The sequence below is a fragment of the Somniosus microcephalus genome, chromosome 8 (assembly GCF_052327205.1).
Source record: "Somniosus microcephalus isolate GS21.2 chromosome 8, FLI_Smic_1.0, whole genome shotgun sequence".
Taxonomy (NCBI): domain Eukaryota; kingdom Metazoa; phylum Chordata; class Chondrichthyes; order Squaliformes; family Somniosidae; genus Somniosus; species Somniosus microcephalus.
Genome location: NC_140994.1, coordinates 3,310,122 through 3,451,575, shown reverse-complemented (window position 1 = coordinate 3,451,575; position 141,454 = coordinate 3,310,122). Strand labels below are relative to the sequence as shown.

The 141,454-nt window shown below is 52.3% G+C and overlaps 3 protein-coding genes across 5 annotated transcripts; 2 read left to right on the top strand and 1 right to left on the bottom strand.

Annotated features, from left to right (window-relative positions):
* The first annotated feature begins 27,931 nt into the window (after nucleotides 1-27,931).
* On the top strand, nucleotides 27,932-55,991 carry taf5 (TAF5 RNA polymerase II, TATA box binding protein (TBP)-associated factor). 2 transcript variants are annotated; one of them, XM_085994143.1, is made up of 10 exons: nucleotides 27,932-28,587; nucleotides 33,820-34,135; nucleotides 39,855-40,018; nucleotides 43,807-43,942; nucleotides 45,141-45,261; nucleotides 46,854-46,983; nucleotides 48,033-48,197; nucleotides 52,568-52,745; nucleotides 52,853-53,030; nucleotides 55,438-55,991. In XM_085994143.1, exons 1-10 carry the CDS (start codon nucleotides 27,947-27,949, stop codon nucleotides 55,653-55,655), a joined length of 2,247 nt encoding a protein of 748 aa, XP_085850269.1. In that variant the 5' UTR covers nucleotides 27,932-27,946; the 3' UTR covers nucleotides 55,656-55,991. The 2 variants fall into 2 exon arrangements, with proteins under 2 accessions (XP_085850269.1, XP_085850270.1); XM_085994144.1 differs by lacking the exons at nucleotides 52,568-52,745; nucleotides 52,853-53,030.
* A 4,684-nt stretch (nucleotides 55,992-60,675) lies between these two features.
* atp5mk (ATP synthase membrane subunit k) lies at nucleotides 60,676-66,968 on the bottom strand. The gene is made up of 4 exons (XM_085994142.1): nucleotides 66,862-66,968; nucleotides 64,224-64,325; nucleotides 61,123-61,227; nucleotides 60,676-60,828 (listed from the first exon to the last, which is right to left on the bottom strand). The coding sequence occupies exons 2-3, from the start codon at nucleotides 64,308-64,310 to the stop codon at nucleotides 61,129-61,131; spliced, it is 186 nt and encodes a 61-aa protein (XP_085850268.1). The 5' UTR covers nucleotides 64,311-64,325; nucleotides 66,862-66,968; the 3' UTR covers nucleotides 60,676-60,828; nucleotides 61,123-61,128.
* Nucleotides 66,969-67,207: 239 nt separating this feature from the next.
* On the top strand, nucleotides 67,208-132,989 carry pdcd11 (programmed cell death 11). 2 transcript variants are annotated; one of them, XM_085994140.1, is made up of 37 exons: nucleotides 67,208-67,276; nucleotides 70,095-70,203; nucleotides 71,360-71,497; nucleotides 72,832-72,996; nucleotides 78,341-78,502; nucleotides 80,312-80,435; nucleotides 80,988-81,169; nucleotides 82,998-83,105; nucleotides 84,118-84,324; nucleotides 85,960-86,084; nucleotides 87,562-87,622; nucleotides 88,692-88,838; nucleotides 93,173-93,424; nucleotides 93,552-93,707; nucleotides 95,730-95,924; nucleotides 96,455-96,529; nucleotides 97,200-97,295; nucleotides 98,288-98,507; nucleotides 99,765-99,914; nucleotides 101,379-101,494; nucleotides 102,235-102,749; nucleotides 103,798-103,860; nucleotides 104,929-105,031; nucleotides 105,739-105,828; nucleotides 107,584-107,686; nucleotides 108,592-108,769; nucleotides 109,897-109,953; nucleotides 112,537-112,659; nucleotides 114,219-114,341; nucleotides 115,888-116,065; nucleotides 119,194-119,301; nucleotides 120,866-121,018; nucleotides 121,834-122,081; nucleotides 124,877-125,045; nucleotides 126,582-126,735; nucleotides 130,457-130,622; nucleotides 131,880-132,989. In XM_085994140.1, exons 2-37 carry the CDS (start codon nucleotides 70,105-70,107, stop codon nucleotides 132,049-132,051), a joined length of 5,481 nt encoding a protein of 1,826 aa, XP_085850266.1. In that variant the 5' UTR covers nucleotides 67,208-67,276; nucleotides 70,095-70,104; the 3' UTR covers nucleotides 132,052-132,989. The 2 variants fall into 2 exon arrangements, with proteins under 2 accessions (XP_085850266.1, XP_085850265.1); XM_085994139.1 differs by having other exon boundaries at nucleotides 67,259-67,338.
* The last annotated feature ends 8,465 nt before the right edge of the window (nucleotides 132,990-141,454 follow it).

The window sequence follows — 141,454 nt, the reverse complement described above, 5'->3', positions numbered from 1 at the left end:
ACGCCGGCATTTCCAGACCTCGAGCACGTGCGACTGCACAGGCAGCGCTTGCGCAGTGAACTTCGTAGATTTCATTCATGAAATCCGTGAGGGTAAGTCCTCAGAAGTTGCACTTGAAAAAAGCAAGTGTAAAGTTGTTCATTGGCTGCGGAGGAAGAAACATTTTATCGTGGAGCTTCTGAAATGCAATATTTTTGTTTGGGAAAGGGAGGGAAGTTATTTTAAGAAATTTTAAGTAAGTTTTAAAGTTAACATTTTTTTTTTTTTAAAGGGTTTTCAGAACGGTAGGTAGAAGGAGCAATTGTGGCTGTGTGAATAGAATGTGAGAATGAGTTATGTATGTATGTCCACATATATTCCTTTACGTATATGTATGTATGTTTTATATTCCTTTACTAATGTGTATGAATGTATGTTTTTAATTATGATTTTCCAATAAGTTACTTTCTCTGAAAGTCATAATTAAATAATACATTCATACACATAAGTAAAGGAATATATACATAACACGCAAAGGAATATATACAGACATACATACTTTCAGAAGCTCCACGATAAGAAATATCTTCCTCCGCAGCCTCTGGAGCAACTGCACCCATGCTTTTTTCATGTGTAAGTTGTAAGGACTTGACCTCACTGAAAGCAGTAATGAAAGCGGCGAATTATACTGCGCACGCGCTGCCTGTGCAGTCGCACGCGTTCTGCCTCTGAACCCCTTCGTTCAGAGGACAGGAAATGCCGGTTTTCCACAAAAGCACTGTGCATGCTGAAAACCGGCATTTCATCCGGCCAGATGCGTAAGTACCCCGACCGTACTCGCGCAGTTGGAAGGGAATTACTGGGCCAACATTTTACATGTCAATAAAATGAAAAAATTAACAATTGCACGACTTGCCCCCTCGCATCTGCGACTGAGGGTCCAAGGAGGTGCATTGCGCAAGAGGTCATCATCGTACGTATCCTCACACTGTTCCCTTTGGGGAACTGTATGAAGTGGTGGAAGGATTTATGGCCGTGATTAACGCTCATTCCGTGACCGTAACCATCTTTGAACCAGCCATTAGGGTGGTTAGTCCTATGGCGGGAGGGTTTTACGGGCTCCCACAACCCATCTGAGGGGGGGGGGCCACCAACACCCACGGACGCAAGTATCCCGCTGGATGTCCACCCAGAATTTAAAGTTGGAGCTCCGACTCCACTTGCCGGGACTGTCTGGAGTGGGGTTCAAAACCCTACTCCTTCTGGCCCAGCGGCGGGGATGCTTACTGCTACGCAAAAGGCCCACTCCGCACAAAAGGTGACACCCATACGTTTCCTGCGCCTTTTCCCTCCCCGTGACTGGAGCCCTATGCTGCCATTTCACGTTGCTAATCGGATTGGGCCTTTGTCATAGCGGTAGGATCCCCGCCGCTGGGCCAGATCAGGGTAGGGTTTCGAACCCCGCTCCAGACAGTCCCGGCAAGTGGAGTCGGAGCTCCGGCTCTAAATTCTGGGTTGACATCCAGTGGGATATTTGCGTCCGTGGGTGTGGGTGGCCCCCCCTCCTTCTATAGCTTGTGGGAGCCCGTAAAACCCTCCCGCCATAGGACTAACCGCCCTAATGGCTGGTTCAAAGATGGTTACGGTCACGGAATGAGCGTTAATCACGGCCATAAATCATTCCACCACTTCATACAGTTCCCCAAAGGGAACAGTGTGAAGACACGTATGACGACGACATTGCTAAATAAATAAATGGAATTTAAAAAATTCTTTTACGGCTTTTAAAAGTCTTTATTCACAATTCACAATTCAAATCGCTTTATTGGCATGATAAGTTACATCTTATGTTGCCAAAGCATCAAAATACATTTATGGTTTACCACATAAACGCAGTTCTATTCATACAGTGTATAAACAGGTATATCCCTGAGTGTATAAATATACATTCGCATTGTTTATATATATTCTTTTCTTAGTTTACTGGTTGGCTCTCTGTTCATGGCAAGCTGTAACATAGCGTGCCGCCAGTGTTATACAGCTTCTCTCCTCTCCCAGTAGGAATGGGAGTTTTTGGTTGTCATTCAGATTTCTGAAATCAGGGCATATTTGTGAGAATTTTTGGTAGAAATTCTCCCTGATGCCCTGATATTTTCCACAAGCTGTGAGGAAGTGCATCTCTGTCTCCACCACTCCCTGACTGCAGTGCGAGCATATCCTGTCCTCTCTTGGCAGCCTGGTCTGCCTGTGTCTGCCTTTTTCGATCGCTAGGCTATGTTCGCTAAGTCTGTACCTTGTCAAGGTTCTTCTCAGTTTGTTATCCTTTACCATGGTCAGGTAATCAGCTATGTTGTATTGTCTGTTTAGGGCCAAGTAGCAATTGAGTTTGCTTTGGGTTTTTGTTGTTTCTGCCCAATATGTCAGATATTTTTCCTTTTGCTTAGCGACGATTGTGTTGGGTCGAATTCTTTGTGTTACCCTGTCACTGTCCTGGGGCTGGTTATTGTTAGTATTGTTGGTAGTTACTTCACTGAGTCCCAGGACTAGTTGACTGAGGGTATTCTTCTTTATGGTCAGCTCTTGGCATTTCAGGGCGTCGTAGTGATAGCATTGGGGATTGCTCATTTGTAGGTGATTCCAAAATTTGGTGGCTCTTTTTTGGATAGTGATTATTAATGGATATTGGCCTAGTTCCGCCCTGCATGCATTTAAATTGCTTTAATTCTCTTTAAAACTACTTCAGATTACTCAAAATAATGTAAACTTTTTAAAAAGTTTATAAAAGTTACCAAAATCTTCAAAAAACTTCCAAAAACCTATTTAAACTGCTGCTTTGCATGTAGAAATGCTTAGCAGCTTGACAGAAACATTGGGGGCGTGTCCAGTGAAACTGAGACCTCAAGGGGCGTGTCTCACTTACACTGCACGCTCCTGGCTTCGCGCTGGCTGCACTCCTGGGCGGCGTAACGTCATACGCTGCCCGGGATTCTTCTTTTTCATTCACCAAGTCCAGGCGTCCCTGGAGCTGATCGTCAGTAGCGCGGGGTAAGTGTAAATACGGGGCTTGCACGCGCTGCAAGCCCCGTTCTGGAATTTCTGGGCCATTACATCTAGTTCCCTCGTCTAAATCATTAATATATAATGGGCCAGTAATTCCGGTCCCAACGTGTGAGTACGGACGGCGTACTCACACGTGGGCCCGTTGGAAGTGCCGGATTTCAGCATGCACAGCGCATGCGCGGGAAACCGGCATTTCCTCTCCATCGAACCAAGGGGTCAAGAGGTCCAAGGCGTGCGCGCAGGACTCTGTGCGCACGCGTTGAACTTCCTTCTTTTTGACAGGTTTGCGCGTGTGCAAGGGCCTGAACTTTTTAGAAATGAAAAAAGGAGGCGTAAGGAGTGGATTCTTGAAGGTAAGTGGTCTATTATTTAAAATTATTAAATTTTTTCCACAGATTCATTGTTTATAAGGGCTTTACAGTAAGGTAATTTTATTTTTAGACCCGATTTCGTAAAAAATATTTTTTTCAAAAATTTTATTAATTGTTTTAAATAGTTTTTTAAAGTTATTTATAGTTTATTTAATTATTGGGATTTTTTTTTAATTTTAATTAAAGTTAAATTAGTCTTTTGGGCGCCCGTACTTTTCATGAGTTTGACAGTCTTTACTATCAAACTCATGAATGAGTTTCCCCTCCCCTGATTGGCTGCAGAGTGCTCACCTGATCCCAGCCGGCACATCGCACTAACTACGCCGCTGGATCAGGCAAGCACATCGCGCCGACAGCTGAACCGGGCCTGTGACAGGAAATGCAAGCAGGCCCGGGCTTCAGATGTCAGCGAGCAGGGTGAGTGCAGATCGGGGGCTTGCACGCGCGGCAAGCACCCGATCCTAATTTCTGGCCCAATGTGAATAGCTGGGGTCCGAGCACCGATCCCTGCGGTATCCCACTAGTCACTGCCTGCCACTCAGAAAAAGACCCGTTCATTCCAACTCTTTGCTTCCTGTCTGCCAACCAGTTCTCTATCCAATCAGTACCTTACCCCCAATCCCATGTGCTTTAACTCTGCATGCTAATCTCTTATGCGGAACCTTGTTGAAAGCCTTCTGAAAGTCCAAATACACCACATCCACTGGTTCTCCCTTACCAATTCTACCAGTTACATCCTCAAAAAATTCCAGTAGATTTGTCAAGCATGATTTACCTTTTGTAAATCCATGTTGACTTTGTCCGATCCTGTCACTGTTTTCCAAGTGCTCTTTTATAATAGACTCTAGCATTTTCCCCACTACCGATGTCAGACTGACCGGTCTATAATTCCCCGTTTTCTCTCTACCACCTTTTTTAAATAGTGGGGTTACATTAGCTACCCTCCAATCCATGGGAACTGTTCCAGAGTTTATGTACATGCACACCAAGGTCCCTCTAATCCTCTGTCCTTCCTAGGGTCCTAATATTCATTGTGTATTCCCTTGCCTTGTTAGTCCTCCCAAAATGCATCACCTCACACTTTTCAGGGTTAAATTCCATTTGCCACTGTTCTGCCCATCTAACCAACCCATCTATATCGTCCTGTAGCCTGAGGCTTCCCTCCTTGCTATTTACCACTCCACCAATTTTCGTGTCATCTGCGAACTTACTGATCATACCTCCTACATTCATATCTAAATCATTAATGTACACTACAAACAGCAAAGGACCCAGCACCGATCCCTGCGGTACACCACTGGACACAGGCTTCCAGTCACAAAAACAACCTTCGACCATCACCCTCTGCCTCCTGCCACTAAGCCAATTTTGGATCTAATGTGCCAAATTGCCCTGGATCCCATGGGCTCTTACCTTCTTGACCAGTCTCCCATGTGGAACTTTGTCAAAAGCCTTACTGAAGTCCATGTAGACTACATCAACTGCATTACCCTCATCCACACACCTAGTCACCCCCTCAAAAAATTCAATCAAATTGGATAGACATGATCTCCCCCTGACAAAGCCATGCTGACTATCCTTGAATAATCCTTGCATCTCCAAGTGGAGACTAATTCTGTCCCTCAGAATTTTTTCCAATAATTTCCCTACCACTGATGTTAGGCTCACTGACCTGTAATTCCCTGGTTTATCCCTACTACCCTTCTTGATTAATGGTGCTACGTTAGCTGTCCTCCAGTCCTCTAGCACCTCCCCTGTGGCCAGAGAGGTTCTGAAAATTTGTGTCAGAGCCCCTGCAATCTCCTCCCTTGCCTCACACAGCAGCCTGGGATACATCTCGTCTGGGCCTGGAGATTTATCCACTTTTAAGCCTGCTAAAACTGCTAGTACCTCCTCCCTCTCAATACTAATTTGTTCAAGTATATCACAATCCCCCTGCCTGATTTCTATGCCTACATCGTCCTTCTCCATAGTGAACACAGATGCAAAATATTCATTTAAAACCTCACCCACATCTTTTGGCTCTACACAGATTGCCACTTTGGTCCCTAATGGGCCCTACTCTTTCCCTGGTTATCCTCTTGCCCTTAATATACTTATAAAACACCTTGGGATTTTCCTTTATTTTGCCTGTCAGTGTTTTCTCATGCCCCCTCTTGGCTCTCCTAATTTCTTTTGTAAGTACTCCCCTGCACTTTCTATACTCCTCTAGGGCTTCCACTGTTTTTAGTCCTTTGTATCTGCCAAAAGCCTCCCTTTTTTCCCTAATCCATTCTTGTATATCCCTTGACATCCAGGGTTCCCTGGGCTTGTTGGTCCCACCCTTGACCTTTACGGGAACATGTTGACGTTGTACTCTCTCTATTTCCTTTCTGAAAGACTCCCACTGCTCTGATGTGGATTTTCCTACAAGTAGCTGATCCCAGTCCACTTTGGCCAGATCCTGCCTTATCATATTGAAATCGGACTTCCCCCAATTTAGAACCTTTATTTCCAGTCCATCTTTGTCCTTTTCCATGACTACCTTAAATCTCACCAAATTATGGTCACTGTCACCAAAATGCTCTCCTACTGTCTGGCTACATTCCCTAGAATTAGGTCCAGTACCACCCCTCTCTTGTAGGACTTTCTACATGCTGGCTCAAAAAGCTCTCCTGGATGCACTTTAAGAATTCTGCACCCTCTAAGCCTTTCACACTCTGACTATCCCAGTTAATATTGGGGAAGTTGAAATCCCCTACTATTATTACCCTATTATTTCTACACTTCTCCGAGGTTTGCCTACATATCTGTTCCTCTATCTCCCCCTGACTGTTTGGGGGCCTATAGTACACTCCCAGCAAAGTGCTTGCCCCCTTTTTGTTTTTAAGTTCTACCCATATGGCCTCATTAGAGGAACCTGCTAAGATATCATCCCTCCTTACAGCAGTAATTGACTCCTTGATTAATATTGCGACACCCCCTTCTCTTTTACACCCCCCTCCGCCGAGCCTGAAGATTCTATACCCCGGAATATTGAGCTGCCAGTCCTGCCCCTCCCTCAACCATGTCTCTGTGATCGCAACAATATCATACTCCCATGTGTTCATCAACACCTTCAATTCATCTGCCTTACTCGTAAGACTCCTTGCATTAAAATAAATGCCATCCAGCCTTGCCATACTCCCTTGCGCCGTTACATATTTGCTCTGCCTTCCAGGCTGACTTGTTTTTTCCTCTATATTTGGCTGTGCATCACCCCCTACTATAGCTCCACTCCGTATCCCATCCCCCTGCCAAGTTAGTTTAAACCCCCCCCCAATAGTACTAGCAAACCTCCCTGCAAGGATGTTGGTCCCGTTCCGGTTCAGGCGCAACCCGTCTGACTTGTACAGGCCCCACCTTCCCCAGAAGCAGACCCAGTGATCCAGGAAACTAAAGCCTTCCCTCCTGCACCAACTCTTTAGCCATGCATTCATCTGCTCTATCCTCCTATTCCTATACTCACTAGTACATGGCACCGGGAGTAATCCAGAGATTACAACCTTTGAGGTCCTGCTTTTTAATCTGCTACCTTGCTCCCTAAATTCTTGTTGCAGGACCTCATCCCTCTTTCTACCCATGTCGTTGGTACCAATGTGAGCCACGACCTCTGACTGTTTGCCCTCCCCCTTCAGAATGCCCTGCAGCCGTTCAGTGACATCCTTGACCCTGGCACCAGGGAGGCAACAAACCATCCTGCAGTCACGTCTATGGCCACAGAAACCTCTATCTGTTCCCCTTACGATAGAATCCCCTATCACTATTGCTCTCCCACTCTTTTTCCTCCCCTCCTGTGCAGCTGAGCCACTCGTAGTGCCACGGACTGGGCTCTTGCTGCATTCCTCTGAGAAACCATCTCCCCCAGCAGTATCCAAAATGGAAAATCTGTTGGAGAGGTAGATGGACCCAGGGGACTCCTGCACTACCTTCCTAGTTCTTTTACTCTGTCTGGCGGTCACCCATTCCCTGTCTGCCTGTGCACTCTTTACCTGAGGTGTGACCACCTCATTAAACGTGCTATCCATGAAGATCTCAGCTTCGCAGATGCTCCACAGTGGCTCCAGCCGCAGCTCCAGCTCCAAAACGCGGGTTTCCGAGTAGCTGCAGCTGGAGACACTTCCTGCACATGTATTCGACAACAGGACCATGTTAATCTGCTTTTATCGTTTGCTACAGCATCAAGTCGAAGTCTGTGATGCTCACTGAACTGCCACACTCTCCCAGATTACTAACCATTCTCTCGTGAACTGTCGCTCCTCTGAACTCACTTCTTTTGCCCCTCAGGAGTTCCAAACACTCAGCTCTACACACACTTCCTCCTCCCCAAATCCTCACCATTTTGAAATCCAGATTCATCCCCTTTCTCCTGCAGTGACTCTTTCCTTCTCAGGTTCTCAAACCCGTGGAACTCCTCCCCTCCCTCACTCTCCCCTCCCTCACTCTCCCCTCCCTCACTCTCCCCTCCTCAGTCTCCCCTCCTTGCTCTCTCCTCCCTCACTCCCCTCCTCAGTCTCCCCTCCTCACTCTCTCCTCCCTCACTCTCTCGTCCCTCACTCCCTCCGTCTCTCCTCCCTCACTCTCCCCTCCCTCAGTCTCTCCTCTCACTCTCCCCCTCCCTCAGTCTCCCCTCCTCCGTCTCTCCTCCCTCACTCTCCCCTCCCTTACTCTCCCTTCCCTCACTCTCCCCTCCCTCACTCTCCCTTCCCTCACTCTCCCTTCCCTCACTCTCCCTTCTCCCTCACTCTCCCTTCCCTCACTCCCCCCTCCCTCACTCTCCCTTCCCTCACTCTCCCTTCCCTCACTCTCCTCTCCTCCCTCACTCTCCCTTCCCTCACTCCCCCCTCCCTCACTCTCCCTTCCCTCACTCTCCCTTCCCTCACTCTCCCTTCCCTCACTCTCCTCTCCTCCCTCACTCTCCCCTCCCTCACTCTCCTTTCCCTCACTCTCCTCTCCTCCCTCACTCTCCCTTCCCTCACTCTCCTCTCCTCCCTCACTCTCCCTTCCCTCACTCTCCCTTCCCTCACTCCCCCCTCCCTCACTCTCCCCTTCCCTCACTCCCCCCTCCCTCACTCTCCCTTCCCTCACTCTCCCCTCTCTCTCTCCCCTTCCTCACTCTCCCTTCCCTCACTCTCCCTTCCCTCACTCTCCCCTTCCCTCACTCTCCCTTCCCTCACTCCCCTCCCTCAGTCTCTCCCCTTCACTCAGTCTCTCCCCTCCCTCCCTCAGTCTCCTTTCCCCTTGGCTCAGAACCATGAAGTTGAAAATTACCAGCAGTGATGTCAGTGTCGGATTCCTTGCTCTGCTAACTTCTGCTGGTGGCAATCCAGAGAGTTTGAACAGAAACAATCTTTCGGCTTTTGAAACCCAGGCTGGTTGTCCACTAATTTCTACTTCTCTATTTGCCTCATCCGCTCTCGTATTCCATCCAAGTCTTAGAATCATAGAATCTTACAGCACAGAAGGAGGCCATTCGGCAAATCATGCCTGTGCCGGCTCTATGGTAGATTTACCCAATTAGTCGCATTCCCTCGCTCTTTCCCCAGAGCCCAGCAAATTTCTCCCCTTCAAGTATTTCTCCAATTCCCTTCTGAAAGCTACTATTGAATCTGCTTCCACCGCCTTTTCAGGCAGCACATTCCAGATCACAACAACTCGCTGTTTTTTACTCATCTCGCCTCTGGTTCTTTTGCCAATCACCTTAAATCTGTGTCCTCTGGTTCCCGACCCTCCTGGCGGTGGTGCTGTTCTAACTGTGGGCTTTGAGCTTACACTGTGCTCCTGAATTAGGAACTTAAACTTAACTGTCTTTGAGCCATGGGTAGAAGTGGCAATTGTTGAATGCTGCAGGTGAGTAATGAAGGGCGTAATGAACAGTGACTCACCTCTCACACGTTCCGTCGCAGGTGTGGTCAGTCCGACTCACTGCTGCTCTTTATATACTTTCCTCGATTGCCCGATCTTTTTAAACATCAGTTTAAAATGTGTGAAGTGCACAGCTGTACTCTGGAGAATGCCAAACACATAACCCAGACGCTTCACTCCATCATTCACACAAGGTCAGAAGATATGGGGGGGGGGGGAAAAATCACAAAATACGAGCCTGGGCCAATTGGAAGCCTTTGGTTAGAGAGAGAGGGAGGGTTGTGGGGCTGGAGGAGGTTACACAAATAGGGAGGGGAGAGGTCATGCAGGGATTTGAACATAAGAATAAGAATTTTGAAATCGAGGTGTTGCCGGATCGGGAGCCAATGTAGATCAGTGAGCACAGGGGGAGATGGGTGAACGGGACTGGGTGTGAGTTAGGACACGGGGCAGTGAGCACAGGGGGTGATGGGTGAACGGGACTGGGTGTGAGTTAGGACACGGGGCAGTGAGCACAGGGGGTGATGGGTGAATGGGACTGGGTGTGAGTTAGGACACGGGGCAGTGAGCACGGGGGTGCTGGGTGAACGGGACTGGGTGTGAGTTAGGACACGGGGCAGTGAGCACAGGGGGTGATGGGTGAACGGGACTGGGTGTGAGTTAGGACACGGGGCAGTGAACACAGGGGGTGATGGGTGAACGGGACTGGGTGTGAGTTAGGACACGGGGCAGTGAGCACAGGGGGTGATGGGTGAGCGGGACTGGGTGTGAGTTAGGACACGGGGCAGTGAGCACAGGGGGTGATGGGTGAACGGGACTGGGTGTGAGTTAGGACGCGGGGCAGTGAGCACAGGGGGTGATGGGTGAACGGGACTGGGTGTGAGTTAGGACACGGGGCAGTGAGCACAGGGGGTGGTGGGTGAACGGGACTGGGTGTGAGTTAGGACACGGGGCAGTGAGCACAGGGGGTGATGGGTGAATGGGACTGGGTGTGAGTTAGGACACGGGCAGTGAGCACAGGGGGTGATGGGTGACGGGACTGGGTGCGAGTTAGGACACGGGGCAGTGAGCACAGGGGGTGATGGGTGAACGGGACTGGGTGCGAGTTAGGACACGGGGCAGCGAGCACAGGGGGTGATGGGAGAACGGGACTGGGTGTGAGTTAGGACACGGGGCAGCGAGCACAGGGGGTGATGGGTGAACGGGACTGGGTGTGAGTTAGGACACGGGGCAGTGAGCACAGGGGGTGATGGGTGAACGGGACTGGGTGTGAGGTAGGACACGGGGCAGTGAGCACAGGGGGTGATGGGTGAACGGGACTGGGTGCGAGTTAGGACACGGGGCAGTGAGCACAGGGGGTGATGGGTGAACGGGACTGGGTGCGAGTTAGGACACGGGGCAGCGAGCACAGGGGGTGATGGGAGAACGGGACTGGGTGTGAGTTAGGACACGGGGCAGCGAGCACATGGGGTGATGGGTGAACGGGACTGGGTGTGAGTTAGGACACGGGGCAGTGAGCACAGGGGGTGATGGGTGAACGGGACTGGGTGCGAGTTAGGACACGGGGCAGTGAGCACAGGGGGTGATGGGTGAACGGGACTGGGTGCGAGTTAGGACACGGGGCAGTGAGCACAGGGGGTGATGGGTGAACGGGACTGGGTGTGAGTTAGGACACGGGGCAGTGAACACAGTGGGTGATGGGCGAACGGGACTGGGTGTGAGTTAGGACACGGGACAGTCAGCACAGGGGGTGATGGGTGAACGGGACTGGGTGCGAGTTAGGACACGGGGCAGTGAGCACAGGGTGATGGGTGAACGGGACTGGGTGTGAGTTAGGACACGGGGCAGTGAGCACAGGGGGCGATGGGAGAACGGGACTGGGTGTGAGTTAGGACACGGGGCAGTGAGCACAGTGGGTGATGGGTGAACGGGACTGGGTGTGAGTTAGGACACGGGGCAGTGAGCACAGGGGGTGATGGGTGAACGGGACTGGGTGTGAGTTAGGACACGGGGCAGTGAGCACAGGGGGTGATGGGTGAACGGGACTGGGTGTGAGTTAGGACACGGGGCAGTGAGCACAGGGGGTGATGGGTGAACGGGACTGGGTGTGAGTTAGGACACGGGGCAGTGAGCACGGGGGGTGATGGGTGAACGGGACTGGGTGTGAGTTAGGACACGGGGCAGTGAGCACAGGGGGTGATGGGTGAGCGGGACTGGGTGTCAGTTAGGACACGGGGCAGTGAGCACAGGGGGTGATGGGTGAACGGGACTGGGTGTGAGTTAGGACGCGGTGCAGTGAGCACAGGGGGTGATGGGTGAACGGGACTGGGTGTGAGTTAGGACACGGGGCAGTGAGCACAGGGGGTGATGGGTGAACGGGACTGGGTGTGAGTTAAGACACGGGGCAGTGAGCACAGGGGGTGATGGGTGAGCGGGACTGGGTGTGAGTTAGGACACGGGGCAGTGAGCACAGGGGGTGATGGGTGAACGGGACTGGGTGCGAGTTAGGACACGGGGCAGTGAGCACAGGGGCTGATGGGTGAACGGGACTGGGTGTGAGTTAGGACACGGGGCAGTGAGCACAGGGGGTGATGGGTGAACGGGACTGGGTGCGAGTTAGGACACGGGGCAGTGAGCACAGGGGGTGATGGGTGAATAGGACTGGGTGCGAGTTAGGACACGGGGCAGTGAGCAAAGGGAGTGATGGGTGAACGGGACTGGGTGCGAGTTAGGACATGGGGCAGTGAGCACAGGGGGTGATGGGTGAACGGGACTGGGTGCGAGTTAGGACAAGGGGCAGTGAGCACAGGGGGTGATCGGTGAACAGGACTGGGTGTGAGTTAGGACACAGGGCAGTGAACACAGGGGGCGATGGGTGAACAGGACTGGGTGTGAGTTAGGACACGGGGCAGTCAGCACAGGGGGTGATGGGTGAACGGGACTGGGTGTGCGTTAGGACACGGGGCAGTGAGCACAGGGTGATGGGTGAACGGGACTGGGTTTGAGTTAGGACACGGGGCAGTGAGCACAGGGGGTGATGGGTGAACGGGACTGGGTGCGAGTTAGGACACGGGGCAGTGAGCACAGGGGGTGATGGGTGAACGGGATTGGGTGTGAGTTAGGACACGGGGCAGTGAGCACAGGGGGTGATGGGTGAACGGGACTGGGTGCGAGTTAGGACACGGGGCAGTGAGCACAGGGGGTGATGGGTGAACGGGACTGGGTGCGAGTTAGGACACGGGGCAGTGAGCACGGGGAGTGATGGGTGAACGGGACTGGGTGCGAGTTAGGACATGGGGCAGTGAGCACAGGGGGTGATGGGTGAACGGGACTGGGTGCGAGTTAGGACAAGGGGCAGTGAGCACAGGGGGTGATCGGTGAACGGGACTGGGTGTGAGTTAGGACACGGGGCAGTGAACACAGGGGGCGATGGGTGAACAGGACTGGGTGTGCGTTAGGACACGGGGCAGTCAGCACAGGGGGAGATGGGTGAACGGGACTGGGTGTGAGTTAGGACACGGGGCAGTGAGCACAGGGGGCGATGGGTGAACGGGACTGGGTGTGAGTTAGGACACGGGGCAGTGAGCACAGGGGGCGATGGCTGAACGGGACTGGGTGTGAGTTAGGACACGGGGCAGTGAGCACAGGGGGTGATGGGTGACGGGACTGGGTGCGAGTTAGGACACGGGGCAGTGAGCACAGGGGGTGATGGGTGAACGGGACTGGGTGCGAGTTAGGACACGGGGCAGTGAGCACAGGGGGTAATGGGTGAACGGGACTGGGTGCGAGTTAGGACACGGGGCAGCGAGCACAGGGGGTGATGGGTGAACGGGACTGGGTGTGAGTTAGGACACGGGGCAGCGAGCACAGGGGGTGATGGGTGAACGGGACTGGGTGTGAGTTAGGACACGGGGCAGCGAGCACAGGGGGTGATGGGTGAACGGGACTGGGTGTGAGTTCGGACACGGGGCAGTGAGCACAGGGGGTGATGGGTGAACGGGACTGGGTGTGAGTTAGGACACGGGGCAGTGAGCACAGGGGGTGATGGGTGAACGGGACTGGGTGTGAGTTAGGACACGGGGCAGTGAGCACAGGGGGTGCTGGGTGAACGGGGCTGGGTGTGAGTTAGGACACGGGGCAGTGAGCACAGGGGGTGATGGGTGAACGGGACTGGGTGTGAGTTAGGACATGGGGCAGTGAACACAGGGGGTGATGGGTGAACGGGACTGGGTGTGAGTTAGGACACGGGGCATTGAGCACAGGGGGTGATGGGTGAGCGGAACTGGGTGTGAGTTAGGTGATGGGTGAACGGGACTGGGTGTGAGTTCGGACACGGGGCAGTGAACACAGGGGGTGATGGGTGAACGGGACTGGGTGTGAGTTAGGACATGGGGCAGTGAGCACAGGGGGTGATGGGTGAGCGGGATTGGGTGTGAGTTAGGACACGGTGCAGTGAGCACAGGGGGTGGTGGGTGAACGGGACTGGGTGTGAGTTAGGACACGGGGCAGTGAGCACAGGGGGCGATGGGAGAACGGGACTGGGTGTGAGTTAGGACACGGGGCAATGAGCACAGGGGGTGATGGGTGAACGGGACTGGGTGTGAGTTAGGACACGGGGCAGTGAGCACAGGGGGGGTTGGGTGAACGGGACTGGGTGTGAGTTAGGACACGGGGCAGTGAGCACAGGGGGTGATGGGTGAACGGGACTGGGTGTGAGTTAGGACACGGGGCAGTGAGCACAGGGGGTGATGGGTGAACGGGACTGGGTGTGAGTTAGGACACGGGGCAGTGAGCACAGGGGGTGATGGGTGAACGGGACTGGGTGTGAGTTAGGACACGGGGCAGTGTGCACAGGGGGTGATGGGTGAACGGGACTGGGTGTGATTTCGGACACGGGGCAGTGAGCACAGGGGGTGATGGGTGAACGGGACTGGGTGTGATTTCGGACACGGGGCAGCCGAGTTTTGGATGAGCTCAAGTTTCTAGAGGGTGGAACATGGGAGGCCGGGCAGGAGAGTGTTGGAATAGTCAAGTCTAGGGGTAATAAAGGCATGAATGAGGGTTTCAGCAGCAGATGGGCTAATCTTCTCTGTATCGTTCCAATTTTAATTATATGTGCTAAGGTAGGGCCAGAGGTGGGCGATGTTATGGAGGTGGAAGAAGGCAGTCTAGTGATGGAGAGGATATGGGGCTGGGTTGAGGTAGGGGAGGAGACGGGCGATGTTACCGAGGTGGAAGTCGGCCGTCTTTATGAGGTTGTAAATTAGTCTGATTCAGCCTGAGACAGTGGCCGGGGAGGGGGATTGAGTTACTGATCAACAGGGAACATTCGTTCCAAATATTATTATGATGAGTTAATTATTAATACCAGTTAGTAACATGCCACCAGTTATCACTAATGAATATATTTTTCTTTCCTAAGTGACATGTTTTCATTTAGTTATCACTGTAAAACAGCACCAGGAACCTTGGGAGATAAGGAAAATGCTAAGGAGGAAAAATTCAGTTGTTTGCGCCACCCGTTAGCACCTAAAGAGGCCGACAAGTGGGGCGCTAACCAACTAGCGCCCGGGCGCAGCGAACCCTGCGCCTCTCCCCATATTGAGTGGACATTTTGTACCGGTGCTAAACCGTAGCGCCCGCTCACCGGCGCACGCAGATCATGACGTCATTTCAGTGTGCAATGCCTTTGGGGCACCCCGGACCGGAAATTCAGTGGCGCCCCCCTCCGTTCCGCCTGGCGCTAATAAGGACAGCTTACCTGGAACGTTTCCCAGTTGCTGTCGGGCTGGGGGGGGGGGGCGTTCTTTAAAGGGGACTGGTGTGGTTTAAAAGCGGCAGCCATTTTTGGACCACAACTTCTTAGAGAGATACAGAGAGTTGCTCAGCTGCACACAGAGAGCCCTTTCTACACTGAGCCAGCGCTGGCAGAAGAACTTCAGCCTTCTGACCATCACCTTGCTGCTGGTGAGCATCTCAAACAGGATAACTTTCTGTGCGCACTTAATATGGGGGCTGCATTGGAACGCCCTGCTGCTGAATCATCTTGACAGGGCACAGAGACGCAGGGATAGAGGGGCCGGCATGGCCAGACGGAGGAGGGCCAACAGACGTCGCCACACGAGACCTTACGCTGCCAGGGTTTTCCGACAGCAATTTTCATATATGAACATGTCGGAGGAGCAGTGTTGCCGAAGGCTGCGCTTTAGTAGGGAGGTGGTGACTGAGCTGTGCCACCTGCTTCAGCCAGATCTGCAGCCTCAGCTAAGATGCAGGACATCTCTGTCGGTGGCTGTGAAGATCACTGTTGCCCTCAACTTCTATGCAAGCGGCTCCTTTCAGGCCGCAACTGGGGACATAGCCAACATCTCGCAGTTCGCGGTGCATTGCTGCATCCGTCAAGTGACTGATGCCCTCTTTAAAAGGAGGTGGCAGTACATCTCCTTCCCAATGATCCCGGACAAGCAGCAGAAGCGCGCAGCGGACTTCCCCATGGTGCAGGGTGCCATTGACTGCACGCATGCGGGCGCCTGTAGAGAATGCGGAGGAGTTCCGCAACCGCAAGGGGTTCCATTCCTTGAATGTACAGCTGGTCTGTGACCACCGACAGCTGATTCTCGATGTGAATGCCCAGTTTCCAGGCAGCAGCCACGACGCCTTCATCCTGCGCCAGACTTCTGTGGCAGACCTTTTCGAGGCCCCGGCTCACCCAGGAGGCTGGCTTCTCGGTGACAAGGGCTATCCTCTGTGCCCGTGGCTGATGACCCCGTTCCGTTCGCCCAGCACCCCTGCTGAAGAACGCTACAATGCGAGCCATCAAGCGACCAGGAACATTATTGAGCACACAATCGGCGTGCTGAAGCACTGGTTCCGCTGTCTGGACCATTCCGGAGGAGCCCTTCAGTACTCACCTGAGCGAGTCTCCCACTTCGTGGTTGTGTGTTGCATGCTGCATAACCTGGCAATCCTCAGGACCCAGCCAATGCCACCAGACATTGAAGCACCAGCAGAGGAGGAGGAGGAAGAGGAGGAGGAGGAGGAGGAGGACCAAGACAGGAGGGAGGCACAAACTGGAAGGGCCGTCCGTCAGAGGCTTATCAGAAGTCGCTTCTAGGCCCCTCTCAGGGAATGCTTGCTGCCATTCCAAGAACAGGAATGGAACCGTTCTGATACCCCAAAGCCTGTGAAGGGCAAAATGTATGTAAAGAGCAGACGTGGCCATTGTAAATAAAGTTGTTTATTTTACAAAATGTGCTTCCTTCCCGCATGACAAAGCAATGGCAACAAAAAGCAAAACAAACAGACTGCCACATAAGCGGCTCGCACACCCGGGAGACTGCCCAAAACATCACTAACATTCAGACCAGCATCCTCGGCCTTGAATTCTACAAATAACAGGTATCAGCAGCACCTTCTACTTTTTCCCCCTTGATGGTGATCTGCTTCGCTTGCGAGATTGGCCCCTTCCCTCCCTGCAGCAAGGCTGGGGGAGGCCTGCTGACTGTCCGAAAGCGCAGATGCCCCTGAGGGACGGCCTGGACGAGCTCTGGGCCTGGAGGGCCCGGCTGCTGACTGCTCCAACTCTGCATGGGTGGAAGCAGTCTGTCCTACAGGTGGTGGCAGCTGCAGTGGAGACGTGCCAGTGGTGGCATCAGGAATGCTGTCATCCTGAGAGCGGACAGCAGTTCCCTGGTCGGCCGACACACTGGCACTCTGACGGGGCAGCACCGCAGCATGCGCAGCAATCGGCTGGTCCACAGATTGCTGGCCTGCTGTGGTGCTGCAAGGGCCCCGGGTAATCCTGCCTGATCCAGCAAGGGTGGCAGCAGTCAGTGCTCGCGTGGCCTCAATCTGCGTCTGCATGAGACCAGCAAGTGACTGCGTGGCAGCACTCAGCACTTGCGTGGCAGGTGCCAGTGCTTCGGCGAAGGCCTGGACAGTCCTTTCCAGTGCTGTCCCAAAGTCCTGCGCACTCCTTGCCAGTGCTGTCCCGAAGTCCTGCACACTCCTTGCCTGTGCTGCGCCGAAGTCTTGGAGACTCCTTGCCAGTGTCTCGATGGATTCAGGCATCCTTGCCACTGCAGCCATGAGCTCAGTGTGCCTCAGCCCAGCCTGAGCGCTCATTTCTGTGAGGGCACGCACCTCTTCTGCGCTCTGTGCAGCAGCACTCGCGGCCTGACTCGCCCTCTGGGGAGACGGCCCCCGAGCTTCCCTACCCCCCTCGCGTTGCTGCAGGCCGCTGGTTCCTGGAACTGGTTCCTCCTCAGAGCATTCCCCCCCCACTCCCCTCCAGGGAAGTAGTCTCCCCAGTCTGCAGAGGGGCTGGCTCACCTGAGGGTGGCAGGGATGGTCCGGCTTCCTCCTGCTCGTCGCCTCCCGAGTCAGTGGCAGTGGCAGCTTGAGGGCCCGGCTCCCGAGCTGGTGATGCAGCATCTGAAAGCAGGGAGGTTGAAGAGTGGCTTTAGCGAAAGGACAGGGTATCAGCAAGGGATGCAAGAGTGCTGCAATGCTCTGACTTGGGTCCAGAGTGAAAAAGCATGCTGGTGGGGGGAACAAGTGGAAGGAGAGAGTTCAACAAGGTGATGACCTTACCATCGCTGTGCACAATGGGGTCGGCAGCTCCAGAGGCGATGGGACCACTCATTCGGCTTGCAACGATCTGGTGGACTCGCTCCTCCAGGTCTGTAAGGATCTGCAGGTGAGGCCGGCCTCCTCCGGTACGAAGCTGCTGCCTGCGGTTCCTCGCCAGCTTGGCCTGCAGGAGAACGGACGGGGTGTGATGAAACATGCTGCCCTGAGCTGAGATCACATGCCTCCCATGGTAGAATAGCCCTTACATTATGCCCTGAGCTGAGTGTGCGCGTGTGTTTCCAGAAAGGGCCATGGGTGCTGGATGACAGCTGGCCATTGGGGCTTTGCACACCCTCTGGCCATAAAGTCAGGTGTAGATGGAGGGATGAAGATAAATCTGAAAAAGGCACTCACCCTAACGACCCGAGTGAGGTCGTTGAACTTCTTCCTGCATTGCACAGGAGTCCTGGGCACCATGCTGCTGGAGGTGACTCTTTGGGAAACCCCCCTCCAAGCTCTGCGGTATTCGGCCTGATTAGGCCTCCTGCCATTCTCCGGGTACAGCACAGATCGCCGGCGCTCCACTGCGCCAACCAGAGCATCCAATGCCCCCTTGCTGAAGCACTGCACTCTCTCCCTGACCCTCTCCATGTCCTTGAAGTTTTGGCCGCCACAGGTAGGTCACCGTTGATTTTGACGCCTACAAGGCGCAGAGTGTGGCTGCAGATGAGAATCGATCCGCCCCTTTAAGAGCTGACCGGCACCAGCGTGTCTAGGTCAAATCGATTATTGACAGCACCTGCGCTGCGCCCGCCTGCGGAGAAATTGCGTTGCGCCGCCGGGTTAGCGCCTTAAGACAACCGTGCAGCACCTGATTTAGCGCCGCAATCACCTTCAGGGGCGCTGCAACCCAATATCGCTCGAGGTGGCGAGAACCTGCGCCTGGCGCTAAACTTTGTGCACCGCCAATACTAACGCCCCAAACGGGGCGATAACGAATTTTTCCACCTAACTTTTTGTAAATTAATTTGCATTTTCTCTTACGCAATGTTCAGTGACATCTTGGCAGATCAATCATTCTCCTACAGTGGGTCAGACCATCAGTGTCACAGGTGGGACAAGCAGTTAGGGATGTGCAGGACTATGAGGTTACAGATTGCGGGGTATTGGGGTTCCCTATCTCTGTGTGATGTACGGAGTTCCCTATCTCTGTGTGATGTATGGGGTTCCCTATCTCTGTATGATGTTTGGGGTTCCCTATCTCTGTGTGATGTATGGGGTTCCCTATCTCTGTCTGGTGTATGGGGTTCCCTATCTCTGTGTGATGTATGGAGTTCCCCATCCCTCTGTGATGTATGGAGTTCCCTATCTCTGTGTGATGTATGGAGTTCCCTATCTCTGTGTGATGTATGGGGTTCCCTATCTCTGTCTGGTGTATGGGGTTCCCTATCTCAGTGTGATGTATGGAGTTCCCCATCCCTCTGTGATGTATGGAGTTCCCTATCTCTGTGTGATGTATGGAGTTCCCTATCTCTGTGTGATGTATGGGGTTCCCTATCTCTGTGTGATGTATGGAGTTCCCCATCCCTCTGTGATGTATGGAGTTCCCTATCTCTGTGTGATGTATGGGGTTCCCTATCTCTGTGTGATGTATGGAGTTCCCTATCTCTGTGTGATGTATGGGGTTCCCTATCTCTGTCTGGTGTATGGGGTTCCCTATCTCTGTGTGATGTATGGAGTTCCCCATCCCTCTGTGATGTATGGAGTTCCCTATCTCTGTGTGATGTATGGAGTTCCCTATCTCTGTGTGATGTATGGGGTTCCCTATCTCTGTCTGGTGTATGGGGTTCCCTATCTCTGTGTGATGTATGGAGTTCCCCATCCCTCTGTGTGATGTATGGGGTTCCCCATCTCGGTATGATGTATCTGGTTATCCCCACACACTGAGACACAACTTGATGCTGCAGGGGGGTAGTATAGGTTTGTTCTGGATGGATGAATTAAGATAGGCTGAATGGCCTTACACACTCCTTCTGACCTTTGACAAATGCTAACCTTGCACAAAAGGCCTGTCCCTTTAAGTGAGGGACGTGTTTATTTGCAACACCAAAAGCTCTGATTGGTCCCCTTGTATGACAAGTTCTGATTGCTGATTGGTCCCCTTGGAGGGCAAGACACACCCAGCAGTTTATCTGGAATGTGTAATGATATCCTCTCTGCCTAAGTTATCAAGTACTTTGCAAAGTATAATTCGAGCCATTCTGACTGTCAGGGCTCACCCTCATGTCCTAACTCACACCAAGTCCCGTTCACCCATCACCTCTGTGCTCGCTGACCTACTTTGGCTCCCGGTTAAGCAACGCCTCGATTTCAAAATTCTCATCCTTATTTTCAAATCCCTCCGTGGCCTCGCCCCTCCCTATCTCTGTAATCATTTCTCTTATTTGGAAGGAGGAGAGCATGCCAGGGGATCTCAGAGACGCTGTAATCTTGACCATCTTCAAGAAAGGTGACAAGTCCGATTGCGGTAATTACAGAGGAGTCTCCCTGCTGCCTGCCACAGGGAAAGTCATCGTAAGAATCCTCCTCAGTTGCCTCCTCCCAGTGGCTGAAGAGCTCCTCCCAGAGTTGCAATGCAGATTCCGCCCACTAAGGGGCACAATGGACATGATCTTCACCGCGCGTCAACTACAAGAGAAATGCAGGGAACAGCACCGACCGCTGTACATGGCCTTCTTTGATCTCACAAAGGCCTTCGACACCATCAACCGTGAGAGATTATGGAGTGTCCTCCTCAAATTCGGCTGTCCTCAAAAGTTTGTCACCATCCTCCGCCTGCTTCACGACGACATGCAAGCCGTGATCCTGACAAACGGATCTACCACAGACCCAATTCACGTATGGACCGGGGTCAAGCAAGGCTGTGTCATCGCACCAACGCTCTTCTCAATCTTCCTGGCTGCAATGTTCCATCTCACCCTCAGTAAGCTCCCCGCTGGAGTGGAGCTAAACTACAGAACAAACGGGAAACTGTTCAACGTCCGTCGCCTCCAGTCCAGATCCAAGGTCGTCCCATCCTCTGTCAAATTACAGTATGCAGATGACGCTTGCGTCTGCGCACACTCTGAGGCTGTACTCCAAACCATTGTCAACACCTTCACCGAAGCGTACGAGAGCATGGGCCTTACACTAAACATCCGTAAGACAAAGGTCCTCTACCAACCTGCCCCCGCCATACAGTGCTGCTCCCCAATTATCAAAATCTATGACGAGGCCTTGGACAACATGGACCACTTTCCATACCTCGGGAGCCTAGTCAACAAGGGCAGACGTCGATGATAAAGTCCAACACCGCCTTCAGTGTGCCAGTGCAGCCTTTGGTCACCTGAGGAAGAGAATGTTTAAAGACCAGGACCTCAAACCCAGCACCAAGCTCATGGTCTACAGAGCAGTAGTGATACCCACCCTCCTGTATGCCTCAGAGACAGGGACCATGTACAGCAGGCACCTCAAAGTACTGGAGAGGTACCACCAACGCTGCCTCCGCAAGATCCTGCAAATCCATTGGCAGGATAGGCGCACTAACGTCAGTGTTCTTGCTCAGGCCAACATCCCCAGCATACAAGCTTTGACCACGTTCGATCAGCTCCGATGGACGGGACACATCGTCCGTGTGATAATAATAATAACTTCCGGGAAGTTATGTGCACATCACTTCCTGTGAACTGTGAACTCTGTGCATACATCACTTCCTGTGCATACGTCACTTCCTGTGTTTGGACTAGTATAAATACTGAACTGCTCAGTATGGTAAAAGGGCTTCACCTAGAGGCATGGTGAAGACCGCTCTTGTATATAGTTTAATTATAAGTTGCTTAAATCTTACTTTAAAGTTCCTTGATGTGTGAGACTCTTTTGTTACATCAATTTAAGCAACTTAGTATTTACACTCACAAATACTAGACCTTCGGACAAACTCGGAGTTAAGGATCCAGGGAACCACCCATCATGGAAAACATCCTTAAACCTACTCGTCTGGACTTGGACCCAAACGCACCAGCAGCTGGCAGGGTATGGAAGCATTGGTACCGTACTTTTGAGAATTTTCTTGATGAATGTAAAGCGAATGCTTCTACTAAACTGAGGATACTTATCAACTATGTGACCCCAACAGTGTTTGAATATGTTGATGAATGGGATAATTACGATGAGGTGATCCGGGCACTTAAAAAGCTATATGCCAAGACCACAAATGAGGTCTATGCTAGACATCTACTGGCCACAGCCCGACAAGGGCCAGGGGAATCGATTAACAAATTCCTTCAAGAACTTCGCAGGCTCAGCATAGATTGTAACTTTCAGGCAGCCTCGGCTGAGCTGTACCGCGAAGAAATGATTCGTGATGCCTTCATCTGCGGGATTGCCTCTCCATTTATATGCCAGCGTCTACTAGAAAGTAAAACACTTGAGCTACAAAAGGCTTTTGACCTGGCTTGTTCTCTGGATTTGGCAAAGAAAAATGCAGACCTCTATCAGCTGCCCAGATCTCGATCTGCTGCTGTAACTGCAACCAGACGATTCAAGTGGCCTCAGGTGAACCCTATCATGGAGGAATCTAATCCTGATGGATAATTCTGATGAAGAAGAGGAGGATGACCCCACTTTAGCAGCCTCTTGGCAATCTAGGAAGGAATGCTTCTTTTGTGGAGATTCTTTTCACCCTAGGAAATTCTGCCCTGCTCGCAATGCGATCTGCAGTCATTGCAATAAAAAGGGACACTTTGCTAAAGTTTGCCAATCAAGAGCCTCTACGAGGGCCTATCCAGCTAAGGCCTACCGAACTGCCCCAATTAGGGCCTATCAAGATGCTCCGGCTAGGACCTATCAAGCTTCCTCTCGAGCTCTCTCCCGAAGAAGCACACCTAGAGTTTCAGCCACTCTCTGTGCAACCACACCAATTACAGCTGCTTGCCCACAGAACCTGTTTCATGCAGCTACAAAAGTTTAAATTAATGGGCATACCTTAGATGCCTTAATTGACTCAGGAAGTACTGATAGTTTCATTAGAGAACAGATTGTTGCGAAATTGAAACTACATATCTTCCCATCGGACCAGGCAATTGCGATGGCTCAGTCATCACTTAATACCAGAATCTCCGGCTTTTGTATTATTGATATGACACTTAATGGTCGCATGTATCCCTCCACCCGACTTTCGGTGCTCAAGGACTTATGTAGTGATCTCATCTTAGGGCTGGATTTTCAAAAACAGCATAAGAAACTCACCATTGAGTTCGGCGGATCCAAACCTGGACTTACTATTTCTAATATACTGTCTAAATTACCGTTTTGTGCATTATCAGCAGCTTCACTTGATGAACCCTCATTATTTGCCAGTATTCCTCCTCGATGCAAACCAATAACGAAATCACGGCGCTTTAGTCAGGAAGACCAATCTTTTATTGAGGCTGAAATCTCTCGACTTTTAGCAGAGGATATCATCGAACCATGTTCGTCGCCCTGGTGGGCTCAAATCGTCATCGTCAAGAACCCTCTAAAACCTCACAAACAACGACTATGCATTGATTATTCGCAAACCATCAATCAATATACTGACTTGGACGCCTACCCATTGCCACGCATTGATGATATGGTTAATAAACTGGCCGAATACAAAGTGTTCTCAACTTACGATTTAAAAAGTGCCTATCATCAGGTACCCTTGAAGGTTTCAGATAAGCAGTACACAGCCTTTGAGGCTAATGGACGGCTGTACCAATTTCGTCGCCTCCCATTCGGGGTTACTAATGGAGTGGCTGTCTTCCAACAGGCAATGGATGGCCTGGTTAAGCAGGAAAACTTAAGGGACACTTTTCCCTATCTTGATAACATTACTATTGCAGGTCATGATCAACAGGAACACGACGCCAACCTCCAAAAATTTCGGGATGCCCTCCATCACCGTAACTTAACTTTGAATGAATCTAAATCTGTTGAGTCGCAACCGACCATCAACATCCTTGGCTACTGCGTAGGCAATGGTATCATTAAGCCAGACCCAGAAAGACTTCTCCCGCTCCAAGAGCTCCCGTCACCTAAGACTCCGGCTTCTTTACGTCAGGCTCTCAGTCTGCTTGCATACTACGCTAAATGGATTCCTCATTTTTCAGACAAAATCCAACCCTTGCTGCATGCTCGATCATTTCCATTGGAAACAGCGGCTGTTGCAGCCTTTAACCTTCTCAAAAAACAGTTGGAGAAAGCGGCTCTTCACTCCATCGATGAGAATCTCCCTTTCATAGTCGAATGTGATGCCTCGGAGGTGGCGATCTCGGCTACTCTAAATCAGGAAGGTCGTCCTGTAGCATTTATGTCCAGGACCTTGCAAGGTGCCGAGCTACATTATCCTCCGGTTGAGAAGGAAGCCACAGCCATCATAGAGGCGGTACGGAAGTGGAACCATTTCCTAGCTCGCCAGCACTTTACATTAATCACGGACCAGTGATCAGTCGCCTTCATGCTCGATAATCGAAAACGAACCAAAATTAAGAATAATAAAATACAGCTTTGGAGGATGGAACTGGCCTCTTTTGGTTACACCATTCACTATCGACCTGGCAAGGAGAATGTGGCCCCGGATACCCTCACACGAGCATTCTGCTCCACTATGTCGTCCTCTAATCTCATAGATGTCCATAATGGATTGTGTCATCCTGGCATTACGCGCATGCTACATTTCGTACGATCACGGAATCTCCCTTTTTCTACTGGAGATGTAAAGAAAATGTGCTCAGAATGCCGGCTTTGTGCAGAATTAAAACCTCAGTTCTTCCGCCCCTCAGATGGTATGCTCATACACGCAACCCAACCGATGCAACGACTTAGCATCGATTTTAAGGGCCCAGTACCCTCTTCAACTCGGAACACATATTTGCTCACGATTGATGAATATTCACGTTTTCCGTTTGCCTTCCCCTGCTCCAATATGCTGGCGTCCACAGTAATCTGCTGCCTTGAGCAGGTATTTTCTCTCTGTGGCATGGCGGCTTACATTCACTCAGATCGGGGTCCATCCTTTATGTCAAGGGAACTCAAGGACTACCTCTCAGAACGGGGAATTGCTACAAGCAAAACGACGCCATATCATCCCATCGGAAATGGGCAGGTAGAGAGGTATAACGGTATCATCTGGAATTCCGTACATCTTGCTTTAAGATCTCGGGGCCTACCAAACCAACAATGGGAAACAGTGCTTCCGGATGCATTGCACTCTATACGGTCCCTTCTTTCTACAGCCACAAATACTACACCTCATGAGCGGTTCTTTGGATTCCAGCGTCGCTCATCTTATGGGACATCCCTCCCGTCATGGCTAACTACTCCTGGACCTGTACTACTCCGGAGATATGTTCGGACGTCTAAAAATGACCCTCTCATAGACGAGGTCGAACTAACCGATGCCAACCCCACCTATGCATACATACGATATCCCGATGGCCGAGAATCTACCGTATCATTACGGGATCTGGCTCCCTGCCCACCAGGACCTAGTGGGACATCGAGTGATGGTATTTTACCAGGAGCCTCTTGGAACCTACCGGGTACCCCTCTCCAGGATCCTGATCTGACACCAACTAGCTTGGTGCCGGTAGAACCCCGTACTCAAAGTTGCGACCCTCCCAGTACCGCGCACCAAAGTGCTGATCCGCCACAGGCCAGCTCTGCACCTCCCTCTGAACAGAGACAGACCGACTCTGCACCTATTGGGACTCGTACACGAAGCCATGATCTCCCCGACCCTTCACAGGGTAATCCAGGCCACACAGACTCTGACCAATGGCCAACAGCACGTAAGCGGACCAGCGACCCTCTACGACGGGAACCCAAACGGGTGCGACTCTTCCTCGTTCGGCGGCTGCGGAATAAAAGGAAGACCACAGCCTTCTAATCTCGCAGGAGGGAAGAATATGATAATAATAATAACTTCCGGGAAGTTATGTGCACATCACTTCCTGTGAACTGTGAACTCTGTGCATGCATCACTTCCTGTGCATACGTCACTTCCTGTGTTTGGACTAGTATAAATACTGAACTGCTCAGTATGGTAAAAGGGCTTCACCTAGAGGCATGGTGAAGACCGCTCTTGTATATAGTTTAATTATAAGTTGCTTAAAGCTTACTTTAAAGTTCCTTGATGTGTGAGACTCTTTTGTTACATCAGTCCGCATGCCCGATATGAGACTCCCAAAACAAGAGCTCTACTCGGAGCTCCGGCACGGCAAGAGAGCCCCAGGTGGGCAGGGGAAACGCTTCAAGGGCATCCTCAAAGCCTCCTTGAAAAAGTGTAACCTCCCCACCGACACCTGGGAATCCCTGGCCCAAGACCGCACAAAGTGGAGAAGCATCCAGGAAGGCGCCGAACACCTCGAGTCTCTTTGCCGGGAGCAAGCGAAAGCCAAGTGCAAACAGCGGAAAGGAGCGCACGTCAACCCAAGCACCCCATCCACCCGCCCCTTCAACCACCGTCTGCCCCACCTGTGACAGAGACTGTAGGTCCCGCATTGGACTCATCAGTCACCTGAGAACTCATTTTTAGTGTGGAAGCAAGTCATCCTCGGTTCCAAGGGACTGCCTAAGAAGAGAAGAATCTCCTTCAGTCCCACAACTGCCCAACCCCCTCCCCAGAGATATATGTGCTTCTCTAATTCTGCCCTCTTGAGCATCCCTAATTATAATCGCGCAACCTTTGGTGGCCGTGCTTTCTGTTGCCTCTAAGCTCTGGAATTCCCTCCCTAAACCTCTCCCCCTCTCTACATCTCTTTCCTCCTTTAAGACGCTCCTTAAACCTACCTCTTTGACCAAGCTTTTGGTCACTTCCCCTAATTTCTCCTTATGAGGCTCGGTGTCAAATTTTTTGTCTTTTAATACTCCTGTGCAGCACCTTGGGACGTTTTACTACGTTAAAGGCAGTATATAAATAAAAGTTGTTGTTTTAAGACCTTCTCCCCCTCCTCCCCTCCCCAAACAAGTTCCTGCCCCACCCATCGACCGCCCATGTTCCTGACCTTTTTCCCCGGCCCAAGTTCCTCCTCCATCCCCTGAATTCCTGACCTTTCACCCCCCCCTGCCCCCCCCCATAGATGGGGCACTGTGTGGGGGGGCTCGCATTGTTGGCAGGTTCACTGGGCATGTAGTGAACAGAGAGTGTCCAGACTTCCGGGTTTGGTCCAGTCCAATCATGTCACGTGTCACCCAGGAGCCAAGAGGGGAGGGGGGTCTGACCCTCTGGATCACATTCTCGCTCTCACTGCCCCATTTAGACCCGCATCACGTTCTTCCCCCTCCCCACTGTGCTCGCCTACTCTTCACCTCCGCCCGGTCAAAGTTTTATAAAGTTATAAAATTCTGACAGGACTGGACAGACTAGATGCAGGAAGGATGTTCCTGATGGTCGGGGAGGCCAGAACCAGGGGTCACAGTCTAAGGATAAGGGGTAGGCCATTTAGGACTGAGATGAGGAGGAATTTCTTCACCCAGAGAGTGGTGAACCTGTGGAATTCTCTGCCACAGAAGGCAGTAGAGGCCAATTCATTAAATATATTCAAGAAGGAGTTGGATATATTTCTTAAAGCTAAAGGCGATCAATGGATATGGGGAGAAGGCAGGGACAGGGTACTGAATTTGGATGATCAGCCATGATCTCATTGAATGGTGGAGCAGGCTGGAGGGGCCGAATGGCCTACTGCTCCTATCTTCTATGTTTCTCTGTTTCTAGGAGTTGCTGACCCTCTCTCTCTCCGCCCCCCCGGAGCTGAAGAAAGCCAGTGTGGGGGACTGCACATGCGCAGAAGGGGATCGGGTGCGCGGCAGGGGCGAGTCCAGCCTCGCACATGCGCAGAAGGACACCGAAGGTTGGCGCCCACAATCACTTCAAGGGACGGCGGTTCAAACCGTAAAGGCGATTTGCCCGAACCATCGTAAAGATATCAGGGAGGCGGTCTGCCAGCACTGCCGTAAAGCGTGACGGCGCTCCCTTTATAAGGCGTGCTGGGTGTCGTAAAGCGCGCCAGACGGCTGTTAAGATGGCGGCGGTGCCGGAGCCGCCGAGCGAGGCCTCGGGCCCTTCACCGTCCCCCGCCCCATCCCCATCCCCGGCCCCCGCCCCCACCCCATCCCCGGGGCCCTCCCCGTCACCCACCCCCTCCCCGACCCTGGTGCCCAAGGCGGAGCCGAGTGAAAGCCCGCCGGAGCTCAGCCGGCCGCCCCCGGCCCCAGCCCCAGCCCCGACCCCAGCTCCGGCTCCGACCCCGGCCCCGACCCCGGCTCCGGCTCCAGCCCCCGGCCCCGGTCTGACGGACCGCCAGACGCTGCTGGCCGTGCTGCAGTTCCTGAAGAAGAATCACTTCAAGGAGGCGGAGGAGATCCTGCGCAAGGAGGCCAACGTGCAGGAGGCGCTGGAGGAGTCGCTGCTGCGGGCGGCTGGCCAGCGCGGCTCGGACTCGGTGCACCAGCCCGACGTCAGCTCGGTGCTGTCGGCCTACAGCAACGAGGGCGACCCGAGCCTGTACGGCGAGTATTACAGCGGCCTCAAGGCCTTCATCGAGACGGCGCTGGACGCCTTCAAGGCCGAGCTGTCCACCCTGCTCTACCCGGTGTTCGTGCACCTCTACCTGGAGCTGGTGTACAACCAGCATGAGCGGGAGGCGCGCCACTTCTTCCACAAGTGAGAACTGACAATACAATTTATAATATAATATAGAACATCAATATATAGATCCTTATATATCTGAGGAAGGATGTTCTTGCCATGGAAGGAGTGCAGCGAAGATTCACCAGACTGATACCTGGGATGGCAGGAATGACGTATGAGGAGAGATTGGGTCGATTGGGCTTATACTCACTGGAGTTTAGAAGAATGAGAGGGGATCTCATTGAAACGTATAAAATTCTAACAGGACTGGACAGACTAGGTGCAGGAAGGATGTTCCCGATGGTCGGGGAGTCCAGAACCAGGGGTCACAGTCTAAGGATAAGGGGTAAGCCTTTTAGGACAGAGATGAGGAGGAATTTTTTCACCCAGAGAGTGGTGAACCTGTGGAATTCTCTACCACAGAAGGCAGTTGAGGCCAATTCATTAAATATATTCAAGAAGGAGTTGGATATATTTCTTAAGGCTAAAGGGATCAAGGGATATGGGGAGAAAGCAGGGACAGGGTACTGAATTTGGATGATCAGCCATGATCTCATTAAATGGCCTGCTCCTATCTTCTATGTTTCTATGTAGACACCTGGCAGAGCTGGAGCACTTCCACAAGTGAGGGGATTAATATATATATAAATAATAAAATAATATATGACATGAATTATATAGACAGCTAATGCACCTGCAGCATGAGAGGGAGGCACTTCAACAAGTGAGGGGCTCAATATATATAAATAATATATAAAATATCAATAATAGAACATCAATATATAGACACCTGGCAGAGCTGGAGCACTGAGCATGAGAGGGAGGCGTGGCACTTCTTCCACAAGTGCGGGTTAATAATATAACTCATATAATTAATATAACATCAATATATAGACAGCTAATGCACCTGGAGCACTGATAGCACGAGTGGGAGGCGCACCACTTCTTCCACACGTGAGGGGCTCAATATATATATATTATAATATAATAATATAACCTGACTATATAGACATCTGGCAGAACTGGTGTACAGAGCATGAGAGGGAGGCGCGCTACTTCTTCAAATCAAATCAAATCAACTTTTATTGTCATTGTTAGTGCACAAGTGCAGTACAACGAAATGTAGGCTTGCGGCTCCCAAGAGTGTACATTTAGATTAAGACATTTAAACATTCAACATACATTTGGCTTGTAATACATTACGTAAACATAACCATAATAAAGTGCATTGGCAGATGTGCAGGCTTTAGAGTTTATTTGTGTAGTTCAGTAGGATGACAGCCCTGGGAAAGAAGCTGTTCCTAAATCTGGTCGTACGGGTGCGAATGCATCTGTAGCGTCTCCCAGATGGCAGGAGGGCGAACAGACTGTGGCTGGGGTGGGTAGGGCCTTTGATGATGGACCGTGGCCTCCGTAAACAGCGTTTCTGGTATATGTGCTCTATGGTCGGTAGCCGGGTGCTGGTAATGCGTTGGGCAGTTTTGACTACCCGCTGCAGGGCTTTCCGGTCATAGTAGCTACAGCTGCCATACCATACTGTGATAGTTTGTCAGGATGCTCTCTATAGTGCAGTGGTAAAAGTTAGAGAGGATCAGGGGTGACGGGTTAATATAGATTATTATAGATATAATATAGATTGTTTTGATTTGATTTAAAGCTCCCTCTACACTGTCCCATCAAACACTCCCAGGGCAGTTACAGCATGGGTTAGATACAGAGTGAAGCTCCCTCTACACTGTCCCATCAAACACTCCCAGAGCAGGTACAGCACGGGTTAGATACAGAGTGAAGCTCTCTTGACACTGCCCCAGCCCAAGCTCAGAAGTGTGGCACCAGTGTGACATCGCTCATTTGCTGCACTTGCCACCTTTGTGTTCTCTGAAACGGGGACAGCCAATTCAGTGCCGGTGAACAAACATTTTTTTGTTTGACCCACAAGTGCGGGTTAATATATAAAATAAAATAATATGTAAACTAATATAGATAATGTAAACATAGAGAGAGAGGAAGTATTAAGAGGTTTAACATCTTTGAAAGTAGATAAATCGCCAGGCCCACATGAAATGTATCCCAGGCTGTTGAGTGAAGCAAGGGAGGAAATAGCAGATCCTTTATTATTTTCCAATCCTCTCTGGCTACAGGTGTGGTGCCAGAGGACTGCTAATGTGGTACCGCTGTTTAAAAAGGGAGAAAGGGATAGACTGAGTAATTACAGGCCAGTCAGCCTAACCTCGGTGGTGGGAAAATTGTTGGAAAAAATTCTGAGGGACAGTATAAACTATCATTTAGAAAGTCATGGACTAAATCAAGGACAAGTCAGCATGGATTTGTTAAGGGAAGGTTGTGTCTGACTAACTTGATTGAATTTTTTGAGGAGGGTCGATGAGGGTAGGAAGTTTGATGTAATCTACATGGATTTTAGCAAGGCTTTTGACAAGGTCCCACACGGCAGACTGGTCACGAAAGTAAAAGCCCGTGGGATCCAAGGGAAAGTGGCAAGTTGGATCCAAAATTGGCTCAGTGGCAGGAAGCAAAGGGTAATGGTCGACAGGTGTTTGTGACTGAAAAGCTGTTTCCAGTGGGGTTCCACAGGACTTAGTACTACGTCCCCTGATTTTTGTGCTATACATCAATGAGTTAGACTTCAATGTAGGGGGCATGATTAAGAAGTTTGCAGATGATACAAAAATTGGCCGTGTAGTTGATAGTGGGGAAGAAAGCTGCAGACTGCAGGAAGATATCAATGGACTGGTCAGATGGGCAGAACAGTGGCAAATAGAATTCAATCTGGAGAAGTGTGAGGTAATGCATTTGGAGAGGGCTAACAAGGCAAGGGAATACACAATAAATGGTAGAACACTGAGAAGTGCAGAGGATCAGAGGGACCTTGGAGTGCATGTCCACAGATCCCTGAAGGTAGCAGGACAGGTGGATAAGGTGGTTAAGAAGGCATACAGGATATTTGCCTTTATTAGCCGAGGCATAGAATATATAAGAACTATAAAAAGACTAGTTAGCCCACAGCTAGAGTACTGTGTACAGTTCTGGTCAGAAATATAAGAATGATGTGATTGCACTAGAGAGGGTACAGAGGAGATTTACGAGGATGTTGCCAGGACTGGAGAATTTTAACTATGAGGAAAGATGGGCTAGGGTGGGGTTGTTTTCTTTGGAACAGAGGAGGCTGAGGGGAGACTTGATTGAGGTGTATAAAATTATGAGGGTTCTAGGTAGAGTGGATAAGAAGGACCTATTTCCATTAGCAGACGGGTCAATAACCAGGGACCATCGATTTAAAATAATTGGTAGAAGGATTAGAGGGGAGTTGAGTGTGGTGGGGGTCTGGAACTCACTGCCTGAAAGGGTGGGAGAGGCAGAGACCCTCATCACATTTAAAAAGTACTTGGATATGCACTTGAAGTGCCGTAACCTACAGGGCTACGGACCGAGAGCTGGAAAGTGGGATGAGCCTGGATCGCTCTTTGTTGGCCGGCACAGACACGATGGGCCGAATGGCCTCCTTCTGTGCCGTAAACTTCTATGAAATCACCTCTCGTTCTTCTAAACTCCAGCGAGTTTATTGTATATAATGAATCTAACCTCAATATCTAAAGCCCTGACTGGAGCTGGTGCACTGAGCACGAGAGGGAGGCTAGGCACTCCTGTATATAATGAATCTAACCTCAATATCTAAAGCCCTGACTGGAGCTGGTGCACTGAGCACGAGAGGGAGGCTAGGCACTCCTGTATATAATGAATCTAACCTCATTATCTAAAGCCCTACTGGAGCTGGTGCACTGAGCACGAGAGGGAGGCTAGGCACGCCTTCCACAGGTGAGAGGATTAATAAATAAAATAAACGTCTCTCAGAGAGACCTGTTGCTCGAGCTGGTGTACAGTGAGTAGGAGGCGTGACGCTTGAACAAGTGACTGAGGAGATTCAAATTAATTTATACACCAGTTTTATACATCCTATAATATAAACACGCGTGAAAACTGAGGGGGAGGCACGATACTTTGTGAAGTGAGACTGTGACCAAATCTACTAAATCAGCGCCTCACTCACACCAACTCACCGTGATTAATATCTGCTTCCTCGATGAATACAGCTCTGATACTGCGTTTAAACCTCACACTTCAGCTAATGAGCATCATTTTTGTTCTTGTGATGTGGGTAACTCTGGAAAGGCCACCTTTATTGCCCAGCCCTAGTCACTTTAGAGGGCATTAAGCATCTACCTTGTTGGGGTGGCATGCTCTTCAATGAACCAGTTGGGGTTTTACAACAATCCTGCAGCTTTCATGTTTTATTGAATTCCGTTTCCCAACTTGCTCTGGTGGGATTTGAGCTTAGGACCTCTGGGTTGCTGGTCCAGTGCTATAACCGTTTCTGTACCCAGTGTACTCGTACAAGGCCCTGGTCTGCACTGGACCCACTCCCACCTCTAAAAGCATCTTTGTTCCCACTCCCAGCAGAGCCCGAGAGGCTGCCTCTCTCAGCGGAGTTTCCCTCCCCCTCCTTCCAGCTCAATAGGGTCTTTCCTCTTTCACTTCCATCCCAAAAAACAGGTCCGTTCTGTCCGCTTCCCATTACAGCCTCTCGTCACTTCAGTGGGATTTCCCCCTTCCCCTGAATACAGTCTCTCTCTGTGTCCCTCTCTCTGAGCGGCTCTTTGCCCCTTGGTCAGCATCTTGAAGGTCTCTCCTCCCTGCACCCCCAGCATCTCTCTCTCTTCCTGTTCTTGGCCACAGCGCTCTTGGAGCAAGTAGTGTTGGGAGTTTTGTCAGGGAACAGCCCCCTTGTGCGCGTATATTTTGGAGCCACAGTTGGTGATGGAGAGGTATGTTACTTTATGCAGGTGATGGCTCCTGGGAATTTTAGTCATTTATATAGAAGGTGGACTCTTGCGTGTCCATACTTTATTTGTTTCCATCTAGGGGAGTCTACTGGGGTGAGGGTGGGGGGTATGAGGGTAGACTCCAGTCCCCGATCATGGGCTTAGTGCGGGGCGGGAGGGGGCACTCCTGCTGTTAGTGAAGGGGAAGAATCCAGGTTTAGGAGTCCAATTTCTTTGTGTTTATTAGGGGTGTATAGTGGGACTGGTGAGGAAGTAGTGAGTGGGCTGTATGTTGGAGTTACTGTGGGAATGTGGCCGTGACTTTCCCTGTAAAGTATTGGCAGCTGCACGTTGAATAAGCACGGCACAGAACTGTCTGGGAGAGGTTACGTTGCACTTTGTCACTGTCTTAACCTCTTTGTGAAAGGTATTATGGGGATCAGGAAGGTTATTACCATGACGACCTGCGAGTGCTGGCTGGGCTGTCGAAGAAGGAGCACATGCAGGGCAACGAGACGGTGCTGGATTTCCGCACCAGCAAGTTTGTGCTGCGCATCTCCCGGGACTCGTACCAGTGCCTGAAGCGTCACCTGCAGGAGAGGCACAACAACCAGATCTGGAACATCGTGCAGGAGCACCTGTTCATCGACGTCTTCGATGGGATGCCCAGGAGCAAGCAGCAGATCGAGGTGACGTCCGGAGGAATGGCGGGAGAAGCCAAGAGAGAGGCAAATAAAACAAAGGTATGGATTAGGGAACGCTCAGTGCGGGAATGAGCGGTTAGCCCCGGACCCCGTCCCCCATTCCCTACTGAGTCAGCGGGATCCCCGGACCCCGTCCCCCATTCCCTACTGAGTCAGCGGGATCCCCGGACCCCGTCCCCATTCCCTACTGAGTCAGCGGGATCCCCGGACCCCGTCCCCATTCCCTACTGAGTCAGCGGGATCCCCGGACCCCGTTCCCCATTCCCTACTGAGTCAGCGGGATCCCCGGACCCCGTCCCCCATTCCCTACTGAGTCAGCGGGATCCCCGTACCCCGTCCCCATTCCCTACTGAGTCAGCGGGATCCCTGGACCCCGTTCCCCATTCCCTACGGAGTCAGCGGGATCCCCGGACCCCGTCCCCATTCCCTACTGAGTCAGCGGGATCCCCGGACCCCGTCCCCATTCCCTACTGAGTCAGCGGGATCCCCGGACCCCGTCCCCATTCCCTACTGAGTCAGCGGGATCCCCGGACCCCATCCCCCATTCCCTACGGAGTCAGTGGGATCCCCGGACCCCATCCCCCATTCCCTACTGAGTCAGCGGGATCCCCGGACCCCATCCCCCATTCCCTACGGAGTCAGCGGGATCCCCGTCCCCCGTCCCCCATTCCCTACTGAGTCAGCGGGATCCCCGGACCCCGTTCCCCATTCCCTACTGAGTCAGCGGGATCCCCGTCCCCCATTCCCTACTGAGTCAGCGGGATCCCTGGACCCCGTCCCCCATTCCCTACTGAGTCAGCGGGATCCCCGGACCCCGTTCCCCATTCCCTACTGAGTCAGTGGGATCCCCGGACCCCGTCCCCCATTCCCTACGGAGTCAGCGGGATCCCCGTCCCCCATTCCCTACTGAGTCAGCGGGATCCCCGGACCCCGTCCCCCATTCTCTACTGAGTCAGTGGGATCCCCGGACCCCGTTCCCCATTCCCTACTGAGTCAGCGGGATCCCCGGACCCCGTCCCCCATTCCCTACTGAGTCAGCGGGATCCCCGGACCCCGTCCCCCATTCCCTACTGAGTCAGCGGGATCCCCGGACCCCGTCCCCCATTCCCTACTGAGTCAGCGGGATCCCCGGACCCCGTCCCCATTCCCTACTGAGTCAGCGGGATCCCCGGACCCCGTCCCCCATTCTCTACTGAGTCAGTGGGATCCCCGGACCCCGTTCCCCATTCCCTACGGAGTCAGCGGGATCCCCGGACCCCGTTCCCCATTCCCTACTGAGTCAGCGGGATCCCCGGACCCCGTTCCCCATTCCCTACTGAGTCAGCGGGATCCCCGGACCCCGTTCCCCATTCCCTACTGAGTCAGCGGGATCCCCGGACCCCGTCCCCCATTCCTTACTGAGTCAGCGGGATCCTCGGACCCCGTTCCCCATTCCCTACGGAGTCAGCGGGATCCCCGGACCCCGTTCCCCATTCCTTACGGAGTCAGCGGGATCCCCGGACCCCGTTCCCCATTCCCTACGGAGTCAGCGGGATCCCCGGACCCCGTTCCCCATTCCCTACGGAGTCAGCGGGATCCCCGGACCCCGTTCCCCATTCCCTACTGAGTCAGCGGGATCCCCGTTCCCCATTCCCCACTGAGTCAGCGGGATCCCCGGACCCCGTCCCCCATTCCCTACTGAGTCAGCGGGATCCCCGGACCCCGTTCCCCATTCCCTACTGAATCACTAGGGGATGGCGGTCTACCTAATTGGGTGCTTTTTATTCTCCCCTCTCCTAAGGTAAGTTTCCAGAGGCTCCCTCCTCTAATTCTTTGCTTGAACCCAAACTGTGAGTGCTTCAGCAGGCTATTCAACTATGGAGGGCGTCCCAGCTGGGGCCAGTCATGTCACAAGTACACATTCCAACGGGAATTGCTGGGAAATGATCAACGGCGACTACCCTAGCTGAGATTTTACTCTCCCCTCGCCATGGGGGAGACCAGCAGCGATCGGTTATCAAAAGATGCAGCTTTCCACTGCTCCCATTGAGCCAGGGGGAGCTGGTGGAAATGGTGCTGCCCTGTGGTGCTCTCGGGAGGTGTACAGGAGTTGCCTGGGTGATTTAATTACATCCTTATTGGAAGATCTTGGTATGGAGTCAGGAAGTGTTGAGGGCGCGGGAGGTGAGGCGTGTGTCAGCTCGCTGGACTATTACTCTGCAAGTTTGTGCCATTTTACTGTGTTACAGAGACTTAGTGATGTCCAGCTGATCAGACCTCTGTTGCTTCCAGCCCTCGCCCTCCATCCTACAGGGGCTGAAACACTAGCTGTTATTTTGCAGTACATATGGCCCTCTGTGCCATAGGCATTGTTTTATTTTGTGTAGCAAGGCAGTGAGGTGGGGTTTTCAGTGTCGTTACTAGACTCTCTCAAAGTGTAAAGCAGGGCAGGTGAAACATTTGATCTACGTTTACTGAGAAAAACCCAGCTGTACAACTGCAGGATTAGCCCTTCTAAACCAGTGCTGTGTTTGTAGAGAGCGTTCTGAGTGGTATAACACTGGGGTACAGTACTGGTGGGTACAGGTCTGTCACTGTATAACACTGGGGTACAGTACTGATGGGTACAGGTCTGTCACTGTATAACACTGGGGTACAGTACTGGTGGGTACAGGCCTGTCACTGTATAACACTGGGGTACAGTACTGGTGGGTACAGGTCTGTCACTTTATAACATGGGTACAGTACTGGTGGGTATAGGTCTGTCACTATAACGGGTACAGTACTGGTGGGTACCGGTCTGTCACTGTATAACACGGGTACAGTACTGGTGGGTACTGGTCTGTCACTGTATAACACTGGGGTACAGTACTGGTGGGTACAGGTCTGTCACAGTATAACACGGGTACAGTACTGGTGGGTACAGGTCTGTCACTAACACGGGTACAGTACTGGTGGGTACAGGTCTGTCATTAACACTGGGGTACAGTACTGGTGGGTACAGGTCTGTCACTGGAGATGACAGAGGAGGGATCAGTTTGAGGAGATGGATTAAGAGCATCGCGCAAACACTGTTAGCTTAAGTGTGATTTTTTTTTTTCCCCCCGCCCCCCCTTTAAAGCATATTGGCACCTTGTGATAACGGCAACTAAGCATAAGCCCACTGCACAGGCCCTCTGTCTGAGTTCTTGATGCTGTTCTTGAGGAAGGGCAGAATTGACATGAGCGCCACTCTGGATGCAGAGCAATATTGAGTTGGGAGAAGTTCAGCCAGGCTTAGAGATGGAGAGAGGAACTGGAGATGCACTGCTCTCACTCACCATACTCTCTAGATTTTGTTAAATGTTCGCTGTCTGATTCGCCAGTTACAATCAGTGAATAACCGAGGCATACAGACAAAAACAGATCCCGGTTTGATTCCCAATCTGTGTAGAGGCAATTGGTCTCAGCCAGGGCGATGCATTGGCTTCGGTGTCCGTGGGTTAGAGAAGAACCAAATCAGCCAGAGTCGCAGCTCCTGATTGCAATCCAGTGAACCCTGCTGGAAAGTGTTTGTGTGCTCATGAGAGAGAGAGACAGAGACAGAGAGAGAGAGACAGAGAGAGAGAGAGACAGAGAGAGAGAGAGACAGAGAGAGAGAGAGAGAGAGACAGAGAGAGAGAGAGAGACAGAGGGATTTCACTTCTCCTGGATGGAGAAGTGAAATCCCTGTTCTATGCGGACGACCTGGTTCTGCTGTCTCCCGCAGAACAGGGATTACAGCAACAACTAGACCTACTCGACAAATACTGCCAAAATTGGGCCCTAACAGTAAATCTAAAGAAAACCAACATCATGATTTTTCAAAAAAGGCCCAGGTGTCAGGAAAACAAATACCAGTTTACTCTCAGTGATACCATCATAGGACACACTATGAGCTACACTTACCTTGGTCTAACCATTACAGCATCAGGGAGCTTCAGCATAGCAGTGAATGCACTAAAAGAAAAAGCCCGAAGAACCCTATATGCAATAAAAAGAAAATTCTACAACATCCAAATCCCAATCAAAATCTGGCTAAAAATATTTGACAGCGTAATCCTGCCGATTGCGCTGTACGGTAGTGAAGTATGGGGCCCGCTCAATCACCATAGCTACACTAAATGGGAAAAACACACAATAGAAGCCCTACATGCAGAATTTTGCCGAAGCATTCTTCGCACCCAAAGGAAAACACCAACAAATGCATGCAGAGCCGAACTAGGCAGATACCCACTGATAATAAACATCCAAAAACGAGCACTAAACTTCCTAAATCACCTCAAATCTAGTTCCCCAGACACCCTTCATTTTAAAGCCTTCCAGACCCAAGAGCTAAACCCAGAAAAGAGTCCCCTGAGTCAGCTGCTACTGAAACTAAGTACTCCTACTCAGCCGGACCCTGACCAGTCCCAGACCAACACTGCCGTCCAAACACCAATCCGAGTGAACCAAATCATTAAACAAAGCAAAGAAACCTACCTGGAACATTGGAACAAAATAACCAAAAGCCAAAGCAGATTAGAATGTTACCGGGCCCTAAAAAGAGAATATAAACTGGCAGACTATCTCTCGACCATCAGAGACACAAAACAGAGACAGACCCTCACCAGGTACAGACTAAGCGACCACCAACTGGCAATTGAAAAAGGAAGATACAAGAAATCCTGGCAGCCTAGAGAGAATAGAATATGTGATCAATGTCTGGCCGGCGAGGTTGAGACAGAGATGCATTTCCTCCTAAAATGCGAAAAATTCAACACATCAAGAAACATATTATTTGACAAGCTCAGCCAAACAACCCCAGATTTCAAGGAATTGGATGACCTGTCAAAATTAAGATTAGTCCTGGGAGAAGGAGACAGACCATACCTTGGTGCCAAATATGTAACAACATGTCACAACCTGAGGACTGTTTAAAATTAATACTGAATATACCCACTGATGTACAAAGACTGTTTAAATTAATATTGTTTAAAGTAATATTGTATGTACCCAACGAAGGTCAAAATTGTTTGACACCTACAGAATGTTGGAAAACTGTACTTTTTGTTATGTAAGCTTTGGCAATATGGTTCCCTGTAAACTTTCATGCCAATAAAGCATTTGAATTGAATTGAGAGAGAGAGACAGAGAGAGAGAGACAGAGAGAGAGAGAGAGAGACAGAGAGAGAGAGACAGAGAGAGAGAGACAGAGAGAGAGACAGAGAGAGAGAGACAGAGAGAGAGAGACAGAGAGAGAGAGACAGAGAGAGAGACAGAGAGAGAGAGACAGAGAGAGAGAGACAGAGAGAGAGAGAGAGACAGAGAGAGAGAGACAGACAGAGAGAGAGACAGAGACAGACAGAGAGAGACAGAGAGAGAGACAGAGAGAGAGACAGAGAGAGAGACAGAGAGAGAGACAGAGAGAGAGACAGAGAGAGAGAGAGACAGAGAGAGAGAGAGAGAGAGACACAGAGAGAGAGACACAGAGAGAGAGACAGAGAGATCTTGTGGTGAGGACAGGTTGATGCTTCTTTGGTTGGATAGCCTGCCACCACTCCGTGCCCAGGCACACACAGGAAGCATGGCCACTTGAGTAAGGTAGCAGAGGGTCTGTACCCCAGAGGCAAACTGGAGCAGGAGGGGAAGTAAAATGGAGCAGATTCTGCCGCAAAATGCTGAGTTGCTGCACCCTGTGCCGGGAGCCATAATTGGAGCACGGTCTCGGGGTGGGTAGGTCGGGACGCTGGACTCGGCTAACTTGGCGAAATCTTGGCAGGTGTTCTTTGGGCTGCTGAAGGAGCCGGAGATTGAGCTGCCTCTCGACGATGAGGATGAGGAAGGAGAGAACGAGGAGGGGAAACCAAAGAAGAAGAAGCCGAAGAAGGACAGCCTGGGTGCAAAGAGCAAGAAGCAGGACCCCAACGCCCCTCAGCAGAATAGGTGAGTGGGGAGCCCGCCACCCGGCTCCATCCCTCCACCTGCTCAATCACCGCTATCCTGGCACGCGGGAGCCCCGTCCAGCTGTTGGATAACTTCTACATCGAGCAACGAAGCTCTGTCCGCAGCAATTTATTCTTGGCAATTTTTGAAGTATTTTTTAAAGAGACAATGTGTTTTAATATACATCAGCCGGCATCATCTGTGTACACAGGAACAGGAGGAGGCCATTCAGCCCCTCGAGCCTGTTCCACCATTCAATGAGATCAGGGCTGATCTGGACCTCAACTCCATCTACCCGCCTTTGCTCCATATCCCTCGATACCCTGACCCAACAAAAATCCATCAATCTCAGGTTTGAAATTTTCCATTGACCCCCAGCCTCAACAGCTTTTTGGGGGGCGAGAGTTCCAGATTTCCACCGCCCTTTGTGTGAAGAAGTGCTTCCTGACGTCACCCCTGAACGGCCTGGCTCTAATTTTAAGGTTCTGCCCCCTTGTTCTGGACTCCCTCCACCAGAGGAAATAGTTTCTCTGTAACAACCCGATCAAATCCTTTAATCATCTTAAACACCTCGATTAGATCACCCCTTAATCTTCTATACTCGGGGAACACAAGCCCAGTCTGAGCAACCTGTCCTCATAATTTACCCCTTGTAGCCCCGGGATCATTCTGGTGAATCTGCGCTGCCCCCCCCCTCCGAGGTCGATATACCCCTCCTGCGGTGCGGGGCCCAGAACTTCATCGACACTGACGGAAGTGTGGTGTGAAGCTGCACTGCTGGTATTTGTGGATGTTTTGGCACCTGTGGTAGGCACCCTTGTGTTGGTGCTGCATGGTGCAGGAATTGGCAGCAGTGCCCAGTATTTTAGCTCTGATTTAATCATATCCTTTGCACTCATTATTATCCATTGATATCACTCTGACTGACCAGGGTGAAAAGATCGAGCCTGCTGTAGCACCGTAGAATGCTGACTTTACTTCTTCATAGAATCATAGAAGTTTACGGCACAGAAGGAGGCCATTCGGCCCATCGTGTCTGCCAGCCAGAAAAGAGCGATCCAGCCTAATCCCACTTTCCAGCTCTCGGTCCGTAGCCCTGGAGGTTACGGCCCTTCAAGTGCTTATCCCAGTACTTTTTAAATGTGATGAGGGTCTCTGCCTCTACCACTCTTTCAGGCAGTGAGTTCCAGACCCCCACCGCCCTCTGGGTGAAATAATTCTCCTCAACTCCCCTCTAATACTTCGACCAATTACTTTAAATCTCTGCCCCCTGGTTATTGACCTCTCTGCTAAGGGAAATAGGTCCTTCCTATCCACTCTATCTAGGCCCCTCATAATTTTATACACCTCAATTAAATCTCCCCTCAGCCTCCTCCGTTCCAAAGAAAGCAACCCCAGCCGATCCAATCTTTCATAAGAATTAGGAATGAGGACATACGGCCCCTCGAGCCTGCTCCGCCATTCAACAAGATCATGGCTGATCTTTGACCTCAACTCTATCCCTTGATTCCCCATGAGTCCAAAAATCTACCGATCTCCGCCTTGAATATACTCATTGACTGAGCCTCCACAGCCCTCTGGGGCAGAGAATTCCAAAGATTCACAACCCTCTGAGTGAAGAAATTCCTCCTCATCTCAGTCCTCAATGGCCGACCCCTTATCCTGAGACTGTGCCCCCTAGTTCTAGACACTCCAGCCAGGGGGAAACAACCTCTCAGCATCTACCCTGTCAATCCCCCTCAGAACCTTATGTTTCAATGAGATCACCTCAGAGCTAAAATTCTCCAGTCCTGGCAAATTCTTGGCTGCAAATGAATTATTCAAAACTTTTCTTTATTTAATCAGGGTGTATTTTGTAATAAAAAGTTTCTAATGTTTGATGGAGAGAGTACTTACCAGGTTGTGAACATATTTCTGCTAAATGAGGACTTGAGGGCAGATGAAGCTCCCTCGACACTGCCCCATCAAACACTCCCAGGGCAGGTACAGCACGGGTTAGATACAGAGTAAAGCTCCCTCTACACTGTCCCATCAAACACGCCCAGGGCAGGTACAGCACGGGTTAGATACAGAGTAAAGCTCCCTCTACACTGTCCCATCAAACACTCCCAGGGCAGGTACAGCACGGGTTAGATACAGAGTAAAGCTCCCTCTACACTGTCCCATCAAACACTCCCAGGGCAGGTACAGCACGGGTTAGATACAGAGTAAAGCTCCCTCTACACTGTCCCATTAAACACTCCCAGGGCAGGTACAGCACGGGTTAGATACAGAGTAAAGCTCCCTCTACACTGTCCCATCAAACACTCCCAGGGCAGGTACAGCACGGGTTAGATACAGAGTAAAGCTCCCTCTACACTGTCCCATCAAACACTCCCAGGGCAGGTACAGCACGGGTTAGATACAGAGTAAAGCTCCCTCTACACTGTCCCATTAAACACTCCCAGGGCAGGTACAGCACGGGTTAGATACAGAGTAAATCTCCCTCTACACTGCCCCATCAAACACTCCCAGGGCAGGTACAGCACGGGTTAGATACAGAGTAAAGCTCCCTCTACACTGTCCCATCAAACACGCCCAGGGCAGGTACAGCACGGGTTAGATACAGAGTAAAGCTCCCTCTACACTGTCCCATCAAACACGCCCAGGGCAGGTACAGCACGGGTTAGATACAGAGTAAAGCTCCCTCTACACTGTCCCATCAAACACTCCCAGGGCAGGTACAGCACGGGTTAGATACAGAGTAAAGCTCCCTCTACACTGTCCCATCAAACACTCCCAGGGCAGGTACAGCACGGGTTAGATACAGAGTAAAGCTCCCTCTACACTGTCCCATTAAACACTCCCAGGGCAGGTACAGCACGGGTTAGATACAGAGTAAAGCTCCCTCTACACTGTCCCATCAAACACTCCCAGGGCAGGTACAGCACGGGGTTAGATACAGAGTAAAGCTCCCTCTACACTGCCCCATCAAACACTCCCAGGGCAGGTACAGCACGGGTTAGATACAGAGTAAAGCTCCCTCTACACTGCCCCATTAAACACTCCCAGGGCAGGTACAGCACGAGTTAGATACAGAGTAAAGCTCCCTCTACACTGTCCCATTAAACACTCCCAGGGCAGGTACAGCACGAGTTAGATACAGAGTAAAGCTCCCTCTACACTGTCCCATCAAACACTCCCAGGGCAGGTACAGCACGGGTTAGATACAGAGTAAAGCTCCCTCTACACTGTCCCATTAAACACTCCCAGGGCAGGTACAGCACGGGTTAGATACAGAGTAAAGCTCCCTCTACACTGTCCCATCAAACACTCCCAGGGCAGGTACAGCATGGGTTAGATACAGAGTAAAGCTCCCTCTACACTGTCCCATCAAACACTCCCAGGGCAGGTACAGCACGGGTTAGATACAGAGTAAAGCTCCCTCTACACTGCCCCATCAAACACTCCCAGGGCTGGTACAGCACGGGTTAGATACAGAGTAAAGCTCCCTCTACACTGTCCCCATCACACACTCCCAGGGCAGGTACAGCACGGGGTTAGATTCAGAGTAAAGCTCCCTCTACACTGTCCCATCAAACACTCCCAGGGCAGGTACAGCACGGGTTAAGAGCACTTGATCCTCCAGTGACATTTTCCATGTCCCACCCCAGTCATCCTGTGTCCCTTCTGCGTGAGTTTGCCTGATTAGGAGCAGTTTTGTGCAACGTGTCTATGCCCACTGGATACTCCTGGATTTAGAATGTTAATGAGGATTGTTCTTTAATCTCTTTTTTTCCCACCCTCAGAATTCCACTTCCTGAGCTGAAAGATTCCGACAAACTGGACAAGATAATGATAATGAAGGAAGCCACGAAGAGGGTGAAGCTTGGCCCAGACTGCCTGCCCTCCATCTGCTTTTACACCTTCCTCAACGCCTACCAGGTTAGTGATTTACAGCACAGCGACATACTGCGGTCTGTAGTATTAGTCCTCTCCCTGCGAGGAACCAGTCACCCTCCGCTCAGCACCTCCCGCTGGTTACCCGCCTGCCATCGGGAAGTTGCGGGTGCGATCCTGTGTCTGTGCCCCTCACTGTGCCGGGGAATTTTCTAACCTCAGGAGAAATCCAGCTGGGAATGGGATGGTTGGTTCAACGTACAGGGCGGAATATTCCCCAGGGAAGGATGGTTCCTGGGGTGCTTCGACTGGAGAGGGGCTGGACAGAGAGCAGAATGTTTTCTTGGTCAGTGCTGTCCCCCACTGGCCACATGTGGCGAATTGTATTTCTACCTCGTAAATAAAAGATGAATAATCGACACCGCCATCGGGCATGTGATCGCAATACTGATGTCCGCACCGTGTGTGCATTGTGAACTTTAACCTTTGTGTGTGTTTGTTGGTAAAATGGTAAAAAAAGCAGAGTGTGCGAGTGTTTCCTGATTGTGGCTGCTTTACTTCGGTTTTACTACTGAGCGGTGGTACGTGTTTGTTCAGTAAAAATGCACGTGTGGGGTACGTTTACCTGTATTGTGTGTGTAAGGTGTTTTCTACTAAAAGTAATGCATGTGGCTAAAATGGTGTCATCGTAGCCTCGCCTGTGGCTAGTCAGCGATTTGTGTTGCATGACGTTGGCCTAGAGGAGAGCAGGTCTGCGTATAACAGTGGGGTTGAAGGATGGATGAATATTCTGCAGTTCTGCCTTCACTTTGGGGGAATAGGGAGTATTTTTTATCAAATGAAATGGAGGAAGGAATTAAGGTTAGCAGATTGGGCAGACAGGTGGCAGATGCAGAGAAATGTATTTTGGGAAAATGAACAGCGAAATGAAGTATCTCTTAAATGGTAAGATTCCTAATGTAGTGAAGGAACAGAAAGATCTAGGGGCTGCGGGTACACGGATTGTTAAAGGGGAGAGTGCAGGTAGATAGGCCATAATGAAGTTAAATGGGATTGAGGTCTGTACATAGAGGTGTTGAATGTAAAAGCAAGGAAGTGATGTTGAATTTGTACACGGCCTTGGTTCGGCTACAGCTGGAGTACTCTGCGTATCGTTAATGTTTTAGTGACTAATTCTTCAGAAATGGCTGTCTTGTTCGGTCTGGTTTCTAACCTGCATTCCGCCCTTTCTGTACCGGTCCAGGGTCTCACTGCGGTTGATTTCACGGACGATTCTAGTCTGATAGCGGGAGGATTTGCTGATTCCACCGTGAGAGTGTGGAGCGTCACGCCGAAAAAGCTGCGCAGTGTCAAAGGGGCTACAGGTAAAGCTGCTCGGCGCCGGAGCACCAGGCCTCAGCAGCCTCCTGCCAGGGTATTGGAGTGGGAGACGGAAACGTCCCAGTCGGCGGGGGGGGGGGGGGGGGGGGGGGCGGTGTCTGGGTGTTGGGGATCAGGCACTTTGTTAAAGCGGTATCCCCTTTGCAGAGTCGTCCAGGGCCGCACTTGGCCCACGGCAATATTCCCGTTGAGTTGTGCAGCTGTCTCGACGTCCTGCGCAGGCCGGTCACCAGCTTTTGAATGGAAAAACCGCGTATGTGCGGAAATGTGAATGGACCACACAGCCCATTAAAGGGGCCGCACACCCAAAAAGAATTGGAGGGAACATTGGCCCACGGCCTGGAGACTGTTTACAGCTCTCCTGTCCCCTTCAGCACACCTGCGCAATCTGCCTCTGGGCCTCCACTGCCAGCCTAGTTAGAATCACACAGCACACGAGGACGTTCGGCCCATCGTGCCTGTGCTGTCTCCTTGCGAGAGTTGTCCAGTTTAGTCCCACACCCCCTGCTCTTTCCCCATAACCTGCAAATCAGTTCTCTTCCAGTACTTGTCTAATTGCCTTTTGAAAGCTGCTCTGGAATCTGATTCCACCACCCTTTCAGGCAGTGCGTTCCAGATCATAACCTTCTGTGTGAAATAAGTTGTAGTTATAGTGGTTAACTACCAGCATTCTGTGCTGCCCCCTGACCAGCAAAAGCAGGCGAGAGAATGTTATTAGGAGTGGGGGGTTATCCCAGCTCCCTGGCAGCGAGTGAAAGGGCCCCGTTAATGGGCCTGCAGTGTTTTATTCCCCCTCCACCCCGTGGTGAATTGCCACTGGCCTCGGTATATGACTGAAATCAGGAGCTCACCACATGGGATTGTCGGTGCAGACCCGTGTCCCATCACTCTGCAGTGTGCTTGGGAGCCCCCTCCATCACAGAAACCCCACAGTGCAGATAGAGGCCATTTCGGCCCATCGAGCCTGCACCGACACATATCCCACCCGATCCCCGTAACCCCTACACCGACACATATCCCACCCGATCCCCGTAACCCCTGCACCGACACATATCCCACCCGATCCCCGTAACCCCTACACCGACACATATCCCACCCGATCCCCGTAACCCCTACACCAACACATATCCCACCCTATCCCTGTAATCCCATGTATTTAATCCCCCTAACACTAAGGGTCAATTTATCATAGCCAATCAACCTAACCCGCACATCTTTGGACTCCTTGGGATTGTGAATCTTGACAAACCCTGAGTGAGCAGCAATGCTGTAGCTGACCTGGGGTGCTTCATACAGACTCTGCATGCTGGTTCTCTGGGATCCCCACACTCCCTGGACGACATCAATAGCACCGTGCAGCTCTGTGCATCTCCCCTACATGCGTGACCAGTTTGGTGTTGCAAGTTTAAGTTGCGGTCCAGGACGGTCAAGGACATTTCCGTCTCTCAGGACATGCTGCGATTTGATTTTAAGTTTCTGCTCTTGTTGGGGAGCGACTGAGGGAGATGTGTCTGCTCTTGGTCACAGCACGAGTGGAGGCAGCAGTCTCTCTGAGCACTTTATCTTTCTCCTCCAGATCTCAGTTTAATCGACAAAGAGTCGGAAGATGTGCTGGAGAGAATAATGGACGAGAAGACTGCGTGCGAGTTTAAAATGTTACTGGGACACGGCGGCCCCGTGTACGGGACCAGCTTCAGTCCTGACAGGTAAGGAGCAGTTCCTGGGAAACCAGTCAATGCGTTCTGTTATAACTGTAAATGGGCAGACTGAGGGCCTGTCACTGATGAGAAAGAAAGAACTTGCATTTATATAGAGCCCTTCACAACCTCGGGATGTCCCAGAGCGCTTTACAGGCAATGAAGTATTTTGGAAAAATGGTAGCCAATTTGTGCACAGCAAGCTCCCACAAACAGCAATGTGATAATGACCAGATAATCTGTTTTTAGTGATGTTGGTTGAGGGATAAATATTGGCCCCAGGACACTCCTTCAAAATGGTGCCATGGGATCTTTCACATCCACCATACAGGCATCCCATCACTATCTGGAGCTGCCACTTTTTGATCCAGATCAGACTTTACAACAACAACAACTTGTATTTATATAGCACCTTTAACATAGTAAAACGTCCCAAGGGCGCTGCACAGGAGTATTATAGAAACATAGAAGATAGGAGCAGGAGTAGGCCATTCGGCCCCTCGAGCCTGCTCCACCATTCAATGCGATCATGGCTGATCATCGAAACTCAGTACCCTGTCCCTGCCTTCTCCCCATATCCCTTTAGCCTTAAGAAATATATCCAACTCCTTCTTGATATAAGACAATTTACTCTGAAATTCTGTGCTGGCTGGGCACAGCAGTGGTCTAACATGCTCCAGGGCTGGTCTATCCCACTCACACAACTGTAGTTTGAACAGCTGGCAGTGAGCGGTCCTTTAGGAAGTGTTTACAAGATGGTGACGGTGCATCCATGCCCTCGCAGAGCTCCCGTATCCCACACCCGCGCAATCAGCACTCCATCTATCCAGTTCTTTTAGTGAGAGGGGCGGTGCAGAGTGCAGGACATCACCAAGGATGTGAAGAGTGGGAGATAAATCGGGGAGAAATGATTTCAAAGCCTGTAGGGTGTAAGGGAAGGGAATATATGGGGAGCTGAGAAGTCCCACAGTTTTGAGGTCCTGAGAAAGAGTGGGAGACGGAGATTGCAATTAGACTTGATTTGAACAGTGTTTGATGTTTCTCCACTCTCTCCTCAGGAATTACCTGCTGTCCAGCTCGGAGGACGGGACGGTGAGACTGTGGAGTCTGCAAACCTTCACCTGTCTCGTGGGCTACAAAGGGCACAACTACCCGGTGTGGGATACGCAGTTCTCTCCGTATGGCTACTACTTCATTTCGGGCGGGCACGATCGAGTGGCACGGTGAGTGTGCGACAGTGCGGGGTCACGGTCGAGTGCGACAGTGCGGGGTCACGGCCGAGTGCGGGGTCACGGCCGAGTGCAACAGTGCGGGGTCACGGCCGAGTGCGACAGTGCGGGGTCACGGCGAGTGCGGGGTCACGGCTCAACAGTTCAAAGCAACTTTGTTCTTTTTGTGTAACATTCCAATGGTCGAATTGATGTATATGTGATATAAGGGGGTTAATACTTTGCAAACTGGTGGGTGGGGCTTTGAACTGGTCATGTAATGGGGGCTTTCCTAGAATTGTGACTGCTGAATATAGGTATAGGTAAAAAGCGGGATGAGGTCCTAAAAGCGGAGTATAGGGAGTTAGGAGATAAATTAAAAAACAGGACCTCAAAGGTAGTAATCTCAGGATTGCTACCAGTGCCACGTGCTAGTCAGAGTAGAAATAGAAGGATACTTCAGATGAATACGTGGCTAGAGGAATGGTGCCAGGGGGAGGGATTCAAGTTCCTGGGACATTGGAACCGGTTCTGGGGGAGGTGGGACCAGTTCAAACCGGACGGTTTGCACCTGGGCAGGGCTGGAACCAATGTCCTTGGGGGAGTGTTTGCTAGTGCTGTGGGGAGGGTTTAAACTAAAATGGCAGGGGGTTGGGAACCTGAGCAGGGAGACAGAGGAAAGGGAAACAAGGATAAAAGCAAAAGATAGGAAGGAGAAAAACAAAAGTGGCAGTCAGAGAAATCAACGGTTTAAATCAAACATGGCCACAGTAAATAATAATTCTAATAGGTCTAAGCGTTAAAAAAACAAGCCTGAAGGCTTTGTGTCTTAATGCGAGGAGCATTTGTAATAAGGTGGATGAATTGGCTGCGCAAATAGAAGTAAACAAATACGATTTGGTTGGGATTACGGAAACGTGGCTCAAGGAAGGCCAGGACTGGGAACTCAACATCCAGGGGTATTCGATATTCAGGAAAGATAGGCAAAAAGGAAAGGGAGGTGGGGTAGCATTACTGGTTAAAGAAGGGATTAACACAATTGTAATGAAGGATATTAGCTCTGATGAGGTGGAATCTATGGGTAGAATTGAGAAATACTAAGGGGAAAAAAACGTTAGTGGGAGTGGTTTATAGACCTCCAAACAGTAAGGCGGAAGTTGGGGATGGCATTAAAAGAGAAATTAAAGAAGCGTGCAATAAGGGCACAGCAGTCATCATGGGTGACTTTAATCTACATATAGATTGGGCCAACCAAATGAGTAACAATACTGTGGAGGAGGGATTCCTGGAGTGTTTACGGGATGGTTTCCTGGACCAATATGTCGAGGAACCAACCAGAGATCAGGCCATCTTAGACTGGGTATTATGTAACGAGAAAGGATTAATTAGCAATCTTGTTGTAAGAGGCCCCTTGGGTCGGAGCGATCATAATATGATCGAATTCTTCATTAAGATGGAGAATGAAGTAGCTGACTCGGAGACTAGGGTCCTCAATTTAAATAAAGGAAACTATGATGGTCTGAGGAGCGAGTTGGGTAGGATTGATTGGGGAATGGCACTCAAAGGGTTGACGGTGGATAGGCAATGGCAAACATTCAAAGACCGAATGGATGAACTACAGAATTTGTTCATCCCAGTTTGGCATAAAAATAAAACAAAAAAGGTGACCCAACCGTGGCTAACAAGGGAAATTAGGGATAGCATAAGGTCCAAGGAGAGGGCATATAAATTGGCCAGAAAAAGCAATAATCCTGAGGATTGGGAGCAGTTTAGGATTCAACAAAGGAGGACAAAGGGATTAATTAAGAAAGGGAAAATAGAATATGAGAGTAAGCTGGCAGAGAACATAAAAACTGACTGTAAAAGCTTTTATAGATATGTGAAGAGAAAAAGATTGGTGAAGTCAAGCGTAGGTCCTTTGCAGTCAGAATCAGGGAGATTTATAATGGGGAACAAAGAAATGGCAGACCAACTAAATACATATTTTGGTTCTGTCTTCACAAAGGAGGACACAAATAACCTCCCAGAGATGCCGGGGAACATAGGGTCTGATGAAAGGGTGGAACTGAAAGAAATCAGTATTTGTAGGGAAATGGTGTTCGGAAAATTGATGGGACTGAAGGCCGATAAATCCCCAGGGCCTGATAATCTACATCCCAGGGTACTTAAGCAAGTGGCCCTAGAAATAGTAGATGCATTGCTGGTCATCTTCCAGAACTCGATAGACTCTGGAACAGTACCCATGGATTGGTGGGTAGCTAATGTTACCCCACTATTCAAAAAAGGTGGTAGAGAAAAGGCGGGGAATTATAGACCGGTAAGCTTGACATCGGTAGTGGGGAAAATGCTAGAGTCCATTATAAAAGATGTAATAGAGCACTTGGAAAGCAGTGACTGGATCGGACAAAGTCAACATGGATTTACAAAAGGTAAATCATGCTTGACTAATCTACTGGAATTTTTTGAGGATGTAACTGGTAAAATAGATAAGGGAGAACCAGTGGATGTGGTGTATTTGGACTTTCAGAAGGCTTTCGATAAGGTCCCGCATAAGAGATTATCGTGCAAAATTATGGCACATGGGATTGGGGGCAAGGTATTGACTTGGATAGAGAACTGGTTGGCGGACAGAAAGCAAAGAGTTGGAATAAACGGGTCGTTTTCCGAGTGGCAGGCAGTGACTAGTGGGGTACCGCAAGGATCGGTCCTAGGACCCCAGCTGTTCACAATATATATTAATGATCTGGACGAGGGAATTGGATGTAATATCTCCAAATTTGCAGACGACACAAAGCTGGGGGGGAGGGTAAGCTGTGAGGAGGATGTCATGGAACTCCAGTACGATTTGGACAGGTTGGGTGATTGGGCAGAAACATGGCAAATGCACTATAATGTGGATAAATGTGAGGTTATCCACTTTGGTGGCAAAAATAGGAAGGCAGATTATTATTTGAATGGTAATAGATTGGGAGAAGGGGAAGTGCAAAGAGACCTGGGTGTTCTTGCACACCAGTCGCTGAAGGTAAGCACGCAGGTGCAGCAGGCGGTTAAGAAGGCAAATGGTACATTGGCCTTCGTAGCAAGAGGGTTCGAGTACAAGAACAAGGATGTCTTGCTGCAGTTGTACAGGGCCTTGGTGAGACCACACCTTGAGTATTGTGTGCAGTTTTGGTCGCCTTACCTGAGGAAGGACGTTCTTGCCATGGAAGGAGTGCAGCGAAGATTCACCAGGCTGATACCTGGGATGGCAGGAATGACGTATGAGGAGAGATTGTGTCGATTGGGCTTATACTCACTGGAGTTTAGAAGATTGAGAGGGGATCTCATCGAAACCTATAAAATTCTGTCAGGCCTGGACAGATTAGATGCAGGAAGGATGTTTCTGATGGCCGGGGAGTCCAGAACCAGGGGTCATAGTCTAAGGATAAGGGGTAAGCCATTTAGGACTGAAATGAGGAGGAATTTCTTCACCCAGAGAGTGGTGAACCTGTGGAATTCTCTGCCACAGAGGGCGGTGGAGGCCAGTTCATTAAGTATATTCAAGAAAAAGTTGGATATATTTCTTAAGGCTAAAGGGATCAAGGGATATGGGGAGAAGGCAGGGACAGGGTACTGAGTTTGGATGATCAGCCATGATCTCATTGAATGGCGGAGCAGGCTCGAAGGGCCGAATGGCCTACTCCTATCTTCTATGTTTGTATCTAGGTATGAATAACTCATTCACATACCATGTGGCAGAAGATTAAAGTCCAGGCTGAGAAACAGCCTTCCAACCCATCAGTCCCGGAGTCCGTGACTGATTATTCTATCGTGGAGCCACCCCAACCTGTTGATCCTCTGTTCCCACCTTATCTCCCCTAAAATCTAATCAAGCTGTTCGTATCTCTCTAACCCCCAATCCCCCGTCCCCCCGCAGATGTCGTTCCAGCTCCTTTTAAAGGTGCCAGTTGACCCTGAATCAAGTCCATTCTCTGGGAGTCTGTTCCGTATCCTGTAACCTTGCTAGTGCCCGCCAATCCTGGGCTCCTTGTGTGCTTAAATAGCTTCTGTACCCCCACCCTCTCGATATTTACAGACCTGGACCACGTCCTCCCTCAGCCGTTTCTGCAGCAGAAATCACTCCAGTTGCTTGTGCCTTTCTTCCCACGGCTTTGAACCTGCTTGCTCACTTTTGTCCGAGCCTTTCTGAAGCATCTGCATCCATTTCTGGCAGTCGGTACTGAACGATAGTGAAATGCACTTCAATGAATTAGTACGGCGTGTCCCTTGGACCAGGAACACAGTGGGAGCGGCACCGCATGCACTGAGTGAATTGGCATCGCCCACGGGTCGTTAGTAAGATGCAGCTGTATTTGAGTAACAGTTTGGGCCGTTCCATTCCTCAGGCTTTGGGTGACTGACCACTACCAGCCCCTGCGAATATTCTCTGGTCACCTCTCTGACGTCACCTGCACAAGATTTCACCCCAACTCTAATTACGTGGTGACGGGATCTGCAGATAGGACCATCCGGCTATGGGATGTTCTAAACGGCAACTGCGTTCGAATCCTCACGGGACACAAGGTACGAGGCCCTGTGCAGGTGGTTGTTGCTGAGCCCCGCAAACACACTCCCACATCCCCGCTGAAACCGGCCCTCACGTTAACGTGCCTTTCGTTTACTCCAACCAGGGGCCGATCCATTCGCTGGCGTTTTCTCCGAACGGCAGATACCTGGCTTCCGGTGCTACAGATGGGCGGGTGCTGCTGTGGGATATCGGGCACGGGCTGCTTGTGGGCGAGTTGAAAGGTCACACCGACACGGTCTACGCCCTGAAGTTCAGCCGAGATGGGGAGATTTTAGCCTCTGGTGAGATTGAGCATTTTTGTGGAGTGGGGCAAAGGCAGAGTTTTTAAAATTGTTCTTTTAATGTCCTAGTTGCTGTGAGAGGTGGTGGCGAGCCGCCGCCTTGAGCCACCGGTAGCGGTTTGATACAAACTGAGTGTCCATTTCAGAGGGCAGTTAAGAGTCGGCCACGTTGGTGGGACTGGAGTCACATACAGGCCCAGACCGGGTAAGGACAGCAGGTTTCCTTCCCTAAGGGAGCCAGATGGGTTTCTACGACAATCCAATAGTTTCAGGGTCACTTTTACTGACACCAGCTTTTTATTTCCAGATTTTAAAAAACTGAATTCAAATTCTCAAACTGCCCTGGTGGGGTTTGAACTCCTGGTCCCTGGATTACTAGCACAGGACTATAACCAGTACACCACCACACTTCCCCTGACTTGTACTCTACCGTTCTGGCTATCCAGTTCAACATCCTATCAGTGTTGTTGCTGTTCTGCATCGGTTGGACATGTTGAACGCGGGTTCTCCTAACCCCCCTCCCCCCACACCATTCCTGGAGTATTGAGTCCACTGGTTTTGTTTCCAATCTGATACCGACCAGGAATCAAACCCGAGAGCTTCTTGGTCCATACGGCTCAGCCCCGCTCCGCCCCACGGGGGGGCATTTACCCTCTAAGCATGGGGGTCAGGGGTCAATGTCGGTCGGGAAATTCCTTGGGAGCTGGCATTACTGACGAGTTCCGCCGCACTTAAGGTGAAGTAACACGGGTGGAGCTGGAGCAGACTGCAGGAATTTCCCGGCCTTAGACTATCTTGTGTTTAAACAAGAACTGGCACTCAGCGTCCGAAACAGTCAGCAGTGTACTCTGGATTAGGTGTCAGCTGTGGCTCGGTGGGTAGCACTCTCGCATCTGAGTCAGAAGGTTGTGGGTTGAAGTCCCACTCCAGAGACTTAAGCACAGAATCCAGGCTGGCACTCGAGGCAATCATCAATAGCAGAGAAACAATGAGCAGAAACTAGAGTATGGCGTGTACATTGCATAATGTGAAACGTTATATTTCAGTGCAGTACTGAGAGAGCGCCGCACTGTCGGGGGGGGCAGTACTGAGGGAGCGCTGCACAGTCGGGGGGGCAGTACTGAGGGAGCGCCGCACTGTCGGGGGGGGCAGTACTGAGGGAGCGCTGCACAGTCGGGGGGGCAGTACTGAGGGAGCGCCGCACTGTCGGGGGGGGCAGTACTGAGGGAGCGCTGCACAGTCGGGGGGGCAGTACTGAGGGAGCGCCGCACTGTCGGGGGGGCAGTACTGAGTGAGCGCTGCACTGTCGGAGGGGCAGTACTGAGGGAGCGTTGCACTGTCGGATGGGCAGTACTGAGGGAGCGACGCACTGTCGGAGTGGCAGTACTGAGGGAGCGCCGCACTGTCGGGGGGGCAGTACTGAGAGAGCGCCGCACTGTCGGGGGGGCAGTACTGAGTGAGCGCCGCACTGTCGGAGGGGCAGTACTGAGGGAGCGTTGCACTGTCGGATGGGCAGTACTGAGGGAGCGACGCACTGTCGGAGTGGCAGTACTGAGTGAGCGCCGCACTGTCGGAGGGGCAGTACTGAGGGAGCTCTGCACTGTCGGAGGGGCAGTACTGAGGGAGTGCTGCACTGTCGGAGGGGCAGTACTGAGGGAGTGCTGCACTGTCGGAGGGGCAGTACTGAGGGAGCGCTGCACCGTCGGAGGGGCAGTACTGAGGGAGTGCTGCACTGTCGGAGGGGCAGTACTGAGGGAGCGCTGCACTGTCGGAGGGGCAGTACTGAGGGAGCGCCGCACTGTCGGAGGGGCAGTACTGAGGGAGCGCCGCACTGTCGGAGGGGCAGTACTGAGGGAGCGCCGCACTGTCGGAGGGGCAGTACTGAGGGAGCGCCGCACTGTCGGAGGGGCTGTCTTTCGGATGAGACATTAAACCGAGGCCCCGTTTACCCTCTCAGGTGGATGTAAAAGATCCCATGGCACTATTTCAAAGAAGAGCAGAGGAGTTTCCCCCGGTGTCCTGGCCAATATTTATCCCTCAATCAACATCACTAAAACAGACATTATCACATTGCTGTTTCTGGGAGCTTGCTGTGTAATTGGCTGCTGCGTGTCTTGCATTACAACAGTGGCCATACTTCAAAAAGTACTTAATTGGCTGTGAAGCGCTTTGGGACTTCCTGAGGATGTGAAAGGCGCTATAGAAATGCAAGTTCTTTTAGTTTCAACCTGCCCTGGAATCACCATCTGAGTTGAATTCAAACAACACACGTTCAGTGATTGGAGGCAGTGCAGAGGAGAGAATCGTGGCTGATCCCCAGTGTCCATTGGAGAAACTGGGTTTTCAGCCAGGAATGGAAACGCATGTGAGGGGAGTCCTGACCCTTCTCCGAATTGTTGTGTTTCAGGTTCCATGGATCACACGGTGAGAATGTGGGACACGGTCAAAGCCTTCGAGGACCTGGAGACGGACGATTTCAGCACTGCCACCGGGCACATCAACCTGCCCGACAACTCGCAGGAGCTGCTGCTGGGCTCCTACATGACCAAATCCACGCCGATCATCGGCCTGCACTTCACTCGTCGCAACCTGCTGCTGGCTGCAGGGGCGTACAACCCGCAGTGACCGGCTCTTCTCTTTTTTCCCCCCCCCCCACAGCTTGCGGTTCCCCCTCTCCCCAGCTCATGTTATCCAGGATGAAGAACCCAAGTCTCCCGTCTTTTCCCATCTTTATTCTCCGGTCCCCGTTATAAAGAACAGAGGATTCAGATATTTTCACGGTATCCGTGACATTCTCGTAGTTGGCTCCCCCTTCGAGGCGACTCACCTGCAGCCATATTTGCGACACGTTGTTGCACTGGGACATTTTACATTAATGTGAATGAACGGGGTCGTTCCTGTTTCAGTTTGTGTATTTTTTTTAAGTTTTGATGAAGTTTACAATAAAACCCTGAAATTAGTCACGGTGACCTATGATTTATTTGCAGGAGCAGGAAGAAAATGTTCCCTTCATAAAGCGTCAATTATCAGTACAACATTGTGCACTGACTCCCTCTACCCTACTCCATCAAACATTCCCAGAGCGGGTAGAGAGAGGAGACTGGCATCTCATCTGTCTGAGTTGCATTTAAACCTCTTGCACCTCATTTAAAAAGCACAGCTATCAAACTCAAGGTATTCAGAGATTTTACCTTTTTTCCAGAAACCAGACAGCACCTAATGATATTTGTACTGGCCTCAGTCCCAGTAACTGCTCACAGGTGGTACAGGTATGTTGCAAGGTTAATTTGGGGGATGGAGATCAGGGGATCTTGGATTCTGCCATTTCAGGGGTTAATTTAGTGCAATCCCTCAGGCAGGAGCAGCGAGGCTGAGGCTCTCACATCCTGTGAGAGGCACAGAAACCCGTCCAATGCTAGAAACCCTCCCAGGTGGCAGAGGTTAAAGAGCAGTGTTCTAACTACACCAACTTCATCCATTGCCAAACATCCACACTTACTGACAAACCAGCACTGTGTGCGTCTGGCACTGCTCAGCAAATCAGCCCTGGATGCCTGAAATTTTGTTCACGTGCATGTGGGAGTGTCACTGATGTAAATCCATACCTTTGTTACCTCCAAACACGACTATTCCAATGCACTCCGAACCGGCCCTCCTATCTCTGAACTTGAGCTCATTTGAAGAGGTGACTAAAGTAGTGGACAGGGGAATGTCTGGATGTTATTTATATGGACTTCCAGAAGGCATTTAATAAAGTCCCACATAAGAGACTGTTAACTAAGGTAGAAGCCCAGGGAATTGAGGGCAAATTACTGACCTGGTTAGGAAATTGGCTGAGCGGCAGGAGACAGAGAGTAGGGATAATGGGCAGGTATTTAATTGGCAGGATGTGACTGGTGGTGTCCCGCAGAGATCTGTGTTGGGGACTCAACTATTCACTATTTATTAACGACTTAGATGATGGCATAGCAAGTCATCATATATCCAAATTAGCTGATGACAAAGATAGGCAGCAGTGTAGATGGAAGCATAAAATTGCAAAGGGATAAGATTAAGTGACTGCGCAAAACTGTGGCAAATGGATTTCAATGTAAGCAAATGTGAGGTCATCTACTTTGGACCTAAAAAGGATCGAACAGGGGACTTTCTAAATGGTGAAAAGCTAAAAACAGTGGATGTCCAAAGAGACTTGGGGGGGTCCAGGTACATCGATCATTAAAATGTCATGGACAGGTACAGAAAATAATCAAAAAGGCTAATGGGATGCTGGCCTTTATATTTAGAGGACTAGAGTACAAGGGGGTAGAAGTTATGCTGCAGCTGTACAAAACCCTGGTTAGACCACACCTGGAGCACTGTGAGCAGTTCTGGGCACCACACCTTAGGAAGGATATATTGGCCTTGGAGGGAGTGCAGCGTAGGTTTACCAGAATGATACCCGGACTTCAAGGGTTAAGTTATGAGGAGAGATTACACAAAGGGTTGTATTCCCTAGAATTTAGAAGGTTAAGAGGTGATCTGATCAAAGTTTTCAAGATATTAAAGGGAACAGAGAGGGCAGATAGAAACTATTTCTGCTGGTTGGGGAGTCTAGGACTAGGGGGCAGAGTCTAAAAATTAGAGCCAGACCTTTCAGGAGTGAAATTAGGAAACACTTCTACACACAAAGGGTGGGAGAAGTTTGGAACTCTCTTCCGCAAACAGCGATTGATAGCTTTTTGTTAAGCAAAGGTATTAAGGGATATGGGGCAAAGAAGGGCATATGAAGTTAGGTCGCAGATCTCGTTGAATGGCGGAACAGGCTCGAGGGGCTGAATGGCCTTCTCCTGTTCCTAACTCTGCTGCCCGTATCCAAACTCGTACCAAGTCCCGTTCACCCATCACCCCTGTGCTTGCTGACCTGTGTTGGCTCCCGAATTCTGGCCTCTTGCGCATTTTCCACTTCCTGATAGGGTTGTCCTATGAGAGATTGGGCCTATACTCTGGAGTTTGGAAGAATGAGGTGTGATCGCATTGAAACATCCGAGATTCTGAAGGGGATTGACAGGGTAGATGCTGAGAGGTTGTTTCCCCCTGGCTGGAGTGTCTAGAACCAGGGGGCATAGTCTCAGGATAAGGGGTCGGCCATTTAGGACTGAGATGAGGAGGAATTTCTTCACTCAGAGGATTGTGAATCTTTGGAATTCTCCAATCCAAAGGCTGTGGATGCTGAGTCTCTTTGAGTATATTCAAGGCTGAGAGATTTTTGGAATCAAGGGCTATGGGGATTGGGCAGGAAAGTGGAGTTGAGGTCAAAGATCAGCCATGATCTTATTGAAGGTCTGTATGGCCGACTCCAGCTCCTAATTCTTATGTTCCTTGACCGTACCATTGGCGGCCGTGCGTTCAGCTGCCTAGGCCCTAAAGCTCTGGAATTCCCTCCCTACACCTCTTTCCTTTAAGATGCTTCTTAAAACCTATGTTTTTGACCAAGCTTTTGGTCACCTGCCCTAATATCTTTCTTTGGCACCGTGTCAATTTTTGTCTGATGTTTCCGTGAAGCACCATGGGACGTTGTACTATGTTAAAGGCGCTGTGTAAATGCAAATTATTGTAAACTTTTTTGGGGCTATCATGGCACACTTATAGGATGCCTTGGATCAGGAAGGAACAGGCAGATGGTGTGAGCTTTATACAAGATGGCCAATTGTGTTAAGCCATGGAGCAAGCTGAATTAGTGTTTTCAGAAGGTTTTCAGCCGAATACACGGTGAAGCCAGAAACTATAGCAGCATGCGGTGGAATCCTAGTTTTCTCGGGATATGTGCTCCCGCTCCCTCGCAAGGGTGGATGAAAGGCTCACTGAACTAATCTCTCTGAAACGAGAAGTGTTCCCGTCACCCATCCTATTCAATGTCTATCAGTGACACATTGGAATGAGTATCTGCTCTTAGGCATTCCTGAAACGTGATCATGTTGCTGCCAAACTTGTCCTTTTTGGCTGCAGAGCAGATAGAAACATAGAAGATAGGAGCAGTAGGCCATTCGGCCCCTCGAACCTGCTCTGCCATTCAATGAGATCATGGCTGATCATCCAAATTCAGTACCCTGTCCCTGCCTTCTCCCCATATCCCTTGATCCCTTTAGCCTTAAGAAATATATCTAACTCCTTCTTGAATATATTTAATAAGTTGGCCTCAACTGCCTTCTGTGGTAGAGAATTCCACAGGTTCACCACTCTCTGGGTGAAGAAATTCCTCATCTCAGTCCTAAATGGCTTACCCCTTATCCTTAGACTGTGACCCCTGGTTCTGGACTCCCCCGCCATCGGGAACATCCTTCCTGCATCTAGTCTGTCTAGTCCTGTTAGAATTTTATAAGTTTCAATGAGATCCCCTCTCATTCTTCTAAACTCTAGCGAATATAAGCCTAAATGACTCAATCTCTCTTCATACGTCATTCCTGCCATCCCAGGTATCAGTCTGGTGAATCTTCGCTGCACTCCCTCCATGGCAAGAACGTCTTTCCTCAGGTAAGGCGACCAAAACTGCACACAATACTCAAAGGTGTGGTCTCACCAAGGCCTTGTACAACTGCAGCAAGACATCCTTGCTCCTGTATGCGAATCCTCTCGCTATGAAGGCCAACATACCATTTGCCTTCTTAACCGCCTGCTGCACCTGCATGCTTACCTTCCGCGACTGGTGCACAAGGACACCCAGGTCTCATTGCACTTCCCCTTCTCCCAATCTATTGCCGTTCAGATAATAATCTGTCTTCCTGTTTTTGCCACCAAAGTGGATAACCTCGCATTTATCCACATTATACTGCATCTGCCATGCATCTGCCCAATCACCCAACCTGTCTAAATCATACTGGAGTTTCTCTGCATCCTCCTCACAGCACACACGCCCACCTAGCTTTGCAGTAAATTTCAAACACTGGGAATCGCCATCAAAAAAGTCATTTCCAGCAGGATACACCCCCCCCCCCCCCCTCTGCTGTGGGAATTAAGTGTTACCCCATCAGCTCTCCCCGCCCCACCCCACCAAACCCCCGTAGGTTGGTCTGTGTGCCACTTGCGCACTCGGTTCCATTATGCAAGTGTGAATCACGGCGTCAGAACACGGCTACACTGTCAGTAGAAATGGTTCACGAGCTGCCCGGGTGGGTGAACAGCAGCTGGCGGTGCAGCATTGTGCAGGGCCTGGATTAGAGTCCCGCTCAGTACAGAGTTAGCCGGAGGGTGCCTGCCCACACCACTTTGAGGAGGAATAACGGGGCCTGCACGAGAAGTTGCTTTTTATTAGGGTTTTTGCCAGGGTTCTTCAGATCAAATTCACCAACTGCTTTTCCCATTGACAATGAAACTCAACAGCCTGATGTGTAACGTGCAAAAGGTTACGATGGCTGTGCGGTGCAACGTGAACTTAAGCAACAGCCATACCTACGATCCACCAGTTGTATTAAAGAACACATGGAAGTTGTTGCATGGGGAGAGTTCTGAGTGTGTGTGTATACACTGATGCGGAGAGGCCTGTGGAACGGCATTCGAGCAACAGTCGGCTACGGAGGGTGGCAGCGGGGCACTGCTTAGACCTCACACTGCTCCTATACCGCTGCACCAACAGGAGACTATTCCCACTCGGAAATAAACACTGCCATCGTGGATTTCCGCCAGTTTTATTTGTGAAGGCTAATAACTTATATTACACCACTATAGTGACACGATTGTAGAGGTTTCAAACATTCCTGCAGGTTCCACAAGAACTTCACACGCTGGTCCTTAAACTCCAACCTGAACCCTCCCCGAAGAGAACCTGAAATAAAGAATCAAAGAGATGCAATCAGACTTCATATTAACACAAGGACAGCCCTTATCTTCAAAGTTCAGGAACTCCAACCAAATTAAACCAATAACATTCTCTGACTAAACAAATAATTCTTTTGTACCAGAGGTGACAGACATCTCTGATGAGAATAGAACACACCAATTTTTCTACTGAGTGTCGCTATCAAGCATAGGTTAGATACAGAGTAAAGCTCCCTCTACACTGTCCCATCAAACACTCCCAGGGCAGGTACAGAACTGAATAAAAACATGGATTCCTCACCACACATCATTTCTGTTCTGTGATTGCTGGCACTGTCTTCTTTTTGGGTTTCAGTTTGAAGTATAATAAAATGGACGCAATCCCTGCATATGTTGCCAGCACATACTGTAAAGAGAGAGAGAGAGAGAGCACATGTTAATCAGGGGAGGACAGGAACCAGCTCATGAATACAGAGAAGCGCTCACAGCACCCAGAGAAAGAGAGAGAGTGACGCTCACATCACTCAGGACAGCAAACTCAGAAATTGCATCGAATGGGCCTATATTCTCTGGAGTTTAGAAGAATGGGGGGTGATCTCATTGAAACATATAAAATTCTTAGAGGGCTTGACAGGGTAGATGCTGAGAGGCTGTTTAAGAAATAGGAGCAGGAGTAGGGCATGCGGCCCCTCGATCCTGCTCCGCCATTCAATAAGATTATGGCTGATGTTCGACCTCAACTCCACTTTCCTGCACTATCCCCATATCCTTCGATTTCCTTTAGTCCCGGCTGCGCAGCTGCATGGGAACGTTGGTTCTTATTCTTGTCCTCCAACCCCTTGTAATAAAGGCCAGCATCCAAGTTGGTTTCCTAATTGCTTGCTGTACCTGCCTGTTAACAGTCTGTAAATTGTGTACAAGGACCCCCAGGTCCCTCCGAATTCCAACATTTACTAGTCTCTCACCTTTTAAAAAAGATTCTGCTTTTCTATTCTTCCTCCCATCGTGGATAATTTCACACTTCTCCACACGAGACGCCATCTGCCACCTGCTTGCCCAATCACTTAACCTGTCTATATCCCTTTACAACCATTTTGCATACTCTATACATTGCTGTTGGATGCTGCGTTTCCTACATTAGAACAGTGACCACACTTCAAAAGTCCTTCATTGGCTGTAAAGCGCTTTGGGACGCCCTGAGTTTGTGAAAGGCTCTATAAAAATGCAAGTCTTCTTTCTTTATTCTAGTGTAACTGTATTGGAAAGGGTGGGAGCCTGACTGTAGATCCAATTCTCCAACATTTTTCTCCTTCTCAATTGAGTGGAACTGGGGTTGTGGGAAGCACAGTTTGCAGTGGATTCACTGTCAGTGAGGCCAGTAACATAGAAGATAGGAGCAGGAGTCGGCCATTCGGCCCCTCGAGCCTGCTCCGCCATTCAATGCGATCATGGCTGATCATCCAAATTCAGTACCCGGTCCCTGCTTTCTCCCCATACACCTTGATCCCTTTAGCCTTAAGAAATATCTCTAACTCCTTCTTGAATATATTTAATGAATTGGCCTCTACTGCCTTCTGTGGTAGAGAATTCCACAGGTTCACCACTCTCTGGGTGAAGAAATTCCTCCTCATCTCTGTCCTAACTGGCTTACCCCTTATCCTTAGACTGTGACCCCTGGTTCTGGACTCCCTCGCCATCGGGAACATCGGGAATATTAATAAAGGAGTGTACTGCCTACAGTACGATGACCAGAGAATTATCAGCGGGCTGAGACACAACACCATTTAAGAAACAGCTAGATATTGTATTCCAGAGATACCCAGTGGTTTTGTTATCCATGGAGCCTCGGGGTCCCCTGATGTTTCGATCCCTGTTCCTCGTAATTCCCAGGTATCTCGGGCTGCTGATACGGACAGGTCTGGGCGTTCTGGTGCAGGATTGATCCACCAATGAGGCAGCAGCGCTCAGAACAGCCCTTTCCAAACCTCAAGGCCCAGCCAATAAAGAAACATAAACGCCGATAGGAGTGAGTTGGCTGGGCTTTGAGGACCGGTTTCCGCCTGGGCATGCCGCCCAATAGTGACAACATTTCAAAAGTAATTAAGTGTCTGTGCGAGCCACTTTGGGAGCAAGAATAATTTTGGATGTCCCAAGGATGTGATAAAACGCTATATAAATGCAAGTACTGCCTCTCCCCTCAGGAACAGGAGGAGGCCATTCAGCCCCTCGAGCCTGTTACACAGGAGGAGGCCATTCCGCCCCTCGAGCCTGTTACACAGGAGGAGGCCATTCTGCCCCTCGAGCCTGTTACACAGGAGGCCATTCCGCCCCTCGAGCCTGTTACACAGGAGGCCATTCCGCCCCTCGAGCCTGTTACACAGGAGGAGGCCATTCCGCCCCTCGAGCCTGTTACACAGGAGGAGGCCATTCCGCCCCTCGAGCCTGTTACACAGGAGGAGGCCATTCCGCCCCTCGAGCCTGTTACACAGGAGGAGGCCATTCCGCCCCTCGAGCCTGTTACACAGGAGGAGGCCATTCCGCCCCTCGAGCCTGTTACACAGGAGGAGGCCATTCCGCCCCTCGAGCCTGTTACACAGGAGGAGGCCATTCAGCCCCTCGAGCCTGTTACACAGGAGGAGGCCATTCCGCCCCTCGAGCCTGTTACACAGGAGGAGGCCATTCAGCCCCTCGAGCCTGTTACACAGGAGGAGGCCATTCCGCCCCTCGAGCCTGTTACACAGGAGGAGGCCATTCCGCCCCTCGAGCCTGTTACACAGGAGGAGGCCATTCCGCCCCTCGAGCCTGTTACACAGGAGGAGGCCATTCCGCCCCTCGAGCCTGTTACACAGGAGGAGGCCATTCCGCCCCTCGAGCCTGTTACACAGGAGGAGGCCATTCCGCCCCTCGAGCCTGTTACACAGGAGGAGGCCATTCCGCCCCTCGAGCCTGTTACACAGGAGGAGACCATTCAGCCCCTCGAGCCTGTTACACAGGAGGAGGCCATTCAGCCCCTCGAGCCTGTTACACAGGAGGAGGCCATTCAGCCCCTCGAGCCTGTTACACAGGAGGAGGCCATTCAGCCCCTCGAGCCTGTTACACAGGAGGAGGCCATTCAGCCCCTCGAGCCTGTTACACAGGAGGAGGCCAGTCAGCCCCTCGAGCCTGTTACACAGGAGGAGGCCAGTCAGCCCATTGAGCCTGTTCCGCCATTCAATGAGATCATGGCTGGTCTGTATTCTAACTCCATCCACCCACCTTGGCTCCATATCCCTTAATGCCCTTGGCTAGCAAAAATCTATCTCTCAGATTTATTTAAAATTATTATTTGAGCTAGCATCTACTACTTTCTGTGGGAGAGAGTTTCACACTGCTACCTGCAATCTCCCCGGTAGTTGTACTTACATTCCTCCTGCCTGTGATGGTGTAGGCATTGAAGTACTTATGGAAGCCAACAAACTGGTGCTGGGTGCCAGCATCGTGACCCGCCATTCTCACTAACACAGACTGCAGAGGGAAACAGAAGAAGTTACAACAAGCCCCGAAACACAAATGGTCAGGTGTCATAGTCCAAGCGTGCAGCCCGTGGGAGCACAGCTTCGGTGCAGCGCCATCAGACGGGGCTCGAAAACCTTTCACCTCGCTTCCAAACTCGACAGGACCTTCCTGGAATTAGACCGCTGCAGTTTCAGTTCACCGATTTAGCAAATCAACCACCTCCAGATTGTTTAAAGGGGCGATTCGGAGGGAGGAGTGAGCAGGAGACCCTCCAGCCTCACTGCAGACCGACCCAGCGTTGAAATCCTGAATTTTCCCTCAGATCCCCATCAACTCCCCTAATCAGAGTCACAACGGACAGCAGCGTAGGAACCCCACATCTGTGCAGCACTCAAGCCCGTCACCAGAGCTGCAAAGAGACTGACCGTGAGCTCGTGGCTCAGTGAGTAGCACGCTCGCCTCGGAGTCAGAAGGTCGTGGGTTCAAGTCCCACTCCAGGAACTCGAGCCCAAAATCTAGGCTGATACTCCGGTGCATTGCTGAGGGAGTGATGCACTGTCGGAGGTGCCGTCTTTCGGATGAGACGTTAAACCGAGGCCACGTCTGCCTCTCTCAGGTGGATGTGAAAGATCCTATGGCACTATTTCGAAGAGGAGCAGGGGCGTTCTCCTCGGTGTCCCGGCCAATATTTATCCCTCAATCAACAGTTAAAAACAGATTACCTGGTCATTATCACATTGTTATTTGTGGGAGCTTGCTGTGCACATATTGGTTACCGCGTTTCCTACATTACACCAGTGACTACAAATCAAAAAGTACTTCATTGGCTGTAAAGCGCTTGTGGTCATGGAAGGTGCTCATTGGCAATAGAGGGCAAATATACAATTAATAGAATCTAGATTTTCAAAAGGCCTTCGATAAGGTACCCCATAATAGACTGATGAACAAGGTCAGGGAATGTGGAGTCAGGGGACAAGTAGTAGAATGGATTGCTGGCTGGCTTCAGGACAGAAAGCAGAGAGATGGGGTAAAGGGTAGCTATTCACAGTGGCAGAAGCTGGGTAGTGGCGTTCCACAAGGATCAGTGCTGGGACCACAGTTCACAATTTACATTAACGATTTAGACTTCGGAATCAAAAACACAATTTCTAAGTTTGTGGATGACACCAAATTGGGGGGATAGTCAATACTGAGGAGGACTGCAACAAATTACAGGAGGACATTAATAAACTTGCAGAATGGCCATATAATTGGCAAATGAAGTTCAACACAGATAAATGTGAGGTATTACATTTTGGTAGGAAGAATAGGGAGGTCACTTATTACTTGGAGGGTGCGAATCTAGGTGGGGTAGAGGAACAAAGGGATCTCGGAGTACAAATACGCAAATCTCAAAGTTGTGACACAGGTTAGCAAGGCCCTAAAAAAGCAAACCAAGCACTAGGGTTTATTCCTGGAGGTATAGAATTGAACAGTAGTGAAGTTATGCTAAACCTGTATCGAACCTTGGTTAGACCACACCTGGAATACTGCGTACAGTCTGGTCGCCACATTATAAAAAGGATATAGAGGCACTGGAGAGGGTGCAGAGAAGATTTACGAGGATGATACCAGAAATGCGAGGGTATACATATCTGGAAAGGATGAACAGGCTGGGTCTCTTTTCTCTTGAAAAAAGGCCGAGGGGTGACCTAATAGAGATCTTTAAAATTATGAAAGGTTTTGATAGAGTGGATACAGAATGTGTTTGGGAAGAGCATAACTATATTCAAGAAGGAGTTAGTTTTATTTCTTAAGGCTAAAGGGATCAAGGGATATGGGGAGAAACAGGGACAGGGTACTGAATTTGGCTGATCAGCCATGATCTCATTGAATGGCGGATCAGGCTCAAGGGGCCGAATGGCCTACTGCTCCTATCTTCTATGTTTCTATAAGATTGTCACCAAGAAATCCAATCGGGAATTCAGAAGAAACTTCTTTTTTTGCAGAGAGTGGTGAGAATGTGGAACTCGCTACCACAGGGAGTGGTTGAGGCGAATAGTATAGATGCATTTAAGGGGAGGCTGGAGAAGCATATGAGGGACAAGGGAATAGAGGGTTATGCCGATAGTTAGATGAGGAAAGAGGGGAGGAGGCTCCAGTGGAGCATAAACGCCGCCATGGACTGGGTGGGCCGTATATCCTATGAAATCCGCACAAACTTCCCATCACTCCTACTAGTATAGGCTGAGATTTCACTGGGAATCCGCCACTGCTCCTCCTGCCACAGCGCCGCCACCGGTGGGAGGGTGCACCTGCAGCGTGACCAGTTTACATGCAGATTTCCCATTATAACAGCAAGGCCTGAGCTCGAGCACCGCTCCCGGCTCCACACAGCGCTTCCACCCGAAAATCACACCCGGTCACGGGGCGCAACCTCCGGGGAGATTGGCCTCAGTGCCCCGGGGTCAGGGAGGGGAATCGAGCTGAGGCTGCTCGCCGCAACCAGAGATGGAGCCCGGCTCGCCAGGCCGGGGAATCATTAACCTCGACCCAGGCCTCTCACCTTCACTCCGCCGCCGCTCCCAACGTCCTTCAGAAGCCCGAGTTCCACAAGGCCCGGCGCCGGAAGTACCGCCTACAGCCTCCGCCTATTGGTTCAGATTACCGTCACTCACCGCAATTATCGCCCCTTCGTGTAGCGTCATCAGCACCCACCATCCATTGGTTGGCGCGGATGTCAATCAGTGTAAGCACCACCCCCTGTCCAACACTCATTGGACAATCCTCAGGTCATCAGCGGCACTCGCCATCCATTGGTTGACTCCCCGTCCACCTGATGGAACCGCCCCACCCAATCACTGATTGGACCAAGTCCGTCACCGCTCTCTGTTCGGATTGGAGAAAAATGACATCAATCAGAGCAAAGCTCGCCCGTGATTGGCCGCCGCGCGGGGGGCTGTGGGACGCGGGTTGCTACGGTGAGAGCGCGTGTGTGCAGGGCCCGGGGAGACATTGGAGTGGCGGCCTGGGGTCTGTCCTGGTGAGAGGCCTGGAGTCGGCGTGTGAGCGGGTCCGGGGGGGAGAGGACTGGAGCCGGGACAGAGCGGGGTCCGGGTGGGAGAGGGCCGCCGTGTGAGCGGGGTCCGGGGGAGAGGGCCGCGGGGGGAGAGCGGGATCCGGGGCGGGCAGCACGGAGGCATCAGCTTCCTCTGGGACACCCAGCCAGAGGAGGCTGAGGGGAGATTTAATTGAGGTGTATAAAATGATGAGGGGCCTCGATAGAGTGGGTAGGAAGGACCGATTTCCCTTAGCAGAGAGGTCAATAACCAGGGGCAGAGATTTAAAGTAATTGGTGGGAGGTTTAGAGGGGAGTTGAGAGATTTTTTCACCCAGAGGGTGGTGGGGTCTGGAACTCTCATCACATTTTAAAAGTACTTGGATGTACGTTTGAAGTGTCGTAACCCACAGGGCTGGAAAGTGGGATTCGGCTGGATCGCTCTTTGTCGGCTGGCACGGACACAATGGGCCGAATGGCCTCCTTCTGTACCGTCAATTTCTATGTCCTTGGAGCTGGAGTGAGGCAGCCCTGGGAGTGTTTGATGGGGCAGTGTAGAGGGAGCTTTACTCTGTATCTAACCCGTGCTGTACCTGCCCTGGGATTGTTTGATGGGACAGTGTAGAGGGAGCTTTACTCTGTATCTAACCCGTGCTGTACCTGCCCCGGGAGTGTTTGATGGGACAGTGTAGAGGGAGCTTTACTCTGTATCTAACCCGTGCTGTACCTGCCCTGGGAGTGTTTGATGGGACAGTGTAGAGGGAGCTTTACTCTGTATCTAACCCGTGCTGTACCTGCCCTGGCAGTGTTTGATGGGACAGTGTAGAGGGAGCTTTACTCTGTATCTAACCCGTGCTGTACCTGCCCTGGGATTGTTTGATGGGACAGTGTAGAGGGAGCTTTACTCTGTATCTAACCCGTGCTGTACCTGCCCTGGGATTGTTTGATGGGACAGTGTAGAGGGAGCTTTACTCTGTATCTAACCCATGCTGTACCTGCCCTGGGAGTGTTTGATGGGGCAGTGTAGAGGGAGCTTTACTCTGTATCTAACCCGTGCTGTACCTGCCCCGGGAGTGTTTGATGGGACAGTGTAGAGGGAGCTTTACTCTGTATCTAACCCGTGCTGTACCTGCCCTGGGAGTGTTTGATGGGACAGTGTAGAGGGGGCTTTACTCTGTATCTAACCCGTGCTGCACCTGCCCCGGGAGTGTTGTGGTTTGCTCTGAAATGTATTGGGTGAAACTTACTCCAAACAATCCAGGCAGTTTAAGTGTTTTTTTAATACATTGTAGATGGGTATTTGTGACACATACTTTTGGTGATTTTGCCATGTACAGCCTCAAGATGAGGTCTGCGTGTTTGAATGGGACGAGTGTTGTTTGTTATGGAGTGTCATCCCATTCACTCCAGGGTATAAGGGATCAGGCGGAATGGTTTGGCAGCACCTGTTATCAGACAGTCTGAGTGCAGTGTGGCCAGTGCCAATTATATTGGTGTCGATGTCCTACATCAGCCAATGCATTTCCTAGTATGCTGCTCGCTGATCCTCGCAAACTGCTCCCACCCCCCGAGTGACTGGCCCGTGACCAGCAGCACCTCGCCCTGATGGTGCAGAGCTCAGATTGCTCTGTCCTACCTGGGGGAATCTTGAAGTAAAAGTGGACACTGAATGGAAATTTCACAATCCCGCTTTTTCACTTTGCAGAATGGGTTGTTCACATTCATGTTTTGAGTAAACTAGGATTATCACAGAACGGTGCCTGCGATTGTGGGGAACTGGCAGGCTCCTGCCGGGGTTTCACCTGGGGTATCTCGATTGGTTACCTTTGTATGCAGCAGTTTGAGCTGCTGCTGACCTGTGTTCTGGGTCCGTGATGCTCTCTTGGGGTGGACACAGTAATGTTCTCAATGGGTCATCCTTCTCCTGTCACCAGCTACCAACTGATAGAAACATAGAAGATAGGAGCAGGAGTAGGCCATTCAGCCCCTCAAGCCTGTCCTGCCGTTTAATGAGATCATGGCTGATCATCCAAATTCAGTACCCGGTCCCTGCTTTCTCCCCATATCCCTTGATCCCTTTAGCCTTAAGAAATATATCCAACTCCTTCTTGAATATATTTAATGAATTGGCCTCAACTGCCTTCTGTGGTAGAGAATTCCACAGGTTCACCACTCTCTGGGTGAAGAAATTCCTCCTCATTTCTGTTCTAAATGGCTTACCCCTTATCCTTAGACTGTGACCCCTGGTTCTGGACTCCCCAACCATCGGGAACATCCTTCCTGCATCTAGTCTGTCTAGTCCTGTTAGAATTTTATAAGTTTCAATGAGATCCCCTCTCATTCTTCTAAACTCTAACGAACTCTCTGTTTAAACTGTATTTTCTCAATGCTATTTAAGCCAGTGCTCCTGAACTGTCCCCTCTTCCTTCTTAAGCTCACACTCTCTCTTCATTGTGTTGGAATCTGGGAAGAGCTGTCTGTGGCTCTAAATCCTGCCTGCCTTACTCTGCCATTACTCTCCAATGTTCAGGCTTATAAAACTCGAGCTTGCTGTCACCTCCCCACTACTTCACCCATCTTCTCCCCAGCATTTTCAAACTTGCTGCCACCCTGCACTGTGGGCCTCAACCCTGCACTGTGGGCCTCAGCCCTTCACCTGGGTTTCTCAGTAAATGCGCGTGTCCCCAGGCAGCTGCTGTTTGTGATGTGGAAATATCTGAATGTTGTTTCTTGCTCTGCAGGCTTGTGAAGATGGCTACAGTGGAGGAGGACTTCCCTCGCGGAGGGGCACAGCGAAAGGCCACCGTGGGCAAGGACAAGCGAACTGTGGAAGAGGACAACTTATTTGGAGTAAGTACAGAAGGGGGAGAGGATGTGGCCCGAAATGAGCAGTGGAGCTTAAAGCTGGAAAGAAGTATATTGATGTTGGAGAGGAATTGGAAATTGTCACCGAGTATGTGCTCGCCTCCGAGGTTGTTCCCGGTGTCTGTCGTCGGCTCTGTAAGCTGCTGGTTATTTGAGAGTCTCAGGGCCTGGGTTCGATCATTTAGATATTTCCCGACTAGTTGTTCAAACCGCCCTGCCCCCCAGTTGAATTGATCAATGCTTTGAGCTCAGCAGGTAATTTTTGAGACCAACCCTTTACAACTGCTCAAAATACCTGCAGTTAAAATACTGCTCTCCATCCTCCAGAGATCAGGAAATGTGCACACAGTGTAGAGGGAGCTTTACTCTGCATCTAACCCGTGCTGTACCTGCCCTGGGAGTGTTTGATGGGACAGTGTATATGGAGCTTTACTCTGTATCTAACCCGTGCTGTACCTGCCCTGGGAGTGTTTGATGGGACAGTGCAGAGGGAGCTTTACTCTGTATCTAACCCGTGCTGTACCTGCCCTGGGAGTGTTTGATGGGACAGTGTAGAGGGAGCTTTACTCTGTATCTAACCCGTGCTGTACCTGCCCTGGGAGTGTTTGATGGGACAGTGTAGAGGGAGCTTTACTCTGTATCTAACCCGTGCTGTACCTGCCCTGGGCGTGTTTGATGGGACAGTGTAGAGGGAGCTTTACTCTGTATCTAACCCGTGCTGTACCTGCCCTGGGAGTGTTTGATGGGACAGTGTAGAGGGAGCTTTACTCTGTATCTAACCCGTGCTGTACCTGCTCTGGGAGTGTTTGATGGGGCAGTGTAGAGGGAGCTTTACTCTGTATCTAACCCGTGCTGTACCTGCCCTGGGAGTGTTTGATGGGACAGTGTAGAGGGAGATTTACTCTGTATCTAACCCGTGCTGTACCTGCCCTGGGAGTGTTTGATGGGACAGTGTAGAGGGAGCTTTACTCTGTATCTAACCCGTGCTGTACCTGCCCTGGGAGTGTTTGATGGGACAGTGTAGAGGGAGATTTACTCTGTATCTAACCCGGGCTGTACCTGCCCTGGGAGTGTTTGATGGGACAGTGTATATGGAGCTTTACTCTGTATCTAACCCGTGCTGTACCTGCGCTGTCTCCAGGTGTGCCGTGATGATGAAAGTAAGAAACGAAAAAGGAAGAAAGAATTGAACCCTGAAAATACGAAAAGGCTGAGGAGAGAGAAAGACAGAGCCTTGCAGGCGAAGCAGCTGAGTGAGACACAAATTCTCTCCTTCAAGGTATGTGAGTGGATCGGGACCTGGGAGCGTGCGCCCGGACAGCATGGGTTCACAGATCACAGAAACCCCACAGTGCAGATAGAGGCCATTTTGGCCCATGGAGCCTGCACCGACACATATCCCACCCGATCCCCGTAACCCCACGTATTTAATCCCCCTAACACTAAGGGTCAATTTATCATAGCCAATCAACCTAACCCGCACATCTTTGGACATTCTCGGAGAGTGTACTGCAGGAGCTGGGAACTCTTCCGCCTGAGTCGGAAGGTGCAGATTTCAAACCCCCGGTGACCGGAATTCCGGCTTGGAATTCCAGGTTGACATCCAGTGGGAGTGAGTGAAAACCCCTCTGATTATAATCGCTCAACCTTTGGTGGCCGTGCCTTCTGTCCCCTTCCTAAACCTCTCCGCCTGTCTACCTCGCTGTCCTCCTTTACCATGCTCATTCAAACTCTTTGACTAAGCTTTTGGTCACCTGCCCTAACTTATCCTTGTGGATCGGTGTCAAATTTTTTGTCTTAAAATGCTCCTGTGCAGCACCTTGGGACGTTTTACTACGTTAAAGGTGCTATATAAATACAAGTTGTTGTTGTGGTGGTGGGAGATTTGATCAGGTGATGAAGATCAGTATGGATGAGGCAGGTGATTCAGCCCATTCCCCCCCTCGTTCTGCCTCACAAACCCACAGTCCCTTAGCTCGGCCTCAAACAGCCTCTTGAATTCTTGCCCCCATTCCCAACAACAACAACTTTCATTTATATAGCGCCTTTAACATAGTAAAACATCCCAAGGCTCTTCACTGGAGCGTTTTCAGACGAGTCACATAAGGAGATATTAGGACAGGTGACCAATTTCTTAGTCCAGAGGGTAGGTTTTAAGGAGTGTCTTAAAGGAGGAAAGAGAGGCGGAGGCTTAGGGAGGGAATTCCAGAGATTAGGACCTCGGCAGCTGAAGTCTACCCTACCTGGAACCCATTGCTGGGTGTGAGGAAGGGATCCGTGACCTGCCTTTTCCCAGCCTGTCCCTGGATCGACTTTGTGCTGCAGTCGTGGTTTAACAAGCAACAGAGCTGCGGATGAACCCTTTCTGTTCCACGCAGTATCTTGTGTATGTTGGTGAGATCGGCTCTTGTTCCTCTCCGTTCCTGCTGGCCCTCCTGTGCCCCAACCCTTGCCTGCCCCGCCCAGTGGCAGTGCCAGAGTCGGGCTCATGGCGATCACAGGCGGCCTCGCGTCGATGTAAATTTGAGTTGATCTCTTCTGTGTGTGAACTCTTGGGCACCACTGTGTATGTTCTGGATTGTGCTCATTGTTACCCTCTTCCCCCACTCCCAGAAACTGACCGTCGGGACCCTGCTTCTCGGATGTGTGAAGGAAGTGACCGATTTTGAGCTTGTTGTCGGATTACCCCACGGGCTCACTGGTTATGTGAGTCTCACCAGCGTCTGTGATGCATTTACGAAATCCCTGAGTGAGCAGGTTAATAGGGAGCTGCCGGAGGTGAGTCTGGTCCCATTACCCTTCTCTTGCTTTATTTGTGGGTTTTCTCGTGCCCTCCTCCTCCTTGCTGGGGTGCGGGGTCTTGCGTGTCGGGCACCTGCGGTATTTCTAACTCGTCCCGCCACGTGTGTTAGCGTCAGAAGCATTCTTGCCAGTAGTGGGAGTGGGGGAATCCGTGCTGAGCCCTGTCCTGTCCTGGTCCAGTTAAAGAAACTGCTACACGGGCTCATCTGACTGCGTAGTGGCTAAAGGTGTGTGTTAATCAGCGTCCTGCCCTCTCGCTACAGTCCGCACCACGTGCAGCGGGCTCGCTGGCCGATGGAAGGACTGATGTGCCTCCCTTATGTCAACACTAAATTAAACAGCACCCGACAAAAACAGCAGACAGTAAAATTATCAAAACACATTCCTGCATTCAGATCATTTTTCAAAAACGTCCTCGGTATTTAATTTTAAAATGGAGCCAGAAGGTGTCCAGCTCACCAAGACTGTCAGGAAAGGCTGAACAGGCGGGGGCTCTTTTCTCTAGAAAAGAGAAGGCTGAGGGGTGACCTGATCGAGGGCTTTAAAATGATGAAAGGGTTCGATAGGGTAGACACACAAGAGATGTTTCCACTTGCAAGGGAGGAGGTTATGCTGATAATGTGGGAGGGGGTTACGCCGGTAGGGTGGGAGGAGGTTACGCCGGTAGGGTGGGAGGGGGTTACGCCGGTAGGGTGGGAGGGGGTTACGCCGGTAGGGTGGGAGGGGGTTACGCCGGTAGGGTGGGAGGGGGTTACGCCGGTAGGGTGGGAGGAGGTTACGTCGGTAGGGTGGGAGGGGGTTACGTCGGTCGGGTGGGAGGGGGTTACGCCGGTAGGGTGGGAGGGGGTTACGCCGGTAGGGTGGGAGGGGGTTACGTCGGTAGGGTGGGAGGGGGTTACGCCGGTAGGGTGGGAGGGGGTTACGTCGGTAGGGTGGGAGGAGGTTACGTCGGTAGGGTGGGAGGGGGTTACGCCGGTAGGGTGGGAGGGGGTTACGTCGGTAGGGTGGGAGGGGGTTACGCCGGTAGGGTGGGAGGAGGTTACGCCGGTAGGGTGGGAGGAGGTTACGCCGGTAGGGTGGGAGGGGGTTACGCCGGTAGGGTGGGAGGGGGTTACGCCGGTAGGGTGGGAGGAGGTTACGCCGGTAGGGTGGGAGGGGGTTACGTCGGTAGGGTGGGAGGGGGTTACGTCGGTCGGGTGGGAGGGGGTTACGTCGGTAGGGTGGGAGGAGGTTACGCCGGTAGGGTGGGAGAAGGTTACGTCGGTAGGGTGGGAGGGGGTTACGCCGGTAGGGTGGGAGGGGGTTACGTCGGTAGGGTGGGAGGGGGTTACGTCGGTCGGGTGGGAGGGGGTTACGTCGGTAGGGTGGGAGGAGGTTACGCCGATAGGGTGGGAGGGGGTTACGCCGGTAGGGTGGGAGGGGGTTACGCCGGTAGGGTGGGAGGAGGTTACGCCGATAGGGTGGGAGGGGGTTACGCCGGTAGGGTGGGAGGGGGTTACGCCGGTAGGGTGGGAGAAGGTTACGCCGGTAGGGTGGGAGGGGGTTACGCCGGTAGGGTGGGAGGGGGTTACGCCGGTAGGGTGGGAGGAGGTTACGTCGGTAGGATGGGAGGGGGTTACGCCGGTAGGGTGGGAGGGGGTTACGCCGGTAGGGTGGGAGGAGGTTACGCCGGTAGGGTGGGAGGAGGTTACGTCGGTAGGGTGGGAGGGGGTTACGCCGGTAGGGTGGGAGGAGGTTACGCCGGTAGGGTGGGAGGAGGTTACGTCGGTAGGGTGGGAGGGGGTTACGCCGGTAGGGTGGGAGGGGGTTACGTCGGTAGGGTGGGAGGGGGTTACGCCGGTAGGGTGGGAGGGGGTTACGCCGGTAGGGTGGGAGGAGGTTACGTCGGTAGGGTGGGAGGGGGTTACGCCGGTAGGGTGGGAGGGGGTTACGCCGGTAGGGTGGGAGGAGGTTACGTCGGTAGGGTGGGAGGGGGTTACGTCGGTAGGGTGGGAGGGGGTTACGCCGGTAGGGTGGGAGGAGGTTACGCCGGTAGGGTGGGAGGAGGTTACGTCGGTAGGGTGGGAGGGGGTTACGCCGGTAGGGTGGGAGGGGGTTACGCCGGTAGGGTGGGAGGGGGTTACGCCGGTAGGGTGGGAGGAGGTTACGTCGGTAGGGTGGGAGGGGGTTACGTCGGTAGGGTGGGAGGGGGTTACGCCGGTAGGGTGGGAGGGGGTTACGTCGGTAGGGTGGGAGGGGGTTACGCCGGTAGGGTGGGAGGGGGTTACGTCGGTAGGGTGGGAGGAGGTTACGCCGGTAGGGTGGGAGGGGGTTACGCCGGTAGGGTGGGAGGAGGTTACGTCGGTAGGGTGGGAGGGGGTTACGCCGGTAGGGTGGGAGGGGGTTACGCCGGTAGGGTGGGAGGAGGTTACGCCGGTAGGGTGGGAGGGGGTTACGTCGGTAGGGTGGGAGGAGGTTACGCCGATAGGGTGGGAGGGGGTTACGCCGGTAGGGTGGGAGGGGGTTACGTCGGTAGGGTGGGAGGAGGTTACGCCGATAGGGTGGGAGGGGTTACGCCGGTAGGGTGGGAGGGGGTTACGCCGGTAGGGTGGGAGGGGGTTACGCCGGTAGGGTGGGAGGGGGTTACGTCGGTAGGGCGGGAGGGGGTTACGCCGGTAGGGTGGGAGGAGGTTACGTCGGTAGGGTGGGAGGGGGTTACGCCGGTAGGGTGGGAGGAGGTTACGTCGGTAGGGTGGGAGGGGGTTACGCCGGTAGGGTGGGAGGAGGTTACGTCGGTAGGGTGGGAGGAGGTTACGTCGGTAGGGTGGGAGGAGGTTACGTCGGTAGGGTGGGAGGGGTTACGCCGGTAGGGTGGGAGGAGGTTACGTCGGTAGGGTGGGAGGGGTTACGCCGGTAGGGTGGGAGGGGGTTACGTCGGTAGGGTGGGAGGGGGTTACGCCGGTAGGGTGGGAGGAGGTTACGTCGGTAGGGTGGGAGGGGTTACGCCGGTAGGGTGGGAGGGGGTTACGCCGGTAGGGTGGGAGGAGGTTACGCCGGTAGGGTGGGAGGAGGTTACGTCGGTAGGGTGGGAGGGGGTTACGCCGGTAGGGTGGGAGGAGGTTACGCGGTAGGGTGGGAGGGGTTACGCCGGTAGGGTGGGAGGGGGTTACGCCGGTAGGGTGGGAGGGGTTACGCCGGTAGGGTGGGAGGGGGTTACGCCGGTAGGGTGGGAGGAGGTTACGCCGGTAGGGTGGGAGGAGGTTACGCCGGTAGGGTGGGAGGGGGTTACGCCGGTAGGGTGGGAGGGGGTTACGCCGGTAGGGTGGGAGGAGGCTACGTCGGTAGGGTGGGAGGGGGTTACGCCGGAAGGGTGGGAGGGGGGTTACGCCGGTAGGGTGGGAGGGGGTTACGCCGGTAGGGTGGGAGGGGGTTACGTCGGTAGGGTGGGAGGGGGTTACGCCGGTAGGGTGGGAGGGGGTTACGCCGGTAGGGTGGGAGGGGGTTACGTCGGTAGGGTGGGAGGGGGTTACGCCGGTAGGGTGGGAGGGGGTTACGCCGGTAGGGTGGGAGGAGGTTACGCCGGTAGGGTGGGAGGGGGTTACGTCGGTAGGGGTGGGAGGGGGGTTACGTCGGTAGGGTGGGAGGGAGGTTACGTCGGTAGGGTGGGAGGAGGTTACGCCGGTAGGGTGGGAGGAGGTTACGCCGGGTAGGGTGGGAGAAGGTTACGCCGGTAGGGTGGGAGGGGTTACGTCGGTCGGGGTGGGAGGAGGTTACGCCGGTAGGGTGGGAGGGGGTTACGCCGGTAGGGTGGGAGGGGGTTACGCCGGTAGGTGGGAGGGGGTTACGCGGTAGGGTGGGAGGAGGTTACGGCCGGTAGGGTGGGAGGAGGTTACGCCGGTAGGGTGGGAGGAGGTTACGCCGGTAGGGTGGGAGGAGGTTACGTCGGTAGGGTGGGAGAAGGTTACGCCGGTAGGGTGGGAGGGGGTTACGCCGGTAGGGTGGGAGGGGGTTACGCCGGTAGGGTGGGAGGGGGTTACGCCGGTAGGGTGGGAGGAGGTTACGTCGGTAGGGTGGGAGGAGGTTACGCCGGTAGGGGTGGGAGGGGGTTACGCCGGTAGGGTGGGAGGGGGTTACGCCGGTAGGGTGGGAGGGGGTTACGCCGGTAGGGTGGGAGGGGGTTACGCCGGTAGGGTGGGAGGGGGTTACGCCGGTAGGGTGGGAGGAGGTTACGCCGATAGGGTGGGAGGGGGTTACGCCGGTAGGGTGGGAGGGGGTTACGCCGGTAGGGTGGGAGGAGGTTACGCCGGTAGGGTGGGAGGGGGTTACGCCGATAGGGTGGGAGGGGATTACGCCGGTAGGGTGGGAGGAGGTTACGCCGGTAGGGTGGGAGGAGGTTACGCCGGTAGGGTGGGAGGAGGTTACGTCGGTAGGGTGGGAGGGGGTTACGCCGGTAGGGTGGGAGGAGGTTACGCCGGTAGGGTGGGAGGGGGGTTACGCCGGTAGGGTGGGAGGGGGTTACGCCGGTAGGGTGGGAGGGGTTACGCCGGTAGGGTGGGAGGGGGTTACGCCGGTAGGGTGGGAGGGGATTGCGCCGGTAGGGTGGGAGGGGGTTACGCCGGTAGGGTGGGAGGGGGTTACGCCGGTAGGGTGGGAGGGGATTGCGCCGGTAGGGTGGGAGGGGGTTACGCCGGTAGGGTGGGAGGGGGTTACGCCGGTAGGGTGGGAGGGGGTTACGCCGGTAGGGTGGGAGGAGGCTGGTGTGGAGCATAAACACTGGCACAGACCCGTTGGGCTGAATGGCCTGTTTCTGTGCCGTACATTCTACAGAAGGGCTCACAGCAGTGACTGGTTCTGGAGGCTTTTTAAAGTCATTTCCTTTTGTTAAACTTCAAGAAAACGTATTTGTTTCAGTGGGGAGGTGGGGGGATAATTAATAGAGGGATGCTTAAAACGTGAGTGCTGTTTGCAAGCAGTGAGTAACTAATGCCGAGAGCTGCTTGAACTGCGGACAGTGTCGGTGGGCTTAATACGGTATTGGCGTCTATGGTAAATTGCAGTGAGCATCATTTGCCGGATATAGGCAGCTGTCCGGGATAAGCGGGGTCGGTGTCAGTGGTGGTGACTGTATGTCCCTCAGCCACCTCCATAGGAGAGAGAGTTGGGTCTAGGTTGGAACACCAGAGTCATTTCCTGGGGTTGGGAGGAAGGGAGTTTCTGACTGAGTTTTGTGAATGGTGCAGAGGCTTTGGCTCGTGTGTTTGTGATGCTTTCTGCTGTCAGGCTTCTGATCAGCTTTCTGCTGTCAGGCTTCTGATCACCGGTCTGCTCTGTTCTATCCCAGGATCTGACGATGCTCTCGGACCTGTACAGCCCTGGCTTGGTTGTGCGGTGCGTTGTCTCTGAGCTCGGAAAGACGAAAGCCAGCCACCACAGCTTGAAACTCTCCATTAACCCGAAGGATGTGAACAAGGCATTGTCGCCGGGAGCACTGCGAGCTGGCATGGTGAGCGATACGGAATTCAGCCATGGTATTCCCATTGCTGATCCAAGGGAAATGATTTAACCAAACACATCCCCCATCTCAACATTTCCAGGACTAATAAATAACATGCCTGTTACAAACTTCAGGGAGTCTCTCGGGTCACGGCCGTAAGCAGTCCCAGTGCCATATGTTCAGGAGTGTGCCCATACTGCCTATTTAGTTAGATGTGGTGTGGAGATGCCGGAGTTGGACTGGGGTGGACAAATGTAAGAAGTCACACAACACCAGGTTATAGTCCAACAGCTTTATTTGAAATCACAAGCTTTCGGAGCGCTGCTCCTTTGTCAGGTGACGAAGGAGCAGCGCTCCGAAAGCTTGTGATTTCAAATAAAGCTGTTGGACTATAACCTGGTGTTGTGTGACTTCTTATATTTAGTTAAGAGTTACACTATCATAAACAGGAAACCCTCTTTTATCCGGCACCGGTGTGGTGCCGGTTGATCAAAAAGTCCGGGTTACAGAGAGGTATACTTGCTAAGGTACGAGAGCCCCGTACACGGCCACAGATCCAGGCGTCCCTGTTGCATGGCAACAGGTGCAGGAGCCCCGGTTACACGGCCACAGATCCAGGAAACCCGGTTACACGGCCAGTAATTATGAAGTAAAACTTACAGGAAACCCGGTTACACGGCCAGTAATTATGAAGTAAAACTTACCTGAACCTACTCCTGCATTTTGCCGGTTAAGAGAGATTTCCGGTTGTTTAGGTGCCGGTAAAAAGCGAGTTTCCTGTTTATGATAGTGTAACTCTAAGATGTAAGAATAGGACCCGCTTGCGATCTGAACTGGATATCGTGCCCATCACACATGCCATGGATTGACATCACCTTAGTGTGATGAAGCCAGATGCATATTATTAAGCTGCTTTATTTTACAGACAGGAAGCAAATGTACAGTGACAATTGCAATCAGAGCTCTTAACTTCAAACCCCTCCTTGTTTTGAAGCACTGCGCCCACTAGCTCTCTTTAGTGGGATCAGTTGACACTTCTGGTCAGTTTTGGTGCTGACCTGCTCCGAGCTTCTTCTGACCACTGGAAGTGGGCGGGGCGCCCCTCTAACCTCTTCCCCATCCACTGATTGGCCAGTAGGCCCGTCAATAAAACCAGTCTGCCCCACGGTAAGCTGGAACAAATGTTCACCACAGTAATAGGTGTGGATGTTTGTAGGAATAAATATTAATGCTGGCTCACGGGTACCCGAGCTCCTCTGACAATGCAGGGCGATGGGGGTTTCACGGGGGCAGTGTGTAGTGGGGTACCACGGGAGGATGCGTGTGATGTGGGGGGGGGGGGGGGGATATGTGGGGTATCTTCTCTCCGATGCTGGATTGAAGTACTTGTACAAGTTAAAGTAAAGCTGGAAGCGGTGTGCGTTAATTGTAAGTCATTTATCAACGTTGGTTTTTAACTCCACACTTTCTGCTGAACAGTGTGTTTTTAAATTACACGGAATTCTCCTTTTCCTCACATCCTTGACCCTTTATACCTGGTTTTAATTCCCAGGAATCTTTTTAAAATATAAATGTGGAGGCCTGTTGTTGGCCTTTTCTTTTATACTTCTCTTCCCCATGAAGATGAGCGACCTTCATGGGGGTTCCCTGCTCCCTGGGTCTCCCTCCACTGGCATTCAGTACCAGGGATGGAGGGAAGAGGGAGGGTTGTCTTAGTTTGTTGTCATTGTGCGTACAGTTGGCTATTGCCTTGGTGTGGTCGCTGGGATGGTGTACTGAGTGCGACTCTTCTCTCTCTCTCTCTCTCCCGAACCTCAGCTGCTGTCGGGCTGCGTGTCCAGTGTGGAGGACCATGGGTATCTGGTCGATATTGGAGTCAAGGTCACCAAGGCCTTCCTCTCTCAGCAGAAGGCCCAGGAGTACATTAAGAGCAGGAACCGAGGTTAGTTGCACACTGTAACCCCATGGGGGTAATCCCCACCGTTACACCCGCACCTGCCACTCGGCAGGCCAGTTAGAGGTACCATGGAACGGAAATCCACAGCCTGACTGGTAAACTATTCCTGTATTTCTGAACCGTGACACCAGCTCATCTACAGGTCTAGCATCCAGGTATTGGGAGTGCTGACTGTGCCCTGTCGAGTGTTTTCAGACACATTTGATTCATTCTCCTCGCTTATTTCTGTGCAACAGCATTGCTGATCAGCAACTTTCTGACTCTCAGTAGGAATGCCTCAACTGCCAAGGAATGCTGAGTATTTAGTTTGTAATTGAAAGATCTACTTCATTACGATGAAGCTCCTCTCGCTCTCTCTCGGCGCCCTCTCTTTTCCCTAGCTTAATGACTGAGCCCCAGGAGCAGTTTATATTGCAGTAGGTGAGGTCCCAGCTGGTGTGTTGACCTTTTCTCTTTGCTGACTGTCTTGCTCTCATATTTCCAGTATTTCCTCTACTTATCTTGTAACAAGCCCTGGTGTCTTTTGCTCCCATCTAGGATTGCCTCTCCGTGTCGGTCAGTACCTAAACGTCCTACTGGAGTCAGTGAAGAATGATGGGCGAATCGTCCAGCTCTCCGTCCGTCCGACTGACGTAGTTGCAGCGATGGTGGCTGAAGATCAGAAATGGAACCTCTGCAACCTGCTCCCTGGGCTGGTGATGAGGGCCGAGGTTCAGAAGGTGCAGATTCTGGGATCTGTTATTGTCTCCCATTCCCCACAGACCGAGCAGGCTGGGGCTCTTTCTCTAGAAAAGAGAAGTCTGATAGAGGCCTTTAAAATTCTGAAAGGGTTTGATAGGGTAGACGTAGAGAAGATGTTTCCACTTGTGGGGGAGACCAGAACTCGGGGCCATCAATACAAGAGAGTCACTAATAAATCCAATCGGGAATTCAGGAGAAACTTCTTTACCCAGAGAGTGGTAGAATGTGGAACTCGCTACCACAGGCCGTGGTTGAGGCGAATATCCTAGATGGATTTAAGGGGAAGGTAGATAAACACGAGGGAGAAAGGAATAGGGGGTTATGTTGATAGGGTGAGATGAGGAAGGATGGGAGGAGGCTCGAGTGGAACAGAAACCCCGCCATGAACTGGTTGGGCCGAATGGCTTGTTATGTGCTGTAAATATGATGTAACCACAGGGTATTCCTGCAACACCCATAAAAATTAGTTATGGGAAAAATAAGAGGGGTTAACGTCTTGCGTGTGACCTTTGGTCGGAGAGACGAGGTTGAGTGAAGAGCTGTAGCCGCGCCATTAACCTGTCTCTTTCGGGTGGTATCTGACCTGCCGTGTGCTCCCAGCACTTTCTGCTTTTAGTTTCATATTTGCACCATTCAAGATTTATCTTTTTGCCTGTGCAACATTTCTGCGAGCTTTCTTGTTCTAGAGTATGATAAAGGGGGATAATTATTAATCTGTACAAACTAGGCCACAGTTGGAGCACTCTGCAGCCTCGGGAATCCCATTATAACCAGGATATTGAAGACCTGGAAGAAGGACACCCTCAGCAGGACAATACCAGGGATGTGAGCGAGTCACGATTCAGGACTTGTGCTTGGACTGTACTCAGTGCAGCAGTGTAGGTTAAAGATGATCTAATGGAAGTGTTGAAAATTAGGAAAGGGTTTGAGGGCAAACGGGGCAAGATTGTTTCCACTGGTAGGGGAATCAGTGACGAGGGGCAGAATCTCCGGGTTAGTCCTGGAGGTGTAAAAGGGACGAGGAGTAGGGTACAGGGAAATGGGATTAATTTGAGTATGAGGGAGCTAGTACTGAACCAAGCATGATGGGCCGAATGGCCACCACCTGCGCCAAAGTTTGCCATTCTATGAAATGGCTGCCCTGCTTTCAGAGCACTTTTGACCACGAGCATCCTCCACTCTTTCTCAGAATACATTATGGCGCAAATGTTTGGGTGGAGGGAGGCTGCCTGCGAGTGACCGCTGCTCATTGTGTAACGGGAACCTTCTCATGACACACTGTTCTCACTTGCTGAGGGGTGTGCACTGGACTCCAGGCCCGGGTCTGACCACTCGGTGCCCGGCCTGCACTCTCCCTCTCTCGCTGGACTCCAGGCCCGGGTCTGACCACTCAGTGCCCCCGGCCTGCACTCTCCCTCTCTCGCTGGACTCCAGGCCCAGGTCTGACCACTCGGTGCCCGGCCTGCACTCTCCCTCTCTCGCTGGACTCCAGGCCCGGGTCTGACCACTCAGTGCCCCCGGCCTGCACTCTCCCTCTCTCGCTGGACTCCAGGCCCGGGTCTGACCACTCCGTGCCCGGCCTGCGCTCTCCCTCTCTCGCTGGACTCCAGGCCCAGGTCTGACCACTCCGTGCCCGGCCTGCGCTCTCCCTCTCTCGCTGGACTCCAGGCCCAGGTCTGACCACTCCGTGCCCGGCCTGCGCTCTCCCTCTCTCGCTGGCTCTGGCCCATCTCTGCAGTGACTTTCTTTGAGCTTCTGTTGTGATGACTGCTCCGTGGTTTGACCCTTGTGCTGATGTGATTGCAGGTGACTTCCCACGGCCTGTTTCTGCAGTTCCTCTCTGGCTTGTCGGGCTCTGTGGATTTCATGCACCTGGACCCACAGAAAGTAGGGACCTACTGCCAGGGTCAAACGGTGAGTTTGAGGAAACCACTCGTACAACACCTTTAACATAACAATGCACCCCGGGTGCTTCACAAGTGGGCATGTGGAGCTGGCGATGAGCCGTAGAGAGCCCTCTGGTATTGTACACACAGACACCTGAGACAGCCTGAGCAATAAAAGACCAGCTGGTCCATTGATTCCGTTCCATTCAACTGGGCAACATCGCCCCAGTACTCCCCACCCACCAGCAGCCGTGTCATCTCCTGGGAGAGCTAGAAAACCAGATTAAAACATATTTTGGGAAGTTCCTCTCCGACACCGAAGAGCAATCAAAAACGAGCTCCAGGAGGTAATCGTGACCATGCGGTAGGTTTTGTTGATCTTAATACTGGTGGAGAGAGACAACTTCAAAGCTGTTGTCTCTGTGTCGAGAATTAAAGTTCTAGACACGGATTATATTAGGGGGAAATGATCATCGCAGACAAAACGCATACACTCTCGCACACACTCGCTCACTCATGCACTCGCACACTCTCACACTCACACACACACACACACCTGCGCGCCGGCCCGCCCTCTCGCCCGCCCGCCCTCGCGCGCCCACTCTCGCGCCTCACTCACTCACACTCACACTCCCCTGGCGTTACAGTTGCTGAGCGCAGTCGCAGGGTGATTGTCCCCTGGGCTGTCCCTAAATTCTGTTCCAGTGGTTTCACGTTTATCCTTGGCTAAAAAGCCATTACATCATACATCACCTCGGCATTCCAGAGAGTGGGTCTCGCAGCAAAAAGCTGCTCCGGCATGTATAGAATTATACACAGACAGCTCTCACTGCGAGACCCCCACAGTCCCCAATCAAGGGGGTCTACCTCCATTATACGCAGGCAGCTCTCACTGCGAGACCCCCACTGTCCCCAATCGAGAGAGACTCTGTTGTGCATTTGATTCTATTTCAGATTTGCTGCATTTTCTTGTTCATTTTATGCCTGTGTTGCCGCTGTTCTGTCCGCAATAACCTGCAAGGAATGTGTTTCCCCTCCAGGTTAAGGCCTGTGTCCTGTACGTGCAGCCGGATTCGAAGTCTGTGCACCTGACACTGCGGCCCCTCTTCCTGCAGCCTGGGGCGGTGGTGCAGCAGCCACGCATGCACGCGATCGGCGAGATTCTGAATGAATGCCCAGCGCTGTGCTACCACAAGGGAGCTGGCGTCACCTTTCGGTTGGGCGATGGGACCTTTGCCTACTCGCACGTGAGTGATTCACCTCTGCTCATCTACACATGCGTGAATGTGTAACGGTTTGTGTGCGCGGAGCGCATTCTGTCAATGGTAATGGCGCCACACACTGTGAGACACAGTCTGAATCGGCAGTTAAGGAAAGATTTGCATTTCTGTAGCGCCTTTCACAACCTCAGGACGTACCGACGTGCTTTACAGCTAATGACATACTTTTGAAGTGTAGTCACTGTTGTAATGTGGGAAACGCGGTAGCCAATTTGCACAGAGCAAGCTCCCACAAACAGCAATGAGATAAATAACCAGATCATCTGGATTTTCTTTAGTGATGGTTCATTTAGCTCTTTGAAATATTGCCATGGGATCGTTTACGTCCACCTGAGAGGGCAGACAGGGCCTCAGTTCAACTTCTCATCTGAAAAACGGCACCTCCGACAGTGCGGCGCTCCCTCGGGACTGCCCCTCCGACAGTGCGGCGCTCCCTCGGGACTGCCCCTCCGACAGTGCGGCGCTCCCTCGGGACTGCCCCTCCGACAGTGCGGCGCTCCCTCGGGACTGCCCCTCCGACAGTGCGGCGCTCCCTCGGGACTGCCCCTCCGACAGTGCGGCGCTCCCTCGGGACTGCCCCTCCGACAGTGCGGCGCTCCCTCGGGACTGCCCCTCCGACAGTGCGGCGCTCCCTCGGGACTGCCCCTCCGACAGTGCGGCGCTCCCTCGGGACTGCCCCTCCGACAGTGCGGCGCTCCCTCGGGACTGCCCCTCCGACAGTGCGGCGCTCCCTCGGGACTGCCCCTCCGACAGTGCGGCGCTCCCTCGGGACTGCACTGGAGTGTCAGTCTCGTGCTCAAGTCTCTGGAGTGGGATTTGAACCCTTGACCTTGTGACTCCGAAGCGAGAGAGCTATCCGCTGAGCCACGGCTGACACCCGTTCGTCCCGATGGTTTCCCAGTGCCGGGTATGTTGTGAGAGCTCTGTCTGTAAATACACCGAGAAATGGCTGGGATGTGCACCCCTCTTGCACACTGCCCAGAGCCCGGTTACACAGTGGGGATGAGGGAATGTTGGCTGCCTTTGTGGTTGAGGCCTGGTGCTGTGTGTGGAGAAAGGAGCAAAGAGACGCAGATGTTGGGACAGGCTGTGGAGACCGGCACCCTGAGTGCAGCACAGGCAAGGCCGCACCACCCCCCGACTCGATGTGGGGGTCTCCTTGCTTTCTGATCACTTTTATTTTGGAACTCAGTTTGCCTGATGCTCAGTCAGGTTCGAGCCTCCCAGCAGCGGGTCCACGACACCTCTCGCGAGCCAACCAGTGGCACACTCCCTGCCAGGTGACCTGGGTCCCTGACTGTAAATTACTCTTCTGTGTACGTAAGGCCTTCTAATCCGCTCAATGGTGTGGGATTACGGTTTGTCCTAAACACTGACTGCGGCTTAAATAAAGCTAGTTGCATTGCTTGCGTTCTGGTTTAGTTTATTCAATTACGATCTACAACATTCTTGTTGATTGGTGTAATAGCGCTACCCCGTTAACCCGACCATCGCGTATTGCGGACAAACCGCGTTGGCAGGAAGGCGCCCGCTGTAAGCGGTGGGGACTGCACTGCATCCCACAGCACTGCTAACTGTTAACTTCTGCCCTTTTCATTCCAGAAACGTCACCTGTCTGAGACAAAGCTGACCTTTAACCCCAGCAAGTTCAAGGCAGGCACCAACCACAGGTGCAGGGTCATTGATCACAGCCCCCTGGAACAGATGGCCCTGGTGTCACTGAAAAAGTGAGTGATCTCGGGCTGTTTCTGTGTGCGATCAGAGAGTCATAACAGCACAGACGAAGGCCCTGCCAGCTACCTGCAAAGCAATCCAGGCAGTCCCATTCCCCAGCTCTATCCCCGTAGCCCTGCAAGTTTATCTATGCATCAGTCATCAATATTGGGATGTCATGTTCGATAGAGAATAACTGGAGGGATAGAACACCAACCCGTGTTACCCTAAGGGAAGTCACCTGCTGAGACACAAGTGTGTCGGAGAGGGAGCAGATGCAGCACGGGTTAGATACAGAGCAAAGCTCCCTCTACACTGTCCCATCAAACACTCCCAGGGCAGGTACAGCACGGGTTAGATACAGAGCAAAGCTCCCTCTACACTGTCCCATCAAACACTCCCAGGGCAGGTACAGCACGGGTTAGATACAGAGTAAAGCTCCCTCTACACTGTCCCATCAAACACTCCCAGGGCAGGTACAGCACGGGTTAGATACAGAGTAAAGCTCCCTCTACACTGTCCCATCAAACACTCCCAGGGCAGGTACAGCACGGGTCAGATACAGAGTAAAGCTCCCTCTACACTGTCCCATCAAACACTCCCAGGGCAGGTACAGCACGGGTTAGATACAGAGTAAAGCTCCCTCTACATTATCCCCATCACACACTCCCAGGGCAGGTACAGCACGGGTTAGATACAGAGTAAAGCTCCCTCTACACTGTCCCATCAAACACCCCCAGGGCAGGTACAGCACGGGTCAGATACAGAGTAAAGCTCCCTCTACACTGTCCCATCAAACACTCCCAGGGCAGGTACAGCACGGGTCAGATACAGAGTAAAGCTCCCTCTACACTGTCCCATCAAACACTCCCAGGGCAGGTACAGCACGGGTTAGATACAGAGTAAAACTCCCTCTGAACTGTCCCATCAAACACTCCCAGGGCAGGTACAGCACGAGTTAGATACAGAGTAAAGCTCCCTCTACACTGTCCCATCAAACACTCCCAGGGCAGGTACAGCACGGGTTAGATACAGAGTAAAGCTCCCTCTACACTGTCCCATCAAACACTCCCAGGGCAGGTACAGCACGAGTTAGATACAGAGTAAAGCTCCCTCTACACTGTCCCATCAAACACTCCCAGGGCTGGTACAGCACGGGTTAGATACAGAGTAAAGCTCCCTCTACACTGTCCCATCAAACACTCCCAGGGCAGGTACAGCACGGGTTAGGTACAGAGTACCTGCACTGTTCCGTCCTTGGTCTGCTGCAGCAATGTGACGTTTTCGCACTCAATTATTCTGTATTGAGTGGCGTGGTTTTGTGCTTTGGGCTGATGCCCAAAAAAGGTTGCATGGAGACTGCACAAACTCAATTCACGCAGAACCCTTGCAGCCAGAAGAGTGTAAGATAATGTTTGAAAGATTGAAAGGATAATGTCTGACTTGCTGGAGCTCACGGAGCCCTGCTTTCATTGAGTTTCTCATTTTCAGGAGTGTTATTGATGCCCCGTTTTTGAGGTACCAGGACATCCAGCCGGGACAGCTGATCAAGGTAGGTCCATACAGCCAGAGCGAAATAAACAATCCGAGTGTTGTGGAATGTCGATTCCCCGAGCAGCCTGCAGCCAGACCAGGACCACAAGTGACGTGTCCCAAAATGTCTTGCTCTCTTGCCTCAGCACCATCTCCAGCTCCTGTTGAACTAGTCACAGTTCCAATCCGCTCCTTCCACCTCCTCGGACCAGATCTTGTGGCTCTCCCTCCAGCCCTGGCCGTGGTTTTGGGACGCCAGGGGGACCTTGTTGCAGCAAGAGGCAAACCAAGCGATGCAGCGGCAACTTTCTTCCTCTCTGCCGTTCCTGGTGCATCCGACCCCTCTGCTCGGTTCTCTTGGCCCCTCAATGAGCCCAGCCTGGCCACTCTGTCCTCGAACTATCGTGCCTTTTCCAGCATCCTTTAACAGAGTTGTCATCCAACACCTTCCCCATCTCTCTCTCTCCACTCCCTGGTCAAGCTCCTGCACCCTGGTTTCTGACCTGCCCAAAGTGCCGAAACCCGGTCGTTGTGACTGCGTCCCGAGACTGCAGAACTCGACTCCCACCCCCCCCCCCCCCACTCTGCGCCCCATCTCAGTTAAGCAGACGTTCCCCAGGTTTGATTCCCAGATTTGCTGTGCTGGCGGGTCTCGTGCAGGGCAGCAGTTGGGGTGAAAGTGTTGGTGTCCATGGGACCGGGCAGGGAAAGTAAAATTAACCAGGGTTCCCTTTCCTCCTCATGACCCAGTGACCCCTGCCCCGCCCGCCCCCCAGTGACCTGTGGTCCGTATTATTCAATGACGCCACGAGCCTCACCCGCTGATCCTTGATCCTTATTCGGTGACCCCTGACCTGTGTATTCAGAGATCCTGCACCCACTAACCCCTAATGAGTATCCAATGACCCCCCCCACTCCCCCCCCCCCCCCCCCGGCCATTCTGTAAAGGACATCTGTGGACATTTGATGGGCACCTGCCGACTGCCTCAGCCCACATGGGTAGAATGGTCGCTTTGGGTGGAATCGAACTCAAGTCCTTTACAACTAATTTGCCAATACTCTGCTTTCGTGCCTTTGCTGCTTTTCAGGGTAAAGTCACCTGTCTGGAGAAATTCGGGGTGCACGTGAAACTTACAGACCATATCCGGGGACTGGTGCCTCGCACACACCTGGCAGACGTCCCGCTCCAGCATCCAGAAAAACTGTACAGCATGGGAGACCAAGTGAAGTGCAGGGTGAGTGCGCAGTGTGTCATTGCCTGTTAGTGTGGAGACAGGGTGAGTGCGCAGTGTGTCACTGTCTGTTAGTGTGGAGACAGGGTGAGTGCGCAGTGTGTCACTGTCCGTTAGTGTGGAGACAGGGTGAGTGCGCAGTGTGTCATTGCCTGTTAGTGTGGAGACAGGGTGAGTGCGCAGTGTGTCATTGCCTGTTAGTGTGGAGACAGGGTGAGTGCGCAGTGTGTCACTGTCCGTTAGTGTGGGCCCAGGGTGAGTGCGCAGTGTGTCACTGTCCGTTAGTGTGGAGACAGGGAGAGTGCGCAGTGTGTCACTGTCCGTTAGTGTGGAGACAGGGTGAGTGCGCAGTGTGTCATTGCCTGTTAGTGTGGAGACAGGGTGAGTGCGCAGTGTGTCACTGTCCGTTAGTGTGGAGACAGGGAGAGTGCGCAGTGTGTCACTGTCCGTTAGTGTGGGCCCAGGGTGAGTGCGCAGTGTGTCACTGTCCCTTAGTGTGGGCCCAGGGTGAGAGCGCAGTGTGTCACTGTCTGTTAGTGTGGAGACAGGGAGAGTGCGCAGTGTGTCACTGTCCGTTAGTGTGGGCCCAGGGTGAGTGCGCAGTGTGTCACTGTCTGTTAGTGTGGGCCCAGGGTGAGAGCGCAGTGTGTCACTGTCTGTTAGTGTGGAGACAGGGTGAGTGCGCAGTGTGTCACTGTCCGTTAGTGTGGGCCCAGGGTGAGTGCGCAGTGTGTCACTGTCTGTTAGTGTGGGCCCAGGGTGAGAGCGCAGTGTGTCACTGTCCGTTAGTGTGGAGACAGGGAGAGTGCGCAGTGTGTCACTGTCCGTTAGTGTGGAGACAGGGTGAGTGCGCAGTGTGTCACTGTCTGTTAGTGTGGAGACAGGGAGAGTGCGCAGTGTGTCACTGTCCGTTAGTGTGGAGACAGGGTGAGTGCGCAGTGTGTCACTGTCTGTTAGTGTGGAGACAGGGAGAGTGCGCAGTGTGTCACTGTCTGTTAGTGTGGGCCCAGGGTGAGTGCGCAGTGTGTCACTGTCTGTTAGTGTGGGCCCAGGGTGAGAGCACAGTGTGTCACTGTCCGTTAGTGTGGAGACAGGGAGAGTGCGCAGTGTGTCATTGCCTGTTAGTGTGGAGACAGGGTGAGTGCGCAGTGTGTCATTGCCTGTTAGTGTGGAGACAGGGTGAGTGCGCAGTGTGTCATTGCCTGTTAGTGTGGAGACAGGGTGAGTGCGCAGTGTGTCACTGTCCGTTAGTGTGGAGACAGGGAGAGTGCGCAGTGTGTCACTGTCCGTTAGTGTGGAGACAGGGTGAGTGCGCAGTGTGTCACTGTCCGTTAGTGTGGAGACAGGGTGAGTGCGCAGTGTGTCACTGTCCGTTAGTGTGGAGACAGGGTGAGTGCGCAGTGTGTCACTGTCCGTTAGTGTGGAGACAGGGTGAGTGCGCAGTGTGTCACTGTCCGTTAGTGTGGAGACAGGGTGAGTGCGCAGTGTGTCACTGTCCGTTAGTGTGGAGACAGGGAGAGTGCGCAGTGTGTCACTGTCCGTTAGTGTGGAGACAGGGAGAGTGCGCAGTGTGTCATTGCCTGTTAGTGTGGAGACAGGGTGAGTGCGCAGTGTGTCATTGCCTGTTAGTGTGGAGACAGGGTGAGTGCGCAGTGTGTCACTGTTAGTGTGGAGACAGGGAGAGTGCGCAGTGTGTCACTGTCTGTTAGTGTGGGCCCAGGGTGAGTGCGCAGTGTGTCACTGTCTGTTAGTGTGGGCCCAGGGTGAGAGCGCAGTGTGTCACTGTCCGTTAGTGTGGAGACAGGGAGAGTACGCAGTGTGTCATTGCCTGTTAGTGTGGAGACAGGGTGAGTGCGCAGTGTGTCATTGCCTGTTAGTGTGGAGACAGGGTGAGTGCGCAGTGTGTCACTGTCCGTTAGTGTGGAGACAGGGAGAGTGCGCAGTGTGTCACTGTCTGTTAGTGTGGGCCCAGGGTGAGAGCGCAGTGTGTCACTGTCCGTTAGTGTGGAGACAGGGAGAGTGCGCAGTGTGTCACTGTCCGTTAGTGTGGAGACAGGGTGAGTGCGCAGTGTGTCACTGTCCGTTAGTGTGGAGACAGGGTGAGAGCGCAGTGTGTCATTGCCTGTTAGTGTGGAGACAGGGAGAGTGCGCAGTGTGTCATTGTCTGTTAGTGTGGGCCCAGGGAGAGTGCGCAGTGTGTCACTGTCCATTAGTGTGGAGACAGGGAGAGTGCGCAGTGTGTCACTGTCCGTTAGTGTGGAGACAGGGTGAGTGCGCAGTGTGTCACTGTCCGTTAGTGTGGAGACAGGGAGAGTGCGCAGTGTGTCACTGTCCGTTAGTGTGGAGACGGGGAGAGTGCGCAGTGTGTCACTGTCTGTTAGTGTGGGCCCAGGGTGAGAGCGCAGTGTGTCACTGTCCGTTAGTGTGGAGACAGGGTGAGTGCGCAGTGTGTCACTGTCCGTTAGTGTGGAGACAGGGAGAGTGCGCAGTGTGTCACTGTCCGTTAGTGTGGAGACAGGGAGAGTGCGCAGTGTGTCATTGTCTGTTAGTGTGGGCCCAGGGAGAGTGCGCAGTGTGTCACTGTCCATTAGTGTGGAGACAGGGAGAGTGCGCAGTGTGTCACTGTCCGTTAGTGTGGAGACAGGGTGAGTGCGCAGTGTGTCACTGTCCGTTAGTGTGGAGACAGGGAGAGTGCGCAGTGTGTCACTGTCCGTTAGTGTGGGCCCAGGGTGAGTGCACAGTGTGTCACTGTCTGTTAGTGTGGGCCCAGGGTGAGTGCACAGTGTGTCACTGTCCGTTAGTGTGGGCCCAGGGTGAGTGCACAGTGTGTCACTGTCTGTTAGTGTGGGCCCAGGGTGAGTGCGCAGTGTGTCACTGTCCATTAGTGTGGAGACAGGGAGAGTGCGCAGTGTGTCACTGTCCGTTAGTGTGGGCCCAGGGTGAGTGCGCAGTGTGTCATTGTCTGTTAGTGTGGGCCCAGGGTGAGTGCGCAGTGTGTCACTGTCCGTTAGTGTGGAGACAGGGTGAGTGCGCAGTGTCACTGTCTGTTAGTGTGGGCCCAGGGTGAGAGCGCAGTGTGTCACTGTCCATTAGTGTGAGCCCACGGTGAGTGCGCAGTGTGTCACTGTCCGTTAGTGTGGGCCCAGGGTGAGTGCGCAGTGTGTCACTGTCCATTAGTGTGGGCCCAGGGAGAGTGCGCAGTGTGTCACTGTCTGTTAGTGTGGAGACAGGGAGAGCACACAGTGTGTCACTGTCCGTTAGTGTGGAGACGGTGAGTGCGCAGTATGTCACTGTCCATTAGTGTGGGCCCAGGGAGAGTGCGCAGTGTGTCCCTGTCTGTTAGTGTGGAGACAGGGAGAGTGCACAGTGTGTCACTGTCCGTTAGTGTGGGCCCAGGGAGAGTGCGCAGTGTGTCATTGTCTGTTAGTGTGGGCCCAGGGTGAGTGCGCAGTGTGTCACTGTCTGTTAGTGTGGGCCCAGGGTGAGTGCGCAGTGTGTCACTGTCCGTTAGTGTGGGCCCAGGGTGAGTGCGCAGTGTGTCACTGTCCGTTAGTGTGGGCCCAGGGTGAGTGCGCAGTGTGTCACTGTCCGTTAGTGTGGGCCCAGGGTGATTGCGCAGTGTGTCACTGTCTGTTAGTGTGGGCCCAGGGTGAGTGCGCAGTGTGTCATTGCCTGTTAGTGTGGGCCCAGGGTGAGTGCGCAGTGTGTCACTGTCCGTTAGTGTGGGCCCAGGGTGAGTGCGCAGTGTATCACTGTCCGTTAGTGTGGGCCCAGGGTGAGTGCGCAGTGTGTCACTGTCCGTTAGTGTGGGCCCAGGGTGAGTGCGCAGTGTGTCACTGTCCGTTAGTGTGGGCCCAGGGTGAGTGCGCAGTATGTCACTGTCCGTTAGTGTGGGCCCAGGGTGAGTGCGCAGTGTGTCACTGTCCGTTAGTGTGGGCCCAGGGTGAGTGCGCAGTGTGTCACTGTCCGTTAGTGTGGGCCCAGGGTGAGTGCGCAGTGTGTCACTGTCCGTTAGTGTGGAGACAGGGAGAGTGCGCAGTGTGTCACTGTCCGTTAGTGTGGAGACAGGGAGAGTGCGCAGTGTGTCACTGTCCGTTAGTGTGGAGACAGGGAGAGTGCGCAGTGTGTCACTGTCCATTAGTGTGGGCCCAGGGTGAGTGCGCAGTGTGTCACTGTCCGTTAGTGTGGAGACAGGGAGAGTGCGCAGTGTGTCACTGTCCGGTATAGAGTGAGGTGGGCGATAAATGTCACCATGCCTGTATCACCCACGCACTAATATTTTTAAATAAGTGAGCTGCAGAGTCCCTTTTTTAGATTAAACATTGTTTCCTTCTCAGGTGTTGATGGTAAACAGTGACTCCAAGAAGCTGATCTTGACTCGGAAGAAGATGCTGGTTGGTTCGAAGCTCCCCCTCATCACCTGCTACAAGGAGGCCATCCCCAGGCGGGTGGTCCACGGTTACATCGTGTGCGTGAAGCCGTTTGGCTGCATCGTCCGCTTCTACAATGAAGTGCGAGGTCTGATCCCGCGGCAGGAGCTGAGCGCCCATCCTGTGCCGTTCCCCGAGAAGGTCTTCTACGTTGGCCAGGTAAGGGATCGGTCCGTGGGGAGCGGGACGGGGACGGGGAGGAGCGGCAGTACCCACCATGTTTTGTGTGTTGTTTCATTCTTTGCCTCCTCCTCCCGGTAACCTTTACATTTCCCCCCCTCCCCAGGTCGTCAAGGTCACTGTCCTGAAGTGTGACCCGTCCCAGGAGAAGCTGCTGTTGTCCCTTAAAAACACGGGGGGAGCTCTTGCACAGGAAGTGAGAGCTGAAGCTGATGGTACCACCAAGGACAGTAAAGGACCCTCGCTGTACCCGACGGGAAAGGTATTGGCAAATCTAGAAAGACAGACTTGCATTTATATAGCACCTTTCACCACCTCGGGGTATTCTAGAGTAGCTTTTTGAAGTGTAGTTACTGTTGTAATGTAGGAAACACTGCACCCAATTTGCATGCAGCAAGATCCCACAAATAACAATGAGATTGTGACCAGATAATCTGTCAGTGATGTTGATTGAAAGATGACTATAAACCAGGACACCGGGGGGAACTCTCCTGCACTTCGAAATCATGCCATGGGATCTTTTATGTTGACTTAAACCGAGGCCCCGTCTGCTCTCTTAACGTCTCATCCAAAAGACAGCAGCACCACCAGTGACCTTCAGCACTGCCCCTCCGACAGTGCGGCGCTCCCTCGGTGCTGCCCCTCCGGCAGTGCGGCGCTCCCTCGGCACTGCCCCTCCGGCAGTGCGGCGCTCCCTCGGCGCCGCCCCTCCGGCGTTGCGGCGCTCCCTCGGCACCGCCCCTCCGGCGGTGCAGCGCTCCCTCGGCTCCGGCGGTGCGGCGCTCCCTCGGCGCCGCCCCTCCGGCGGTGCGGCGCTCCCTCGGCGCCGCCCCTCCAGGGTTGCGGCGCTCCCTCGGCACTGTCCCTCCGGCGGTGCGGCGCTCCCTCGGCTCCGGCGGTGCGGCGCTCCCTCGGCGCCGCCCCTCCGGCGTTGCAGCGCTCCCTCGGCACTGCCCCTCTGGCAGTGCAGCGCTCCCTCGGTACTGCACTGCGAGTGTTGGCCTGGATTATGGGCTCAGGTCTCTGGAGTGGGGCTTGAACCCGCGACCTCCTGACTCGAGGCGAGAGTGATAGCCACCGAACCACGGCTGACGCCTATGACGCGAGTGCGTGGGAAAGTGATGGAAGCAGATTTTCAGGGACAGTGTCGTCACCAGAGTGAAATCTAAGCGAGAGTGTCACAGGCGAATAAAATAATAGATATAATTAATTAATTCGACTCTCGTGCCTCGTGGCACGAGGCAGCCCATTTCTTCCAGAGCAAGGTATTTGACTCTGATCGGAATCTCACCAACCCTCACAGCCAGCAGATGGTGCTTCTCCACGGGTGAACAAGTCATTTTACCTGGACAGGTGGTTACCCTGACTCTGCCCCCTGCCCGCAGATGGTGCACTGCTTTTAGTCTGGCTCCTACCTTTCGAGCTGTCCGGTGAGGGTGGTTCCAACCAGGAGTTATACTCCCACCAGCATAGCTGTCTGGGCCCTAGGAGCAGACAGGCCTTCCCATGTCCAGGGGCAGCCCCCGGGGAAGCTGTCGAGGGGCAGCCCCCGGGGAAGCTGTTATTGTGGGTGCCAGCCTTGGACCATTCTAACTGGGTTTGATCCAGAATGAGAGTCCCAGATTTGACCAGAATCTCGCCTCCGTTTAAAATCTGAGTCAGAAATTTGAGTTTTAAGTGGTTGCTGTTGCTTTAAATTAAAGTTTGCTTTTTGGTGTGGGGTGGAAGTGATGCTTCAGTTGTATAAAGCTATGTTCAGACCCCATCTGGACACCACGTTCAGTTCTGGGCCCCGCCCCTCAGGAAAGATATATTGGCCTCGGAGGGGGGGCAGCGCAGATTCTCCAGAATGATCCCGGGGCTCAAAGGGTGAAATTATGAGGACAGGTTGTGGGGGGGGGGGGGCGGGCGGGGGGGTCCAGAACAAGGGGGCAGAACCTTAAAATTAGAGCCAGGCTGTTCAGGGGTGATGTCAGGAAGCACTTCTTCACACCCAGGGTGATGGGAATCTCCCCCCCCAAAAAGCTGTTGAGGCTGGGGGTCAATTGAAAATGTCAGAACTGAGATTGATGGATTTTTGTTGGGTAAGGGTATCGAGGGATATGGAACCAAGGCGGGTAGATGGAGTTGAGATACAGGTCAGCCGTGATCTCATTGAATGGCGGAACGGGCTCAAGGGGCTGAATGGCCTCCACTTGTTCCTAGTATCCTACTTTTTGAAGAATGTCCCTGCTTTCCTTCTGCTTGCTGCTGATGTGCTTTCACTTTGTTGAACGTGTTTCAGATTGTGGATGTGGAAGTGTTGGCGAAGGTGGAGAATGGACTAGAGGTCTCCATCCTCCCGGAGCGAGTGTCCGCCTTTCTCCCCACGACGCATCTCTCGGACCACGTGACCAACTGCCGGCTCTTTGCGGAGAGGCTACAGGAGGGTGATGTCATCTCCAGCGTCATGTGTTTGAGCCAAACCTGCGGCCAGATTGTATCCTTTACTCCCAACCAAAACTTTAAGAAACCAAAACCTATCTTAATTTTTCAAGTACATTTTCAACGGAAAGAATTTCATGATTTATGAGATGGCTAATTCCCCAGGAGTAATATAAGTAATATAAGATGCTGCAGGGTGGGTGGATTCTTGTATTAATTAATAGATACTTTTTGGGAGTGTCCAGTCCCTCCTCTCTGCACCGTGACGCCACCCTTCAGTTTCTCCATCTTAAAACAAGGGCCAACTTAGGTTCTCGGTGGTTTTAGTTTTAATTATCGGTCTTGTGGGTAGATTTTTAATTTGTTAACAAAATGATTAATTTAGTTATCGTCATTAACTAGACGGTTGCGTTGGAGTAAATCTCGAGCTGGTTCGAGAGCTGCTGCATTACAGCAGTGGGACATGAGCGGCGATTGTGTCCGACCCAATGTCGGGCGGACTCGGTCACGCACGGTGTTGCTCAGTGGTCGTGCTGGTTCCCTGTTCGCTCTAAACGTTCCCTGTCCTTAACCCCCCTCGCTCAGATTCTTTGTAGAAAAGCTGCAGTGCTCGCTTACGTTGAACAAGGGCTGCCAGCAAAGGATGTCTCCGAGCTCCAGGTGAGCTGTCACTCACTCCTCTGAAAGGGCCCCCTTGGCCGTGCTTTCCCTTGCCGTGTTCTAAAGAGCTGGAGTTGGACGGGTTTGATGGCGATGCATCTACAGGGTGAGCAGCCGAGTTCAAACCCCCACTGGTGCCAGACTGATTCGGAATGTGCTCCCCGGCAAAACCCTTCCATATAAGAACCTCGAGCCTGCTCTGCCCTTTACTGCGATCATGGCTGATCTTCGACCTCAACTCCACTATCCCCATATCCCTCGATTCCCTTAGTGCCCAAAAATCTATCGATCTCGGCCTTGAATCTACTCAACGGCTGAGCCTCCACAGCCCTCTGGTGCAGAGAATTCCAAAGATTCACCACCCTCAGTGAAGATATTCCTCCTCATCTCAGACTTAAATGGCCGACCCCTTATCATGAGACTGTGACCCCCAGTTCTAGACTCTCAAATGTTATGTTTCAATGAGATCACCTCTCATTCTTCTAAACTCCAGAGAGTATCGGCCCATTCTACACAATCTCTCATCATAGGACAGCCCTCTCCTCCCAGGAATCAATCTAGTGAACCTTCGTTGCACCGTCTCCAAGGTAAGTATATCCTTCCTTGGGTAAGGAGCCTTGGCTTCTGGACACAGTGCCATGCTGTAACTGTGTCTCTCTGTTTTCCCCAGGTGGGCATGCACATGCCGGGATTGGTGAAGAACATTATGCCGTACGGAGTGTTTGTGGAATTCCCGCACGGGCTCGTTGGCCTGGCTCCCAAAGCTGTGAGTCGGATTTCCAGATGCACCTGTTTGTTCCGGTTAGCACAATAGGCACTGGCGAGCTCCCGTGCCTTATCGAGCAGTTCGCCTGGTGCTGTACCCGGGTACGGTGGTGCAGTGCTTGTTACTGGACTAATAATCCAGAGAACGGGAGGTTCAGCATTTGAATTCCGTAAAATCTGGAAATAAAAAGCTGGTGGCGGTAAAAGTGACCCTGAAACTGTCGGATTGTCGTAAAAACCCAACTGGTTCACTGATGTCCTTTAGGGAAGGGAACCTGCCGTCATTACCCGGTCTGGGCCTGTATGTGACTCCAGTCCCACACCAACGTGGTTGACTTTTAACTGCCCTCTGAAGTATGAGTCTATTCGGGGGGTTTATAGAATAAAAGATACCCAGGAGTGAGTTACAGGCTGGAATCTAATCGAGGGGTTCGGGGGGTTTATAGAATAAAAGATACCCAGGAGAGAGATACAGGCTGGAATCTAATTGGGGGGTTCAGAGGGTTTATATATAGAATAACAGATACCCGGGAGTGAGTTACAGGCTGGAATCTAATCGAGGGGTTCGGGGGGTTTATAGAATAAAAGATACCCAGGAGAGAGTTACAGGCTGGAATCTAATTGGGGGGTTCAGAGGGTTTATATATAGAATAACAGATACCCGGGAGTGAGTTACAGGCTGGAATCTAATCGAGGGGTTCGGGGGGGTTATATATAGAATAACAGATACCCGGGAGTGAGTTACAGGCTGGAATCTAATTGGGGGGTTCAGAGGGTTTATATATAGAATAACAGATACCCGGGAGTGAGTTACAGGCTGGAATCTAATTGGGGGGTTCAGAGGGTTTATATATAGAATAACAGATACCCGGGAGTGAGTTACAGGCTGGAATCTAATCGAGGGGTTCGGGAGGTTTATATATAGAATAACAGAAACCCGGGAGTGAGTTAAAGGTGCACTAATTCTGACGGTTAATGTTTCTCCTCTCCCAGGCCATGTCCGATAAGTTTGTCACAAACACCAGGGATCATTTTATGGTGGGCCAGACGGTGGTTGCCAAGGTTACAAACCTGGACGAGGAGAAGAAGCGGGTGCTGCTGACTCTGAAGCTGTCTGAATGCAGATCTGCGGAGGCTGATTTGGAGAGTCTGGCCCTCCTGGGCCAGTACTTGACGGAGCTGGAGTTCATCAGGACTGTGATGGGCAGCCGGGGTAACGTCTGAATCTGTGAAACATGGGGTGCGAGAGGCAGCGAATGCTCAGTCAGCCATCAAACAGGATATTATTCAGTATTGGTCAAGATCATCGGAACCGGAGGAGGCCATTCAGCCCCTCCAGCCTGTTCCACCATTCAGTGAGATCAGGGCTGATCTGTATCTTAACTTCAGCTTGGCTCCATAACCCTTAATACCCTCGCCCAACAAAAATCCATCAATCTCCGTTTTGACATTTTTAATTGAGCCTCAGCAGCTTTTTGCGGGGGGGGCGGGGGGAGAGTGTTCCAGACTTCCACTACCCTTTCTAACCCTCTCATGTTGGAGCTCCCAGTTCTTTGAACCCACCCCTTTCTGCCTCTCAGTTGTCAGTGTGTTTTGAATGGGAGAAGTGCAGCTTTCAGCCTCCAGTCCCCCGGTGTGCCCTGATGTTGGGCAGTTCTTTGCAGCCCAGCAACATGATATTGTACAACTCCCTTTTTAAAATTCCAGGTTAAACCACATTTGCTGGGCTCCAGGTACTTGCCTTTATTTAGCCGTAGAGCTACTCTTCCTTTAGAGGTCCTGCTCCCTCCATTTCTTGTACAAATGCTGTTTGGCTGGGATTAGCGATGTTCCCGCTCTGATTCACGTGTCCGCTGTGTCTGGCTCAAATTCAGATTACGGCTAATGTACAACACAGGAGTGTCACCATGCACGATGATCTTGTGTGAGGTCATTGCCACCACTGCTGAGGGGAAGAACAGTTTCATCAGACACACAGTTAAAAACACCTTATTAAACAATTAGATACCCGGGAGTGAGTTAAAGTGGAATCTAATCGGGGGGTTTATATCTAGAATAACAGATACCCGGGAGTGAGTTACAGGCTGGAATCTAATCGAGGGGTTCGGGGAGGTTTATATATAGAATAACGGATACCCGGGGGTGAGTTACAGGCTGGAATCTAATCAAGGGGTTTGGGGGTTTATATATAGAATAACAGATACCCGGGAGTGAGTTACAGGCTGGAATCTAATCCAGGGGTTCGGGGGGTTTATATATAGAATAACAGATACCCAGGAGTGAGTTACAGGCTGGAATCTAATCGAGGGGTTCGGGGGGGGTTTATATATAGAATAACAGATACCCGGGAGTGAGTTACAGGCTGGAATCTAATCGAGGGGTTCGGGGGGTTTATATATAGAATAACAGATACCCGGGAGTGAGTTACAGGCTGGAATCTTTAATCCTCGGTGAACGTTTGCTGTTTCAGATTCTCTGCTCGTTACCAACCTGAGCCGCCTGGCCACGGGGCAGAGACTGGAGCTGGCGGTGGATAGAGTGAAGGCTGATGGGATGGTGTACTTCACTGGTGCTCAGGTTGCCGGACTGACTGTTTCAGCCAGTCGCTATCACCAGGGGGGTAAGTGCACGTCTGGTCTATTGGCGTTGAAGTACGGGTGCGGGGGCTCGCCAGATTAGGATTATCTTCGCCTCGGCGTCAGAAGGTCGTGGGTTAAAACCCCACTCCAGGATTAGAGCCCGTGATCTAAAGTGACCCCTCCGTGCAATGCTGGAGGAGTGCTGCACTGTCTAGGTGCTGTCTGTCAGATGAGACGTTAAACTGTCTGCCTGTTTTGGTAGATGGCAAAGATCCCATGGTGCTACGGATGAATACAGAGAGATCTCCCAATGTCCTGACTAATATTCCTTCCTCAGACAATGCTCCAGAATCAGGTTAGCTGGCCATTACCTCACTGCTGCTCGTGGGACCCAGCTTCATGCAATTAGGTGTTTGCTTTCTACTGATGTTAATCCAGCTCCCCCTCACTGTCACCCAGTAACCCCTCTCCCCCAGCGCCCTGTGTCACTGACTGTATCTCTGCTGATGTTAATCCAGCTCCCTCACACTGTCACTCAGTAACCCCTCTCCCCCAGCACCCTGTGTTACTGACTATCTCTACTGATGTTAATCCAGCTCCCTAACACTGTCACTCAGTAACCCCTCTCCCCCAGCGCCCTGTGTTACTGACTGTATCTCTACTGATGTTAATCCAGCTCCCTAACACTGTCACTCAGTAACCCCTCTCCCCCAGCGCCCTGTGTCACTGACTATAAACTATAACCTGAGTGGATCTCCCTGCATTGTGTAGGTCACTGATTCTGAGCTCGTCACACAGAAGCTGATGGCGATGGAGAGCCCGTGGTTTGAAGTTTTGGTGTTCGATGGGGAGGTTGTGGCTTTGTGACGATTCAACATCGTGTAAGGAACCTGCTCCATCAGCAGAAATGTGGAGCACTCTGTGAAATATGTAACCGCTCCAGGAGAATCTGTCACAGATACACCTCGAAATGAAGCTTTTGTGATCACTGATGTGTGTCCCATGGTTCGAGGAAGTGGGATAAGCACAGTGCCCGGGGGTGGGGACTGAGGGGGGCTGTGCTGTGTTTTAAATGCCGCAGTAAATTTCTGGTGTCCAGAGCGCATATACCAGAAACGCTGTTTACGGAGGTCACGGTCCATCATCAAAGACCCTACCCACCCCAGCCACAGTCTGTTCGCCCTCCTGCCATCTGGGAGACGCTACAGATGCATTCGCACCCGTACAACCAGATTTAGGAACAGCTTCTTTCCCAGGGCTGTCATCCTACTGAACTCCACAAATAAACTCTAAAGCCTGCACATCTGCCAATGCACTTTATTATGGTTATGTTTATGTTAATGTATTACAAGCCAAATGTATGTTGAATGTTTAAATGTCTTAATCTAATTGTACACTCTCGGGAGCCGCAAGCCTACATTTCGTTGTACTGCACTTGTGCACTAACAATGACAATGAAAGTTGATTTGATTTGATTTGCTAATCTTGCCTTTGTTCCTGACTAGAGGTGAGGGTGAGCCCGGGACAGCTGTGCACGGCAGTGGTGGTGTTCGTAGACCTCCTCACGTCCACCGTTCATGTCTCTCTCCGTCCGGAGCTGCTGAGTGCCAACGTCAAAAAGGTACAGAAGTGTCGGGATGATGTCTGAAGCCTTTGCTGGTCTGAGCTGGAGCTGGGGGGGGGTTCAGAGGAGGCAGCTTACCCGATACACTGAGCGAGAGTCACTGTCTTTGAATGAAAGTGACAGAGGCCATGGGGACAGCGGGGGCTCCAGCCCCATCGTTGGATGAACGAAGTTGAGGGCATCTGTGACCAGTGCACTGAATTAAACTAGCCGCAGTTAAGTGGCTGGGTGGTGCAGTGTGTGCTTTTACCTGTGGGCCGGGGTTCCAGACTGACAGGGTGAAGGAGCCTCTCTCTGCCGTGTAATGGTTTTACATTGGGACAGTTCTGCTGCCCTCTGACAACAAATCTGTGGAATTCGTTACAGACCCAACAGTCTCTCTCAGATTGACGATAAGGCACATGGTTCAACAGTGTAGAGGGAGCTTTACTCTGTATCTAACCCCGTGCTGTACCTGCCCTGGGAGTGTTTGATGGGACAGTGTAGAGGGAGCTTTACTCTCTATCTAACCCGTGCTGTACCTGCCGTGGGAGTGTTTGATGGGATAGTGTAGAGGGAGCTTTACTCTGTTTCTAACCCATGCTGTATCTGCCGTGGGAGTGTTTGATGGGACAGTGTAGAGGGAGCTTTACTCTATCTAACCCGTGCTGTATCTGCCTTGGGAGAGTTTGATGGGGACAGTGTAGAGGGAGCTTTGTGATGAACTGAGGACTTCAATGGGCAATCCTCTGTTGCAGTTGAAAGGAATTTCGCAGCATCCTGCCGTGGTGCAGTTTGTGGCACCGGATGTTGCTGTGGGATCGCTGACCGGCACCTCGCAGCTGCTTCTCATTCCCGTCGCATCCCATCTAAACGACACATTCCACTTCGACTCGGAGAAGCTCTCCGTGGGGCAGACCATCTCCGTGATGCTGCGGACCGGGGGCACGGAGCATCGTGGGATCCCACTGGCCGCGCGTGGTCCCACCAAAGGCCGGAGAGCGAAGCGAGAGCGCAAGCTGTCGGAGGGAGGGGAGGAGTCACTGCCCGAGGTTCAGCACACCCTGTGCATCGGGGATGTGGTCAGCGGGACTGTGAAATCTGTGCGGACGACCTGCCTGCTGATCGCGTTACAAGGCGGCGTGACTGGGTTCGTTCACGCCTCGGAGATCCTCGACCAGGTTCCCGAGGGCTCCATCCCAACGTCCAGGCCGAAAATCGGCGATGCCGTGACAGCAAAGATCATCGGAGGCAAAGAAGCAAAGTCCCACAGGTAGGCGCTGTTAAACCGCACTGAGCCGTGGCGAGTTGCAGAGGTCTGCGGCTTGGTGGGAATGCTGTGTGTGGGGACATGGAGACTCCAGTACCTCTTCCCTGGCACCAGGGAAAGCTTCACCAAGCGGCTCCAGTGGTAGCAAGCTGCGACTAGTGGTTTTTGTTGTATTGCGGGCTCGGGATATGGGCCACACCAGCGAAGCAGCGTTTATTGCCCATCCCTCGTTACCCTGAGGGCATCAAGACTCAACGCACGGTGTGGGACTGAAGGCCTGACCGGGTAGCGAGTGGCGGATTATCTTCTGAAGAAGGGCATTGAACTAAGAACTTGCATTTCTATGATGCCTGTCATGACGTCCCAAAGAGCTTTACAGCCAATCAAGCACTTTTGGAGTATCGTCACTGTTGTAATGTAGAGATACGGCAGCCAATTTGCACACAGCAAGCTCCCATAAACAGCAATGTGATAATGACCAGCTAATCTGTTTTAGTGATGTTGGTTGAGGGATAAATATTGGCCCCAGGACACCGGGGAGAACTCGCCTGCTGCTCCTAGAACAGTGGCCTTGGGATATTTTCCGTCCACCTGAGAGAGCAGATGAGCCCTCGGTGTAATGTCTCACCCTCCGACAGTGCAGCACTCCCTCAGTACCGCACTGGGAGTGAACCAGTTGAGTTTCTGTCACCATTGACCATTTTCACGGGTCATTTTTTCTGGTGTCAGCCCACAAACCACCAGATTTACTCGATTTTGCATCTTGCTGTGCTGGGATTTGAACTCCCGACCTCCTGAGTCCAGCCCTGTAACTAGGCTTTCGTGCATTACAAAGTGCGGGGTCACCGCGCGTCTCGACACTGTCGAGCCCTGCGTTGGGACTCCCAGGCCGCGGAGGAGCGTGCATTCGATCAGCAATTCTACAGAAACCCGAATGAGCGATGTTTGGTGACTTGTGACGATACAGGGACAATTTTATTCCAAGTTTCTTGTTGCACCTTGTTTTCCGTCACGGACTAATATGGGTTTCTTTGCCTCCCTTTGGTGCCAGGTTTTTGCCGATCACGCACCCGAACTTCGCGATGACTATACCGGAGTTAACACTGCGACCAAGGTGAGGCGCGGCATTGTAACAAGTGGTGGAGTGTACCGCCCCAGGACACGTAAAGCTTGGAGCACGGTGCACAGGTCTGGTCTCCATATTATAGAAAGGATATCGAGGCACTGGAGAAGATGCAAAAAAGATTTACAAGGATGATACCAGAAATGCGAGGGTATACCCGTCGGGAAAGGATGAACAGGCTGGCTCTCTCTTCTCTGGAAAAGAGAAGGCTGAGGGGTGACCTGATAGAGGTCTTTAAAATTATGAAGGGGTTTGATAGGGTAGACGTAGAGAAGATGTTTCCACTCATGGGGGAGACCAGAACTAGGGGCCATCAATATAAGATAGTCGCTAATAAATCCAATAGGGAATTCAGGAGAAACTTCTTTACCCAGAGAGTGGTGAGAATGTGGAACTCGCTACCACAGGGAGTGGTTGAAGCGAATAGTATAGATGGGATTTAAGGGAAAGCTGGATAAACACATGAGGGAGAAAGGAATAGAAGGATATGTTGATAGGGTGAGATGAAGAGGGGAGGGAGGAGGCTCGTGTGGAGCATGAACACCAGCACGGGCCTGTGGGGCCGAATGGCCTGTTTCTGTGCTGTACATTCTATGTAAAAGCTTAAAACGCCAGGATGGTCGATGGCTGAGAGTTTATAGAACAAGGAACTGGGCCACCCAGACCACGAAGGTCTCTGTTAGGAGATGAATTGCGCCGCTCCCGTGAAGGGTGAGCTGGGGATTGGGTCGGGCTCGGCTGTGATGCCCGAGTTGAATAGCCTGTCGACGCTCGCTGTCAATGCTTGCTCTTTAAACAGATGCCAAGCAGGACGGACCCCGGCATGGAGGGTGGAGAAGGGAGAGTAAATTGATCAAACTGAGGGGCTCCTATGAAGTTTTAAACCCCCGGAGCAAATCCCCCGATTCAGGTTCCAGCCTGTAACTCTCTCTGCCTGTTCTGGGTTCATTTTCCCCGAAAGATTGGTTGAAAGTTTTTTTTTATGGAGTTGGGATCTAATGCTGAATGTGTGCACCTTGTTCCATCACCTTCATGCTCACCGCCCTCTTCCTTCCACAGCAAGCTGTCGGGGGAATGTGCAGTTGTGCTCGAGGGTGAGCAGCTCACTGACCGGCTCAAATCCTTCACACCTGGCCAAGTGCTGACCTGTTACGTGTTCAAGGTACTGCGGCTTGCACGTCTTTCCATCATTCCGTCCTGGGGGGGGGGTGGGCGGTGGAGGCGGGCGGTCACTCGGGAGCGGGGGGACGGGCGGTCACTTATTGGGGTGGGGGGGCCGCTGATTATGAACCCTCCGTGTTCTCTCTCTGATTTCAGTGAAGTGTCCACTCGAATGTTAAAAACACCTGGCGCTACAGTTATGTCGTCCTTCCGGACTCGGGCTGTGTCCCGAGAGCGAGTATATTGAGTGGCACAGCACCAGGGTGATGGGTGGTGAGGGTTTGCATGTGCGGTGCTGCTGGAGGTGCTGTTTGCTCACTGGGGCATCAGTTTAGCCAGAGTGGAAGGAGGCTGGCAGGGGAGGGGCGTGCGGGGCATTTGGATTTGCCCAGTTAAAGTATAGCTCGAGAGGTGCCGCGTTCAGGCCTGGACTCGTGGCCCTGTGTTCAAGGCTGTAATATAATCTCTCGGTTTAGTACAAGCTATTTAACTTCACCAGCGCAAGAACTCCCTCGGTTTAACTTGCCCCCTCACAGCGACCCGCCCTTCCCCTAAGCTCTGGTCATTGCTCCATGTGACTGGCTCTCTCGCCTGTTCTGCCGCGTGATCTGCCCTCACTCGATCTCCCTGTCATTCTCTGCACTCTGTTTTCTGCAGCGGGACTCTCTTCTCTCACCAGCTTTTAACCTCTCTCTCTCCTGTCTCCAGTACAACTGTGCCAAGCAATGTATGGACGTGGATGTGACTCCTGACGTTCGTGGAAAGATCGAGCTGCTGCTGCTGTCTCCCAATCTCAAAGTGAGTGTCATCGCAAGCAGTTCGCCGTGGCTCAGTGGGTAGCACTCTCGCCTTGGGGCCAGAAGGACATGGGTTCAGGTCCCACTTGAATACACAATCCCTGACCCTCCCGGTGCAGTACTGAGGAAGCACTGCACTGTCGGAGGTGCCGCCTTTTGGATGAGACGTTAAACCGAGGCCCCATCTGCCCCCTCAGGTGGACATAAAAGAGTCCATGGCACTATTCTGAAAAGAGCAGGGGAATCTCCCCGGTGTCCTGGGCCAATATTTATCCCTCAACCAACATCACTAAAACAGATTATCTGCTCATCAACTCATTGCTGTTTTTGGGGCCTTGCTGTGTGCAAATTGGCTGCTGCGTTTCCCACATTACAACAGTGACTCCACTTCAAAAGGCACTTCATTGGCTGTAAAGCGCTTTGGGACGTCCTGAGGTCGTGAGAGGCTCTTTTCTGGCCTCCCGGCCCGTCAATCTGGCTTTGCCTACTGAACTCCCAGTGGTGGATCGGAATACAACGCTCTGTGATTTAGGAATATAGAAATTGCTGGATGGAAATAGTCCATCTAGATCGTCTTCTGCCATCCTGGGAGTCGATGATCCAACGATAATGGAGTTGGTGACCAATCACAGCGATCAATCTCTGCCAAAGAGTCCACAACAGACCCAGACGTGAGACGAGGAAAACCCCCGAGTGGTCCAAAGTGTCCTGTTCCTCCCGAGCTCGCTGCACTCGCCACACGTCATGTCTCCAATTACTCCCATCCTGACATTTGAGCTTCAGATTTATGGTAGGCAGTTAGCTCACATCTGGAGTCATTCAGAAGTGGCCGCCCCCGCGAGCAACTGGAGCTCCCTGTCCCCCTCCCCTCCCTTGGAGACCCTTCAAAACCCACACGGCTCTCCTGGGAGGAGCCCACACCTGAGCCAGGGTGAGACCAGCTCTCCGAGCCGCTGATCCAAGGTTAATGTGAACAAACGTTAGCAGCTTTGGAGCTGTGTGTGTTTTTAATTTATCTTCGAGCCAGTAATTGTAAAAGGAAAGTTAAATGATGCCCTGCCGACACTGTTCTGTCTGAGAATGGGCCGAGTGCGCCTGGCGGAAGTGCCTGGGATTGGCAGGTGGAACCTGACGACTGGTATAGAATGATACAGCACAGAAGGAGGCCATTCGGCCCATCGTGCCTGTGCCGGCTCTTTGAAAGAGCTCCCCAATTAGTCCCACTCCCCCTGCTCTTTCCCCGTAGCCCTGCACATTTTTCCTTTTTAAGTATTTACCCAATTTCCTTTTCAAAGTTATTATTGAATGTTTCCACCGCCCTTTCAGGCAGTGCATTCCAGATCATCATAACTCGCTGGGTAAAAAAAAAATTAAATAAATCTCATCTCCCCCTCTGGCCCTTTGCCAATCACCTTCAATCTGTGTCCTCTGGTTACTGACCCTCCTGCCAATGGGAACAGTTTCTCCCTATCTACTGTATCAAAACCAATCATAATTTTGAACACCTCTATTAAATCTCTTAACCTTCTCTGGTAACAGTGAGTCATTTCATCACTGGCTGGAGGTGAAGCTGGTTCTCTGAGCCCAGTAACCCCAGCAGCATGGTCTGGGTCTCCCATGGTTCGTACTAACCGTGCTGCTATTGGCCTTTTGAACAAGCTGACCATTTCATCCCAGTCGGAGTGGGGGGCTCGTGTTTGGCATTTTATAAACTTTTTCTAAAAAGTTTTACCCCTCTTTTTTTTCCTTAATTCAGAGCTTGAAACAGCCCGAGAAAGAGTTCCGACCCGGTCAGGCCTTGACGGCGACGGTGATCGGCCCAGACTCCACGGAGACCCGCCTCTGCCTCTCGCTCACGGGTAAGATGGAGCTCGAAGGGCATGTGGTGGGGAGGGGAGGTGTCGATCTGCTGGCAGCTACTCTCGTTTATTTAATAACTTACACTGAGCGAAATGCCCCATGGCGGGACAGTGAACAGCAACTGGGACGGATGTTTGGCGGGGGTGGGGGCACAAGCAGACGGGTCCGGAAGGGGATTTTGCCGGTGGGGAGCAGTGGTATGGTGGAGGGGTTTGGGGGCGAGAGACCCGGAGGACAGGACGTGCTGGCTGATGGTGCTGGTAGAACAAAGAGAGGAGCACAACGCAGGCTGGAGGGCCGAAGATTGGAGCTGGGACACAGGGCGGGAGGGAGGGAGGGAGGGAGCAGCAGAACGGAGGTCCAGCCAGAACATCGAGGTGTTCTGAAGTCCGTATACGGTGAGGGACCGGGAGTCCTCAAAGGCCAACTCAGACCCGTGGGGCTGGGGGATGAGCGGGGCGGGTTCCAGGGGCAGGGGAGGGGGCAGCGGGCGGGGCGGGTTCCAGGGGGCAGCGGGCGGGTTGCAGGGGCAGGGGGCAGCGAGCGGGGGGGGCAGGGGGCAGCAAGCGGGGGCAGCGGGCGGGGTGGGGGCAGCGGGCGGGGCGGGTTGCAGGGGGCAGCGAGCAGGCGGGTTGAGATTTGTCCAGGATAGACTCTGTCCAGACGAGCCTGCAGAGACCAAGCCTTGCGGTAAACTTTTAGCTTCTGTGTGAACTCTGAAACCTTCACTGGGTCCTGGCTCGGCCTCTGTGAGCCGGCGATTCCCTGCTGAGAAGAGGCAGATTGAAAATACTCGCTGGATTATTTTGGGATGCAATTTGCTGCAGCCCTGTTACAATATTTGTACTTTATTAAACTATCTTACTCACATTCTCACTCATGTTCCCTGAAACTCTCCCCCCAGGTGCATGCTCCCTGGATGAAGGTTCGATGACTCTGGGCACCATCAGAAAGATCAGCCCACACGTTGGAGTCGTCATCGGCCTCCCCTTTGGACTGACCGGCCGAGCGGGCCTGTGTGACCTGGCGGATTCATACTGCGAGTCACCGCTGGAGGGGCTCACCCTGGGCCGCATAGTCAGGTCAGTGTTGGAGCTCTGGACCGTGTAACGGGCAGTATTCTCACTGCAAGGCTAGCCCGCACTCTGCTATACCTACCCGTTACTGCGCTGCTAGACTGTGCGAGTGTTGCATTGCCCATCAGCCGTGGCTCAGTGGGTGGCTCTCTCACCTCTGAGTCAGAAGGTCGTAGGTTCCAGACCCACTCCAGGGACTTGAGCACAAAATCTCGGCTGACATTTCAGTGCAGTACTGAGGGAGCGCTGTAGAAACATAGAAGATAGGAGCAGGAGTCGGCCATTCGGCCCTTCGAGCCTGCTCCGCCATTCAATGAGATCATGGCTGATCTGCCTCAACTCCATTCACCGGCCCTATCGCCATATCCCTTGATGCCCTTACTAGTCAGAAATCTATCGACTTCTGTTTTGAATATACCCAATGACTGAGCCTCCACAGCCCCCTGGGGTAGAGAATTCCAAAGATTCACCACCCTCTGTGTGAAGAAATTTCTCCTCATCTCAGTCCTGAATGGCCGACTCTTTATCCTGAGGCTGTGGCCCCTGGTTCTAGACTAAACTATTTCGAAGAGGAGCAGGGGAGTTCTCCTTGGTGTCCTGGCCAATATTTAGCCCTTAATTAACATCACTAAAACAGATTTTCTCATTGTTATTTGTGGAGCTTGCTGTGCGCACATTAGCTTCAAGGGTAATTCCGGGCTGTGAAGTACTTTGGGGTGCCAGGAGGACGTGAAGGGCGCTATATAAATGCAGGTTCCACCTTGTTAAGGAACTGACGCCCTGTGCCAGCTCTGCAGTTCTGCGGAGTTGCCAGCAGATGTCACTGCCGCACTCTGTTTCCTGACTGATTTGGAAACCTCACTGGTTGTGAAAGTGAACGCCTCAAACCTATTCTGATCCAAATAAAAACACCGAGATTGTTGGAGAAACACAGCGGGTCAGTCGGCCTCTGACCAGATGAAAGACAGACAACCGGTGTGTGTGTAACCCTCCCTCCGAACCCTGTCCTCCCGCCTCCTCACAGTCTCTGATCCGTCGGCAGTTCTGTGATTTGCCTCCGACCTGAATCTGTTTGCGTTTGGCCTCTTGTTCCGGCCTCTGTCTCACCGGCTCTGTGTTTTGTGGTTCTGTAGGTGCTGTGTTATTTCCAAGGATGGGGATCAGTTGGGAGTTTCCCTCAGGAACTCGAGGTGAGCATTTCTCGATAAAGATCATTTTTGCGGAGCAACTGCATAAGTGAATTAGGGCTATTCAACCTTGAGATGGGATGTCTCAGAGAGAGGGGGAGGGGTGGGGACCCAACATTACTATCCAAGATGCTCAGTGGGGTAGAGAAAGTAAACCCGGGGCACCGTTTAATTCAAACAGATATTTTGATTTTAAAATTCTCATCCTTTGTTTTCAAATCCCTCCATGGCCTCGCCCCTCCCTATCTCTCTAACCTCCTCCAGCCCCACAACCCCTCCAAGATCTTCGCGCTCCTCCAATTCTGGCCTCTTGCGCATCCCCGATTTTAATCGCTCCACTATTGGCGGCCGTGCCTTCAGCTGCCTGGGTCCGAAGCTCTGGAAATCCCGAGCTCCGGAATCCCCTCACTAAACCTCTCCACCTCGCTCTCCTCCTTTACAGAAGCTCCTTAAAACCTACCTCTTTTGACCAAGCTTTTGTTCACCTGTCTGAATATCTCCTTATGTGGCTCGGTGTCAAATTTTGTTTTGTAACGCTGCTGTGAAGCACCATGGGACATTTTACTACGTTACTGGCGCTGTATAAATGCAAGTTGTTATACCAGGACGCTCAGGTCTTACAAATTTCAAGCCTGCTCTAGATATCCTTCCAGGTTCAGTGTCATCGGTCTCTCCTGCAAGCGGCCCCGTGTCCCCTATGGTCTGGAGTGTACCTTCACTGTCCAATTTCCAGTTAATCTGTTATAACTCAGGCCCTCGCCAGGCAATGGCCTTGGTTACAGCTGTGCTAGTCTAATTGTTTAAATCACTCTTGTTAAACCACAAACTGTTTCATCAAATCGCTGTTAGATCCATAAGGAAGGAATAGCCAGCTGAAAATCCCTCAAATAGTGTGTGGAATTTCAACTGACCCAGCCCTTCTTTCCAGTCAAATGCTAATTACACAGAATGTCCAGCACAGAAACAGGCCATTCGGCCCCACAGGCCCGTGCTGGTGTTTGTGCTCCACACGACCCTCCTCCCACCCTCTTCATCTCACCCTATCACCATGTCCTTCTATTCCTTTCTCCCTCGTGTTTATCCAGCTTCCCCTTAAATGCATCTGTGCTCTTCGCCTCAACCACTCCCTGTGGGAGCGAGTTCCACATTCTCACCACTCTCTGGGGAAAGAAGTTTCTCCTGAATTCCCAATTGGATTTATTAGTGACTCTCTTATATTTATGGCCCGAGTTCTGGTCTCCCCACAAGTGGAAACATCTTCTCTACCCTATCAAACCCTCTCATTATTTTAAAGACCTCTATCCGGTCACCCCTCAGCCTTCTCTTTTCTAGAGAAGAGCCCCAGCCTGTTCGGCCTTTCCTGAAGGGTATACTCTCTCAGTTCTGGGATCATCCTTGTAAATCTTCTCTGCACCCTCTCCGGTGCTTCGGTATCCTTTTTATAATGTGGAGACTAGAGCTGTACGCAGTGCTCCCAGTGTGGTCTGACCAAGCTTCGTGGAGACTAGAGCTGTACGCAGTGCTCCCAGTGTGGTCTGACCAAGCTTCGTGGAGACTAGAGCTGTACGCAGTGCTCCCAGTGCGGCCTGACCAAGCTTCGTGGAGACTAGAGCTGTACGCAGTGCTCCCAGTGTGGTCTGACCAAGCTTCGTGGAGACTAGAGCTGTACGCAGTGCTCCCAGTGTGGTCTGACCAAGCTTCGTGGAGACTAGAGCTGTACGCAGTGCTCCCAGTGTGGTCTGACCAAGGTTCAAGACCATTATCCTTTTTATAATGTGGAGACTAGAGCTGTGCGTAGTGCTCCCAGTGTGGTCTGACCAAGGTTCGTGGAGACTAGAGCTGTACGCAGTGCTCCCAGTGTGGTCTGACCAAGGTTCAAGACCATTATCTTTTTTATAATGTGGAGACTAGAGCTGTACGCAGTGCTCCCAGTGTGGTCTGACCAAGGTTCAAGACCATTATCTTTTTTATAATGTGGAGACTAGAGCTGTGCGTAGTGCTCCCAGTGTGGTCTGACCAAGGTTCGTGGAGACTAGAGCTGTACGCAGTGCTCCCAGTGTGGTCTGACCAAGGTTCAAGACCATTATCTTTTTTATAATGTGGAGACTAGAGCTGTACGCAGTGCTCCCAGTGTGGTCTGACCAAGGTTCAAGACCATTATCCTTTTTATAATGTGGAGACTAGAGCTGTACGCAGTGCTCCCAGTGTGGTCTGACCAAGGTTAGAGACCATTATCCTTTTTATAATGTGGAGACTAGAGCTGTACGCAGTGCTCCCAGTGTGGTCTGACCAAGGTTCGAGACCATTATCCTTTTTATAATGTGGAGACTAGAGCTGTACGCAGTGCTCCCAGTGTGGTCTGACCAAGGTTAGAGACCATTATCTTTTTTATAATGTGGAGACTAGAGCTGTACGCAGTGCTCCCAGTGTGGTCTGACCAAGGTTCGAGACAGGTTTAGCATAACTTCTCTGCTTTATTGCCTGTGCTTAGACGAGATCCTGTTTGAGAGTTGTCGTGCTGCTGTCGTTTTCTGGGTTTTTGGATTGCCTTCCAGACTGATGTCTGTCTGTGTGATTCCACTCTAGCGTGTACCCTGAAAGTGCGTCTTCAGTGCGTGACCCGGAGATTGCATCGATCAGGCACCTTCGGAAGGGGCAGCTCCTGAGGGGTTACATAAAGGCTGTCGGGGAGCCTGGAGTCTTTGTCAGGTGAGCATGCCATGGTGGTGGTGGTGTGAGAAGTCGGTCGTGAACTGGTGTGACAGCGAGCCAGTGATGGCAAGTGTGGCAGTGTGTGAGCTGAGTGCACACACCCCATGTACCGTATACCAGGCTCTCAACTCTGGGCCATTGTGGCATTGAATGGACGCTTGATACCACACGCCTGTTCTGGATCACTGTCGGCCCCGTGCACGCAGACGTGCACATGTACACTCGCTCGCGCGCGCACACACACACACCTGTTGTTCTGTGTGAGTCTGCGCTCTTCTGTTGCTGTAGGGAGAGGGGGTGCCAATTGGTGTTCCCTGTACTTTTTGGGGCCGTGTGGCCCCTTTAACAGGCTGCGTGATCCATTCAAAGTGCCGCACATGCGCGGTTTTTCTATTTAAAAGCCGGCTGCGCGGGGCCCCTTGGAGCGCTGCGCGGGACCCCTGGAGCGCTGCGCAGCCACGCAGCTTAAAGGGAGCATTGGTGCCAAACCTCTGATGGAAGTTTGGGGGGTGGGGGGGTTTGGTCAATTGACTTGCCCCGGGGTGACGGCCCACAGGAGGGCGGCTAGTCAGCAAGGAGTGATGGGCCGAGGCATTGAACAAAGGGAGGAAGAAACCTACACGTGGGAAGGGTGTGGATGTTACAGTGACGGGTTGGTTAGTGAATAGGGAAGGACTATTTCCTCTCTCAGTCAGAGAATGAGACTATTAGTGACGATCTTATATTTATGGCCCCTAGTTCTGGTCTCTCCCACAAGTTTTTTTAATATTCGTTCCTGGGATGTGGGCGTCGCCGGCGAGGCCAGCATTTATTGCCCATCCCTAATTGCCCTTGAGGTGGTGGTGAGCCACCTTGAACCACTGCAGAAACATCTTCTCTATGTCTACCCTGTCAAACCCTTTCATAATTTTAAAGACCTCGATCCGGTCACCCCTCAGCCTTCTCTTTTCTAGAGAAAAGAGCCCCCGCCTGATCAGTCTTTCCTGGTAGTTATAACCTCTCGGTTCTGGTATCATTCCTGTAAATCTGTTTTGCACCTTCTCCAGTGCCTCGGTATCCTTTTTATAATATGGAGACCAGAACTGTGCACGTTGCTCCCAGTGCGGTCTAACCAAGGTTCGATACCAGTTTAACATCACTTCTCTGCTTTACAATTCCATCCCTCTAGAAATGAGCCCCAGGGCTGGGTTTGATGTTTTATGGCCTCATTAACCTGTGTCACTACTTTTAGTGATTTGTGTCTCTGTACCCCCAGATCCCTCTGCTCCTTTACCCCATTTAAACTCTGCTTTTCCAGGGAGTGTGTGGCCTCCTTATTCCTCCTACCAGAACGCACCACCTCGCACTGATCTATATTGAAATTAATTTGCTAATTACACGAAGGGAAGTAGCGCTTTGTTCCAGCAGCCTGCGGTTTGAAGCTTCCCCATTGTGTGTGTGGGGCGTGGGGGGGAGCGGGTTTAATCAGGCCACACGGGCCGTCCCGTGAGCCTCGCTGCGCTGAAGTGCGGAGATGGGGAGTGGGAGTATTTCAGCCTATGATCTTTGTGTTTCAGCCTCTCTGCCTCGGTGTCGGGTCGTGTCCAGTACCAGCGCGTCACTGATTACTTCGTCAAGGATCACGAGCTCTACCTGACAAACATCCCGAAAGGAAAGCTAGTGACCGTCAAAGTAGTGAGGTAGGAGACTGCTGGCGAGGATGGGGGCAGCAGAGCGGGAGGGAAGCAGCGTCTTAATTGGGATCGGGAGGGGTGATGGCTCGACTTGGTTACATTTCTGAGACCTCCACGTTGATGAGTAGATAAATTCATGACTTGATCCATATGTGTCAGAAGGATCCCAGGCTTGATGCTGACTCCGTGCTATCGCGACCTGGGCAGTGGTGGAAGTGCTATCTGTGACATCGGCATCGACCACTGACTCCTGATGTGGGGGGGTGGGCGTCCCAAGTGCTGTGGGGACGGGATCGGGCTCCACAGTCTGAGGCGCTGACGACAACTCGCCACCTGACCTCACCCCTGAAGGATGACCACTCGGCCAGTGCAGCCGAGAGTGACCAGCGCCCGTGCCCTGTGAGAGGCAGCCCTTCGCTGCAGGAGGGAGGATAACCAAAGGGACTCCTAGAATGAGACAGCACAGCAGGCCATTCGGCCCATCGTACCTGTGCCAGCTCTCTGAACGAGCTCTGCAATTAGTCCCACTCCCTCCTGCTCTTTCCCCACAGCGCTGCAAATGTTTCCTTTTCAAGTATTTATCCAATTCCCTTTTGAAAGTTACTATTGAACATAACACAAGAAATAGGAGCAGGAGTCAGCCATTCGGCCCCTCCAGCCTGCTCCGCCATTCAATAAGATCATGGCTGATCCTCGACCTCCTCCACTTTCCTGCACTATCCCCATATCCTCTGGTTCCTTTCGTATCCAAAAGTCTATCGCTCTCTGTCTTGAATATACTTAATGACTGAGTCTCCACAGCCCTCTGGGGCAGAGAATTGTGGCCCCTACTCCCCAGCCAGGGGAGCCTCAACATCTACCCTATCAAGCCCCTTAAGAATTTTATACATTTCAATGAGATCACCTTTTATTCTTCTAAGCTCTAGGGAATTTAGGCCTAGCCTACTCAGTCTCTCCTCATAGAACAATCCCCCCATCCCAGGAATCAATCTAGTGAACCGAACCTTCGTTGCACTCCCTCTAAGGCAAGTACTGTATATTGTTCCTTAGGTAGTGGGACCAATCTGCTTCCACCTTTCGGGCAGTGCATTCCAGCTCATCATACCTCGCTGCGTAAAAGAAATCCTCATCTTCCGCCACCCCTCGGGTTCTTTGCCAATTATCTTAACTCTCTGCCCTCTGGTTACCGACCCTCCTGCCATTGGAAACAGTTTCCCCTTATTTACTTTAACAAACCCCTCATGATTTTGAACACTTCTATTAAATCTCCTGTTAACTTTCTCTGCTCTAAGGAGAACAACCCCAGTTGCTCCAGCCTCTCCACATTCCTGAAGTCCCTCATCCCTGGAACCATTCCAGTAAATCGCCTCTGCACCCTCTCCAAGGCCCATTAAGAAACCGAAGGAGTTTTCTTTACCAGGCAAGGCTTCATGGCATTGCTTTATTTGCCTGGTGAGAGATTTGCTGTGTTGGGAGGGTTTACTGCCTGTGATGGGGATCTTTTGCTGGCTGCACAGTGACCAGTTCTGTGCTTTTAAAAATTCCTTTGCAGTGTGAATAACGAGAAAGGCCACGTGGAGCTTTCACTCCTCCTGCGGGACACTGGGAAACCAGATGTACTCCCAGAGTCACTCGGCCTGTTTCCCAAAGAGTCCAAGGAGCTGAATGAAGCCGTGGGGGAGGTCACCAAGACCGGCAAACGCAAGCGGGGAGATTCCAAGAGCGAGCAGGTAGGGGAAGCTCGATGCTGAATCGCTCACTAGTTGTGTGTATTTATTTTTTCCTAGTTGAATTCATTCACTGGATGTGGGCGTCACTGGCAAGGCCAGCATTTATTGCCCATCCCTAATTGCCCTTGAGAAGGTGGTGGTGAGCCGCCTTCTTGAACCGCTGCAGTCCGTGTGGTGAAGGTGCTCCCACAGCGCTGTTAGGGAGGGAGTTCCAGGAATTTGACCCAGCGACGATTGAAGGACTCCCCCTTCGCCCTTCTCCCACACTGAGTGTACTAATCCAGTGGATGGCTCCATCATGCAATCAGGAGGGGCTGAGACTTCACCGACGCTCTATGCCGAGCGAGCTGGGGGTGGTCCTGGGCTGGTGGGGGTGGTCGATGGGATTCACCCTGGGGCCCTGCTTCTAACCATTATCCAGTGACTCGTACTGGAAGTGTGTGTGTGGATGTTGCAGGAGGACAGGGTCAGAACTAGGGGGTATAGACCCAAGATAAGGGGTCGGCCATTTAAGACTGAGATGAGGAGGAATTTCTTCACTCAGAGGATTGTGAATCTTTGGAATTCTCTGCCCCAGAGGGCTGTGGATGCTGAATCTTTGAGAATATTCAAGGCTGAGATCAATAGATTTTTGGACTCTCGGGGAATCAGGAGATATGGGGACTGGGCAGGTAGGTGGAGTTGAAGTAGAAGATCAGCCATGATCTTACTGATGGTGGAGCAGGCTCGAGCGGCCGTATGGCCGACTCCTGCTCCGAATTCTTATGTTCTTATGACTTGCTGGTGAGGTCCCCTGTTGACACTCAGTCAGGTGCTGGCATCGCTGCCAGGATTGTGCAGCAAGTGGAATCTGAATCTGCCAATTCGGGGATTGTAATTTTCCAAACACTTTCTTAAAAGGGATAATTAACCCATGACTGACTTCATTCATCATTAACTTCAGTGTGTGTACTTGAGAGCATTGGTCGCATCCTTTCTGCTCCATATTTCCATTCCGTTATAACTAAACATTTTAATTACTTTAGGCTGTAAAACTCTGTTTAATAATCCGTCCATCCGTCCAAAGTGGGTAGTATTATAGTGAGACTCCGGTGTTTCAGGGAGCAGGTTACTGGAAGGATGGGTGAATGTTAATCCCGGGTCAGCCAATCCAGCGAGGGGCTGGTCTTTGGTTACAGAATGCAGCTTCCACACTGTGGGAGATAAGATCATCTTACAGACAGGTAACCGAGGGCATTGTGACAGAATGGGCACCAGTTAGAGATGAGGGAGGTCGGGGAACTGTTTCAACCAAAGAGCAATCAAGTTGCGGAATAAGTTACCCGGGGAAGGAAATTGAAGCGACAATGTAACTGGGGTCAGGGGACAATAGGAGTTGTTTCTGGCAGGAGATGGGTTGGGGGATGTGGGGAGTAGGTGGGGTTGGGGGATACGGGGAGTGGGTGGGTCGGTGGGGTTGGGAGATATGGGGAGAAGGTGGGTGGGGTTGGGGGATACAGGGAGTGGGTGGGTGGGGATGTGGGGAGTGGGTGGGGTTGGGGATGTGGGGAGTGGGTGGGTGGGGTTGGGGGATACGGGGAGTGAGTGGGTGGGGTTGGGGGATACGGGGAGTGGGTGGTTGGGGGATGTGGGGAGTGGGTGGGTGGGGTTGGGGGATACGGGGAGTGAGTGGGTGGGGTTGGGGGATACGGGGAGTGGGTGGTTGGGGGATGTGGGGAGTGGGTGGGTGGGGTTGGGGGATACGGGGAGTGGGTGGGGTTGGGGATGTGGGGAGTGGCTGGGGTTGGATGTGGGTGGGTGGGGTTGGGGGATATGGGGAGAAGGTGGGTAGGTGGGGTTGGGGATATGGGGAGAAGGTGGGTAGGTGGGGTTGGATATGGGGAGAAGGTGGGTAGGTGGGGTTCAGGGATATGGGGAGAGGGTGGGTGGGGCTGGGGGATATGGGGAGTAGGTGGGGTTGGGGATATGGGGAGAAGGTGGGTAGGTGGGGTTGGGGAGAAGGTGGGTAGGTGGGGTTGAGGGATATGGGGAGAAGGTGAGTGAGTGGGGCTGGGGGATGTGGGGCGAAGGTGGGTAGGTGGGGTTGGGGGAGAAGGTGGGTTGGGGGATATGGGGAGTGGGTGGGGTTGGGGGATATGGGGAGAAGGTGGGTGGGTGGGGTTGGGGGATATGGGGAGTGGGTGGGGTTGGGGGATATGGGGAGTGGGTGGGGTTGGGGGATATGGGGAGTGGGTGGGGTTGGGGGATATGGGGAGTGGGTGGGGTTGGGGGATATGGGGAGAAGGTGGGGTTGGGGGATATGGGGAGTGGGTGGGTGGGGTTGGGGATGTGGGGAGTGGCTGGGTGGGTGGGGTTGGGGATGTGGGGAGTGGGTGGGTGGGGTTGGGGGTATGGGGAGTGGGTGGGTGGGGTTGGGGATGTGGGGAGTGGCTGGGTGGGGGTGGGGAGTGGCTGGGGTTGGGGATGTGGGGAGTGGCTGGGTGGGTGGGGATGTGGGGAGTGGCTGGGTGGGGTTGGGGGTATGCTGGGTGGGTGGGGTTGGGGATGTGGGTGGGTGGGGTTGGGGATGTGGGGAGTGGCTGGGTGGGGTTGGGGGTTACTGGGAGTGGCTGGGTGGGGTAGGGGAGTGGGTGGGTGGGGTTGGGGATGTGGGGAGTGGCTGGGTGGGGTTGGGGGGTAGGGGAGTGGGTGGGGTTGGGGATGTGGGGAGTGGCTGGGTGGGGATAGGGGGGTGGGGTTGGGGATGTGGGGAGTGGCTAGGTGGGTGGGGAGTGGCTGGGTGGGGTTGGGGGGTAGGGGAGTGGCTGGGTGGGGTTACGGGGAGTGGGTGGGTGGGGTTGGGGATGTGAGGAGTGGCTGGGTGGGTGGGGTTGGGGGGTAGGGGAGTGGGTGGGTGGGGTTGGGGATGTGGGGAGTGGGTGGGGTTGGGGGTTACGGGGAGTGGGTGGGTGGGGTTGGGGATGTGGGGAGTGGCTGTGTGGGTGGGGTATGGGGAGTGGGTGGGTGATCTTGGCTGTAAAGACTAGCTGTTCCCTCAATTCCATTCCATCCCCTCCTGCGGCCTGTCACTCTGGGTGATCTCGCTGCCTGATGAGCTATTTTTTATGTATTTTAATATCTCCCATTAGCTGTCCTCCAAAAAAATGAAAATAAGGAAGAAACAGAAAAATTCTGAGGAGAGCGACAGCGGAGTGGAGGTATACTGTCGCGAGGCGGAGAGCGATACTGATGTCAAGGTGAGTGTCACAGGGTTAGTAATCCTTGCGCCAGGCTGAATGGAGTTTAACTTCCCGGGGCTCGGGCTCGGTCCTGGAACACTCCAATCCCATCAGCTCCTGACCATATGACGGCCCTCGCATGCGATTCCCTTGGATTGATTCCCCTCCTCTCCTGTAGGTGCCGCCTCTCGCTGATTCCCACTACTCCAGTGGCAGCTGCTCTTGCATTTATATAGCGCCTTTCGGTGTGTCCGGAGTGCTTTACATCCAAATTAAATACTTTTGAAGTGTAATCACTGTTATATCACAGCCAAAATGTGCACAGCAAGATCCCACAGACAGCAATGTGACGACGACCAGATCATCTGTTTGTGATGTTGGTTGAAGGATAAATATTGGCCAGGGCACCGAGGAGAGCGCCCCCTGCTCCTCTTCAAAATAGTGCCCTGAGAGGGCAGACGGGGCCTCGAATTAACGTCTCATTCGAAAGACGGCAGCTCCGACTGTGCGGCACTGCCTCAGTACTGCCCCTCCGACAGTGCGGCGCTCCCTCAGTACTGCCCCCTGACGGTGCGGCGCTCCCTCAGTACTGCCCCTCCGACGGTGCGGCACTGCCTCAGTACTGCCCCTCCGACTGTGCGGCGCTGCCTCAGTACTGCCCCTCCGACAGTGCGGCGCTGCCTCAGTACTGCCCCTCCGACAGTGCATCGCTCCCTCAGTACTGCCCCTCCGACAGTGCGGCGCTCCCTCAGTACTGCCCCTCCGACGGTGCGGCGCTCCCTCAGTACTGCCCCTCCGACGGTGCGGCGCTCCCTCAGTACTGCCCCTCCGACGGTGCGGCGCTCCCTCAGTACTGCCCCTCCGACGGTGCGGCGCTCCCTCAGTACTGCCCCTCCGACGGTGCGGCGCTCCCTCAGTACTGCCCCTCCGACGGTGCGGCGCTCCCTCAGTACTGCCCCTCCGACGGTGCGGCGCTCCCTCAGTACTGCCCCTCCGACGGTGCGGCGCTCCCTCAGTACTGCCCCTCCGACGGTGCGGCGCTCCCTCAGTACTGCCCCTCCGACGGTGCGGCGCTCCCTCAGTACTGCCCCTCCGACGGTGCGGCGCTCCCTCAGTACTGCCCCTCCGACGGTGCGGCGCTCCCTCAGTACTGCACTGGAGTGTCGGTCTGAATTATGTGCACATGTCTCGAGTGCAGCTTAAACCCACGACCTTCTGACTCTGAGGCGAGAGCGTCTCCCACTGGGCCACGGCTGTAGCTGTGCCCCGAGTGACTATTCTTCATGTGAGAGCTCGGAGTGTCAGGTGGGATGGGGCCTTTGTGTGATGCCCCTCACAGTCAGTGTACTCTGTCACTGGACATCAATCAGAGCAGGAAGCCTGGCTGCGTTGCCCCTCCCTATCGCAGGGCAGCGTCCAGTTATATCGCCCAGTCTACCTCCCGCAGATTGGGTGCTGAACCTGGTGCCTTCTAATCTATTTGTCTCTATTCCACGGGTCATTAAGAAGTTTTTGTACCTTGTCTTATTGCCGGCGAGCAGATAACAGCCACTCCTTCCTCCCCCATCAATTCTCCCAACAGCAACAGCAGAAGCCCGTCAAACCCAAGGTCCCCAGACTGCAGGTGTCCAGTGGCTTTTCATGGGACGTGAGTTTAAACACCCTCACTCCTGCAATACGGAGACGGGAAGATGAGAGCTCGGATAGTGAGGAAGAGGAGAGCGGAGACACCAAGGTAAGAGAGTTCTGCTTGTCGCACTAACAACTGTTTCCTAACGCTCGTGCTTTGCTGATTCACACGCGGGCTCTGACAACCTCTGGGGAAAGGAGGAGGTGGTCTAATAAAATTAAATCATCCCGTGGGTGTGGGAGAAGCACGCTCTGCCCTTCTGCTTAACAGGGAGAAGTTCCTTCTGTGGATAGTTTTATTTTTAATAAAAAAGGAACATGGACAGTGGGAGGAAGAGCAGGAGGAGAGGGGCTGCAGTGGGCAAGGGGGGTTTGGAGGGGAGGGAGTGGTGGGCGGGGGGAGGGGGCGGCGGGGGAGTGGGAGGGGGGTGGGAGGGGAGGGGGGCGGGGGAGTGGGCGGGACGGTGGGCAGGGGGCGGGGAGGGGGCGGGGGGTAGGAATGCAGGGGAGCCGGGACACAGCATCAGTTTTGGGATAAAACAAAAAGGAAAATACTGTAGATGCTGGAAGCCCGGAATAACAGTAGAAAATGCTGGAAAGACTCAGCAGGTCAGGCAGCATCGAGGAGAGGAAGGTGGAATTAATGTTTTAGGTCACTGACCCTTTCTCTGCCGATAACTACCTGACCTGGTGGGTGTTTACAGCCTAGAAATAATCCTCAAAGTATTGGGAACTGAGAATTTGCATCTTTCACAGCCCAGTGCATCGGGCGAAGACCGCATCCCTTTAACCTGACCACCCACCACGATCAGGTGGCCACGGATGGGGTCCCTGCCCTCTGTGTACCCCAGCCAGAGAGAGGGGGAGGGGGGCAAGCAGAGAATGTCGTCTTAGTTTGAATATATATGTTTGTTCTTTCAGCCCAAATTGAATCCGAGGGAGAAGGCAGCGGGCAAGCAGCAGGTGGAGAAGGAGCTCGCCAAGGTTGAGCGGCAGCTGATGGACCCCAGTCGGCAGCCGCAGACGGCAGATGACTTTGACCGTCTGGTCCTGAGCTCCCCCAACAGCTCCATTGTCTGGATGCAGTACATGGCGTTCCACCTGCACGCCACCGAGATCGAGAAGGCACGGGCTGTGGCGGAGAGAGCCCTGAAAACCATCTCCTTCAGGTAGGAGCCTGAGCGGACCCAAGAGAGAGAGCCCAGCGCAGCATCCGTCGGGGGACCCCCGGTATCAGGAGCGAGGGAGGGGGGGTCTTGCGATGAAAATTAATTTCGTCCTTTCACTCTAATGGAGGAGGTGGGGCTGTGACCCCCCCCCCCCCCCCCCAAAAAAAACTCTCTGCCAAGAGGTGCTGTCGGGTGTCGCCCCCCCCCCTCCCTTGCCGATCTTCACCTTGCCCCCGGGGTGGAATCTCTCCTCGGCTTACGCAGAATTCGATAGAAATTGCAGCATGGAAACAGGCTGTTCGGCCCATCCAGTCCGTGCTGGTGAGTGCCCTCCACACGAGCAGTGTCCTAATCCCTTGTCCTGTTCCCTATCCCTTTATTCCCCCTTTCTTTCATTCACCTATCCAACCTCTTTATATTGACACGGCCTCTGCTTCAGTCACTAACTCTGGTAGTGCAATCCACAGCCTCACAACCCTCTGTTTTTTAAAAAAAAAAAAAAAATGTAATTCTCTCCTAAATCTCTTGCATTTAATGTATCAATAGCCCCTCGTTCTAGACCCTTCAGTCACTGAAAACAGTCTGTTTCAATCTGCTCTGTCCCATTGCTTCATAATTTTAAGCACCTCTATCAAATCCCCCCATAATCTACCCACATCCAAACACACACAAACTGCCCTTGACTCCTACTCTCTACTTCCTCCCTTCTAATCTGTTATAATCCAGTTTTCCACCCTCCCCCTTAATCCACATACCTTAACCTTCTCCACCAATCTCCTGTGGGGTACCTTGTCAAAGGTTTTCTGAAAGTCCATATACACCACATCCGCCACATTTCCCCATCCCCCATATCCATCACCTCAAAGAACTCTCTCGGGATACAAATAAAAACAGAAAATGCTGGAAATACTCAGCAGGTCAGGCAGCATCTGTGGAGCGAGATCTGTGGAAATACATTCGACTATTTCCAGCATTTTCTGTTTTTATTTCAGATTTCCAGCATCCGCAGTATTTTGCTTTTGTATTCGTGTTCTCTCAGGATCCAGCTTGTCCAGTCCTGCTGCTCCGTGTGATGCAGCTTATAGCAGCCCTTGATTATTCCCAGGCGGCGGGCAGTGATGGTTCATCAGGAGTCCTGTCTCCTTGCCCCTGGGTGAAATTGGAACATGAAGGTTGCTGGGGTTTTTTTTAATAATTTATTCACTGGATGTGGGCGTCACTGGCATTTATTGCCCGGAGAGGTTTGACACAACTGAGTGTCTCGCTCGGCCACTTCAGAGGGCAGTTAGGAGTCAACCACGTTGGTGTGGGACTGGAGTCACATATAGGCCCAGACTGGGTAAGGACGGCAGATTTCCTTCCCTAAAGGACATCAGTGAACCAGTTGGATTTTTAATGACAATCCGACAGCTTCGGGGTCACTTTTACTGAGACCAGCTTTTTATTTCCAGATTTTAAAAAGAAGTGAATTCAAATCTCAAACTGCCCCAATGGGATTTGAGCTTGCGTTCGTTCCCTGGATTGTTAGTTCAATAAAATGACCACAACAGCTCCGTGCCTGTAATTTCCTCTGTACCTTTTTTAGTGCCCTGGTTTAATGTGTATTCACATTCTCCGCTGTTCAAATGCAGGTGTTTACCCATTTAATATTTAAAACAAAGGAAATGAAACCCACGGGGGTCCTTATTTAAACTTTCTGCGGTGTTTTTAAACTTCTGTATAATCGGGAGAGTTGCCGTAGCGATTATCTGGCCTTCGCCCACTGGTACTGGTGTACTGGTGGTCACGGCCAGCGCTGTGGCTCACCTCCGCCTTCACGTCATACGCCGTTCACTCACTGGCTGAGTGTGGGTGGGAGAGTACTGCAGCTCACCAGTAGGAGGTGCTCGAGAGCAGTGAGCCCTGTTTAATCCAGGCACGATCGGCTCGCCATGGTGGGGAACTGGGTGCGATCCTTTCCCCCCGGGCTCGCCATGGTGGAGAACTGGGTGTGATCCTTTTTTCCCCCCCCCCCCCCCCCCGGGCTCGCCATGGTGGGGAACTGGGTGCGATCCTTTCCCCCCGGGCTCGCCATGGTGGAGAACTGGGTGCGATCCTTTCCCCCCCCCCCCCCCCGGGCTCGCCATGGTGGGGAACTGGGTGCGATCCTTCCCCCCCTGGGCTCGCCATGGTGGAGAACTGGGTGCGATCCTTTCCCCCCGGGCTCGCCATGGTGGAGAACTGGGTGCGATCCTTTTCCCCCCCCCCCCCCCCCCCCGGGCTCGCCATGGTGGGGAACTGGGTGCGATCCTTCCCCCCCTGGGCTCGCCATGGTGGAGAACTGGGTGATCTGCTTTTGATGGATGAGGGAGAATGTTAGTCGAGAACTCTGGGGGTATTCCCTGCTCTTTAAATATAGTCTGTTGTGTAACGTCGGTCTTTAGTGCGAGGAGTCATACCCGCCCTCTCATCATCTCCCTTTTTCCCTATCTCCTCGCTTCTCACTGTTAACTCTGTTTGCTCGTTCATTCACTCTCTCTACTCGCTCGTGCTCACTCTGCTCGTTCATTCACTCTCTCTACTCGCTCGTGCTCACTCTGCTCGTTCATTCACTCTCTCTACTCGCTCGTGCTCACTCTGCTCGTTCATTCACTCTCTACTCGCTCGTGCTCACTCTGCTCGTTCATTCACTCTCTTTACTCGTTCGTGCTCACTCTCTGCTCGTTCATTCACTCTCTACTCGCTCGTGTTCTCTCTCTCTGCTCGTTCTCTTGCTCTTTTCTCTCTTTTTCACCCTTTTTTCTGGCTCTTTGCAGAGAGGAGCAGGAGAAGTTGAATATCTGGGTTGCGCTGCTGAACCTGGAGAATCTCTACGGGACGGAAGAGTCGCTGGCGAAAGTGTTTGAGCGGGCCGTGCAGTACAGTGAGCCTCTGAAAGTCTACCAGCAGTTGGCCAGTGTCTACACCAAGTCTGAGAAATACAAGGTAAGCAAACGAGCATCGCCCTCATCCTGCACCATTCCAATTGGGTTTTTGCAGGTTGTCTTAATACTGGAAGCAAAGGCTCTGGCTGTGGTGGGACATCCCGTAGTTTGTCTACACCTGGTCACTGGCGATCTGCAGTTCAGGACAGTTGTAGAACCCACAACATGGGGTGGCTGCAACCCTGAGGCTGCTAACTTTACAAGCCGGTGTCGGGTAATCCAGTTATTCACCCCACCCCCCTCAGAATGCTGAGTCTGGGTACAGTCCCATGGCCCCCCTGAGTTACTATTGGTGTGTGAACCTGAGCGGCGAGTGTCTGTGGGCCGTGCCCATCGGTGACAGAGGCTTCAGCTGGCTGTTGGCATTGGTTGTGGACACTGGGACAACACTTGGCTCTTGCTCACACACAGCTGCGGGATCTTTCATATCCAGCTTCAGCCCTGGGCAGGCGGGACATCGGATTCACAACAAAAATCCAAAACACACACAGTGCCTCGAACAAGAACCTGCCAAATTATGTGCTTCGGTCCTGGAATGTGTCTTGAACCCTCGACGTTTTGACTCTTGAGGTAAGAGCCATGCTGGCGCTCGGTGTTGCTCTCCCAGCGAGCTCTGCCTCTGCCTCTGTTCCCCTCACTGTGTCTCCGCCTGAGTTTGTGCTCAAGGTGGGAAATATCAATGCTAGGAAGTGAAATAGTTTCCTCCATCAGACACTCCATGTCATTATCCAGCACTCCCAGATTCACTACAGCACGGGTTAGATACAGAGTAAAGCTCCCTCTACACTGCCCCATCAAACACTCCCAGGGCAGGTACAGCACGGGTTAGATACAGAGTAAAGCTCCCTCTACACTGTCCCATCAAACACTCCCAGATTCACTACAGCACGGGTTAGATACAGAGTAAAGCTCCCTCTACACTGTCCCATCAAACACTCCCAGGGCAGGTACAGCACGGGTTAGATACAGAGTAAAGCTCCCTCTACACTGCCCCATCAAACACTCCCAGGGCAGGTACAGCACGGGTTAGATACAGAGTAAAGCTCCCTCTACACTGCCCCATCAAACACTCCCAGGGCAGGTACAGCACGGGTTAGATAGAGTAAAGCTCCCTCTACACTGTCCCATCAAACACTCCCAGGGCAGGTACAGCACGGGTTAGATACAGAGTAAAGCTCCCTCTACACTGTCCCATCAAACACTCCCAGGGCAGGTACAGCACGGGTTAGATACAGAGTAAAGCTGTACGTGCTACCCAAACCTCATTGTGCATGTCTGGCAGACAGGACAACCCTCCCTTTGTTCTGGGCTGGACTTGTACCCTGGTCCCAGAGGTGTGGCTGGGTTTGATTTCTGGGCTGGGAAGTGCTGGAGGAGCAGCGGTGTTGGCTCGGGCCGTATGATACAGGGCTGGAATCGCTGGTTCTGGAAGTCCTTGGTCGTGTGCCAGACCGATATACTTTGAATATTTGTAATGCTGAATGTTATTTTGGAGCGAGTGTGAAAATGCCGTGCTGTGTTTTGTGTGTTTTGGTAGCAAGCAGACGGCCTGTACAACACCATGCTGAAGCGGTTCCGTCAAGAGAGTGCGGTGTGGCTGAGTTACGCTACCTTCCTCCTGAAGCAGGGGCGGGCTGACTGTACCCATGCCTTGCTGCAGAGGGCGCTCAAGTGTCTGCGGCAGAAAGAGCGTGAGTTGGGGACGGGGGGTGGGTCTGATGTGGGGGAGGAGCAGGCCGGTCATTGAAATCCGGCCCCATTTAATGGTCTGATCCAGATTATCGAGGCCGCTTTCAATCCCGCCCCGGGGCTGGGGCAGCTATGACTGGGTTGTTAAAATGCGTCTTCTGTCTCGGCCTGGCTTCATGTCCATTGGGTCTGTGGAGGGTTAAAGGGGGCCTGGAACGTACCTCATTTGTTGTTTCCCCCACGCACCAGTCAGAGGGTTTAACATCTATTAGGAACAGGAGGCCATTCAGCCCCTCGAGCCTGTTCCGCTGTTCAATCAGATCATGGCTGATCTGTACCTCAATCCTATTTTCCCACCTTTACTCCATATCCCTCAATACCCTTACCCAACAAAAATCGATCTGTCTCCGTCCAGAAAGCTCCAATTGAGTCGCAGCATCCACAGCCTTTTGGGGGAGAGAGTTCCAGGTTTCTATTACCCTTTGTGGGAAAAGCGCTTCAATGGCCTGGCTCTAACTTTAAGGCTAGCTCGAGTTTCTGTATTTCGATGGCACATGTTTGAAAACTTGAGTGGTACATCATCTAAATACGACAAGATGTTGATCCAAAATAAAAACCAGATACTGCGGATGCTGGAAATCTGAAATAAAAACAGTAAATGCTGGAAATACTCAGCAGGTCAGGCAGCATCTGTGGAGAGAGAAACAGAGTTAACATTTCAGGTCGGTGACCCTTCGTCAAAATTCTCCCTCTCTTTTCTGTCTAATTCTCTTTTTTAATCCTATTTTCTCTCTTTCAATCCCATTCTCTATCCTTTTATCCCATTCACCCACTCATTTGTATCCCATTATTTAATGACCTTTCATCAGAACTGGAATATGTTAGAGATGAACAGGTTTTAAGCAAATACAGAGCCAGGGGAAAGGGAAGGTCTGTGATGGGGTGGAGGGCAGGAGAGATTAAATGGCAAAAGAGGGTAAAGAAGCAAAAGATGGGTCTAGAGTAGGTGTAAATGGTAACTTGCTACCACAGGGAGTGATTGAGGGGAATAGCATAGATGCATTTAAGGGGAAGCTAGATAAACACGAGGGAGAAAGGAATAGAAGGATATGGTGATAGGTTGAGATGAAGAGGGGTGGGAGGAGGCTGTTGTAGAGCTGGCATAGACCAGTTGGGCCGAATGGCCTGTTTCTGGGCTGTACTTTCGATGTAATTTGCAGCAGAGGTGTCAGATTCTAAGATAACTGGTTAATGTTTTGAGGAGAGTCCCCTTGTTGACACTCACACGTCACAGGGTCCCTCCCATGTTAGAATGGCGTGCTGCTGGGCTACTCGGAGGCCCAGATGAGCTTCCTTCTTACCTGGTTAGCCCAGGATCTGCTGAACGCAGAAATCCGCACAGGTAGCGTTTCAGTTTGCACGCCAACTACCCGTGTCCAGCAAGCTTCAGTGCAGGTTTGCAAGGGCCAAGGCTCGGGGGAGGGGCACAGAGCACTGGGGAGCTGCCCACTGATTGTCCAGCCAGCACCCCCTGTACCGTTGGGCCATTGACTCGCTGTATATCACTGGGAGGAACCCCAGACCCAGTGGCAGGTTCGGTAGTGGTCACTCTTCATCAGAGCCTTGGCACAGTGACTCGGGTATCTGACCACCTAGTCTGCCACTAGTGCAACGAGACCTGGGCGCCCTTGTGCACCAGTCGCTGAAGGTAAGCATGCAGGTGCAGCAGACGGTTAAGAAGGCAAATGGTATGTTGGCCTTCGTAGCGAGAGGATTTGAGTACAGGAGCAAGGATGTCTTGCTGCAGTTGTACAGGGCCTTGGAGAGATCACACCTTGAGTATTGTGTGCAGTTTTGGTCGCCTTATCTTGCCATGGAGAGAGTGTAGCGAAGATTCACCAGACTGATACCTGGGATGGCAGGAATGACGTATGAGGAGAGATTGGGTCGATTAGGCTTATATTCGCTAGAGTTTAGAAGAATGAGAGGGGATCTCATTGAAACTTATAAAATTCTAACAGGACTAGACAGACTAGATGCAGGAAGGATGTTCCCGATGGTGGGGGAGTCCAGAACTAGGGGTCACAGTCTAAGGATAAGGGGTAAGCCATTTAGGACAGAGATGAGGAGGAATTTCTTCACCCAGAGAGTGGTGAACCTGTGGAATTCTCTACCACAGAAGGCAGTGGAGGCCAATTCATTAAATATATTCAAGAAGAAGTTGGATATATTTCTTGAGGCTAAAGGGATCAAGGGATATGGATGATCAGCCATGATCTCATTGAATGGTGGAGCAGGCTCGAGGGGCCGAATGGCCTACTCCTGCTCCTATCTTCTATGTTTCTATGCCACAGAGAGTGCTCTTGGATCTCTGCTTGCATTGCCAGGAGTGTCATCTTAGAGTCACATCAACTCCAACGAGACCCTGCTTGCTTCCCCCCCTCCCCATACTCTACTAGTTGGTCATTAGACAGGTACACTGGTATAGTGGTTATGTTACTGGACTACTAATCCAGAGGCTGGGCTAATGATCCAGGGAACGGGAGTTCAGATCCCATCAGGGCAGTTTGGGAATTTGAATTCCATTTTTTAATCTGGAAATAAAAAGCTAACGCCAGTAAAAGTGTCCATGAAACTGCCGGATTGTCGTAAAATTCCAGCTGGTTCGCTAAAGTCCTTTGTAGGGAAGGGAATCTGCTGTCCTCACCCGGTCTGGGCCTATATGTGACTCCAGTCCCACACCAACGTGGTTGACTCTGAGCTGCCATCTGGTGGACACGCAGTTTGTATCAAACTGCTACCGTGGCTCAAGAAGGGGCACCCGGGGATGGGCAATAAATGCGGGCATTGCCAGCGACGCCCACAGCCCGAGAATGAATGAAAAAAGAATTGCAGACCTGAGTTCTGGTGACTCCTCCCGGGCATCAGAATTACTTGGGGGGGACCCCGATTGTGTGAGAAAGCGGTGCACTCCACGGGCCCTGTTACCTTCATGGGTTAACACAAGCTTCCCACACAAACAGTCACTGTATCGATCCTGGATTCTGACGACCCTGCGAGATGTTTGTGATTTGCCCGTGATTGATGGCTAGGAGTCCCCGGGAAGGAGTGGTTCGGAGACCCCACTCCCCGGAGAGGAGCAGCCCGGAGCCCCCCCGCTCCCCGGGGAGGAGCAGCCCGGGGCCCCCCCGCTCCCCGGGGAGGAGCAGCCCGGGGTCCCCCCGCTCCCCGGGGAGGAGCAGCCCGGGGTCCCCCCGCTCCCCGGGGAGGAGCAGCCCGGGGTCCCCCCGCTCCCCGGGGAGGAGCAGCCCGGGGTCCCCCCGCTCCCCGGGGAGGAGCAGCCCGGGGTCCCCCCGCTCCCCGGGGAGGAGCAGCCCGGGGTCCCCCCGCTCCCCGGGGAGGAGCAGCCCGGGGTCCCCCCGCTCCCCGGGGAGGAGCAGCCCGGGGTCCCCCCGCTCCCCGGGGAGGAGCAGCCCGGGGTCCCCCCGCTCCCCGGGGAGGAGCAGCCCGGGGTCCCCCCGCTCCCCGGGGAGGAGCAGCCCGGGGTCCCCCCGCTCCCCCCCCCTGCTCCCCGGGGAGGAGCAGCCCGGGGTCCCCCCGCTCCCCGGGGAGGAGCAGCCCGGAGCCCCCCCGCTCCCCGGGGAGGAGCAGCCCCAGTCCAGGTTAATGAAGGGAAATGACGACTCGCTTCTCATTTTATTCGTGCACTGTTCTTCATTCCAGATGTTGATGTAATTGCCAAGTTTGCACAGCTGGAGTTCAGCCTCGGGGACGCGGAGCGGGCGAAGGCCATGTTTGAGAACACGCTGAGCAGTTACCCCAAGCGCACGGACCTGTGGTCCGTCTACATTGACATGATGGTGAAGCACGGCAGCCAGGAGGAAGTGAGGTGAGTCAAACCAAGCCAGCATTAGAAACGACCGTACCTGTCACATCCTCAGGACGTCGCAAAGTGCTTTACAGCCAACGAGGTACTTTTGAAGTGTAGTCACTGTTGTAATGTAGGAAACGCGGCAGCCAATTTGCGCACAGCAAGCTCCCACAAACAGCAATGAGTTAATAACCAGATAATCTGTTTTAGTGATGTCGATTGAGGGATAAATATTGGCCCCAGGACACTGGGGAGAAACTCCCCTGCTCTTCTTCAAAATAGTGCCTTGGGATCTTTTACATCCACCTGAGGGGTTGGACAGGGTTTAACATCTCATCCGAAAGACGGCACCTCCGACAGTGTGGCACTCCCTCAGTACTGCCCCTCCGACAGTGCAGCGCTCCCTCAGTACCGCCCCTCCGACAGGCAGCGCTCCCTCAGTACTGCCCCTCCGACAGTGTGGCGCTCCCTCAGTACTGCCCCTCCGACAGTGTGGCGCTCCCTCAGTACTGCCCCTCCGACAGTGCAGCACTCCCCCTCCGACAGTGCAGCGCTCCCTCAGTACTGCCCCTCCGACAGTGCAGCGCTCCCTCAGTACTGCCCCTCCGACAGGCAGCGCTCCCTCAGTACTGCCCCTCCGACAGGCAGCGCTCCCTCAGTACTGCCCCTCCGACAGTGCAGTGCTCCCTCAGTACTGACTCTCCGACAGTGCAGCGCTCCCTCAGTACTGCCCCTCCGACAGTGCAGCGCTCCCTCAGTACTGACTCTCCGACAGTGCAGCGCTCCCTCAGTACTGCCCCTCCGACAGTGTGGCACTCCTGCAATACTGCCCCTCCGACAGTGCAACACTCCCTCAGTACTGCCCCTCCGACAGTGTAGCGCTCCCTCAGTACTGTCCCTCCGACATTGAGGCACTCCCTCAGTACTGCCCCTCCGACAGTGCAGCGCTCCCTCAGTACTGTCCCTCCGACATTAAGGCACTCCCTCAGTACTGCCCCTCCGACAGGCAGCGCTCCCTCAGTACTGCCCCTCCGACAGTGCAGTGCTCTTTGGAGGAATCGGACTGGGCTATGATGCCCCTCCAGCCTCTGATTAATGACCTGCTCGCAGTCACTGTCTAGGTTTGCACCTGGAGAATGGCCACTTGGATGAGGACCCAGAGGGCTGTCAATGACCCCCTCACGGTTCAACGTGATTCAGCCCAGACACACCGCAGCAAGCAGGGCAAAAACTAACACACGTGCTCTCTCTCTCTCTCGCTCCTTCTGTCCCTAGACACCTCTTTGAAAGAGTCGTGCACCTCAAGCTAGCCCCAAAGAAGATGAAGTTCTTCTTCAAACGATACCTTGACTACGAGAAGAAGCACGGGAGTGCGGAGAGCGTGCGGGCTGTGAAGGAGAAGGCGCTGGAATATGTGGAGTCGAAGAGTTCGCTGGTGGACAGCTAACCAGACCAATGGCTGCGGGTTATTTCTGTGCACTTTGTATATTGGACTCCTGGAGGGCTGCACTCGTGTATGAGGTTCCTTGTGTTTGGGGAAGGTAACGGCGGGGGGGGGGGTGATTCAGGACAATCCATTGATTATTTGGCCGACCATATTATGCTCAAAAGCTTCTGCGATTCTCCATCGGAGTTCGATCCGTTCAGCTTGTCCTTGGAATCGGTATAGAGCCTGCGATTGGGAATCTGCTATCTGGCTGTGTTACAGTGACTGCGGGGGCGGGGTGCGGGCAGGCAGACTCGGGCACGTCCCTCCCCCGCTTGCCAGCAGCCTCCGGTGGCATAGGATGGCTGGTGCAGGGGTGCAGCAAGGCACAGAGCCACGGTGCTGCCGGGATCTCGCGCTCAAGTGCCGCCTTGACCTTACAGCAGGACGGCCCGCTGCACCTCCTTCACTCAAGCCGATCGCTAATCAAGCTCGCCGCCCCTGCTGGTTATTTGTGCGCGGTCGGTGCTAGGCCAGCATTATACGCTCAGTCCCAGCCTGGTGCCAAGCCTGTCGTCGTGGTTTGGAAACCAGGGCGCGTGTTGTCGAAGCAGCGATCCGCAGTAACCGGCGGCTGTGAAGTGCTGCCGGAGTCCACACCCACCATTGGACACCGAGCTCTGTCTCTCTTGGGCTTGTATCGAGGTGCCACCGAATCCAGGACGCATCACGCGACTGCAGAGCTTTGGGTGAAGCGAGCAGAGTCCGAAGGTGAAAAGCGCCCGAGTCCGTTCGGCCTCATCTCCACTCCCACCGCACCCACATAAAGGGCGAGACCTTTGAACCAAAAGGAGCACGAGTTGGCAAGGGCCTGGCGGAGGGTGGGACGTGTCTGTATTGGAAATGGAACTCCAGCTGTGATGTTGCAGAAGTGTAATAAAGGCGTGTGTTTTGTGGTATTGGAGGGTGACCTGCCGAGATGAGCTTCTATACAGGACCGACCCTGTTTGGGTGATGTGATACAATGCCAGAGTGTTTCCTGATTTCGGATGTTCCAGGGTGTACCTGCTGTCAGCAGACCCCCGCCAATCTGTCTCTGGTGTTGCCGCGCAGTGAGATGGCGGCTCTGGGACAATATAAAAGCACCTTTACAAGTGACGTGCTCACTCGCCATCGACCTCTGCTGTTGGTCAATCAAAGCCAGCGAACAGCAGCATTCCCAGTGTAACTGAGGTGTCCGCTTCCAGACAACTGTACTGGGCTGCGTGCTCGATCCTATGCCCACCGTCCATTTCCCCCGAGTCAGCCATCACTCTGGCAAGCTGCCTTCTGGTGCCAACTCACTGCCAGCCAGGATTCCGCAGCGCTGGGCGTCTGGCTGCATGTCTGGTTGCGCAGATGGCTGCTATCTTCACCGCTGCATAAACTGAATCGTTCGCGGCGCTGAGCAGCTAGAATGAGTTGGACAATTAGCATCTGCTGACAGTGGAAGCCCTGGCCCGCGAGCAGCACGTTTACAGACTGCGCGCGATGGATTCTAGACCTGGAGCAAGACTCAGTGCGAGGCCGGGCGTTGCAATCCCCGACAGCACCAGTGGGGTGTTACGCAGTTTGCTGTGCTGTTGGTATTGGTCACCTCTGCACGAGCGGTGTTTACCCAGAAAAAACTGAGCTCCTCTTTAGAGATTAAAGAGGGAAAATACACAGCCGGCACATCAGCACCCAAAGAGCAAGACTGGTCCATGTCTCAGTGCAGACTCGACAGTCTGCACCCAAACCCTGCTGACTAACCTGCTGTGCACCTTGCTGCTCCAGCAACCAACTGCATTTTGACTCCACAGATATGTTAATGGTCCAGAGCAAGCTTGGGGATCTGCACCTCCCTAAAGGTTCTGTGGGGCATCATAGAGTCATAACAAAGGCATCACAGTGCAAGTCTCACTTAATTTTCCAATTGATAATCTCCCAATGGCACCATTCAGCTACAGCTTAGAAAAACACTTGTTAATTGGTCTCAAGATTAGCAACCGTCTGAAGGACAGGCTGTGGACTTTTATTTATTCATTCATGGGATGTGTGCGTCGCTGGAAAGGCCGGCATTTATTGCCCAGTCCATAGTTGCCCTTGAGAAGGTGGTGGTGAGCTGCCTTCTTGAACCGCTGCAGTCCGTGTGGTGAAGGTCCTCCCATAGTGCTGTTAGGAGGGAGTTCCAGGATTTTGACCCAGCGACGATGAAGGAACAGCCGATATATGTCCAAATCAAGATGGTGTGAGACTTGGAGGTGGTGGTGTTCCCATGCGCCTGCTGTCCTTGTCCTTCTAGGTGGTAGAGGTCGCGGGTTTGGGAGGTGCTGTCGAAGAAGTTTTGGCGAGTTGCTGCAGTGCATCTTGTAGATGGTACACACTGCAGCCACGGTACGCCGGTGGTGGAGGGAGTCAATCGGAGTGTCTGCAGGACTGGCTGTGGACTGGCAGAAACAGACTCCCTGGCACCCCGCTGTGCCCAGGTAGCTGGCCAGTGCCCGGTGCAAGACTCGAGCAGTATATCCCCCAACACGTGTGAGCTAGGAAGGTCCGACAGGTGTGCACACTTTCACAACTACAGTGAGAAAATAAAACCCCTCAATTGGGGGGGGAGAGAAAGTGACTATGTGTCTGTCACGGAAGAAGGGTTTTAAAAAAATATATATATATAAAACTGCCCTGAGTTCCATGTCTTTAGAATGCATTCTCTCATCCTGTGTCGGTGTCAAACCACCTTCCTTTTTCATGTACCCACACCCACCCCCAGACCAGCTCCACCCAACGCTCTTTCCACTCTCTGGCGGTGCTCACTCTGGTTTGGAGCGAGTTTCTACATGTGAGGCAATCGGTGAGAATCTCCAACCTTTTTACCAGACGTCTGTGCATCAAAAGTTTATTAGAGGAACTCTCTGCCACTGATATAAACAGAGGCGGAGGGAAACCCAAGACAGATTTGGTTGATATCCCTTCAGACAATTCAATGTCGCTGTTCCCACAATCGCAGTCTTCCCCATGGGCATCCCTGGCTAGGCGAGCATTTAGTGCCCAGCTCTGGTTACCCTGCCTGGTGGTTTGATGCAACCGCGGGGCTGGTTCAGAGCGATGAACACAGAACCATCGATACATTCGAAAGAGAGAGGACAGAAAGACTATTGTGAGTTGAGTTCTGAGGAAGAGTCCCACCTAAAACCTGAACCTACAAACTCCTGACACCTGTCCCTGTCCTGGAAGTGAGCTGTCTCTCTATGGACTTTCAAAAGGCATTAGATAAAGTACCACATAATAGACTTGTTAGCAAAATTTTGATATATATTAATGACCTGGACTTGGGTATACAGGGCATAATTGCAAAGTTTGCAGATGACAAGAAACTCGCAAATGTAGTAAACAATGAGAATAGCAGACTTGAGGACATCGACTGGTGAAATTTAATGGAGAGGTGTGAACTAATGCATTTTGCAAGGAAGAATGAGGAGAGGCAATATAAACGACTATCTTTTACGTCCACCTGAGATGGCAGACATCTCGGTTTTACGTCTCATCTGAAAGATGGAACCTCTGACTGTGCAGCCCGCCCGCCAAAGCACCCCCATCAATTCCTTTACAACAGGATCCGTTTCCATTTATTTGGAAATACCGTATCCATGGTATTCAGTCTTGGTCTCTCACTTTACCATTGTCTGTCCATGTTTCGCTTTGTATAGAAATTTCTCAAATCAAAACCAGGTACCAAAGTCTGATTTTTTTCGGAACACCTCTATAACCTCCTTTCACAACCCTAATGTAGGCCATCAGGTCCAGGGGATTTAACGGCTTTCAGTCCCATTAATTTCTTTCAGTTCCTCATTCTCACTAGACCCTTGGTTCTCCATTATTTCCAGGAAGTTTTTTGCGTCTTCCATGGAAACAGGCAAAGTATTTGTTTAATTTCTCTGCCATTTCCTTATTCCCCATTATAATTTCTCCTGTCTCAGCCTGTAAGGGACCCACATTTACTTTCGCTAATCTTTTCCTTTTAAATACCTATAGAAGCTTTTACAGTTTGTTTTTATGTCTCTCGCTAGTTTACTCTCATTCTATTTTCCCTGTATCAATTTCTTGGTCCTCCTTTGCTGAATTCTAAAATCCTCCCAATTCTCAGGCTTACTATTTTGGACAACATTATAAGCCTCTTTGATCTAATACTATCTTTAACTTCTCTTGTTAGCCACGATTGGACCACTTTTCCTGTGGGGTTTTTGTGCCTTAAAGGAATGTATATTTGTTGTAAATTATGTATTCATTCTTTAAATGCTAGCCATTGCTTGTCTACTGTCATAACATTTAATGTAGTTTCCCAATCTACCTTAGCCAACTCGCCCCCCCCCCCCCCCCATACCTACGTAGTTTGCTTTATTTAGATTTAAGACCCTACTTTCGGATTTAACTAAATCACTTTCAAACTCAATATAAAATTCTATCATATTATGGTCACTCTTCCCTAAAGGCCCCTTTACTACAAGGTTATTAATTAACCCTTATTGCACAATACCAGATCTAAAATAGCCTGTTCCCTAGTTGGTTCCTCAACATACTGATCTAGAAAACTGTTTTGTATACATTCCATGAATTCGTCCTCCACACTATTACTGCAAATTTGGTTTGCCCAGTCTATATGTGGATTAAAGTCCCCCATGATTACTGTATTACCCTTGTTACATGATCCTCTAATTTCCTGATTTATATTCTGCCCTACATTACAACTACTGTTTGGGGGCCTATAAACAACTCCCACCAATGTTTTCTGCCCCTTGCTGTTTCTTAGCTCCACCCAAACTGATTCTACTTCTGGATTTTCGGAGCTAAGATCCTTTCTCTCTGCTGTCTTTATCCCATCCTTTATTATCAGGACTACCCCTCCTCCTTTTCCATTTTGCCTATCTCTCGTAAAGTTAAGTATCCTGGAATATTTCGTTCCCAACCTTGGCCACTTTCCAACCGTGTCTCCGTTATGGCTATTAGATCAAACCTGTTAATTACTATCTGTGCTATTAATTCATCTATTTTGTTGTGAATGCTTCGCGTATTCAGATATACTGCCTTTAGCTTTGACATATTTCTATTTTTCCCTGATGTCACCTTAGTCACTGATGCCTTATTACCTTTGTTACTCTCTCTGTCCCTTCCTGACCCACACTGCTTTTAAATTGACTCTTTCCTGAATCCTCCCATCCCCAACCCCCCCTTCATTAGTTTAAGGCCCTGTCTACTGCCCTAGTTATTTGGTTCACCAGGACACTGGTCCCAGCCTGGTTTAAGTGGAGCCCGTCCCAACAGAACAGCTCCTTCTTTCCCCAGTACTGGTGCCAGTGCCCCATGAACTGAAACCCCTTCCTCCCACACCACTCTTTGAGCCACACATTTAAACCTCTGATCTGTTTGTCCCTATACCAATTTGCATGTGGCTCAGGTAACAATCCAGAGATTATTACTTTTGAGGTTCTGCTTTTTAATTTGGATCCTAGCTCCTCAAACACCCTCAGCAGAACCTCATTCCTAGTTCTACCTATGTCGTTGGTTCCTACATGGACCACGACAACTGGATCCTCTCCCTCCCACTCCAAGTTCTTCTCCAGCCACGAGGAGATGTCTTTAACCCTGGCACCGGGCAGGCAACACAACCTTTGGAACTCTCGCAGCTGCAGAGAACAGTATCTAACCGCCTGACTATACTGTCCCCATCTACTACCGCATTCCTTCCTTATGGCCCCCTGTACCACAGTGCTGTGGTCAGTTTTCCTCATCCATACAGATAGAAAGTACCTTGTACCTATTGGACTACTGTACTCATTTCACACTTGATTTTTTGGTACAATCCTTGGCACCAAAGCCACTCTGACTTTTAGTGATTTCCTATCAGCTGCTTGCTGGGTTACAACAACAAATGCTTAAATTTATATAGCGCCAATAACATAGTAAAACATCTCGAGCACAGAGTGGTCTGTGCAGAGCGGGATTAAAACATAGAAGATAGGAGCAGGAGTAGGCCATTCGGCCCTTCGAGCCTGCTCCGCCATTCAATGAGATCATGGCTGATCATCCAAATTCAGTGCCCTGTCCCTGCCTTCTCCCCATATCCCTTGATCCCTTTAGCCTCAAGAAATATATCCAACTCTTGAATATATTTAATGAACTGGCCTCCACCGCCCTCTGTGGTAGAGAATTCCACAGGTTCACCACTCTCTGGGTGAAGAAATTCCTCCTCATTTCAGTCCTAAATGGCTTACCCCTTATCCTTAGACTGTGACCCCTGGTTCTGGACTCCCTGACCATCGGGAACATCCTTCCAGCATCCATTAAAATGGAGTGGACTTAAAATTTTATTTGGAAAGAGTGGGAATTTGGAAAAGAGGGGGAAGGAGTTGCTGCTTTTTGCCTCCACTACTTGTAGTGCTTTGTTACAAGTAGATATTTAATTTCATTACCCATAAGTAAGTAGTCAAGAAACTACACTGTAACCTAAGTTACCTGATTACAAATTTAATTAAATAAAACAAGGTCATACAGGGATGGCAGTGCAGGCGGTGCCACAACTGCAGCATGTGGGAGTTTGTGCAGAGCATTGTGATCCCGGACAACCACGTTTGCTGTAAATGGAAAATGCAAATCATTCCTGGAAATAGACGTCAGAGAGACCGACCGCTCGCTTCCAGAGCAGGGACGGGCGCACCGTGTCGCAGTCTGTGCTGGCACAGCACAGGTAGGTTCAGGTTTTAGGTGGGACTCTCCCTCCAAACACAACTAAATTGAACCCTTCGCACCCGTTCTGCACCCAGTAAATGGACATGGCGAGGCCCAATTTCACCCCCCTTGGTGTCTGAGACGGGGCTGGTTCTCAGTCCCGTGTCAACTTCAAATAATTGCGCTTAAAGATGATGGACTGAGAGACTTTCCAAATGGCCTCATCACCCCAGGATTACTCCGGTATCGATCAGGAGCCAGATCACAATCCACATCTGCTGTACAGTGTGAACATCGGCTGATTCTTCTCTTAGGCAGTCCCTCGGAACCGAGGATGACTTGCTTCCACATTAAAAATGAGTTCTCCGGTGACTGAGTCCAATGCGGGACCTACAGTCTCTGTCACAGGTGGGGCAGTCGGTGGTTGAAGGGACAGGTGGGTGGGGTGCTTGGGTTGACTTGCGCTGCCTGCGCTTGGCTTCCGCTTGCTCCCGGCGAAGAGACTCGAGGTGTTTGGCGCCTTCCCGGATGCTCCTCCTCCACTTTGTGCGATCTTGGGCCAGGGATTCCCAGGTGTCGGTGGGGATGTTGCACTTTTTCAAGGAGGCTTTGAGGGTGTCCTTGAAGCGTTTCCTCTGCCTACCTGGGGCTCTCTTGCTGTGTCGGAGCTCCGAGTAGAGCGCTTGTTTTGGGAGTCTCGTATCGGGCATGTGGACGATGTGACCCGTCCATTGGAGCTGATTGAGCGTGGTCAAAGCTTCGATGCTGGGGATGTTGGCCTGAGCGAGAACACTGATGTTGGTGTGCCTATCCTGCCAATGGATTTGCAGGATCTTGCGGAGGCAGCGTTGGTGGTACCCCTCCAGTGCTTTGAGGTGCCTGCTGTACATGGTCCGTGTTTCTGAGGCATACAGCAGGGCGGGTATCACTACTGCTCTGTAGACCATGAGCTTAGTGCCGGGTTTGAGGTCCTGGTCTTCAAACACACTTTTCCTCAGGCGACCGAAGGCTGCACTGGCACACTGAAGGCGGTGTTGGACTTCGTCATCGACGTCTGCCCTTGTTTACAGTAGCCTCCCGAGGTATGGAAAGTGGTCCACATTGTCCAAGGCCTTGTCGTGGATTTTGATAATCGGGGGGGCAGGTTGGTAGAGGACCTTTGTCTTACGGATGTTTAGTGTAAGGCACATGTTCTCGTACACTTCGGTGAAGGTGTTGACGATGGTTTGGAGTTCGGCCTCCAAGTGAGTGCAGACGCAAGCATTATCTGCATACTGTGATGGGACGACCATGGATCTGGACTGGAGGCAACGGAGGTTGAACAGTTTCCCGTTTGTTCTGTAAATTAGCTCCACTCCAGCGGGGAGCTTATTGAGGATGAGATGGAGCACTGTAGCAAGGCAGATCGAGAAGAGCGTTGGTGCGATGACACAGCCTTGCTTGACCCCGGTTCGTACATGGATTGGGTCTGTGGTGGAACCGTTGGTCAGGATCACGGCTTGCATGTCATCGGAGGATGGTGACAAACTTGAGGGCAGCTGAATTTGAGGAGGACACTCCATAATCCCTCATGGAAAGATGTTCTTGCCATGGAGGGAGTGCAGCAAAGATTCACCAGACTGATAACTGGGATGGCAGGAATGACGTATGAGGAGAGATTGGGTCGATTGGGCTTATACTCACTGGAGTTTAGGAGAATGAGCGGGGATCTCATTGAAACTTTTAAAATTCTAACAGGACTAGACAGACTAGATGCAGGAAGGATGTTCCTGATGGCGGGGGAGTCCAGAACCAGGGGTCACAGTCTAAAGATAAGGGGTAAGCCATTTAGGACAGAAATGGGGAAGAATTTCTTCACCCAGAGAGTGGTGAACCTGTGGAATTCTCTACCACAGAAGGCAGTAGAGGCCAATTCATTAAATATATTCAAGAAGGAGTTGGATATATTTCTTAAGGCTAAAGGGATCAAGGGATATGGGGAGAAAGCAGGGACCGGGCACTGAGTTTGGATGATCAGCCATGATCTCATTGAATGGCGGAGCAGGCTCGAGTGGCTGAATGGCCTACTCCTGTTCCTATCTTCTATGTCTATGTTTTCTATGTTGACGGTGTCGAAGGCCTTTGTGAGATCAAAGAAGGCCATGTACAGCGGTTGGTGCTGTTCCCTGCATTTCTCTTGTAGTTGATGCGCGGTGAAGGTCATGTCCGTTGTGCCCCTTAGTGGGTGGAATCCGCATTGCGACTCTGGGAGGAGCGCTTCGGCCATTGGGAGAAGGCGACTGAGGAGGATTCTTGCGATGACTTTCCCTGTGGCAGACAGCAGGGAAATTCCTCTGTAATTACCGCAATCGGACTTGTCACCTTTCTTGAAGATGGTCACAATTACGGCGTCTCTGAGATCCCCTGGCATGCTCTCCTCCTTCCAGATAAGAGAAATTAGTTCATGAATTTGCGCCAGTAGTGCTACTCCGCCATGCTTTAGTCCCTCGGCGGGGATTCCATCTGCTCCAGAGGCCGCCTTGTTCAGTTTTTGGATGGCCTTTTCAACCTCATGCCGGGCTGGGGTTGTGCTGAGATGGTGGTGGGTAGCATGCTGCGGGATGGAGTCGAAGACAGAGTCTCGGTTAAGGAGATCTTCGAAGTGCTCCTTCCAGCGGGCACTGGCTGCCTCTCCGTTCTT

Coding starts and splice junctions, on each gene's coding strand:
- taf5 (XM_085994143.1), top strand. CDS start 27,947: ATGGCGGCGGTGCCGGAGCCGCCGAGCGAGGCCTCGGGCCCTTCACCG. Junction 45,262..46,853: donor CAGTGTCAAAGGGGCTACAG/GTAAAGCTGCTC, acceptor TTTCTCCTCCAG/ATCTCAGTTTAATCGACAAA. Junction 53,031..55,437: donor TGGGGAGATTTTAGCCTCTG/GTGAGATTGAGC, acceptor GTTGTGTTTCAG/GTTCCATGGATCACACGGTG.
- pdcd11 (XM_085994140.1), top strand. CDS start 70,105: ATGGCTACAGTGGAGGAGGACTTCCCTCGCGGAGGGGCACAGCGAAAG. Junction 71,498..72,831: donor CACAAATTCTCTCCTTCAAG/GTATGTGAGTGG, acceptor CCCCACTCCCAG/AAACTGACCGTCGGGACCCT. Junction 101,495..102,234: donor TGAGTGCCAACGTCAAAAAG/GTACAGAAGTGT, acceptor CCTCTGTTGCAG/TTGAAAGGAATTTCGCAGCA.
- atp5mk (XM_085994142.1), bottom strand. CDS start 64,310: ATGGCGGGTCACGATGCTGGCACCCAGCACCAGTTTGTTGGCTTCCAT. Junction 61,228..64,223: donor CCATCACAGGCAGGAGGAAT/GTAAGTACAACT, acceptor CTCTCTTTACAG/TATGTGCTGGCAACATATGC.